General features: G+C 34.9%; 9 protein-coding genes and 2 long non-coding RNA genes across 25 annotated transcripts; 6 read left to right on the forward strand and 5 right to left on the reverse strand.

Moving 5' to 3' along the window:
- The first annotated feature begins 3,660 nt into the window (after positions 1-3,660).
- On the forward strand, positions 3,661-6,756 carry LOC145949729 (calcium-dependent protein kinase 10-like). Of its 2 annotated transcripts, none has more exons than XM_083060570.1 (4): positions 3,661-3,797; positions 3,992-4,159; positions 5,003-5,227; positions 6,405-6,756. In XM_083060570.1, exons 1-4 carry the CDS (start codon positions 3,768-3,770, stop codon positions 6,525-6,527), a joined length of 546 nt encoding a protein of 181 aa, XP_082916696.1. In that variant the 5' UTR covers positions 3,661-3,767; the 3' UTR covers positions 6,528-6,756. The 2 variants fall into 2 exon arrangements, with proteins under 2 accessions (XP_082916696.1, XP_082916697.1); XM_083060571.1 differs by having other exon boundaries at positions 3,992-4,111.
- Positions 6,757-9,578: 2,822 nt separating this feature from the next.
- Positions 9,579-12,718, reverse strand: LOC145949296 (putative terpene synthase 2). The gene is made up of 7 exons (XM_083060590.1): positions 12,468-12,718; positions 11,713-12,001; positions 11,215-11,587; positions 10,869-11,087; positions 10,578-10,719; positions 10,241-10,486; positions 9,579-10,123 (listed from the first exon to the last, which is right to left on the reverse strand). Exons 1-7 carry the CDS (start codon positions 12,591-12,593, stop codon positions 9,818-9,820), a joined length of 1,701 nt encoding a protein of 566 aa, XP_082916716.1. The 5' UTR covers positions 12,594-12,718; the 3' UTR covers positions 9,579-9,817.
- Positions 12,719-44,403: 31,685 nt separating this feature from the next.
- LOC109811490 (nuclear pore complex protein NUP1) lies at positions 44,404-52,283 on the forward strand. 3 transcript variants are annotated; one of them, XM_020375249.3, is made up of 9 exons: positions 44,404-44,787; positions 45,909-45,955; positions 46,553-46,677; positions 47,083-47,278; positions 47,411-47,713; positions 47,796-47,882; positions 47,994-48,737; positions 49,059-49,705; positions 50,355-52,283. In XM_020375249.3, the coding sequence occupies exons 1-9, from the start codon at positions 44,538-44,540 to the stop codon at positions 51,853-51,855; spliced, it is 3,900 nt and encodes a 1,299-aa protein (XP_020230838.1). In that variant the 5' UTR covers positions 44,404-44,537; the 3' UTR covers positions 51,856-52,283. The 3 variants fall into 3 exon arrangements, with proteins under 3 accessions (XP_020230838.1, XP_020230837.1, XP_020230836.1); XM_020375248.3 differs by having other exon boundaries at positions 45,912-45,955; positions 47,083-47,290; XM_020375247.3 differs by having other exon boundaries at positions 44,405-44,787; positions 47,083-47,290.
- Positions 52,284-70,587: 18,304 nt separating this feature from the next.
- LOC109811496 (uncharacterized) lies at positions 70,588-73,022 on the reverse strand. Its single transcript, XM_020375257.3, has 3 exons — positions 72,564-73,022; positions 72,166-72,365; positions 70,588-71,903 (listed from the first exon to the last, which is right to left on the reverse strand). The coding sequence occupies exons 1-3, from the start codon at positions 72,951-72,953 to the stop codon at positions 70,895-70,897; spliced, it is 1,599 nt and encodes a 532-aa protein (XP_020230846.1). The 5' UTR covers positions 72,954-73,022; the 3' UTR covers positions 70,588-70,894.
- A 5,867-nt stretch (positions 73,023-78,889) lies between these two features.
- LOC145950136 (uncharacterized) lies at positions 78,890-83,429 on the reverse strand. Of its 5 annotated transcripts, XR_014428229.1 has the most exons (8): positions 83,317-83,429; positions 82,192-82,730; positions 81,872-82,109; positions 81,148-81,789; positions 80,813-81,075; positions 80,400-80,739; positions 80,248-80,320; positions 78,890-80,167 (listed from the first exon to the last, which is right to left on the reverse strand). XR_014428229.1 is itself a non-coding variant. In XM_083061093.1 (7 exons), exons 4-7 carry the CDS (start codon positions 82,070-82,072, stop codon positions 80,559-80,561), a joined length of 1,287 nt encoding a protein of 428 aa, XP_082917219.1. In that variant the 5' UTR covers positions 82,073-82,109; positions 82,192-82,395; positions 82,469-82,730; positions 83,317-83,429; the 3' UTR covers positions 78,890-80,558. The 5 variants fall into 5 exon arrangements, 2 of the variants coding, with proteins under 2 accessions (XP_082917219.1, XP_082917218.1); XR_014428228.1 differs by having other exon boundaries at positions 78,890-80,320; XR_014428227.1 differs by having other exon boundaries at positions 78,890-79,985; positions 80,072-80,739.
- Positions 83,430-90,498: 7,069 nt separating this feature from the next.
- On the reverse strand, positions 90,499-93,468 carry LOC109811502 (uncharacterized). Its single transcript, XM_083060646.1, has one exon. The coding sequence runs from the start codon at positions 93,466-93,468 to the stop codon at positions 90,499-90,501; it is 2,970 nt and encodes a 989-aa protein (XP_082916772.1).
- A 1,956-nt stretch (positions 93,469-95,424) lies between these two features.
- Positions 95,425-97,039, forward strand: LOC145949698 (uncharacterized). Its single transcript, XR_014428101.1, has 2 exons — positions 95,425-96,751; positions 96,835-97,039. It is a non-coding gene; the product is annotated as an uncharacterized LOC145949698 (long non-coding RNA).
- A 4,650-nt stretch (positions 97,040-101,689) lies between these two features.
- Positions 101,690-107,189, reverse strand: LOC109794427 (sucrose-phosphatase 2). Of its 8 annotated transcripts, XM_083060440.1 has the most exons (11): positions 107,085-107,189; positions 106,941-106,995; positions 106,399-106,518; positions 106,178-106,310; positions 105,793-106,092; positions 105,409-105,510; positions 105,036-105,230; positions 104,641-104,928; positions 104,013-104,199; positions 102,319-102,365; positions 101,690-102,205 (listed from the first exon to the last, which is right to left on the reverse strand). In XM_083060440.1, the coding sequence occupies exons 4-11, from the start codon at positions 106,235-106,237 to the stop codon at positions 102,113-102,115; spliced, it is 1,272 nt and encodes a 423-aa protein (XP_082916566.1). In that variant the 5' UTR covers positions 106,238-106,310; positions 106,399-106,518; positions 106,941-106,995; positions 107,085-107,189; the 3' UTR covers positions 101,690-102,112. The 8 variants fall into 8 exon arrangements, with proteins under 8 accessions (XP_082916566.1, XP_082916563.1, XP_082916564.1 ...); XM_083060437.1 differs by lacking the exon at positions 106,399-106,518; XM_083060438.1 differs by having other exon boundaries at positions 106,941-107,182.
- Positions 107,190-125,821: 18,632 nt separating this feature from the next.
- LOC145950156 (uncharacterized) lies at positions 125,822-127,643 on the forward strand. The gene is made up of 2 exons (XR_014428263.1): positions 125,822-126,444; positions 127,326-127,643. It is a non-coding gene; the product is annotated as an uncharacterized LOC145950156 (long non-coding RNA).
- A 4,902-nt stretch (positions 127,644-132,545) lies between these two features.
- Positions 132,546-132,899, forward strand: LOC145949767 (uncharacterized). Its single transcript, XM_083060647.1, has one exon. It carries the CDS (start codon positions 132,546-132,548, stop codon positions 132,897-132,899), a length of 354 nt encoding a protein of 117 aa, XP_082916773.1.
- A 1,717-nt stretch (positions 132,900-134,616) lies between these two features.
- On the forward strand, positions 134,617-138,629 carry LOC109789049 (glycerol-3-phosphate acyltransferase RAM2). Its single transcript, XM_020347913.3, has 3 exons — positions 134,617-134,901; positions 135,781-136,161; positions 137,113-138,629. Exons 1-3 carry the CDS (start codon positions 134,671-134,673, stop codon positions 138,028-138,030), a joined length of 1,530 nt encoding a protein of 509 aa, XP_020203502.1. The 5' UTR covers positions 134,617-134,670; the 3' UTR covers positions 138,031-138,629.
- The last annotated feature ends 3,305 nt before the right edge of the window (positions 138,630-141,934 follow it).

Genomic DNA, 141,934 nt, shown 5'->3' on the forward strand with positions numbered 1-141,934 from the left:
GAAAGGTTAAGTATAACAATGTAAGAAGGTTCCTGCAAATATTCATTCTCAGATGACACAAAAATATTGATGAATGCAAGAGCAAGAAAAACAAAATTCAAGAAGAAAATGATGATAGTTACTTTTTTCCCGCCTATTGAAGAAGGTGAAGTGTGTAACATCCTAAATTTCAGATACAATATTATTATATTATTCTTAAAATAGTAATCAATTTTTTTTTTGTTATTATATTTTAAGAACAAATAGAAAATAAGTACAATATTTTATAATTTTAATACATTAAAATTTCTATTGTCAAATTTTCAAAATTAAAATGGAAATATATAATATTTAATTATATTCAAAAATCCTATTTATAATATATTTTTTTAGAATAATATTTTAATTATAAATTATATATAAATTATTACAATATATATATATATTGTAAATTTAATTACCTTTATAATTTGGATTATTATATATAAATATATAAAAATACATATAAATATATAAATATATATATATATACACGCATATTATAAATTTTTTTCTTCTTCCCGAAATTTTTAGTGATTTAAAAAAAATCCGCTGCAATAAATGCACGGATAACCCTAGAAGTTCAAAAATCTTATCTCTACTGATTTCAAATGATTCTATGCTATCCATACGTAACTAACAGAAGCAAATGATAGTGAAACTAAATTAATTGAAATCAATTTACCATTAGATAGCAACTAAATAATCATTACCCCTTATGCTATAAATAGGCTTCATCTGCAGTAAAATTGGAGACACAAGTTACGGAAGGAGAAAAAGAGAGAAGTAAGAAAAGAGAGAAGGAAGAGAAGAGAGAAAAAGAGAAAGAGAGCAAAGTGAGCAGAAAGAGAATAGTAAAATTTTTACACAACTAACTCTTGATAAGTCTACATTCTAAGGTAACGGGAAGGAGAACTTTATCTCTTTAAAGTTTTATATACTACTATGTTTATTTATTTATGTTATTTTTTATGTATATTTATTTAGTGAGGTGTCTTGATAGACTATGGCCAAGGCCAAGGAATCCAAGAGGTGATATCTTAAAAGAACCAAAAGGAATGTGATGATCTTAAAGACCTTTTCATATGTTTGTACATATAGTAGTCTCTTTGTATAGGCTTATTTTTGCCTTTGTATTTGTGAGACAGTTTATTGCATTTTATTAGTCATTGTATAATGTTTCTAGGGTAGGTTACTTGGGAACTTAGACTCCATTTAACCTAACCTTGAAGTACACTCATTTTCTATTTTTCCAGTAGTAGAAGTGGGGTGGCATTTAGCAATGCTTGAGGGTGTGACTAGTAATTGGGCCAGAATTGGGCCTAAGCAAAATTTTACATAGTGGACTCATTTTGCTCCTAATTTTTCATAAGTTTGATCTAGCTAGGTTTCATCATTTTTGATGGACCTAACTAGACCAAACCAAACATTTTAGAAAATAAATCATGGAGCAAAATGGAGCCAAAATCCGCCTAGCCTATGTACTTCTCCTTCTTGGCCGAAATTGTTACTCACTTAGGGTTGAGAAGCTTGTGCCACAAGCTTCTCTTTAGCTTGCTTCCCAAGCAAGCTAAGTGAGAAGCTTGCTCCACAAGTTTCTAGACCACCTTGGACGGTCAAGCAACCCTACCATGGTTCCTAGTGAACCATGATTAAGGTTAGCTTGCTCTTTAAGCTACCTACCTCTATATATTTGTAATTTCTACTCTTGTAATCACTTTTGAACAATTTGAGAAATAAACTTCAGATTTCTCTCTCAAGAGTCTCTCTAAAACCGTAGAGAATTTTCTCTCAAAGGTTTCTACCAAAGGTTCTTCAACCTTTGGCTTGGTTCCTCAAGCTTCTACAACAAGCTAAGGAGAAACCGAACCACTTCATTGCTTCTACTCCATTGAAGGTTGCTTCGTGGAGATTCAAGCTTCTTTTCAAGGAATCCTCAAGAGTTATTCGGTCTTGGAATGGAGAACTTGAAGATTCAACAATCTTCTCCAATTAGCTCCATCATGTCCCTAACCTCATTTATTTGCTTAATCTATGATTATTTTTATTCATAATAATTATTAAGGTGTTCATATTTCATATTGTTTAATTATTTTATAATGATTGTCATTTTTATTTATATCATTGGTACTCTTAATATATATTTTTTACGTAAATATATTTATTGTAAATATATTTTATAATCAACTATAATATAATTGTGATATCTTGGACTCGTCTTGTTGTTATTTCTTCATGTATTTATGAAGATAAATATTGTTCTATGGCCATAGAAGATAAAGTTTGAATTATTTATAGCTGGATGTTTGACCTTGGGGATTTAAATGAGTAAGGACTTGTGGTGAAATATCCTGATTGATATTTGGTTGATATTATGATAATGTTCATTTATCCTGACTAGTCACTATTAAAATAATTCAAAATTTATTATAACAATAAAAAAAATTAATTTTTATGTTGATTATAGACAAACTTGTTCTTTATTTAATTAATTGTATTTATTTGATAATTTTTCTCACTCCTTATTTTTTTGTGTAAAATTAAATATATCATAAAATAGATGGATCTACTGGCCATTCCAGGTCCTTTTATAGTAGTTATCACTGTCGTTTTTCCTAGGGGTAATTGGAATGTAGACGCTGTCTCCAACTCAATCACGTTCCAAGGCATAGGACTGTCTTCGTTCGTTTTCTTTCCCAATCAAGAAAATCTCACTATTGTAGATGGACCCATTATAGTGACTTTCCTTTTACCACCAGCAAATCATGCAAATCCTATTGTAAACTTATTTCCACCACCAATGTAAATACTATCGTAGTAATAGTAGAAAAAAAAAGTATGTAAGGCATGTACTCTAAATAATAGTAGAATAATATGTAATGTAAATATTAGAAATAATAATGTAAGATACAAGTAGTTATAATTACGTATATTATTGCAAATATTTTAAGGTCATTATAAGTTAAATATGTGTATGTGATTTTGAAAATTTTATTTTATTACGCATAATATTAGTAATAACTTACTTGTGTTTTCAATCTATAAATATATATAAATTATATGAAAATATATATACGTATAAAATTGAGGTTAATATTTATATTATTAGACGTTACAAAGTGCTAGAAGTGGAACAATCAACACAAGCAACATCTACATTTCTAAAAGGCAAGAACCGCAATGCTAAATTTTTTATGCCTAGAACAACTCCTGAAGTTTAACCTACCTTAAAAACTATGTTGCAAAACAAAAAAGTAATAGAAAAATGTGACGTTGCTATTGCCAAATTGTTCATTGATGCATTTGTTCTATTCAATGCAACTAATTCAACATATTTTCATTAGAACATTTTAATATGTATATGCCAATAGAAACATTTACTAGTATTATTTAAGCACTATAATAGTGTCTCTGCAACATGCAATGCTTGTCTGTGGTTTGTATGCTCATTTTGTACCACAAGATTGACAGGACTTCTTAATTATTGAGGAAGTAAAATTGTTCTTCTGTGCTTTCATGGATTAACCATTTCTATGCTTTATAGTAAAGCCAGAGCTGGTTACTTTGGACATAAATTTTACAATTATCATTGCCAAATTTGAAATATTATCATTCCAGGAACCTTTATTTTTTTCTTGCTTATATATGTTTAATTCCCTGTAGGTCATCCTTGGATTCAAGTTGATGGTGTAGCTCCTGACAAGCCACTTGATTCTGCTGTATTAAGTCGCTTGAAGCAATTTTCTGCTATGAACAAACTCAAGAAAATGGCTCTTATAGTAAGTCTGGACGTGGAAGCTTGAAATTTATTTGTTATATAATTGACTTTATTGATATATAAATTTGAGCATGGAGATACTTACATGATGTGTTAATAGATTGGAAGTCTTTCATTATGAATTTGTGACTGCAAGGTGAAAATGGGATGTTATTATTTGCACCTATTCATTTAATCATTCTTTTATTTTTTTAGATTATCGCAGAGAGCTTATCTGAAGAAGAAATAGCTGGCTTAAAAGAAATGTTCAATATGATAGATGCAGACAAGAGTGGTCAAATCACTTTTGAGGAACTTAAAGCTGGTTTGAAAAGAGTGGGTGCTAATCTTAAGGAGTCTGAAATTTATGATTTAATGCAAGCGGTAAGTGTTTTTTTAAGCATGTGTTATAAAACAAATAGAAACAAGTGGTATTAGTTGGATAATGGTCCACAAAATAAATGAGAAATGTATATCTTTTGCCATAGTTAAGCTTTCTGTAATTAAATTGCACATGAATTGTTACAGTACACTTCTGTTTCTGTCATGAATTTACTGTTAGAGGAAAGGGTTAATCATAATTCATAATATACTAATCAGTGATTCTTCATTAATAATTCTTTTCAAGTTCTAATTGATTATATTAAATGAGGCTGCATTTAGTAGTCATTTTGTTGACAAGCAACAGGGGAGTTTGACAACAAGTGCTAGTTGGTTTTCAATTTTAGTATTAGATGCTATTATTAAATATAATTATAGATGGTGCCTATTTGTCTAACTTGTTTTATCATTTGTTTTTTGTTCATGTGTGTCAGAGAGTAGTACTAGCAAGACACTCACCAATTGGTTAAAAAATTGCGGGACCATCAATAGAGAAAATCATTTAATAAGATGTGGGACTCAATTTTGTCATTTCCAACAAAATTTCAACCAATAAGAGACCAAGAGAGTGTGCTCAAAAATTGTGTCAAAATGTGTTGCTATCATTTCTCATATATTTGATGTCACCAAAGTCATGAACTTTGATATTAGAAAATAAATTTACCATATTCAATAAAATATACCAGGTAGCTAATATAAAAACAACGAAAAAAATTAAATCAAAATTGGATGAAGGGTTATGATGTCTCTTTGAGCTTATACTTAATCACAGATTCGTAGTGATAATGTATTTGTTGAATAGGCTAACTCAAATCTCTAACATATTATCATACCTTGAAATTGTAGGCTGATGTTGATAACAATGGGACAATTGATTATGGCGAGTTCCTTGCTGCAACATTGCATCGTAACAAAATTGAAAGAGAAGATAATCTATTTGCAGCCTTTTCTTACTTCGATAAAGATGGAAGTGGCTATATTACTCAGGAAGAGCTTCAACAGGCTTGTGATGAGTTTGGCATAAAAGATGTCCGGTTGGAAGAGATAATCAAGGAAATTGATGAAGATAATGTAAGTAGTTTACAAATTACAATTCTATGTGGTTTACAAGTGAACTACGTTTTCCTCCGTTGAACAAGAAAGCTCTATGAGATAGCTTTGGAAATCAGGATGGCCCTCAAACAAACATACCCTTAGCTGTCTTATCTTTTCTAGTTAAGAGCAGTTTGGATAAATTTTTTCAGAAACACTAAGGAAAATAATAATTTTTCATGAGTTCAAATTAATTTATGTATAAACTAATTTACGTAATCTTTCTCATATTAGCTTCTCCAAGAGCTTTTTTTAACTTATATATAAGTTAATTTTAACTTATAGAGAAGTTAATTTCATTTTTTCCCCTATTTTCTTCTCATATTACTGCTTCTGGAAATTTTATCCATATAGGCCCTAATCCTTCCTAAATATCTTCAGCTAAAGACTTCCATTGATTAAAAGAATCACCGATAACTTTTGTTGGAATCCAGTTGACATATCTTTGTACAAACTTTTCCTCCACACACCAAACCAAAGGCCTACATGTATAGTAGATTCATTGGATGATTATTATTTTCCTTTTCAGAATTTGTTTGAGTTTGAAAGAGAGATAAAAATCAAGGGGGACATTAATTTAAGGCTTAGCTTTTTAATCCCTTTGAAATGCATCTTTTTCGTTTTTGTGTTTTTTTCTTTTTCTCTTTTTGTAAATATGGTCTCAATTAAAAAAAAATTCTTTTAGTCCCCTTAGCACATTGTTTCAATCCCTATAAAGTTGTAAGATTTTTATATATATGACCCTTTTATATTAGTTCTTGTTATTTAGGGAACGTTAGGATTGTTTTCTAATTTCTTTTAACAATGTCATCACTTAATAGATCAGTAACTAAAATTAAAAAGAATTAACAACCCAAATAGGGAGAAAAATTAAAAGAACCAAAAAAGAAATTACAGGAACTAAAAAGTTATTTACGCCTCAATTCAATGAACCCATAATTGTTTCCACTTATTTTGGACATCATTAATGTGGCATCATGATACACAAGTTTATGATAGTGTGTACTTTGAAACCCATCACAATAATATAGTATTGTGCATTCTGCTATCTATGGTCAATGTTTTGCTCAAAAATTGAAGACCCTTTAGCAAGAATATGATGCTTCTATAGAATCAATGCAGTTATGATTAATGTCAGCTGTTTAATCGTATGCAGGATGGACGCATAGATTACAATGAGTTTGTGGCAATGATGCAGAAAGGAAATCTTCCAGCGATTGGCAAGAAGGGCCTAGAAAATAGCTTCAGCATTAAGTTCAGGGAGGCATTAAAATTGTAGTGTTCGTTCTCAGCATTGAGATTTTTTTGTTTTTGGTGTTCCTTATATCCACTCATCCCTCCTCTTCTCTTTAAAGGTTCAAGATTTTATACATAGTGCAAAGTGTTTGCATGGGGATTTAGCTGGGCCTTTTTATCTCTTCAGTTATTTTGTTTGTGTCCACTTTAAATGGATTTTTGTAATTATGAGAATATATTAAAGAGAGATATCTGTCCAAATTAGTCATTGATTGTCAGTTTTGATATATTTCGTGGACTATGTCCATATTTTACAGGAAATTGATTATTTGTGAATTGGATTTAGGTGTATGCAGTTATTTTGTTTGTCCAATTAAAATAAATTTTTGTAATTATAAGAATATATCAAAAGAAGATATTTATTAAGATTAATTTTTAATTATTACTTTTAAGATATAGTGCATGAATATGTTCATATTTTATATTTTATCAGAAATTGATTGATTGTCAATTGGATTGACACCATCCAAACACCTGAAGTGATGGCTTAACATGGATACATTTATTAAACATATGATGCAAGTGTTGATAGAGAAGTGTAGTGCTAGAGAGTTGAAGGCAGTGCTATCAGGAGGTCATAGGTTTTAATTTCGGTTTGATTATTATATATAAAATGAAAATGGTGAACAAAATGATGTAGTGATACATAATCGAGAAAGGAACAAAATCCTCAAAATGACTTTCATACCACAAAATAATAATTGTTTATAACAAAATAAATAAAATAAAATGAGTTACGGGGTAAAATTAGTTTTTTGTATAAGCCAAAATTAACTCAAACTTATTAATACACTTCAAACAATTTGGTTCGAATTTTCAGACTAAATGCAATCAAACTCATTTTTTTAGTTAGGTATTAAGTTTTATTATTGAAATTCAACTCAATCCAATTCATTAAACAAATTTTAAATTTTAATGTAATATATATATATATATATATATATATATATATATATATATATTGTTTTTGAAAATGATAGATAGAAGATGATATTTCTATGACTACTAAACAGAGAGTGAATAACATATTGAAAATTTTCAGAACAATCACAACTACATACTTAATAGGTTCAACAATATCTAATTTGACTTAAAATTTTACTTGTCAAACTGAGAACTAATAGAAGCTCACAAAAAGGATATAAATATGTGTATATTATAAAAATTTAGATAATTTCAAAAATAAAAAATGACAAGTGAGATATTATCATGCACATACTTACATGTTCTTTCCATGTTTGTTATTTGAATTTCAACACTTTAGTAAACAATTTCATTACCTCACTATCTCATGTGGGTTTTATATTTGTCTTTAATGTATAAATAATGTTAGCATATTTATTTTGGTAGAAGTTGTTCAATTGACCTTTGTGAAACATAAGTATAATTGATAAAATCATGCACTTAATAGTTAGTAGGTTTATTTCATATGATGAGGAGTTTCAACCAAAGAATCTTATTTTAATATTATTGTTGATATTTTATTTTAATCTTTTAACATAGACAAGATGATTAAAAGATTATTGATTCACTAATTCTTCTTTTTTATTTACACACTTATTTATAATTAGTGATATATAATTTTTAGTATTAATTTTTTACTAAAATATTTTTTAATTTTTTGTGTACAATGACCCAACCCAAACCAACATGATATTAATTGGGCTAATTTAGTTTGAATTTGATAAAAAAGAAAGTCATATAAATTCGACCCAACTTAATACAAACTATTTTGAATCTTCTTAGTGAATGTTTGGAGAAATGATAATGATTGATTCATGTTATTTTATCCCACCTTTTCATTAACTTGTCAAAAATGGATTGAGATGAATTGAACCATTTTTTAAAATGTGAGCTAAAAAATGAAGCCTACATCATTTAAGGAATTAAAGATTAGTTAGCGGTTAAAAACTGTTATAAGAATATTATAAATTTTAAAATAAGTAAAATTAAAAAAATAATTGAAGAATTATTTTCTTAAAATGAAATACTCATTTCTATACATAGCATCACTTTCATACCAAAATGAAACAAATATTTAACATTTTATGCTATTTTTTTAATAGTTATGCATTATCAGTATAAAAGTTTTTACATTATCAACTAATAAAAAATACTATTTGTATAATTTTTACAAGTCAACAAATTCACCATAAATTATTATTTGTAATTGGATGATTAAATAAAATTATTTTAGAACCTTGTTTTAACCAAAATAAAACATAACAAGATGGCATGTTGGGGCCAACTAAAAACCTGTATTTATCAAGCTGAAATAGGGTCGACTTAAACGGGTTGACAAGTTGATAATGTTGTCCAGACTCGCGTAAAAAAATGGGTCAAATATATTGATCAAACAAACCAACCTCATTCTACCACTAATAAATACAAGAAAGGTGATGATAAAGAATACGAGTGATGGAAATAATAAAATTATTTGTTTAATATAAAAGAGACTTGGAACAATAAGAAAAGTTTGGTTTTGTGATCATTTTAAAAAAAAAATTAATTGATGATATTCTCCTGTTGATGGTCAATGACTATTTCTTTTTTAATTATTAGTTTTATATCGATTTAAAAGATTGACCTTTTTTAATAAATAATATTCTATTCGATTTAAAGGGTTTACCATTTTTAATAAGTAATATTCCATTTATGCAGATACACGCATGCATTTATGACATATAATTAACTAAAAAATGATGTGAATGAAAAGACATGAAAAATAATTAAGATACATGAAAAAAAAAAGACACCATCACATGAAAAATCAATGATTTTTCTTTTATTATTTTCTTTACTTTATTATATATATTTTAATTTTACTATATGTTTTCTATAACTTCTTAGATATTTCTTATCCTTATGCTATTTCTATTCTCTAGTATACCATGTGGCAACATCCAAAGTAACCATATAATCAATAAAGTAAAGACTACCTAGAAGTGAGTGACAGCTTAGATACAGTAGTTTAGTGGCTTGCATTGAGGATATATAATGAAATATTAAAAAGTAAGAACTGAACAAAAAAAAATTAAATAAATACAAACTTTATTTCGTTCACAATTAAGTAAATGGAAACACACAAACATGGGCAAACAATATTGTGTCACAACTCCAACACATTGAGTATTTTAGTGGGATGAATTAATCTACTTTCATACCCACAACACACTCTTATTTATGCTTGTTAGTGCATATAGCACTATATATGCTAGTATATCTTAAACTTATAACAAGATGTATTGCTCTCATATGTGAAATAGTTCTTTTCTACTTGTGTTGATTGAGGCAAACAGGATCCAAAAGTAGGGAAGAGACATCATTTTTAAGTAATTCTCCATTTGTGAATTTATCCTGACGATTTTCATATGAAAACTCAGACATACGTGCAAAATTAATTGCACAATCGAGCACTGACTTTGGGATATCATTGGAATTGAGGTACTCTTCATTTATAACCTTCCAGTAATCTTCAATGTCCTTGCGAATGAGCTTATAGGCCTCTATTTCTGAGATTCCATATTGCTTCATGCAACATTCAACAGATGATGCAACATGTACTCTTTGTTGTTCAAACTATTTATCAATCAAAGCAAATCAAAAGTCGAGTTAGGAACATCATAATGTTAATATAATTATGCTATTTTGATGAATAAATAATTATACATGTGAATTGTAAGTAAATTCGTATACCTTATGTGAGGCCATATCATCCATGACTCTACCAATAATTGATGCAGCTTGAATGATTTTTGGATCACTGAAAATCCAATCCAACACATCCTCTGTTGCAAATTCTCCAAGACATATCATTGATGTAAACAATAGAGGACAACAAGAAGTTAAGATTCCATTAACTTTATATTCATCATATGTTGGAATGTAACCCTCATGGCACCATTTTGCTTCAACCATATAAGCTTTTGCTAAGTTACAAATCTACAAGTATAATAACCAACATATGAATAAGATAAACTGAATTTAGTAAAGAAGTATTAAGGTAAAAGTTATAGAAATAGAGATATTATACAGCTCGTTTAAAATGTGACACTGCGAGGCTTGATTTTGCACTTTGAGCAGTTAGAACCTCTATTTCTTTAGAGAGTTCTACAATTGTATCAAATATTACTTTCATGCTTAGTGGAAGAGATTCAACGAGACTAATATCCCATCTGAAATTTTAAAAAATAAATAAAGAATTATTGATAAAAAAACATTTAAGTGAGAAATCCTAAGCTAATAATCAATCATGATTATTTTTAAGTTCTTAAATTCCCCTTTCAACAAGTTATATAAGTCATAATTTATAAAGGACATCAACCTCTTAAATGCTTCAGTCAAGAGTTCAAGTTCTTCAACAGTGCCATAAGCATCATAAGCATCATCTAAAAGAGTGATAACAGTGCTCAATTTTCCTGCAAACATTCTTCCATTTCTATATTCAGGCTTGTAGGACATGGCCAAGATCCAAAGATAGCACTCAACCAACCTATCTCTAGCATGAGGGACCTTTTTCATAACATTTGATTGTTTCCACCACCTATAAAAAATACAACATAACAATTTAAATATACTTTAATCTTTATTATCTCTTATTTTGGTAAGATAGTATATTAAATATGAATATGTTGTCACTAAAGAAAAATATTTAAAGGTAAGGGACTTACTTGGTGATAATGCCAATTTCTTTTTGATGCATTTTTTGAAGAATATTGAAGTCTATTTTTGCAAAGGACAGTAGAGTTTCGTTATGGGAAGAATCTTTTTCATAGATAGTCATGTGATATCTTGCCTCAAACCTGAGTACACTCTTGTTAAGAGGTTGCCTTAAGTAGTGATTGATTTGTGCAGAAAGAGATGGACTCAATTGGTTGGCCAATGACATAAGTTGAGTATTTGAGAAGTCATATGCTTCTTCCAATACATCATCTTCATGAGTTCTTAGATGTGCAGCTTCATACAAACTACACAACCCTTGAATATCATTGGCAAGTGTTTCATTGAAGTTTCCTTGCTCATTTTTGAATTTGTTAAACACACCTGCTCAATTAATTAAACATATATACAAAATAATAAGTATGTAATAGATTTTGTTTTGATAAATAACTTTATTGGTGTGTAGTACTTTTCTTGTATAAATATCATTGACAAAGTTCTATACTTACTTGATGAAATTTGATATCCTTGTTGTCTAAGCAATCGAAAGAGTAGAGCAAGAAAGTGATGATTGTCATCTTCACTTATGATATTGTTATTTTTTGTAAAAATACTGTGAATATGTTCCAATGCTTGATTAATTTCTTCTTGAAAATGATAGGATATACCAAAACGTTGGACGGAGTCAATGAAGTTTAGTTTTTGCATGATATTTTGATTTGATGATTCAAACATCATTTTAACCTCCTCTTTTAAGATTTGCGCTTCATGCTTCATATAGTGACTCACTTCTTGATCCTGTAAATATATAAACATTTATAACATAAAAATAGATACATTGTTCAATTAAAAAGAACATGCTTTATTGAATTAAAAGAAAAGATAAAATTAATAAAGATATGCTTTATTAAATTAAAAGAAAAGCATTATATTAATAAATCTCAAAACAATGAAATACATTCAATTCAATTTTCTTCTATTCTATTACTTATTAAACATGTATTTAAACATTTTTAAGAAACAAAAGTGATATATCTTTAAATTAAAAAAAAACTAAAATAGGACAATTTTTTTTAATAGACTAAATCTAAACTTGAAAAAAGTTTTTTTTTTCTCTCTCTATATATAATATACACGATGAGTTTCTTGCTTGGAATTAGACTAATAACAAGGAAATGCTGCAATTTTTACAGCATGAAAGTACTGTGAAAATAAAAATACTAGTAGACTGGATGTATAAATATGAATATATATAATAATGTACCATAGATTGAGAAGCATATTGAAGGAAGGTATTTCCCCAAATGCTAGGAGCAAAATTGACACAAGGTCGGTTGACATCAGATACTGCATTTTGGGTTGAAACAAGTGCTGAAGCTGCAATGGACATCTTTGCTTTATACAAAGTGGTCTTTAATTTCTATGGAAAAGAGTGCGTAGCTTACTGATGAAACACCCAAACATGTAGCTACATATTTATACTCTTAAACCAGGTTGCTTTTGTTGGTCTCTTTTTGACACTAATTTATCATGTGTCTTAATTTATTTATTAAGTAAATGGTTTTCTATGGAACGTGCATGTGGAAGAAGGGTCTACACGGCCTATATTGATAAACATGCAGCAAGCCATTCGGTGCTATGTGCCATAACGTACACGTGCGAGAAGCTTGCCATGACACCTCTCTTAGGCACAATATCTATGGCGTGCCACTTAAGTGGTCTCTTTTTGACACTATTTTATCATGTCTCTTAATTTATTAATTAAGTGAATGATGCTTAAAAAAAACATTGATCAGTTAATTTAAAAATAATGCTCGATTTTCCACTCTGACGGCTGAAATGAGAGGAAATTCGTTGAAGTTGCTGCACGAGGTGCATTTGGTGATAAAGATAGTCATTTCTGCCCAATATTATTTATATATTTCATCTTCTGCATGTGAGAAAAACAAAAACAAATATTTTCCTAAATACCCACGATATATTTTATTTATTTATTTATGAATGATGATATGAATTAGGTTGTTGAGTCAAAAGACTTATCATTGATAGGAAGTAAAATGGACCAAGAAAATGAGTCTTGTTACTGTTTAGAGAAGGAAAATATATATCCTTGGTACAAACTTTCGTTGACGTTATTATTTAAGAGAAAAATTATTTTTTTATTTGTTTTACATATTTTTCCTCTTTAAAATTTATTCATTATGCTGAAATCACATTTTATGAAAATAGAGTAATTTTTAATTATCAATTTTAAAATATTATATAAATTATATTATTATTAAAAAGTGTTATTTTTTTATGAAATTTTTTTTAAAAAATATTCGTAGAATTTGTTTTTTGAATTTTCTTGTAATAATAATTTCACATAAATATTTTTTTTTAAGAAATTTCGTAAGAAAATTTCTTGCGAATTTTAAAATTGATAAAAATATATTATCTATAAAATTATTACCTAGAGACAAAATTTTGCAAAAAAATTAGTAGAAATCGTATTTCTTGCAAATATTTATACAAAATTCGTATAAAAAGTTACATGCAATAAAAAAAATTCAAATACGTATCCATCAAGTAAAAATAAATAGTGAGACACGATGAGTATGTAAAGGGACACACAACTTGTAACGACCCGGCTAGTCACTACACATGGCACAGCACACCGGAAACACCAGACAGAAAAGAACAAGTATATAAATATAGGATCTAGAATATATATATATATATATATATATACAAGGTCCCAATCCGACTAGAGTTAGAGTGTACAAAGCAAAAATACATCCATCAAATGCTAACTAAGTATCTAACTACATCAAAAGAATAAAACTTCATCTGCCAGCTGCAGACCCTCCTCAGCGAAACACCAACCTAACCCTGCCCTGCTCCCATACATAGTATGATCATTGCAGTCCAAACCACATGGAAACAACAAAGGGTAAGCTAGTGAAAAGAATCAGCATACATATGAAAAACATGAATGGTAAGCAACTACAGCTATCAGCACATCAGTCAGCTAAACAACATCAGCTTAAAATATCACAGCATTCAGCAATAACAGCACCTGACATAGCGGCTATAACAACACCACATTAGTGGTTAATAACAGCACCGACATATCGGCTATAACAGCACCACAATAGTGGCTATAACAGCACCGACATAGCGGCTATAACAGCACCACAATAGTGTCTATAACAGCACCGACATAGCGGCTATAACAGCACCACAATAGTGGCTATAACAGCATATAGTTCAGCACAACACAACAATATCATCAAATACAGCTTAAATCAACATACAGCACGGCTCAGCTTAATATCTAAACATAGCTCACAACACAGCTTAAACATCCTTATTCAGCAATAACATCTAACAGCACGGCATATTCATCAATTTCAGCTCATACTCACCATACAACAACATCGAACAACATATAGTGAAATTTCATCTCCGCGCCCGGCGCACTCATGGTTGCGCCCAGCGCGGTACAACCAGAGAGCACCAGGGGGACAGTGCACCCAGCGCAAGCGTGCCCGCGCCTGGCATGACCCAGCCAGAGAGCCCAAAGCTCACACGCGCCTAGCGCAATTCCAATTGTGCCCAGCGCACCCAGGCAGAGACTCTAAGGAGTCTCACGCGCCCGGGGTTCCCAAACCCGCGCCCAGCGCGGGGAAGGCAGAGACCTCCCAAGGTCTTGCGCCCAGCGTAATTCAAATTGCGTCTGGGGACCCCATGGCAGAGACTCCCAAGGAGTCTCCACGCCCAGCGCAACAAGGGTCGCGCTCAGTGCAGAACCAAAACCCCCAAAACATGTCACAACTGATATTGTGCCCAGCGCAGTCCAAGTCACGCCCAGCGTGGGCCAACCAGAGACCCACATTCTCGAGCGCGCCCAGCGCACTCACCATTGCGCCCGGCGGGGTTGCCCAAATGGAGTCTCCTGGTGGTCACGCGCCCGGCGCGAAGCTCAGCAGCAACTCACCAAGTTCAAAAATTTTCACCCAACCCTGCAAAAACAACCAGGAAACCAGCATGCAATCCATCCAAAAGTCCACATTTTCATCAAACATCAAGAAAAACACCTCATTTTCAACATGCAACCACAAATCCAAGAAAAACCCAAATTTTCTTCAAAAACCCCGAAACCCCGAAAACTCCATTTTTCATCAAAACTCAGCTAATAACAACCAACTTCAACAACTGATGAGTTTCTTGAACTCATTTGCATCCAAAAACAGTGAAGAATCTAGCTTCCCTTACCTCGGTGAAGAAATCCGAGCTTCCGGGAAGAGAGCAAACTTGAACGGAGAGAAAAGGAGAAGAAGGAGAAGCTTGAACGACGAAGGAGGAGAAAAGAGAACTCCAATTACTCAGCTAGCAACCCGAATCTACTCCACACCACCACCTTGAGACAGAAATTTGAGGAGAAGAACAAAAGGGAAAATGAGAGAGTGAAATATGAAAGTGAGAGTTTGGAGAGAAAGTGAGTTGGGGAAAAGCAAATCCGTACGGGGGTCTCACAACCTCCCCAACAACAAGAGTTTTCGTCCCCGAAAATAGACTTACTTGGGAAAAGAAAAGGATACCGCTCCTTGCACTGCTGCTCCACCTCCCAAGTAGCCTCACCAGTAGCTGCATCCCACAACACCTTCACCAGAGCAATAGACTTGCCCCTCAACTCCTTCAACTTGTGATCAACCACAGCTACCGGCAACTTCTCAAATGTCAGATTCTCCTTCACCCGCACATCATCCAGCTCCACCACATGACTCGGGTCATGAACGTACTTCCTCAGCTGGGACACATGAAATACATCGTGTAGGTTTGAAAGAGATGGTGGCAAAGCCAACCGATAAGCAACCGGACCCACACGCTGTATTAATTATCTGATAGGGACCCAAAAACTTCGGTGTCAACTTCCTTGCCCTCAGTGCTCTACCCACACCAGAAGTCGGAGTCACCTTCAGAAACACATGCTCCCCTTCAGCAAACTTCAAAGGCTTACGCCTTTTGTCAGCATATGATTTCTGCCTACTCTGAGCAGTCTTCATCCTCTCCTGAATCATCTTCACCTTCTCAGTAGTTTGTAGGATCAGCTCCGGCCCCACAACCACTGACTCACCATCCTGATACCAGCATAGAGGAGTCATACCTCTTCTGCCATACAAGGCTTCAAACGGTGCCATCCCAATACTAGCATGAAAACTATTATTGTACGTAAACTCCACAAGCGGTAGGACATCCTCCCAGCTTCCCAAGTGGTCTAACACACAAGCCCTCAGCAGATCCTCCAAGGACTGGATTGTCCTCTCTAACTGACCATCCGTCTGCGGATGATAAGCAGAACTCAACTTCAGCTTCGTGCCTAAGGCTTGATGTAGACTTTGCCAAAATCTAGAAGTGAACCTCGGATCTCTATCTGAAATAATACTGGAAGTCACCCCGTGCAACCGTACTATTTCCCTCACATACAATTGCGTCAACTTCTTCAAGGACCACTTGATGTTGACAGGCAAGAAATGTGCACACTTGGTCAACCGATCAACTATCACCCTGATAGCATCACTATTCCTAGCCGACCTAGGCAACCCGAAGATGAAATCTATAGTGATACTATCCCACTTCTATTCCGGAATCTCCATCTGCTGCATCAACCCACTCGGCTTCTGATGTTCCACCTTCGCCTTCTAACAGGTCAGACAGGTCGCCACATACTCAGTTATCTCCCTCTTCATTCCAGACCACCAGAAAATCTTCTTGAGGTCTTGGTACATCTTAGTCATACCCGGATGTATGCTAAGTCTGCTCTTGTGGCCTTCCTCCAATACAGCTCTCTTCAGCTCAGCATCCTGAGGTAGGAAAATTCTGCCCTTGAATCTCAAGATTTCATCTTCACCCAACTCAAAGCCAACAGCCTTCTCGGTACCCAGCAAACCAAGAAGCTTCACCAGCTCAATGTCTTGCAACTGCTTAAGTCCAACCTGCCTCAAGAACTCACTAGTTATGGTAATCATCCCACAACTAATGTGATCCTGAGTTAACTCCACACAGAGATTCAAATCCCTGAACTCCTCAACCAGCTCCAGCTCCCTCACCATCATACTCGACATGTGGATGGATTTCCTACTCAGCGCATCTACCACAACATTGGCCTTGCTAGGATGATACATTAGCTGGAAGTCATAATCCTTCAGAAACTCCATCCACCGCCTCTGCCTCATGTTCAGCTCCTTCTGGTCAAACAAGTACTTCAGACTTTTGTGATCACTGAAGACGCTGAACCGAGCACCATACAGATAATGCTTCCATATCTTCAAGGCAAAGACAACTGCCGCCAACTCCAAGTCATGAGTGGGATAATTCCTCTCATGATTCTTCAGTTGCCTTGAAACATATGCCACTACTTCCCTGTTTTGCATCAGCACACACCCCAGACCTTGGTGAGAAGCATCATAGTACACATCAAAGGGTTCACCAGAATCCGGCAACACCAGCATAGGAGAAGTAGTCAACCTCCTCTTCAGCTCATCAAAGCTCCGCTCACAGGCATCTATCCAAATGAACGGTTGCTCCTTCCTCGTCAACTGGGTTAAAGGCGCCACTATCTTGGAGAATCCCTCAATGACCTCTTATAGTAACCCGCCAAACCCACAAAACTTCGAATATCAGTGACAGTTCTTGGACGCTCCCACTGCAACACCGACTCCACCTTAGTCGAATCAACAGCAATCCCTTCAGCTGAAATCACATGGCCCAAGAACTTCACCTCATCCAACCAGAACTCACATTTTGAAAGCTTAGGGTACAGCTGCTTTGCCTTCAAAGTCTCCAACACCAACCTCAAGTGCTCACCATGCTCTTCTGGGGTCCTTGAATAAATCAAGATGTCATCAATAAACACCACCACGAATTTATCCAAGAACAGCCGGAAGATCCTGTTCATGTAATCCATGAACACTGCAGGGGCGTTGGTCACACCGAACGACATCACAAGATATTCATAGTGACCATACCTAGTCCTGAAAGCAGTCTTCGGTATGTCACCCTCCTTCACCCTAATCTGGTGATAACCTGACCTCAAGTCAATCTTGGAAAATACAGATGCTCCCCTCAGTTGATCCATTAAGTCATCTATCCGGGGAAGTGGACATTTGTTCTTAATGGTCAACTTGTTCAACTGCCAGTAATCCACACAAAGTCGACTACCTCCGTCCTTCTTCTTCACCATCAACACGGGAGTACCCCACGGCGATATACTCGACCGCACCAACTGCTTCTCCAACAGGTCCTCCAACTGACCTTTCAGCTCAACCAACTCAGTAGGAGCCATCCTATAGGGAGCCACCGACACTGGCCCCGCACCTGGAACCAAGTCAATGCTGAACTCCATCACCCTAACAGGAGGCAACCCAGGCACCTCATCAGGGAACACCTCAGCAAAATCCCTCACCATATCTATTTCAGCTATAACTCTCTCAGTCTCCACACTCAGGGCAGCAAGCAGAAGACAACACTCTGCTCCATCTCTCAACAATGATTCAGCTTGGCCAGCTGAAATCAACAGCCCCTCCTCTGCTTGAGGAAAGATCAATCGTCTATTGGCACAATCTATAAGAATGCAATTGGCAGACAACCAATCCATCCCTAAGATTATGTCAATGTCCACCAAAGGTAAACAAATCAAGTTCACCTTATACTTCTTCCCATTCACAACAATAGGGCAGCTAGCACACATCTCAGAAGCAACTACCGAAGCAAAAGCGGGCGTCGACACTAGCAGTCTCAACCCCAAATCACACACAGGCACACTCAGCTTAACAGCACAAGCATAAGAGATAAAGGAGTGAGAAGCTCTAGAATCAAACAAAAACATCACATCCTTACCAGCAGCTTTGCCTTTCCCCTTCACAAGATCAGAAGAAGTCGAAGCCTCAGCACCTATCAAGGCGAATACCCTACCAGCTATAGTGGGTCTATCACCCCTTTAGGCATCACCTCTCTGCACATCACTCCTCTGAGCACCCCTCTCCGGTCTGTTTCTAGTGGGGCAGTTGAATGACTCATGGTCCATCTGTTGGCACTTGAAACATCGGCTCTTTGTGTGCGGGCAATCTCTAACAAGATGGGGCCTAGCACACCTGTAACATCTGAGAGTGGCACCTCCACCCTGTCTCCCTCCACTAGCAACACCAGAAGGTTGCCTTATGACAGGACCCCCTTATTGTTGTTGGGGCCTATCATATGGCTTCCTCTGATTTCCTCCTTTCTTGGACCCAGCAGGTCCCTCAGCAGCTCTAGTCACACGGTTGCCACCTTCTGACTGCTCAACAACCTTCGCCTTCTTCACTAAGGCCGGAAACTCGGTGATGGCCATAGGCACCACCACCCTCCTCAGCTCATATTTCAAACCCTCAACAAACTTCCTTCATTTCCAGGCCTCAGATATAGCTTGCGAATAGAAATGAGCCAGGTGCTCGAATCTCATCGCATACTCAAAAACTGTCATCCCTCCCTGGTGCAACCGCATGAACTCAGCCTCTTTGGCATGCCTCACGCTCTCCGGGAAGTACTTCTCCAGGAACACCCTCCTGAAGCACTCCCAATCTACAGCAACACCTCTAGCAGTAAGCATATGGTGAGTAGCCCTCCACCAATGCTCAGCCTCTCCAACCAACATATAAACAGTGTATGCCAGCCTCCTCTCCTAAGAACATCCCAGCATAGTGAAGATCTTCTCAAGTTCACAGATCCAGTGGTCAGCTATGTCCGGATCTGCATCTCCCTTGAACTGTGGAGGATGGCATTTCTAGAACTCAGCAAGATCTCGCCTCACCTGTGACCCCGTGGGCCTTGCTGCACCACCTGCAGCTCTATCAGCATCCATCCGAGCAAAATAGGCATTTTGCTGCTGCATAGCCATAGTCATCATCTCCATGGCACGGGCTATCTGCTTATTAGTTCTAGTCATTGTCTACAAAAGCAACAACATCTTTAGTATACAATAACCAAACCAATTAACAATCATCAGCACAACAATCAACAAGGTAATCAACAAAGCAAAACAACATAGCAAACAACTCAACTCAGAGCTCAACACAACAAAAGCCTAAAGGAACCACCCCCAAAGAGTGTCCACTAGACTCGAACTGCTCTGATACCACTAAAGTGTAACGACCCGGCTATTCACTACACACGGCACAGCACACCGGAAACACCAGACAGAAAAGAACAAGTATATAAATATAGGATCTAGAATATATATATATATATATATATATACAAGGTCCCAATTCGGCTAGAGTTAGAGTGTACAAAGCAAAAATACATCCAGAAAATGCTAACTAAGTAGCTAACTACATCAAAAGAATAAAACTTCATCTGCCAGCTGCAGACCCTCCTCAGCAAAACACTAACCTAACCCTGCCCTGCTCCCATACATAGTATGATCATTGCAGTTCAAACCACATGGAAACAACAAAGGGTAAGCTAGTGAAAAGAATCAGCATACATATGAAAAATATGAATGGTAAACAACTACAGCTATCAGCACATCAGTCAGCTAAACAACATCAGCTTAAAATATCACAGCATTCAGCAATAACAGCACCTGACATAGTGGCTATAACAGCACCACAATAGTGGCTATAGGTGCTATAACAGCACCCCAATAGTGGCTATAACAACATATAGTTCAGCACAGCATAACAATATCATCAAATACAGCTTAAATCAACATACAGCACGACTCAGCTTAACATCTAAACACAGCTCACAGCACAACTTAAACATCCTTATTCAGCAATAACATCTAACAGCACAACATATTCATCAATTTTAGCTCATACTCAGCATACAACAACATCTAATAGCATATAGTGAAATTTCATCTCCGCGCCCGGTGCACTCATGGTTGTGCCCAGCGTAGTACAACCAGAGAGCACTAGGGGCTAGCGCACCCAGCGCAAGTGTGTCCGCGCTCGGCGTGACCCAGCCAGAGAGCCCAAAGTTCACACGTGCCTAGCGCAATTCCAATTGCGCCCAGCGCACCCAGGCAAAGACTCTAAGGAGTCTCACGCGCCTAGCATGCCCAAACTCGCGCCCAGCTCGGGGAAGGCAGAGACCTCCCAAGGTCTCGCGCCCAGCACAATTCAAATTGCGCCCGGCGCCCCCATGGCAGAGACTCCTAAGGATTCTCCACGCCCAGCGCAACAAGGGTCGCGCTCAGCGTAGAACCAAAACCCCCTAAACATGTCACAACTAGTATCGCGCCCAGCGCGGTCCAAGTCACGCCCAGCGTGGGCCAGCCAGAGAGCCACATTCTCAAGCGTGCCCGACACACTCATCATTGCGCCCGGCGGGCTTTCCCAAATGGAGTCCTTTGGTGGTCACGCGCCCGATGCGAAGAATAGCGCTCGGCGCGAAGCTCAGCAGTAACTCACCAAGTTCAAAAATTTTCACCCAACCCTGCAAAAACAACCAAGAAACTAGCATGCAATCCATTCAAAAGTCCACATTTTCATCAAACATCAAGAAAAACACCTCATTTTCAACATACAACCACAAATCCACGAAAAACCCAAATTTTCTTCAAAAACCCCGAAACCCCGAAAACTCCATTTTTCCTCAAAACTCAGCCAATAACAACCAACTTCAACAACTGATGAGTTTCTTGAACTCATTTGCATCCAAAAACAGCGAAGAATCTAGCTTCCCTTACCTCGGTCAAGAAATCCGAGCTTCCGGGAAGAGAGCAAACTTGAACGGAGAGAAAAGGAGAAGAAGGAGAAGCTTGAACGACGAAGGAGGAGAAAAGAGAACTCCAATTACTCAGCTAGCAACCCGAATCTACTCCACACCACCACCTTGAGACAGAAATTTGAGGAGAAGAACAAAAGGGAAAATGAGAGAGTGAAATATGAAAGTGAGAGTTTAGAGAGAAAGTAAGTTAGGGAAAAGCAAATCCGTACGGGGGTCTCACACTACTAACTAAAGAAAAAAAATTAATAGAATAAGGTTGAAGAGAAATTTCAATGCTGGATTATAAATGCAGTTATTGTTACAATTTACCCAAATTAAAGAATAAGTTCCTTGCTGTTAGAAATTTGAAGTTAGGATTTCCCATACATCAACCACTTATGATAATTTCATGTTTCAATTTTGTTTACCCTTTTTAATTTGTTGTGTTCTGTTTTCATTAATATTTGAGTTTGGTTTCATGATGGCATGTTCTCAGACTGTCTATAGAAATTGTGAAGCTGACAAAACTTTTAAAGATAAAATATAATACAAGATATAGATTTTTACATTAAATTTTTAGTTTCTTTCGTTACAAAATCATTTATTAATTTAATTTTTATAGTAATCATTTAATTTTTTCTTTATATTTTAAATATCAGAAGCATCATTTTCATTTAATATTTTATATTACTAAAATTCCATATAAGATAAGAATAAAATAAATAAATAAATAAATAATAAGCATAAATAAATAATTATTGCAAATTTAGAAAATCAAAGAAATTTTGAAAACTATAAGTGATTATAATTTATTTTGAAACTTTCGAAAAATATTTATTGTTGAAACTATTGAAAAAAAGTAAAGTGAAAACTAAAAAGTTATTATAATTTTTTAAATTGACAATTGAAAATTACTCTAAATTAGAGGTGATAAATGGGTGGATCCGATAATTTTTTTGATATATTATAATAAATTGGATAAAAATAATTTATTCATCTATTTATGCATTAAAGTTCACATAATAACTCAATTCATTCGATCTATTTAAAGTAAAAAATTCATCCAATTTTTTCATGGATGGATATATCTATCCATAAAAGTAATATTTTAAAAATTAAATAATTTTTTATTTTTTGAAATATTTTATTTCTCTTTATTTTTTTTATAATTCATTATATTCTTATATAATATTTTAAAATTCACAAGACATTTTTATGTTAAAATAATTCTTTAAAATCTTAAATTAATAAAGATCTCATCATAATCCAATAAATTTTGAAAAAGTAGTAGATGAATCACTAATTATCTATAAAATTAAATAGATGGATTGGATCTGATCCATTATTTATTTTTATTGTAATGAATGAATTAAATGAATTTATTAGTGGATTGATAAATGGATTGATTTGTCACCCCTACTCTAAATATGCATATTTTTTTGCTACACACATGTAATCTTTTTTGTAGACAATCCATTTTGAGACACAGTTGGACATCAAATGTGGACACCTTTTCCAACAGAAATTCAAACCTTGTTTTTTCATATTGTAAGAGACTTGTAACACTCAAGCTAGGAAAGAGGGGTCCCCATAAATTTGTTCTTGGCTAGTGAGGTATAGACTCATTTCCTTCTCAATTCCTAAGACTTCCTTCTTTCCTTTCTTCTTTGTGTAGTTGATCAGAACTTCATATAGCTACATTGTGGATGGAGCTCAGAACCGTGAAGAGCTTTTCTTCCCTCCTCCTCTTAGCAGATTTTGGTGCTCTAAAGGGCTAAGGAAAATTTACCTTAGTTCTTATTGCTTGGATGTCTTGGAAACCATTCTTGTGTGGAGAAATGGGTGTGAGTTGTGAGTTTTGTAAGTTGAAGAGGAACACTCTTGAATGGAGGTTCTTAAGTGATTTGGATCGAGGGGAGATTTGATGTTTGCATGTGTTTTTTGAGTTATTTTTAAGTCATTTATGATGTATATATGTTGTTCTTTGTATTGCATGTGATTTAGGTTGCTGATTTTTTGGTATATTAGATGAAATTCAGGTTTTGCCATGTGTAGGAGTTGATGTCGCACTAAGTTAGTCTTCACCGCATTGGGTGTAGCTCAACCAAAGAGGTTCCTTTCCCTTCATTGGACATAAGATTGGTGGTGCCAGATATGAGAAAAAGGAGTAGCCTCGAGTTGGACTAGCACTAAGAGTGATTGGAAAGATGTCGGACGCAAGGAGAGAGACTCATCTCTACCTAGGTTCACGTCGAACATTAATGGAGGTGGTGTCGAGCATGAGTCAAACAAAGAGCTCTCTATCTGATTAGGACTGGGCAAGGTTTTACCATGCCAAGCGTGAGAAAGAGGGGCACTGTTTGCCTCAATCACACCAAGTGCAGGTGATGCGACCCAAGTGTGGGCGAGATAGGGAGCTCTTTGTCTCAATGGAGCTAGACGCCAATTGAGTAGTCCCGAGCGTGACCTACATGTTGTATGTTGGTTGTTTTATAATAAACTATAGTTGAACATTGATGATTAAGTTGTATGTGTGTTGAATATAATGAATTGTTGATATTTAAATGATCTTGAATTATCATAATTGATGACAAGTATTATTGATGTTGAGTTGTATATTTTTTATTTATTTGATGAAAGTCGAAAGTTGAAAAGTTGTATGTTGTATAAAGTAGTAAAGTTGTGGACAAGTGGTTGAGAGGCATAGATGTTAGAGGGTGAGTTAAGTTGTTTCCCTCTAGGATCTATATGGTTTTGGTATCGAAGTAGTCGAACCATGTCTTAATTGAATGACTAATCGAGAAAAGTGCAAAGTCGGGGGTTAAAATGGCTAACCCAGTATCAAAGAGTTGTGGTATTTGGTGTGACCCTCTCTACCTCGCATGTCATAACATATGAATAATTTAAAACTGAATAACCTCAATATAATATATGAACTCAAAATCCATACAAGTAGAAAGCGTAACATTGTTAACACGAACTAAACATGACGAAAATAATAAAATTCTAATAGAATTAAATTGAATTACTCAAATTAAATAGCATGAATCAAATACTAGTTAGTTCTAACTAATCCTTGGTGTCACGTATCTTATATATTAAAGCAAAACTCAAAGTTGAGGTTAGACCTCATCACCAACATCCTTAGCACCATGCTGATGATTACCTATAAAAATCACAAGAAAATAACATAAAAGGAAAAGGAGTGAAAAATATCTCACTTTAACTCACTATGCAAGAATGTAAATCGGCTAGCCAAATACAAACAATACATATAATAAGATATGACATACACAATTACACCTCATATATTTAACTCATTCATGACATACTAAGCAACAACAAATAAGATTATACATATGCAATGGACTCAGACTACATGTTATCATGCATGTGGCGCCAATAAAATTATCACATATCACACTTGTGCATTATTGTTAGCAACACACTAGAGTAGTCTAAGAATACATGTTAGGTCACATCCTCTGTGTATTCTCACTAGAAGGACATACTAACAAAGTTTGGTAAGGATAGTTAAGTCGCGCAAAATACATCCTACGCTCACGAGGGCAGGATAGAGACTTTCAAACCGAGTTATCCCCAAGGTTAGCTCCCTTAATTTCATCTGATTTTAATTTCCATCTTATATTGAAAAAATTTAAAGAAAAAAAAAACTTAAAATATTTTAAGTAAATAAACATAAAAAAATAAGTAAATACAATAAAACATTTTCATTATTTAATTCATTATATTTTCTATTTATTCTTCTGTTGATGTTTAATTTGTAAGAGAAAAACTATTTATATAAATGATAAATGATAAAATAAAATTAAGCGTGCCATCTACCACATTCTACTCGGTATAACATGAAATTATAGACTCTGACCATAATAATAAAAAAAAAATAACGTTTAACGTATTAAAACTATCGCAACCATTAAGCAGAGAGATTATATAAGCGAATAAATATCAGTACAATATTATAAGGAAATTCTCATAACACATATCTTATAATGACACAATAAGTGTCATTAAAAACTACTTTTACTTACACAATAAATATAATATATGTTGGCATATTGTTAAAAAGTATGGATATAAGTTATAGTGACACACAAAATATATTGTTAAATCTCATTTAAAATCAATACTAAAATTGTGCGTAACTGTATGTCAAATAGATATATAGCTACATATATTATACTTATAGTAACACTTTTTATATGTCACTATATAACTACATATGTTGTCACTATATGCAACGTTAAATAGCAGGACATAATAATCTATACTTACTGATTTTCTATTGTTGTGTAAACAAATTTTTAAATTATTTATTTTTAAATTTTTAAATAAAAATAATATTAAAAATTAACTATTTTTATAAATTAAAATTTTAAATCCAAAATCTTAAAATTTAAGTATTAGACTCCTTTATTATATGTTATAGATATTATAGATAATAATAATAATAATAATAATTTATATTAATATATAAAAAATATTTTTTTAATAATTATCTTAATCTCCACATTTTATTGATTATTATCTTTTTATTTTAAAAAATTAGAAAAATTAATATTTTTTTTATCAAAATTAAGAATGTTAGTCACTTAGCCTCAATTAACTTAAGAAGATGGTGAATTAAGTTTTCTAAATTTTTCTCTTATAAAAAACTTTTCTGAATTATTATCTTACAAATTCAATTCCTTAGATAAATTTATATATAAAGAATGAATGATGCAAAAACTACTCATACACAATTAAATATCAAGTAATTAAAAGTGTAGGGAAAGAAGAATTGCAAACTCAATTTTATACTGGTTCGGCCAATCCTGCCTACATCCAGTCCTCAAGTCTCCCACTTGAGATTTCCACTATTCTTGTAAACCTTACAAGACTTGAATCCTCCAACACCTTGAAACTCCCTTTCCTTGTGTTGAGATTCAAAAACCTACAAGGAGAAAAATTCTTTCTCCTTTACATATCAACAGATCAATTGGGTATTACAGAATGACTCTCTTTGAAGAGTAGATATTACACTTTCTAAGAACTTGATGAACTCTTTAGAGATTTTTGCAAATGATTTTGGCCAAGTAGTTTTTGAAAATAGATTTTCACATTAGAGTTTGTAACCTTCTTCTAAAAAATTATAGGTATTTATAGACAACTATTTCTTAGGTTGTGTCTTTTCATGAAGAGTTGTAACTCTTTATAATTTTTTAGAAAAGAGACTCTGGTAATCGATTACAAGACTTGGTAATCGATTACACCGGTTTAAGTTCAAAATGTTTGAAACGTTGTATCATTTAAATTCAAATTTTGAAGATTCATCTTCTGGTAATCGATTACAATGACGGGTAATTGATTATCAGAGCATATTTTAACATTTGAACCTTGAACAAAGAAGTTTTCTTTCTCTGGTAATCGATTACATCAACTGGTAATCGATTACTAGACAAATAATACTGAATTAGCTTATGAAAACTTAAGATATAGAAAACTTTTATTTTCCAGTTAAAAATATTTTTTGTTTAATCTTTTGAATACTCTTTTTGCTTTTTTTTCAAACAACTTATTCTTATATTCAAAAGGATTAAGTTTAGGCTTTCTTGAAATCCTTATTTTAATGGCCAAGTGAAATTTGTAAATTCTAAAAGTTCATTTTACATACTAAACTAAGCAGTCAAAACTTATCTAGTTATTACTTGAGATCTTACTTCTTGATCAACTTGCTTTAACTTGACCTTTATTTTCTTCAATGTTTTGACATCATCAAAACTTTGTGCATATTTTCTTCCACAAAAAATTTAAAATTAATAAATTAATCATAACATCAATTAAAATAATATACTTTTATTACATAATTTTTATTTTATTTGTAATAAAGATACGAAGTACCTCCCCAATAATAATAATAATAATGATAATAATAATAATAATAATAATAATAATAATAATAAAATAATGTTTAAAGCATTAAAAGTAATAAATCAGGAGCAATAGCATCAAACAAATAGTACATAAGCGAATATTAATATTATATATTAATATAAGAAAAAATGAGGTAATAAATGTAAGATGCTGCCAATGAATCGTGTACAGAGATCGAGCTTTTTCCACGTGCCTAGAAGGACTTTTTTTTTTTTTTTTTCATAGCACAGCTCCAATTTTTTGACTTAAATATACTAAATTACTAATATATATATTAGTACAATGTTGTAACTTGTGTCAAAAATGCTGGATACGCATCAGGAATTTTTTACGTAAATAATATTTTTTTTAAAAAAAAATTACAAAAGTAATATCTGTGCAACTTTATTTACTCAACTAGAACCAATCACTGTTCATGCTCAAAATTCGGTTCCCCGGGAACCGAATTCTGAGCTTCAATGTTTTTTTTTTCCTTTTTCTTTGTGCTCAGAATTCGGTTCCCGGGGAACCAAATTCTGAGTTGTTTTAAATTTTTTTTTTTTTTTGCGTTTGAGGCTCAGTTTGGGTGAATCTGGAAAGTGGAACGGGCCGTTCCGGAAGCAGAACGGCCCGTTCTGCTTAAACACATAGAGTGTTATTTTTGAAATTGGAACGGGTGCAGAACGGGCCGTTCCAATTTCAAAAATAACACTCTATTTGTTTAATCAGAACGGGCCGTTCTGCTTTTGGAACGGCTCGTTCCACTTTCCAGAAACGCAAAAAAAAATTAAAAACAACTCAGAATTCGGTTCCCGGGAAACCGAATTCTGAGCACAAAAAAAAAAAATTTGAAGCTCAGAATTTTGAGCATGAACAGTGATTGGTTCTAGTTGAGTAAATAATGTTGTACAGATGTTACTTTTGTAATTTTTTTAAAAAAAAATATTATTTATGTAAAAAATTCACGCATCAGCCCTGTTTTTAAAAATTATTTTTATTATTTATTTATTTAATAAACACATCTTTTTTGTGACATATTTAACAACGGACTAACTTCTAGTTGTATTTTTAGTGCAACACATAAAGAAAACTTGTCATTTTTTTTATATTATTCTTTGCCATCTTTTTTATCATATATATTTATAAATATATTATTTCTTTATACTCTTAGTATTATTTTCACAATCAATTTTCATTTTTTCTTCTTTTTTTCATAATTATTTTTCATTATTTTATACCTAAGATGTCACATAATGCTTTTCATTACTTAGCTGCTTCTAGACGTTTTGGTTGCTAGAAAATGGGCTCGTGTGTGCCTTTGAATGTATTTTTGGTGTTATATTCATTTGCGGCTTGATTGGGAATCTATTGTTCCATAAAAATTCCAAAACTTAAAAAGCCTCTTAAACCTAACTCTCAATTTAAAAAAAAAAAAAAAAAAAACTATACGCTTTTGGACCCTTGGATCTTAGACCCTGGGGTGTTCCCTATTGATGCTAGAATTAATTATATCGGAGATGGACAATTTTGCGAAACCCAGCAAGAAGTATAACACACCAAATTTTTTAAAATTATTAAAATAATGTTTTATTAATTAAATGAATTTTATAAATATTTTAAAGATTTTTAATAATTATGAATGTTTTTAATTAAATAATAAATATTTGTGAAATAATTTTGTATAATAATTATTAGAGAATTACGGTTAAACTTTTTATTGAAATGTTAAATGAAGGTTAAGTTTTGTAAGAGGGACTATCTCAGTTTTTTATATTCACGCTTCTCACTTTTACCTTTTACGCGTACACTCTAAAGAATTGGAAATAGAATATGAGTTTGTAGGAGATCACCTTAGAGATCCACGTCCTTTGTCAAGGAGGAATGAGTAATCTCGTTCGAGGTGTAAAATGTATGTTAGGTAGTGAGATTGATCCTTAACTCCTTCTCTATTGCTTGTATTGTATGAATGATATTTTCCCAATTAATTGTACTAAGTGCTTTCATTATTCTCTATGGTTCATCATTGTTCTATTTGATGTTGTATATTTGTTTATGCCTCAATTTCACTATTGAGCTTGTAATTATGACTTTTAAATTGCCTATAGGTTCGTGTGGGAATCCTAAGGGACTTTAATAGTTATTTTGTGAATAGTTAGTATGAGTATGTAATCAAAATGTGATATTTGTGCCTTCTTAATGCTTAATATGCCTTTTTGAACATCTTTATTGATTGAATCAAAATTTGAATGATTGGAACATGTAATTAAAAAATTTGGGTGTTATGCAATAATTGTTGTATATTGTTTTCTATCTTCATGATCTATTACGAATAAGAGTCCTTCTTATATGAAAATTATACAATCACAAAATTAAAAATAACTTGAGACATGTGATAACATTATTCTTAAGGACTTATTTGTGTGATACGTAAGTCCCCCAGGATATAACAATTCCTTTCCAACAAATTGAGGTAACAAAAGTAACAAGTTTTTAAGTGAGAATAACTCATGAGACTCATAATATAATAAAGAAAAGATGTGTGAAGAGACACTCTCAAAGCCTTTTGTATATTATATTTAAAATCACATTTGACCAAGTCATAGGATAAAAATGTAATCAATTCTTGAAGATCAAGTCAAAATATAAGATAAGACGAATTTGGATCCTCTCTTGTAATATTCTCTCTCTAGCCTCTCTCCAGCCATATTAATAACCATTGGATATATCTAATGACTCAAATTTAATCTTATAATTAATGTAACTTCTTAAATGATTTTTATAAGATTAAGTTTGAGCCATTAGATATATCTAATGGTTATTAATGTTGCTAAAGAGAGGTTGGAAAGAGAATATTGCAGGAGAGGATCCAAATTCATATAAGACTTAGTCTAAAAGACCAATCAATAAGACTAGATCTAATTAAAATATTTATTTAATAAAACAAAATTAATTTAAAATATTTTTCTAATTAAATAAACATATTAATCTTTTTTAAATATCACTAAAAAATACAACAATCCCCCACATATTTCAAAAAAGGTTAAAGAAAAAGTTTTAAGAAAACAAAAGAATTTTATGGTTCTCATTCTCTTGGATGTAATGTAGACCTAGTGTAGCAAGCTATATGAACCAGACCTAGATTGCTAAGACTTAACACATAGTATAATTGGTGTAGCAAGTTATATGAATCAAAGACACTTGATGTATGTTAGAGATCTACCAATCACATTACACCCCCAAAATTCTTGTTGTTATCCCTGTTATAAGCTAATAGGTCATGCACGTGCTCGATATTCATGAGTCCTTCAGAGATCTCGCTAGGATCTTATATAAGCGGCTCTACCTGATACTCATATAGATGATTTCATCAAGTATATGTTGCAAAACTTAACTATAAAACTTATCCTTGTATAAATGTAGCTCTAACACATTCTCACATCATATGAAGAGACTAAAAAAATTAAAATTAATAAAAATTAATTTAGTGCTAGCAAAACTGACAAGTGACTTGTTTTTAACCATATGAGCCTTATTCATGGAATCTCCAATCACAAAGGTTGGGTTACCATCACTTGTTTATTTTCAGGTGGCTTAATAAAGTCTTATTTCCCTTGATGCTTAATATAACAACATCTTCCTTAGGGATTTAAGTCATAGGATTGGCCAAATCCATTATTGACTTCACGTGATCAATAAATTCAATCATTTTATATAAACAATTGCTTTACCACATTATTTTCAATGTTATATTCTCAATGGAGTATTTACTAAGCGGTTTTTCAACCATTCAACCTCGTAATCAACCATATCAAGAGAAATAAACTCTAAAAAATTATTTATTTGGTTGATCTCAAAGTAGTTGCACCACAACCAAGTGTAGTGACATAACTATAGGTGGATTTTTTCTCATTTTGATCAAAGATCCATTTATAATCATCATTGTATTTCTAATACAATGGAAAATATATCATGTTGAATACCATTAATTTATGGTATCTCTCCAACATCTCATAGTATTTAAAATTTTGCAATATAGATAACTTCACATTAACACTATAGTCAAATAAAAATAATTCAAAATTTTCTATCAATTCATATAGGTCTCAACATTTCATATCATAAATGACAAATGCTTTCAAAAAGTAACTTAGAGAACTTCACATCTCAAAGAGGCGATAAAAGTATTGTCTTATAATCAAAACTAGAAATTATTCCCTCAAGAAGTCAACAAAAGTATACAACTTATAAATACTTATATCAAGTTCTCCTTTTATCCCATATCTTATAACAAACCTATAGAAAGGTCTCTCTTGTTCTTTTCCAAGAATCATTGTCACAAGAAAAATTACACCAAAATTCTTAAAAAAAATAGAAACATACATATCATATCTCAACTTAGTAGATTCACCAAAGCTACGAATCTAGTTTAGTCTAAAATCCATGTATCAAAAATTAAATCTAAACTTACTTGCCATTCATTTTTTTAAAGCCTAAACTTCCATACCTTTTTTTTAAATAAATAAATAAATATTTAACATAAAGTCAACATTAGTTCTAAAATCTCGATAAAAGTTTCCATAAGAGGTTTAAGGTTCGCCTCTCTACCCTTATCTCTCATACGTGCTTAGGACTTGATAATTCCTTTTCTCCTACCTAGAATTATGATTCTCGATAGGTAATGTTCCTCTAATAGCTTCTGCCATTATTTCATGTTTTCCCCTATGACCTCCTCTATTTCTCCTTAACTCTAAGGGTTTCACTATGCGCATAAAATGATATAACACTTTTTAACCTCTCCTATTTTAATTAGCCTCCAAATTGAGTTGAAAGTCTAGCCCAAAAACTTCTGATAAGCTCTACCCCTTTTATTTTATTAATAAAATATTTTTTCTTAATACCTCTAATTATTATAATTTATTTATTATTTATTTTTAAAAATGGGATGTTACAATCTCCACACCACTAAAAAAAGACAACAAAAGATAATATGATTTAGAAGTAGTTATAAGGGTAAATTAGTCTAAAATTTATGTAAAATAAAATGAGATATCTAAATAATAATTAACTAGTGAAAGTAAGACATTTTGTGCCTCATCATTAAAAAAAATTAAATAAAAATAATGAAATTAAAAAAGTGTATGATTAACTTTAAAATAGTGAGGTAATGAAAAAAAAAATAGTTAAATGGTAAAAAGGAAGTTAGAAAATTAGTTAAAGTTAAAAGTTTAAAAAATGTGTATACCAAAATAAAATATCTTTTATTAATTTTATAGATAATTAATTAATAGTATAATTGCTTATTGTTATTAGTCCAAATAGGCATAAGAATAAGTCCCATTATTCACTTTTTACTTTTTAGTTTTGTTTTTCTTTCTTAAAGAATTTATTTTTGGTCAACTGGTGTGATTTTATATTTTGATGTTTATTTAGGATTTTGAAAAAAAAAATTGAGTATAATTTATTTTCGCAAAAGTAATCACAACATGATTTACTTTATTTTAATTTTCATAGTGAATGATGGAAAAATTGTATTCCCATCCCAAAAAATGTAAAAAGTTTTATTTTAACTCACTTTTTCAACTTATTTTTATTATTTTAATTAATTTAAAATTTTAAGATATTCTCAAGAATTTTAAAATCACACAAACTCATTTTTAAATATTCTTAGAAATAACATTTCAATGACAATATTCCAAAGAATGTGATTCTCAAAAATATAGTAACATACTTCGAAACAAATAATCTCCTTCTTATCAGAATTTATAAGAATAAAGTGTTATTTTTTTTTATTATGACTTGATATACAAGTTAAGAATCGAATTTTAGATATTACTTAAGAACACATATGTCCAAACACCATAATTTCCTAATGTGCTGCAAAACAAAAATAATAAGAAGATAGATTTGAGATATTTTTAAATATACTTTTTTCTTACACTTTATTATTATTATTATTATTAAAACTAAAACTAAAGAATCACATCTAAAACTTGTTAAATAAATAAATTTTTGCTATTCTTAATAAATCTTAGCTAAATTATACTTTTAGTCCTTTATTTTATTTTTTAAATTTATTTTGATCTATTATCTCCTAAATTTATGTCAATTTAATCTTTTTGAATCCTTTTTGACTAATTTAAGACTTAGAACTTGTCTCATAAGATTTACTTATATGAAAATTATTGAATGCTATTGAAATTTAAATAAAAAGTTTCGTAAACATAATAAAAATAATAAATTTTTAAAAATACAATTACATACACTTTTCTATTTATTTATGAGATATATTTTCACAAAAATTTTATAACATCTCAGATTTTCTATTAATATAATTTTTTAATTATGATTTATTTTTAAATTTAATAGGGTTATTTTATTATAATTATTTTAATTAATTAAAGTGGTTTTATAAAATATTTTAAAGACTTTTAATAATTGAGTGTAACACTCTGTTTTTGTAAGGGACTCAAAGTTGTTTTGAGAGTAAGAGTCAATTTTACTTCTTTTTCTTTCATTTCCTTATAGGTTGAGAATCTTCTTCTCCTTCTCCTTTTATTCTTTAGTTAGCTAGAGTACGTAGTAGAAAACTCTGAGTTGTTGTGTTGTGACTTGACTTTGGAATCGTATAGAGCATGTGGAACTTCTTCCTCTTCCCTTCTCCTCTTGGCAAATTTTGACTCCTTAAAGAGGTAGGGGAAGCTTGTGTTTTTTTGTGAATGTAAAGTAGTTTGTCTTGTATAATTCATGTTGTTGTTGAGGAAAATGAGATGATGTTTTTCATTATAGTGGCTGGTTTTGAATTTGTTGCATGTTGAAGTTGGGGTTTGGGTTTGGATGCAAAAGGCATGAATTTGATTGTGTAAATTTGGTGTGGGTAAATCAATGAAAATGGTGTTGTAGGTGATGTTTGGGAATAAAAACTATGAAGTGTAGGTAAGAAACAAAGGGAAAACCATGAATATGCAGAAAAACATTGCACCTATCTTTGTAGCCACAGTTGAGTGTTGTAGTCATGGAAAAAATTGGATGGTTGAGATCTAGCACTAGAATCACACTTGAGTGTTGTAGCCGTAATTGAGCGCTACAGCCATGGGGAAAAACTAGGATGGTGGAGATCCAACGCAGTAACTATGAGAAAAAACTAGGTTGCCAAAAATCCAGCATTGAAATGATGAATTGAGCACTATAGCAGTGGTAGTGAATAATCGAATTTGATCTTGAGGTCTACATGAAAGTTGTATCCTTGGATATTAGCTTTCCAATGGCTTTTAAATAGCCTAAAAATGAGGTCTAGAACTTCAGTGATGACCTTTTTAGTGAACAAAGGTCAAACTATCAACAATTAGGCAAAACTATTGCGAGTTTTACAATTTTCAACATGATAGATGATGGAATTAAAACCTGAGTTCTTCATGAAAGTTGTAGAAAATATTCTTATATTTCATATGGAATAAAGATGAGTTTGATCACAATAGTGTAACTCTAATTGTGTTGTGTTATCTGGAAGTTGTCGTTGTATGTTAATTGATGATCACATGTTGAGAATGATGTGTTAATTCTATTATAGCATATGATAATATATGATATCCTAAGTTATTATATGATGAATTGTTGATATGGATGATGATGTTATGAAGATGTTTAAAGTTGTTTACGCTGTGATTGAAGTTGTTATATAAAGATTCATATACATGTTGTAAGTTGTACTAGTTATTGGAAGATGTGCTTCAAGTATTCAATTAGATGTTGTTTTTAATGGGAAATCATGTTGTATATGTTGTATATATGCAAATAATGGTGTTTCATGTTGTTGGGATTTTTTAGTTTTCAGGAAATTGGGTGAAATCGGGTTCTACACAACTGCAGAATCTGATATTGTGTGAGGCGTGCCTTCAAGGCGTCGAATGTAGTTCTAAAGTCTTTTTCTAACTCATGTTAGGCGCATGATTGGTGGTGTCAGGTATGAGGAGAGAGACTCATCTCAGGTTGGAACCTCATTAAGCGTGGGTTGAATGACGTCAGGTGTGAGGAGAAATACTTGTCTTTGCCTAGGTTCACATTGGGCGCTAAAGTGCGTGGCACCAGATGTGAGTCAAGTAGTGAGCTCTCTACTTGATCGCGGTTGGACGTGGATGTTGCCATGTCAGGCGTGAAAGTGTAGGGCACTCTTTCCCATAGTTTTAAAAATTGGTTCGAACCAAGTGATCAGACCAATTGAACCAAGAATTGGTGGTTTGACCGATCCAAACCTTTGATCAAATCGGATATGCACCTGACTTGGTGTGACCTGGTGCGACCCGGTGAAATTCCCAATTGAACCATCAACTTGTCGGGTTTCATGATCTAGGTCAGGTCATCACTTTTTTTTTTATAAAAATAATAACTCAAAACAACGTTGTTTTGATTTTAAAAAAAATCAAAATTAGAAAAAAAATTAGATGTTGCGCATATTGTTGAGTCTTTAATCACACTCCCTAACCCTAAGTCCCTAACATTGAGAGTTTGAGACTCTACGTCTACATCATCACCTGTTGCACCACTACCTTGTCGTGCCATCACCCTGTCACATTATCGCCCTACTATGCCACAACCCCTCTCCGACGTTGTGCCACACGTAGAAGAGCACGTTACAGTCCGAGCATATGTGCCACACATAAAAGAGCACGTGTAGTCTAAGTCGTTGTCATCGTCGTTCAACGTCTCCCATCCCCTCTACCGCACCTTCCATCTCCTCTGCCATTGCATGCCTTCCATCTTTGATGCCACTATGGCATCTCAGCTTCGCGTTGCATATAATAGCATTGGGTTTTCATTTTCCCTCTATGTTGTGTTTTTTGTTGGTTTTGTTGTTATTGTTGTTTCACGTTCGCATTTATATTTCATTAAGACATCTTGTGTTCACATTTGTGTTCAGGTTTTAGTTCACACTCCTTCTTCTTGTTTAGGTTAACAATCATATTATTTAATCTTGACAACTTGGATGCTCTTCTTAGTTGTTGTGTACATTGAAATGTTGTATGCTCTGTTTGTAAAATATAATTATATGTTAACTTCTTTTTGGTTATGTAATTGGTTGCTTTGACAATATGTTAGCGGCTCTTTGACTCTATAATTTGTTTGTTTTAGCATTATGTTATTGTTACCTGCTCTTTGACTCTATAATTTGATTATTTTAGCATGATGTTATTGTTAGCTACTCTTTAGATACTCACTATTATATTAGTTTTGGTTGACTTAATTTACAATAATTTTTTTGTTTGTTGTTATTGCGTGATATTTTAATACTAGGTATGACAACTGGTGAAACGCATTCAGCACAATAGGGTTTTACCCAAAACTCTTTCCAAAAGAATGTTAGAGGGAAAACTGATAAAACTTGGGGGCATTATAAATTGCTTAAGGAGAATGAAAAATCTATTATGTTATGCATTTACTATGATAAAGTTATTCAGGGAGGTGGAATTAATAGGTTTAAGAGTCACTTGGGTAGTGAGAAAGGTCAAGTTGAACAATGTAAGAAGGTTCCTGCAGATATTCATTCTCAAATGAAACAAAACATTGATGAATACAAGAGCAAGAAAAACAAATTCAAGAAGAAAATGATGATAGTTACTTTTTCCTGCCTATTGAAAAAGGTGTAGTGCCAAAAGTGGAACAATCAACACAAGCAACATCTACATTTTTAAAAGGCAAGAACCACATTAGTAACTTTTTTATGCCTAGAATAACTCCTGAAGCTCAACCTACCTTAAAAACTGTGTTGCAAAGAAAAAAAGTGATAAAAATGTGACTTTGTGATTGCCAAATGGTTTAGTGATGCATTTGTTCCATTCAATGCAACTAATTTAACATTTTTTCAGCCTATGTTGATGCTTTATGTAGTAGTATAAGTCTAGGGTACAATGTTCCAAGTATGCAATTTAAAGTGATGATGAATAACTTTACCCTTTAAGTGTTTGATCTTACAAATGATTTAAGGTACCTATATCAATGTCTAAGAAAGATAAATCATGGGATAAATTAATTGTTAATAAGTTATGATGTAAGTTGATTGTTAACGACTTAAGGTGTTTTGATGATAGCAATGTTTAATGACTTAACGTGTGATATTGATAAGGTTACTAGGCTAGTTAAGCTATTGATTTAAATGTTTAGTGATTGATCTCTTAGTAACTATAACATATGATTAGACAATCTCATAATTATTTTATCCTGAGGTGTATTACATGATGTGTAATTGTTGCATTGAATTGTGAACACATGTAATCATTGTACTAATTAATGATGATAAATAGTTGTGATATGCGAGTCTGTTATTGATATGATTGTGAGCTATGTATGAGTTGTAGTGATGTGATTCCTTATGCCATTGATTTGTTAATATTTAATTAGTATAGTTGAATTGTTAATTATTATATTAAGAATAGTTGATGATTATATGATATGAGATCAGTTGACATGTATCATATGCATAATAGTGTCTTAAGGATACGATATGAAATACACCACTAGGATAGACCCCCTTCTACAAAAGCTTAGAGATCAATTATTGGGGATAGCTTGGTTTTAAAGTGCTAGTCTCACCTTTTGTGTGCATGGGATGTATCTTGCGCAGCTCAACTATCTTGACCAAATCTTGATCGTATGTGCTCCTAGTAAGAGTGCATAGAGAGTGTGACTTGACATGTATTCCTAAACTTCTCTACGTGTATTGCTAACAACAATGCACAAATGTTATTGCGGGTTGCATCAATTGTCCCGTGGCGGAGGCTAGGTGGGCCAAGTCACTGTCGAATTATGGCGCTTGGGCTCCTACGCTCTTAAGTAAAAAGAGTTGCGCCCTGACTATCAGCTATAACTTTTGGCCTAGTGGTAAGCGCTCGATCCAACAATTGGTATTAGAGCCAAGGTCATGAGTTCGATACCTAGCGGGGCAATTGCTAAGGGGGAGATTGTTGCGGGTTGCATCAATTGTCCCGTGGCGGAGGCTAGGTGGGCCAAGTCACTGTCGAATCATGGCGCTTGGGCTGCTGCGCTCTTAAGTAAAAAGAGTTGCGCCCTGACTATCAGCTATAGCTTTTGGCCTAGTGGTAAGCGCTCGATCCAAAAATTGGTATCAGAGCCAAGGTCATGAGTTCGATACCCTGCGGGGCAATTGCTGAGGGGGAGATTATTGCGGGTTGCATCAATTGTCCCGTGGCGGAGGCTAGGTGGGCCAAGTCACTGTCGAATCATGGCGCTTGGGCTGCTGCGCTCTTAAGTAAAAAGAGTTGCGCCCTGACTATCAGCTATAGCTTTTGGCCTAGTGGTAAGCGCTCGATCCAACAAATGTGATATGTGATGTTTTACTAATGCCACATGCATGATAATATGTTGTTCGTGTCCATTGCATAATGTATTGTAATGTTATCTGTTATTTTTTATTATGCTATGAATGAACCAAGTGTGATAATGACATTTATTTGTATATGCTATGTCTTATTGTACATTTGTTTGTGTTTAACTACTAGTGACATTCTTGCACCATAAGTGAAAGTGAAATGTTTCTCACTCCTTTGTTTGTTTGTTTGTTTATTGTTCTTGTGGTTTCTTTAGATGATTATCAACATGTTGTTGAAGATGTCGGTGATAAGACCCAGGTTTCATGAGGGGTGCTCTAATAGCACATGTGACATCGAAACATGGTTAGGATTAATTTAAGAGTTTTTTTCATGTTATTAAAATTGAGAGCTTTGGTTTTAATTCCTTTGTAATTTCATTATTTCCATTAAGTTATTTTATGTTAACAATGTGATTCTCTTTATTTGTAAGGATTTTAAGTTCATTATTTTACATTAAGTATTTCAATTTCATACTATTTATGTATTATGGTGTGCGAGGTAGTGAGTGTCACAATTTTCACTATATTTATAGTCATTTGAGATTTTAATATTAATTGCATTTCATAACTTTCATATAAAGGAACCTAACATTACAAATTTTATATCTTGAATCGGTCAAAAGTTGATTTAAAATCATGTCTCAAAATTGAAAATGATTATTGTTTTAAAATAACCAACTTATTTCAAATATAAAAGATAAAGGACAAAAACATTTTAACATTTAAAAGACCAAAATAAATTTTTAAAAAATAAGATAAAGGATACAAATATAATTTAGCTTAAATTTTAAAAAATAATAAAGACTTGTTAAAATTATATGTTACCATTTACCTAATATTATTAGATTATAATTTAAAGGTGTAAAATTGGACAAAAAAAAATTAAATAGAGTAGATATATTACTATCAAATATGTAGTGTGATTGATGTGATGTTCTTTTAACTTAATTAATAATCTAAAGTTTAAATTAAGAATATATGATTATGTTAATTATTCGAAGAGTGAATTTTATTATTCATAATAATCTTATATAATTTAATCATATTTATTTTATACAGATGACACATGTGATATAAAAGAGATATCATTTTTTGGTGTCTATTTTTCTTTTAAACAAATTTATCCCTAATTTATACATTTTTTTATGATTATCTCCTAATTTACCTACTGTCCTTTGTTAAATTGCTTGCAATTACTTTTTCTTTCTCCCTCAAAAAGATATATTTTTTAAAATAATATAAAGATACAAAAAAAACTTCTTTTTCCAATATTACCAAGTATCTAATAAGAACATTCACAAAAAATATAAAATAAAAGGAATGTTAACAACAATTTTTTTTAACACTATCATTAAATGAAATTTATTGGAAACCATAACTTATATTGGTCTCACATCTTATTTACTTGTGTTTTCTCTCAATTTAGTAGTAATATTTATCAAAATTTATAACTTTTAATAAATTTCAATTACTACTAAAGAGAGTATTAAAAAGTTAGTGTAAAAAAAAATCACTCAACATTTTGATAAAGTAATAGACGCATTTAAGAATTAAGAACTAAAGAATCTTAACATCTTTCACGCATTTACCTAAAACTTTAAGATAATATTTACTTTATTCCACACTTTAACATATAAGTGAGCTTGTTTAATGTTACACATAGTGAATCTTCATTCACATTCAAGAGAACTCAAAATCCTGAACAATGAAGTGACTTCACTTGAAGAGTGAAGTAGCTTTAAGGATAACTTTTGACCGGATAACCGCAGATAATGTTCTCTAGACAAAACATTTCCTATGTACTCCACAACCATAAAAAAAGAAAATGAATCATAACTTTATTATAAAGATGTTTTGAAAATCATTTTCCTAAATAAATTCAGGTTTCGACATGTTTTTATAACCATTTATTATTAAGATAATAAAATAATGTAACATATATATGTGAAGTGGAAGCTCATGAACCTGTAGCCTCTTTATCCTTTTGTAGCAAACCAATTACCAAAAACAAAATTGCAACTTTGTGAATCATACATACAAAAGTTGACTATTCTAATATTCTTTGAATTCCATGAACCATTTTTTTTTTTAGTTTTATAGAAAAGTCATGTGATAATATATTTTAAAATTTAAGAGGAACATGAGATATTCTAAATGTCTAACAATATGCAAATCTTTGATTTCTTGGTATTTATTTGAAGCATCATTTGTTACATATATATAAAATATACAATTCTTGTACGAAATTCATTATAATTCCGTTTCTTGCATTTTTGGAAATGCACTGTTTCCTTTCATGTAGTTTGAAAATTTTCTTATTTTTAATCTGAACTATAATGTAGAGCATGATGAATAGTTTCATTATAGTTCCGTTTCTAAGATGCAATAAATGTATAAACTTATATTAATTATTTTTCACTCTATGAATACCTAATTGAATTATAGTTACATAAATTAAGACATTAAAATAATTATCATAGGTTCATGGTACTAACTTCCGCCCTTATTAATTATTTGTTCATCAATTTGTTTATTTTTTAAAATTAATTATAGTTTTGACATTTGAAGAATGTCTAAAAATTATATTTTCACTTTTAATATAATATTAACTTTTTTCCTAGTTTTTTTTTCCATAAATTTTTTTCATTATCATAATTAACATTAATGTATTTATTGAAAGAGTGAAACTATTTTAATATAATTGTATAAAACATGATATATTTATTGTTATTCTTAATTTGTGCATAAAAAATTTAATTGCAGAAGATTAAAAGATTAGTGATGAAAATGAGATAAAGAATAAGATATTTTCATGTCACCTATCCTATTTATTGTAAGCATCCATTAATTTTTAATATATCTACCAATACCCACAAGTATCATGAATATTTGATAAAAAAAATTAAAATTAAAATTAAAATATAAAAAATATAATAAAACACAATATGAGTAATTTTAAATGGTATATTTATATGAAAAATAATTTTGTAATATATATTTGCAGTAAAAAATAATAATTATGATACCTATATTTAGTATAAAAATAAATTAAATCAAATTATCTTATATATAATTAAAACTATTTTTAACATTTTTAAAATATGAATATTCGCAAGTAAAATATTTACTATTTTTTCCATCTCATTATTAAGTAAATATTTATTTAAAATTTAGAACCACTTTTAACATCATTCCTTTGAATGTTTAAAAATGTGTAAAATAAGATTTTACTTTTCTCTTTTCTCAAATTTGACGAGTCTAGTGTTTATTTTAAAGTTTTTTAATTCACACCCCCTTGATGAAAAGCCATATTTTTTCATGAAACGTTATAATAGTTGTTGATGGCTAGAAGTTATAATAGTTTAACACCTTATAAATCCACTCAATTAATTATAGGTTATATTTTAAGGCATAATTATTGAAAAAGTTAAAATAAAAATTTATCCTTTTGTGTATAATTATCACAGTCCATTCATATCCAAAAGTTAAATCTTTTCAAATTACATCCTTTCATGAAAATTTACAATAGTTTAGTTCATTATGAACATTTAATCATAGGTTATATACCACTTAAATATGTTATACTTGAAAAAAAAAAACACCATTAAAGTATTCTCTAATATTCATTAATAAGAAGATGAACATCTCAAACTACATCAAAATACTATTAAACCATGATTCCTATCAATAACAAAATTGCTATTAAATCAATAAAAAATCACATTTTAAAAAATAAAGTTCTAATGATTTATTTGCAATTTTATAATTTTGATATCAATCAACTATTGTATTATCGGAAACTAAACATTTATTATTTTCCCATGCTATTTCTCTGTGCACATGTTTAAATATAGGATAATCATATTATATAACAGAAGTTTTGCATTACAAGAGATAGCCGGAGTATTATCTAAAACACATTTATACTCTTTTTTTATATTATTTTTTTATAGTTATCAAAAAGTAATACAAATAAAAAACCCTTAAATTCAGAAAACAATTAGTTTAATTAAAAAAATATTAATTTAATGATAATTTATATTTTATTAGTAAGTTGAGGTATTTTATGTCTTTAATAAAAATAAAATAAAAATAAATATTGAGTAATAAATATATATTAATGATTAGTCCATTAATTTTAAGGTCTTCATTTTAATAAAAAAATATTATTTTTTCAAATTTTTTAAAATAAAAAAATATAATAATCAACAAAATTTGGAGAACAAAATGATTATTAAAATATATATATATATATATATATATATATATATTTATTAATTAGTATAGATTACATTAATGTTAATTGAAGAAATTTAAACCTACAAGATAAAGATATTAAGATGCGTAACAAAATAAAATAAAAAGTACGACAATGAATAAAAATAACTATATTTTTTTTAAAAAAATATTCAATTACTGCCAGTCTGCCATCTGCTTTCTTTTAAGAAAATGACTAAAGAGAAAGAGAAAGGAAAAGAAAAAAAAAGTAAAATAAAAATAAAAATTAATGAAATATTATATAATTAAAAGATAATTTTGTCTCTTAAATATGTAGTTAGAAGTACTAAATTCTTATTCTCTTTTTATAATTTTTTTAAGAGAAGTTACATTTTTAAATAAATTATTAATCAAATTTTAGTCAATTATGTATTTGTTTTAATAAATATAAAAATTAAAAAAATTAAAATTAAAAGACTTAATTATGTTTTTAATTTTACAAATTTGGAATATATTTTTTTAGTCTCTAATTTTAAAACTTATGTTTTTAGTATTTGAAATATCCAAAATTATTATTTTTCTCTTTCAAATGAAATTTATCTTTTTAATCTTTATGAATTTTAAAATAATATTTTAGCCACTAATATTAGAATTAATAACAATAAATTGAAAGTAATTAAAATAATATATATATTTTTTATTTATTTTAAGAACTAAGAATATAACTTTTAAATTTAAAAGATAAAAATATTTATGAATTATGAAAACTAAAAATAAAAAAATTAAATTTGAGAATTTGGGAGTGTAAAGATATATTTAAACGAAAATAAAAATTAGCAAAAGAAGTGAGATTCTCTTCTTGAAGGCTCACACACATCCATCGGATATCCGTTACCCTGTTTCATTATTATTCTCCAACAATTATTTATTTTCTTCCATTTCCTATTATCTTATTTTATTTTATTCTTTCTCTCTCTCTTCCTTTCTCTCTCTGCGATTAAAACCCTAATTTTGCTCGCTCTGAACTTCCTCTCTCGAATTCGAAGCTTTCTCTCTTTCTCTCTGCCTCTCTCTCTCTCTCTCTCTCTCATGGCGCCGGCGCGTGAAGAGAACGCTTACGAAGGCGGCGGCGGGTTCGGCAAGTTCCGAAAGCGACCGTTACGCAAAACCCCAACGACGCCGTACGATCGGCCACCGACAGCGCTGCGAAACCCTAACAGGAACAACGGTTGGTTCTCGAAGCTTGTGGATCCCGCGCAGAGGCTCATCGCTTCTAGCGCTAACAGAATCTTCGCCTCCGTTTTCCGCAAACGCCTTCCTGCACCACCACCACCACAAGGTTTCTCTTTCTCTCTCTCTAAAATGGAAAATTTTGATTCATTTTGATTGGAAGATAATTTTAGGTTTTTCTTTTAAAATGTTTTTTTTTTTAACTCATGCGAATATAATTTCTTCGGCGTTTTTGCTGATAATTAATAATGCCAATGGCTTCAATTTTGAAAGCATTTAATGCGGCATTTTGATAATTAATAATGTTGTTGTGCGGTTCGGAACTACTTGAATTTTAGTTCCTATGTTGCTGGGTGTGTTATGTTTCTGAAAGGTTGAGACTTTTGCTGTGGTATGAATATGATACTGGGTATATTCTGATACTCGCTGAATAACAAGACTTGTGTGTTATGTTTTGTACATGAATCCGTAATTAGGGGGCACTGTAATTTAAATATCGCGTAAATGCGATGTTAAATTTTGCTTTGTGTTTCGATGATTGGCCGGAAGGATAGAATAGAATTCAATGAGTAACATTTGAAATTGGGGAGGTGAATGGCAAGGGTAAGTGGAAAGCCCTTATCTTAGTTATAATGTTAGGATGGAGCACTAGATGTGAGTATGTTTTTTAAGTTTATAAGAATGGGTTGTTTCTGCGAGAAGGGTGCATGTGCGGTTTTTTGAATTGGACTGTGTCGCTGAACAGACTTGAGTTGGCTTCAGGTTGGTGCACTGACAGAATGAATTGGATGTAGAGTTTTAGATTCAGCCAGTGCCTCAGTAGTTCCCATCATACCCCTGATGTGGTAATAGTTTGTAAATAATATCTATAAGAATGTGATTAAGATGGTATAATTTGTACTCTTAAATGATATTATTTAATCTTTATCGACAATTAAGTTTTTGGCTTACATATCTCATTCGAAGCTGAGAGTAGGACACTGTAATTGAGAAATGGGAACCAATGGCTGTGGAATTTTTCTCTAGGCTCGTCGATTTCCTTATTTTTCTGTGTACTAGTTGTAAATTGGGGTAATAATCTGTGGTAAAGCTGTGAAGGTAAATTGTAAGTTGTAACTTCTCTGTGATTTTTCCCTATTTTTCCCCTTCATTTTGTGTGCTGTTTTTTTTGATATTATAGTCAACGAACATGATTCCATGTTTTTACTTTATGGTATTTTTTTGGCACAGAAGCTGTACAAGAAGTGAGGGACCTTCATCAGGAAACAGCTCTCATTGTAAGTATGCATGCTTCACATATCTTATTTCTGTTTGCATATCCTTAGGAATTGTATTTTGGGTGTGATGAACATGCATTTGGCTTTAAATTAAATAAATTCTGTGTATCATTTATGCTTTCATTTTGCTACTAGCCTACTAATAGTTTTTTGGTTATTCCATTAGTAAATTACGACTTAAAATTAGGTTGTTAAAAAGGTTGAGTAATAATGAAGCTTTACTTTTTTCTCTTGATGGTTGGTATACTAAATAAAAAATAATCAAATAAGATTTTTTATTAACTAATCATTATTGAAAGCTTTGAAAAAATTCAGTCAATTTATTTATCATTTTCAAAGGAATAATTTTAAATGTGCTTGCCAAGACAAATATTATTTGTTTGTAAAGTTCTGACAAGATGGATAATTTTCACTGGAAATTCATAAACTTGTTCTGTTGATTTGATTGGATAAATTTACTCCTTGTTGGTTAAGGTTGTCACTAGTATTTTGATTCTTGTCTAAATATGTCAAGTTTATTGATGTTAGTTTTTCTTATCATTGTTGCGAATTGTGATTGTATTTTTGTTTTGTTGTTGGCTGTTTGAGGAGAAACAGGTTGCAAATGAATCCTCTGGCAAGCAACATGCAGTAGCAGGTGAAACTAGTGTCCAAATCAACAGTTCTGATGGACATGAATTAACTGAACTTGAGAAACTATTAAAGCAGAAAACTTTCACCAGGTATGCTTTGTATGATGTGCATGACTGCATGTGGATTTTGGTACTGGGTTGGCTGGTCTGTGTTTGGTAGTTTGCTGCCAAGTGCCAACATGTAACTTAGTTGTTTATTTATGACATGGATCGGTGAAATACAGTAGAAGCTTCTGGTGCTTTTTAGAGCCAATGTTGTTGCTTGATCTATATAGCTGAGCATACCTCATGGCATAGTGCTTGATGGTTGTTATTGTGTAATTTGCACTTCCTGTATAATTTATTGAAGCTTGTTAAGTTCTTGCTTTGAAATTTACAATTTGCTTCTTCCTGCCGGCCATTTCAAATTAATGTCATTTTACATTCTTAGACAACATTCTTTTCGGAACAAGTGTTTTTTTGTTCTGCACATGATGAGGGTGTAATATTCCACAGATCAGAGATAGAGCATTTGACGGAACTTATGCGTTCAAGAACTGTGGATTCACTTGTTGGGGAAGAAGGGAAGAGAACAGAAGTGGTGCCATCAGATCCAATTTTGCCTCGTGAACAAAAGGAAGAATATCCCAAAACTCCAGCATTAGAAAATCAGATTGAAAACCATCTTGTTTCAACCCCATATGTTACTAAGGTTTCTTCCAATGTATGACCATTTGTTTTATACCTATCTTTCATATATGTTTGGATGTATGATTGTACTTGTGAAATTGTTAATTACCTGTCATGAGATGATCCATTTGATGTGTTTATTTAATGTCTATAGGTTTCTGTTGATGATGTTGCTTCCCCTGCGGAGCTTGCCAAGGCTTACATGGGGAGCAGGCCTTCAAAGTTATCCCCATCGATGTTAGGATTGCGAAGTTCTCCCAGGGAGGAAACAGCCTTACTAAAAAGTCAACACTTTGCTCAGAAATCCCCTATTATGTCAATTGTGCCAAGGGCTACTAGTACCCTTTCTAGGGTTCATGAAAATGGTTTTGTGACTCCAAGATCTCGTGGCAGATCCGCAATATATAGTATGGCTCGAACACCTTATGCGAGAGCTTATCCAGGCTCTTTGCCCAAGGTTTGCCATTTACTGAATGATATATATTTTCTTTTATCATGATGTTTCTAGTGTTGAAAATCATATATGGTCTCTCTTACAGGTTGCCAGGGCTGCTGTTGAAGGTGAGCCATCATCTTCGGCTCAGAATGCGGTTGATCATGATATGATTTCTGGATCTAAACAAGGGGTACAGATATTTGTGGTTTCAAGTCCTATCATTTCAGTGTATATTTAAGAGTTCTCTTTGAGGGGTATTTTACTGGATTTTTATTTTTTTTCCACTCCCCTCTTTCTGCAGGTATTGAAACGCAGAAGTTCTGTATTAGATAACGATATAGGATCTTTTGGTCCTATCCGTAGAATCCGTCACAAGTCTAATCTTCTATCTTCTAAAGCTTTGACCTTGCCTCATTCAGGAAATCCTCTATCTATAGGTAGGAATGGAGTTGACATTGATGCGGGTCAGCAACCATCATCTTCCATGCAGAAGCCTAATCTGTTGGGTGAATCTAAGCATAGGCATATGAAATTGTCTGCAGAAAATGTAGATGACACCATGCCTAGCACCAGTGTTCCTCCTTTACACTCTAAATCTAGTGAGACAGCCTCAAAAATACTCCAGCAACTTGATAAGTTGGTTTCTCCTAAAGAAAAATCACCAGAAACGAGGCTACCAACTCTGGCCGATAAATCTCCAACAAAGTTGTCCTCATCCATGTTACAAGGACAGGCTCTTCGAAGTATGGAGACAGTAGATTCATCTAAATTCCTGGATAACATACGGGATAATGGTTTGGATGGCACACTTGGAGGAAATTTTTCTGCTAGTGCTCAAAAGTTAAAATCAAAGATAGATGAAACTGAAAATGGTCCATTGAAGTTTGTTGCTACTAATGTATCAGTTCCTATTGTAACTGATGCAAAGGCTACAGGCCAAAGGAAGCAAGATATATCTATTTTAAAATCTGGAGATTCCTCTGGAACAAAACCTGTTTCTCATCCTCCACAAAAAAACAGGGCATTCCATATGAGTGCACCCGAGGTTTGATATTTTACTTAATTATTTTCTGTCATGGTTTTATTTAGTTGTCTTTATTTAAATCATTTGTAGATTTAATGTTTTTTCTTGTTAATTATTAGTTTTTATCTTAGTGGAAAGAGCTGGGGCTATTGATCTTGTTCATAGTGATTTGTTTCTTGCTTTCAAATAGTGATGATTGAAGCAGTTGTCTGGAATTTTTTTTTTTGAATACATCTGATTTAATTTGACAGACATAAAGCGGTGGACTTTAAATGAAAAATATGATTCAATCTGTGATTATGATTATTCACTGTTGTTTTTTTCCTTCTCTATCTTGTAAAGGATTATCTGGAGCTGGATGATGATGCCTATCCTAATGGAGCTGTGCCTACTTTCTCTACTTTGGGGAAAGAAACAACAGTCTCTGCTTCTGTGGCTGATAGAACTACCCCTGCCATTGGAACTGCCGTCCCAGAGAAGCCCCCAGGTTCATCGGTGTTAATGCCATCCAAAATTTTTACAATAGATGGTAAACCTCATGTCAGGACAGCTGATGGGTCTAAAGTTGAAGAGAAGAGTGATGTGCCGACTTCTATAACTTCTTCTGCCTCTGATCCTATTGTTAAGCCAACTACAGGTGCAAGTACAGCTGCTTTTAACACAAATTTAGGCTCTAACAAGTCTACTACACCAAATGGATCAGTTGCTAATGCTCCCACATTTAACTTTGGGAATAAAGTTGTTCCATCGACAGAGATGACAGCTGCTGATGCTCCATCAAAGGACTCTACTAAGTCAGGTCCACTATTTGGTTTGGAGAAGGTTGCATCATCAAAAGAGACAGGTGCTGATGCTCCTTTGGTTAATTCTGGCTTCCTCAAAAATGTTGATAATGTTCCACAAGTGCCATTTACTTTCTCTTCATCTGTTGGTGAATCTGCTGTGTTCAAATTTGGCTCTTCTGACTCAAAACCAAAAAGCACAATCAGGTTAGTGTATGTGATTTTGGCTTGCCTTTAAATGCCTTTCGGAACAAGTCTTTAATCTCATGTAGACGTAGTTTATTTTATTGATTAGTTATAATGTGTCTGTTCTACCTGTTCTTTTTTACTTTGTCAGTGAAAAAAAGGAATCTCTCTGGGAGTACATCTTTTTATCATAGTTAACTTCTTAGGGTGTATGTAGTAAAACTGTAAATATTAGACTATTTCAATAATAGATTATATGAATAGTTGATTATAGCATTATTGTTATAATCAATTAGAATCAACATGAAATTTTGTTAGGGTAATTTTGCTAATAAGCAATTTTAAGATGTTTAATTTCATTTGGATACAATCAAAGTTTCAAGTTTTTAGCTTTATAAAAACAGCTTATTTTTCAAAAAAAAATAAAGCTGTTTATAAATTTCAGCTAGTTTCCCAAACAACTAGCTTTATTCACAAACAGCTGAAAAGTGGGAAAATAATGTTTCCTAAACACTCACTCATATTCCCTGTGTTCTGTATAATAGCTTATATGCTTATTTAACACTTTTCATTCTTCCCTTTTATTGTTCGGGCATATATTGATTTACAAAAGGCGTTTTACTTTTGGTCTTAGGGTCATAGATGTACTAAATGTCCTATTCGTTTGCAGCTCAATTACCGTTGCCGGTGCTGTTGATTCAATGCCAAAAGCTCTTGATTCAGATAATTCTGGTGCTAAGACTAATATAGTAACTAGTTTCTCTGCTCGGTCACCTGAACCAGTTTCTTCTGCAGCATCAACGCCATTGTTAACACCATCCGCAAATATATTTACTTTTGGCAACAGTTCAAATGAAAATAATGGACCTGCTGCTTCAAGCCCTGCATTCTCCTCTGCATTTCCACCTATGCCAACAAAGAATTTTACAGGTCAGAATATATTCAGTAGCTCATCCGATGCAGCAAGCAACAGTGGCATTAGTGCCACTGTAACCTCCTCTAGCACCCCTTCTGTAGTTGCAGCCAGCAATAGCAGTTCCTCCGCCCAAGTGGCATCTTCATCTCCCACAACTTCATTTTTCAAATTTGGATCTTCCCCTTTACCATCAAGTTTACCTGTATCATCTTCTGGCTCAGAACCAGTGGAAAACAAGAGTGGCATTTTTGGAAGCTCTTCTGCTGCAGTTGGAAGCACAGGGAGTGGCATTTTTGGGTTTAGTTCCTCAACAACGGCAACTGGAAATAGCCAGTCCCTCGGTTCTGTCTTTGGCACTACAAGTGGGTCGGTTTCTGCTGCTCTGGCATCTTCTGTTACTAGTGGTTTCTCAACTTCGTCTGAGAGTCAGTCAGTGGCATTTGGTTCATCTGCATCATCCCCATTGTTTGGGTTGACTGGGAACACAGCTTTTTCTTCAGGGAGTTCATTGTTTCCTTCTTCAAATTCGGCCACTACTAACATTTTCAATGCGGGTACAACTTCTGGACAAAGTGCCCCTGCTTCTTCTTTGGAAGCCAACCCTGTTAGCTCCAGTAGTGGCACAAGTTCTTCTGTGTTTGGGCTTTCAAGTTGGCAGCCCAGCAAATCATCTCCATTTGGCTCTTCCTTTAGTTCATCGTCTTCACCTTCCTCTGGGTTTTCCTTTAGTTCTTCTTTTAGTTCATCATCTTCATCTACCTCTGGGTTTTCTTTTGTAGCATCCACTCCTTCTGTTACTTCTACAAGTTCTCCCATGATGTTTGGATCATCTGCTTCAACACCTCAGTTTTCATTCAGTTCTGCTGCACCTACTATCAACACACAGCCTGCTTTCGGAAGTTCTACTCCTGTCTTCACTTTTGTTTCAGCTTCTGCTAATAATAATGATCAGATGAGCATGGAGGATAGCATGGCTGAAGACACAGTTCAAGCAGCAACACCTGCAACCCCGGTATTTGGTCAACAACCTGCCCCACTTCAATCAAATTTTGCATTTGGAGCATCAACTCCAACAGGAGCGAATCCTTTCCAGTTTGGCAGTCAACAGAATATTGCTCCCCAGAATCCATCTCCATTTCAGGCTTCTGGCAGTCTCGAATTTAATGCTGGTGGGAGTTTCTCATTGGGTACTGGTGGGGGTGACAAGGCTGGTCGAAAATTTGTGAAAGTTAAACATAGGCCGAGGAAGAAGTAAGACTATTGTTTATGAAATGGTTATTTCTGTGGCTGCTGCGGGCTGCACTTGATTAATGCAACAAATTAATAAGCTCTAAAGGTGAGTGATTCCTGAACTTGTGTCCAGTTAGGAGAAGTGACGCAGATCATCAGATGCAAGGTTGTCAATCTCATTTGTCTTGCTTATAGAGTGCAAGGCATAATTTTTCACAATTTTGTAATAGTATGATATGGTCGAACATAATATGCTGTACTTGTAATGGTTTTAGGTCATAGTTCTAGATCGAAGATTTGGTCAGTTATGTTCACAAAATCCCTGTATTCTCGTTACTTGTATCATAGCCAGAAATAGGCATGAATTTATGGCTTAGCTGGTTGTCAAATAACTTACAATTAAGTGAGCAATCTGTGAATGATTATTAGCTTCTAGGTCTTTTCTTTTCTTTACGGAGTTTTGTTTGGAAACTGGCTTTTTTCGCCATACGTTATATTTTGGTGCCTTGTTTGTTTAAACATAAATTTTGCTGCTGCTTTCCGAACCGCGTGATTCGTGAACTAGTATTTTTTACTTTTATTTATTTTTTGTCGTTATTTGTCAACTAGTATTATTATCCGCGTTTCTCATATATTGTCTAAAGAATTTATTTATTTTTTGATATCGAGTTTTCAATTGAAGCTTGTAATCTGTCAGTAAGGAATTTTCAAGGATGAATAAGGAAAAAATAATATAAAACTATAATAATTTTAACTATTAAAATTTCTCAAGTCATTTATAACATACACAATTATAAATACTGGTGATAACTAAATTATATTTTATTAAAAGGAGAAACAAATTCTATATTTTATGTTTTTTTTGTATTTTTTTATCACCTTATCTTTTTAATATTCATGCAAAGAAAACTTCAGCATCTTATTTTCATCACTTAATCTGGAAGTGCTATATTTCCAATTTTATCTTTTTTATTTAAGGTAAATTTGATTTTGAAAAAAAAAATTTGTTATCTAGCAGCACAAAGAAATATTTTCCTATTATTTATTTGTTCTTATTTTATTGCTTTTGAACATGTATAAAAAGAATATTCAAAAAATAGAAACAAAAAGTAACGGAAGTTGAACACTGACATTTTTTAAAACAAATTTCTAAAAGAAATTAATATATTTTTAGGAATGAAAATCAAATAAAATTTTGAAAAAGAAAAAGAAAGGGAGAGCGGTGAATAAATGAACAATGACGAAGCAGCCACTACGAGGTGAACATGGTTTATTTGAAAAAAATTGCATTAGACCATTTCAAATTCGCTTAAGCCCTCTATGCAATTTGTAGATTGGAATTTCTGTTATAATATAGGTTCTATTGTTCTTTTAAGATTTTCTAAGTTTTCAATCATCATAACACATCCCACACTTAACAGTTTCATCAACCACACAACTACATGCAACTTAAACACATCAACTCTTCAATCTAAAGATCCAGCCGTGAGAAAATTCACCAAATCTCCTATTCATCACATTACCAAAAACCATTCAGCCCCTCAAAATGCATCCCAACCCCTCAAAAGCAAGGAAAAGCAAAACTTCTAACAACACAATTACCGCATCATGCAATTCCCATTTCACATGCATCTCAACATAACCTATCATACAATTTCTGAACCAACAACTCAAACAAAGAGAAACCCGATCATTTCTCCCAATTTTTCATTAATTCACAAGACAATAAACACACTATAAATGAGATATCTAAAATCAACCACATTATAATAATACAAATCTTAGTTTGTCAGGATATGCATTAATATAATTGATTTTGAATTAACGTGAATTTGTATAGTTAATTTTGAGTAAATATAAGTTAAAAGTAATGTGATTTTCATTTAGATAAACATGGATAAAGACTTGATTTTCACATGAAATGTTGTTTGAAAACTTGTTATAAATATTGATTTTGAGTGTTTAATTATAAATTTGGGTAGATAAAATTTCAAAATTGATTTTGTTTGATGGAGAAACTATTAATAACTTTGTCCTAATGAATGTAAATTTTCACATCTTAAAATCAATTTTTCTAATACTCAAATATGTTACAAATATGATTCTCGTTATTTTGGATGCAAATGAATTGATTCTTTGCATGTTTGATATGAAACAAAACAAAAATACCTTAATAATTCAATTCAAAGAATCAACAATACGAGACCTTATCAAGTCCTCAATTCACCAACCACAGTAGGGATTCAACCAACATTTTCTCCCGATTTCAACAGCCCCACATGAGTTCATCAAAGATCAACTTTCCTAAAACTCAAACAATCAAAATCAGAAAGTTCAAACTTCCCTTGCCTAGGGAATGTTCTCAATTAGGGAAAAAGTAGAAGTAGGGGAAGGAAGACCCACTGTGATCAAACTTCCTAGCCTCTCACTCTCGAAGCCACCATCAACTACCACAGACACCACCTATTAACCCTTCTCTCTTTTATTAATCCTTTAACATACACATATTCCTTCCTAACTCCACCTATCTTTTTCTTTCAACTCATTAAATACAACCCCTCAAACATAAATAATCACACAACATACAAAATATTCAAACATCCCATTTAAATTAAAAAAACACATAAATATATTAAACACAATATAATAAAATCATGGTGTTGCAAAATTAATATATTTTAGAAATAAAAATCATATAAAAAAGTTAAAAAAGTAACGAAAGGGAGAGCGATGAACAAATGAACAATAACGACACATTGTCACTACGAGGAGGATATATGTTATTTTTAACTTAGATAGATTTTTCGGTAATTTATATAGTAATTGATTCCTATTCTTTCCATGAACGCTTTATAACAAGAAAAAGAAATGTACCAGAAAGAAAAAAGGAAAATATTGGAAAATAAATTGTGTAAGTTGTTATTACAATGTGGCTATATGCACAAACAATTTTGTCATTCATACATAAAATAATTGACATTATATCTAATATTAAATATAATCATTTTTATTTTCATTTGTTTATATCTTTTATATGTACATACATAAAAAAACTCTTAAAAAACAAAGGAAACAGTTGGTTGCCCCTTAACGCAAACTATAGCTAGCAATTGCAGTTAGTGATGGAGGTGTAAATATATGAGGGATCTCGAATCTCACTTTATATATAGGACTAGCAATAGAGGGAAAAGACATGTTAGGGCTGAACTAAGGTTTAGTCCCGCAAATAGCTGTAAGAAAGAACACAACATGCATGTAATAAAGGTGGCAAGGCCAAGGAAAACCTTTGAAGAGGCATCCCATGGCGTTGGTTTAGTGAATTGAATTATAACACAAATAACATGTTGGTCACTTGTTAAAAATGATTCTAGTAATAGCTGGTGGCATGCCTTACACACGCCAGTCGGACGGGAAGTGGTGTTTATAGGATTACTTAATACTTGAACTGACTTAACTTTGTTTATAAGATTAAGTTAAACATGTTTTTAATTTTATAAAATGAATGAATTTTAATTTTGATCTTTATAATTTTTATTTTTATTTATTTATTATTTTTTAAAAACTTGTAAATATATTGATTTTAATAATGAATAAATTTTAGTTTTAATTATTGTAAAATATTTTTCTGACTTTTATCACGCTGAAATCTAAAAGTAATATTTTTGGTCCTTAATTAACATTTGTTTTAATGATCTAATTTTTTTTTAAAGGTGTCACACATTCACATAGTATCATCAAATATTTGTGAATAACATCTGATATAACTACTTAATTTTTTAATAAATAAATAAGTACTTAAAAATGATCACATTATGAATCTATTTGTTTAAGCTTCATTTTTTTAAACAAGTGATTTAAAAAAAAACATTTATTTAAAAAGCAGATAGAAGTTATTTCTTATAGATAAAGGGAGAACTGTATAGTATTATTTTAATGTGATTCATTATTTTATTCATGCTGTGGGCTTTTTATATACATTTGTATCAACGATACATTTGAATTAATAATAACCGAAACCTATATAAAAGGAAGAGGTAACAGCAGAAATGATAACAACTTCAACAAGAGATAGCAACAGAAATGATAACAACTTCAACAAGGATAACAGCACATGGTTGTTAACACGTGAGTACTCCTACATTTCTTTCAAAAACACAAATTGTTTATTAATTTTTTTTAGACAAACACATAAAAATAAAAAATATTTATTTTATTAAAAATATTTCTTAAAAGGAAAAAAATTTAATCAAACAAACCTAATAGTAGGGACTAAAAACTATAAGTCTAAATTTTATAAAGATAAAAATAAAGAATTTACACATCTAAAATTAAAACTCGCTTATGTTAGAGTGACTATAATTGTATTTAAGCCTCAATTATTTTATCAATGTTTTGTGATCATTTGATTCATTTCCCTTCTTGTAATTATGACTTTTTCATGAACAATATATCTCCTAAAAAAAATCACTAGAGTAAATAAAAATTACATAAAAACACGCAAAACTCAGAATATTTAAAGCTATCTCATAATATTATCTTCACTTTAAGCTAACAACTATCACAGTCTTCCATGCTTCAACCCAAAAATGCTTATATTCATGTTTGGTAATTTTTATTTTTTATTTTATCTTTAGCATCAAAACCCTTCAAAGTCATCTTACTTTGGCTTCCATACTCCATGCTTCAAGTCATCTTGCTTTGGCTATAGCATATTTAAGCCTTGATTATATTATCAATGTTTTTGTCAAAATATTTCCTTCCTTATATTTTTGACTTTTTTATGAACAATCTCCTTAAAAGAATTCCTAGAGTAACTAAAATAAGTTACATAAAAACATGATATTTGAAGTACTGTCTCATAATATTATCTTTACACTAAGTTTATAATTAGGGATAACAAATAAATTCACACTTGCAGATATCCACATATAAAAATTGTCACAAATAATAAATGAGTAGGATAAATGGATATCTATAGGTAACATATATGAGTAATTTTTAACTCGTTTATAAACAGAGCGAGAATGGGTATGATGGTATCCATACCTATGAGTACCCATTAAGTAAAATTACTTAAATACTTATATATTTATCTTTTATTTATTTATTTTAGTTTTTTATTTTTAATTTTTCAAGAATATTAACATTAAATGCAAATTCAAAATTTAATGTTAATTCTTTTATCTTTAATATTTCAATACAATTAACGTCAGGCACAAACTTAAATTTAGTTGTAATACTTTTTTTAATTTTTAAGTTTTAAAAAATTTACAAATGTCCATGGATATTCACAAGTATTTATAAAATTCGAGTATCTTCTTAATGCATACCCTCTTCTGGATATGAGCGGATACAAATAGATTTTTATCTAATGGGATTGGGACGAGTAACCTACTATCTACCTATAGGAGTCCATTGCATCCCCACTCACAAGTATTGTACTCCTTCATGCTTCTACCCAAAAATGTTTGTACCTGTCTGGGGGCACACTCGTAATCTTCTGGTGGGTAGAAGGGCCGAACGCGGGCTTCGGGTGGATATTCCGGAGGGGGGAGGTACCTGCAAAAGGCACTCCGACGCTCAAGTCAGGACAAACACGATTTTCTATGGTAATAAATGAACAGTGACGTACCTCGTTATAAGTGACCTATTTATACTACCTTTGATGGGCCCTGCTCGTAGTGGGCCTCTTCTGAAGCTTACCAAATTAGGTAATACAATGCTAATCGGCTGATTATACCTTAATCGCACGTTTTTCCTTGTTAATCTTGATCATTGCCGTAATCCTTGCCTTTATCTGTCGGTCCCTTTCCGGGACGGGACGACACGTGTTGGTCCACGTGACCGATAGGACCCTTCCGGTACACAAGCCCCTAGCCTTTGGGAGTGAAACGATGCAAAGGTTAAACGTGCGGTTTCAATTGTGGCGGTTGGGTTGGAGTGTGAGGAATCGTGACCATTGGACACGCAGCTATTGGCAGTTGGGTTAAAGGGTGAGGAGTCGTGACCGTTGAATATGCAACTATTGGGTATTAACTGCGGGGACGTGAAGGGTTGTGACTTTTGGGTTCGTAACCGTTGGGTATTAATGATGGTATGCAAAGGGTTACTTTTTTGTGAACCGTGGGATCAATTTGATCCAACGGTGATCGAGGGGGTGTGTCGTTTGAAACCGACATGAGGAGGGCCTATAAATAGGCATGTGGTGGGGACCCAATAGATACGCGTTTGTTGTTTACTCCGAGCCGAAATCACATTGTAGCTGCAGCGTTCAAGCACTTTCACCAAGACCGATCAAGCTTCACTTCTAGGTACGTTAATATGGCAGATATGGATGTTGTTCAGGTCGACTCCTCTGGGGACACAGGTGGTTCTGTCGACATTGGGTCTTATGCAGCTCTGGACCAACATAACGTATCGGCATCGGCTTCCAATGGGTCAGATGATGTAGAGTCCGCTTCAGGGTCCGAGCGCGTTCAGAGTGGGAGCGAATCTTCGTCCGTAATGGTCTCAGATGGCCGTCCGGCTATGACGAAGGTTGGTTCGGCTTCTAAGCGCTTTCCTCCCATTGAGACCCCTGATTATTCGTGGGTGCATGGGGAGGTCGGTAGTGTGTACTCTCGGTATACCGACAGAAATTCCATTGTGCTCTTCATTTTGTCAGTGAAATTTCTGACCTTCCCGGAAGAAGAGGAGCCCTCTCCGATTTTCTTTCACCCGTGCTGAAGCGATGGTGGGCCGAACCCTGACTTCATTTTTTGGACCAAGGAACCTGTAAATACCAATTCTTTTACGTATATGACTACATGTTCCGAGATTTGAAGGTGACGCTTCCGTTTGATGATTATTTCGTGGGTATACTGCGGCTTTTGAACTTGGCTTCAACCTAACTTCATCCAAATACTTGGCGGCCATGCAAGGTTTTCGACAGCTGTGCTTGGCTCTCGGCATCAAGCCAACTCCTCATCTATTTTTGTACTACTACTCGTCTCGGCCGACGAGAAAGGTTAAATGGTTGTCGTTGTTTCGGCACGCCGATTGTTTGTTGTAACCTTTTACCACTTCCTACAAGAAATTCAAGGTAGGATTTATCAAGGTGATGATTCGGCCGAGTACGGGGAATAAGTACTTCTTTGATGCTGAGGGGAGATCGATATTCCCGCTCTATTGGACCTGGAAACCGCGAAAGTATGATACGGTGTCGAAGTCCCGAATGTCCCCGGAGGAGAGGTCTAGCTTGAATTTTTTGGAGAAGCTGCCTCGGCCTTTGCCGTGCCGACTGTTGGTTCGATTGTTTGAATCGACCAACATAACAGAGGAATTGATTGGTATGGTAGCCTTCCTACTTATTTGAATTCTTACGTTATCATTGATTTTGACTAATGATGTGCAGGTATCATGGCGAGCTTCGGGAGCGATGATTTGGACATCCGTCATCTGATAGGAAGTCGAGTGGTTGCTGCCACGACGACAAGGACCCCGGCCAAAGGGCGCGTTGGTGGGAATCAACCTGCCCCCCAAGGTGGCAGAGCTGGGCCAACCACCAAGGTTAGGAAAGGAGGCAAGGGTCCGTCTAGGCCCCAAGCTGAAAAAAGAAGGCCCGAGGAAGCCCAGGACGAGGATAGGGGTCATCCGGCCAAACAACAGCGGTTGGCTCCCCTGCCTATTCCACAAGGTCTGGTTGAGCCAAACTTCTTGGTGTCTAACGTCAACGCTCAGAATTTTCTGAGCCAAGACTTGACTTCGACATCAGGTCAGGGGGTTCTGATGTATGAGTCCGGCCCAGAAATGGAATTTTTTCTGCGAGTTTCAAGTCCGAGCGGTGGCCTTAGCCAAAAGCATCGTGATGGAGCCGAATCCTGAGGCCGACGAGTTGCGCCGACAACTGTCTGAGCAAGAGAAGTCTCTGCAAGAGACTTTGGCTACTCTGATTGATGCGCAAACGGCTAATGCTAAATTCCAGGCCGAGATGGACCGCTGGGGGCGCGTAGCTGACGACTTGGCTCTGAAGGTTTAGCGTCTCGAACTGTCTTTGAAGACCGAGACGAAGAAGGGGGCTGTGCTGACTAAGGAGTTGGAGGCTGAGAAAGTTACTTTTGGGGCCTACAGGGAGAAAGCACGTAACAAGGTACTCTTTCAGCATCAGGCTGGCTTCGCGCAGGCCGCTCGGCAAGCCTCCTTCTTCAGAAGTTTCCCCCCTGACTTCCACCTGGACATGACCAAGGACTTCTTCTGGGGGAAGTTAGTGGATTTAGCCCCGATCCCCCCAACGAACAAGCTGACGAGGAAGCGCCGGTTCGTTAGGTTGAGCCGAACAAAGAAGAGACGGCGTATGAGTAGGAGGCGCCAGAGGACGGTCCGATTCAGTGGGAGCCGGGGGGGTCTTAAGCTTTTTGTTGTTTCTTTTGTAATTGGGGGCCGATAGAGCCTCTTAAATGTACTTGTGGGTGGATAGTGCCCCGTTAATGAAATTTCATGTGATTGCTTTCCTATGTTGGGTGTATTAAGCAAAATATTTGAACAATTACAATGATTTGATAAAAGAAGTGAACCCGAGAAGACGTAAAAATATCGTAAATAATTGAGCTACATCCTTGGCCGAGAGGAATCTCGGGAGGGAGGACTTGTAAATAATTAAGCCACGTCCTTGGCCGAGAGGAATCTCGGGAGGGAAGACTTGTAAATAATTAAGCCACGTCCTTGGCCGAGAGGAATCTCGGGAGGGAAGACTTGTAAATAATTAATTTGTAAGCCACATCCTTGGCCAAGAGAGATCTCGAGAGGGAAGACTTATAAAAAATAGAGCTAAAAATCTGTGACAATCTTGGGTATCTGGAATATATATTCATTAATGAATTGATGCCTCGTTAAAAACCTTGCCGACCAAAAACCCCTTTTCACGCTTTTATAAGGGGGAAAAAGATCGATCAAGGAAAAAAGTGCATCGTGATACATGTACATTGCGGAAGCATAAGACAAAATTAAATCTAGCTATAATATGTCTTCAAATGGGTCGCATTCCACGTTCTTGGGATGACCTTGCCGAAACAGTTCCTCAAGCTTGTAAGCTCCATTGTGCAGAGCATGTCATATTCGGAACGGGCCGTCCCAGTTGGCCGACATCTTTCCCTCTAAGGGATTACGTCTTGCTGACCCAGTTGCCCTCCAAACTAGATCACCTTCATGGAAGCTTCTCGGCTTCAAATTGGAGCTGAAGCGTCGGCTCATTCGTTGTTTGCACGACTCGGCAACGATTTGTGGCTTCTCCCGCTTTTTGTCCAAGACATCCAGTTCGGCCTAGAGTGAGTTGTCGTTGGACTCCTCGCTGAAGTGCTGTCGTCGAAATGATGGTTCACCAACTTCAACCGGAATCATAGCATCCCTACCATATGCTAGGCGAAAGGGTGTCTCCTTAGTGGTTGATTGGGGTGTACATCGGTATGCCCAAAGGACTTCCGATAACTCTTCGGCCCATGCTCCTTTTGCCGATCCTAACCTCTTCTTTAGCTCTGTCAATATTACTTTATTAGCCGCCTTGGCTTGCCCGTTTGATTGAGGATGTTCAACTGACGTGAACCAATGCCGAATGCCGAGGTTTTCAAGAAAAGAGTTAAACTTTTTGACAGTGAACTGAAGGCCATTATCGGAGATGATGGCGTACGAGATGCCGAAACGAGTAACCACATTTTTCCACACGAACTTCTGGACGTTGGTGGCGGAGATGCAGGCGAGTGGTTCAGCTTCTATCCACTTCGTGAAGTAGTCCACCGCGACCAAGAGGAACTTGACTTGGCCTTTTGCTACGGGAAACGGTCCAAGTATGTATATGCCCCATAAGGCAAACGACCAAGGGGAACTAATGCTATGCAGTTCGACAGCCGAGGCGTGTATGAGGTTCCCATGCCGTTGGCATTGGACGCATTTTTTGACGAACTCAGCACAATCGCCCTTTAGAGTCGGCCAATAGTAACCGACTCATAGGACCTTTGCCGCCAAGGTACGCCCCCCCGAGTGAGAGCCGCATATCCCCTCGTGAATCTCTCGCATCACATAATTAGCTTGCTGATCATTGACGCATTTGAGTAGCGGGGTGGAGAATCCTCTTCTGTAGAGCTCGACGGCCACCACTGAGTACTGAGCCACTTGTGTTCGTACTTTCTTTGCTTCCATCGGATCGGCTGACAGTTCGCCGTTAATTATAAAGTTCCGAATGGGGGTGACCCAGGTGGGTGCTTCTTCATTTATCGCAAATGTTATGATTTCTGCGATTATTTTTTAACAAGGATTGTTGAATATCAAAAACTTATTACACGAAATCCTATTTTTTAAGAACGGGTTGAGGGGATAGGTGTTGTTGATGGAAAGGAAGTAATAAATTGGGGTTTGTCGGGACCGATGCTTCGAGCTTCTGGAATACAATGAGATCTGCGTAAAGTTGATAATTATGAATGTTACGAAGAATTTGCTTGGGATGTTCAATGGCAAAAAGAAGGAGATTCATTAGCTCGTTATTTGGTTCGAATTGGTGAACATGCACTCAATAGTTACACTTGGAGAGGGAATCTTGAGATGGATTGTAGTTCGTAATTGCCCAGGCTTTCGACTGTTGGCGAGCCGAGCCAACTGGTCGGCCCGTTCGTTGTTATTGCACAAAGTATGCCATACCTGAACTTCACTGAAACCATCCTTGAGCCCCTGGAACAGGTGCTAATACTGTAACAAGTTGAAGTCATTAACTTGAAAATTATCGTTAACCTGTTCGACCACAATTTTGGAATCAGTCCAACGTGATTTTTTTGACACCCATCTCACTTGTTAATCTCATTTCGGCTATCAAGGCTTCGTACTCTACTTGATTATTGGATGCCCGGAAGCCGAAGCGGAGAGACTGTTCCACTATGATACCTGATAGGCTAGCAAGGATTATCCCGGCCCCACTACATTGAGCATTAGAGGACCCATCGACATGCATGGTCCACGGTTCGTCCTCAAAGCATCCTGGAGGGGTTAACTCGTTGACAAAATCAACCAGGTATTGTGATTTGATGGGGCCCTCGGCTCGAAAGACACGTCAAACTCAGAAAGTTCTACCGACCACGCCATCATTCGGCCGACAATCTCCGGCTTCCGGAGCACTTTAGCTATCTGGCAATCGGTTCGGACCACCACCCTGTGGCATTGGAAGTATTGCCTCTGTCGTCGTGCCGTGTATATAAGCCCTATGGCCATTTTCTCTAACAACTGGTAACATCATTTGGCATCCTACAGCGTCCGGTTGATGAAAAATATTGGCTGCTGATTACCCTGGTTTTCTTGTACCATGACGGCACTTATAGAGTTGCTAGATACTACCAAATAAACAATCATATCTAGGGTGTCGATCGGTTTAGATAGTATTAGAGGTGTACCGAGACGTTCCTTGAACTGTCTGAAGGACTCCTCGCACTCTTTGGTCCACCTGAACTGTTCTGTCTTCTTCAGTAGAATGAGGACTGGCTGGGCTATCTCAGCCAAACGAGGGAGGAACCGAGAAAGCGAGGTGAGCCGACCTGCTAGCTTCTGAACTTCTTTCAAATTGTCGGGCTTTTCATATCCAAGATAGCTTGGCATTTGTCCGAGTTTGCCTCAATGCCCCTATTGGACAACATGAACCCTAAAAACTTGCCACCCGAGACTCCGAACACGCATTTTTTGGGGTTAAGCCTCATTTGGTGTCGGCGGAGTGCCTGGAATACATCGGCTAGGTCGCCGACGTGTGTGAAGACGTCACCTGATTTTACAACCATATCATCAATGTATACTTTCATGCTCCGACCGATCTGTTCGCTGAAGATTTTATTCATTAGGCGCTGATAGGTGGCTCCGACATTCTTTAATCCGAACGGCATCACCCTATAGCAGTAATTTGCCATTTCGATAATGAACGCAGTCTTTTCTTCATCTTGAGGGTGCATACAGATTTGATTATATCCGGAGTACGCGTCAAGGAAAGACAAGAATTTGTGACCGGATGCTCCATCAATGAGTCAATCAATGTTGGGAAATGGGTAGGCATCCTTCAGACAGGCTTTGTTCAGGTTGGTGTAATCGGTGCACATACGCCACTTCCCATTCAGATTTTTGACCATGACAAACTTAGCCAACCATGTCGTATAGTGCACCTCTCGAATGAACTGAGCGTCCAACAACTTGCACACCTCGGCTTCGATCGCTGCTTTCCTCTCTTCCCCGGCCTTCCGGCGCCGTTGAGCGATCAGCTTTGCTTCCTTGCTGATTGAAAGCTTGTGGCAATGGAAATTGGGGTCGATGTCGGGCATGTCGGAGGGATGCCATGCGAACAAGTCTCTGTTGTCAAGGATTACTTGTCCGATAGCTAGCCTTTCTTGCTAGGATAGACTGGTTCCCAGGAAAGTAACTTGGGACTCGATGACTCCTACCTGAAGCGGCTACTTTTCTTCGATGGGCTCGACCCTTTCATCCTGGTCTATTCGGGGGTCAAGATCTACAGCCGACTGCTGTGCTACCGAGTGAACACGCTTCGGCCCCTCGAGTGCCTCATTTTTATGCTTGGTAGCCGTAAGTTAGCGAACTAACATTCTCGCGCGGTCTTCTGATCGGCATGGACAGTGATGACTCGTCCCGACTCGGCCTGGAACTTCATGGCTAAGTTCGGGGTGGAGACGATTGCGCCGAGCTGATTCAAGGATGGCCTGCCGAGCAAGATGTTGTAGAACGTATTAGCCTAAATCACTACATATTTAACTGAAACATCTCGGTATTCTGCTCCTTCAAACCCAAACCTGGTCGATAGCTTGATGTATCCCTTCGTCTTGACTCGCTTGCTCGAAAATCCAACCAAAGGTTCGTCATAAGGAACCAGTTCAATTTCCGGGATGCCCAATTGCTTGAATGTGTTCCAATAGAGGATGTCGGCTGAACTCCCCTGGTCGACCAAGGTCTTACGTACAATACAGTTGTGAATTTCCACGCTAATGACCATCGGATCATCTTTTTCTGGGTCGATGCCTTTAAAATCGGCCTCAGTAAAGGTTATGCTCGGCATGCAATGATGGATTTTTTCTACTGCATGTACGTGCTGGACGGGTCTCAAATGCCTTCGTTGTGTCGACGAGGTGGAGCCGCCGCCTGCGAATCCGCCCGCAATAGTGTTGATGACCCGTCGAGGTTGTGTTGAAGGTTCCTCTTCTCTTCGGCCCCTTGACCGACTGCGTTCCCTATAGGGGCGTCTTTCTGCTCCCCCTTGTTCGGGCTGATCGTGTCGGCGAGACCATTCAGCATATCGGGATGAGGTTGGGCGGTCAACGAAACCTTGTAGCTGCCCTTGCTTGATTAAATCCTCAATTTTGTCTTTTAGAGCTGAGCACTCCTCTGTTGAATGTCCTCGATTGCGATGGTACCTGCAAGACTTGGTCGTATCGGCTAGAGGGGGGTGGAAGCTCGTTTTAAGACTGCAAGCACTTCGGAGGCAAGCGCTTGTTCCAATATAGCCGATCGGCTGGTGTTCAGCGGCGTATATTGTGAATACCTTGGCCCGCGAGGGGGTTTCTCACGGGGGACAAGCTCTTTCGGGCGGCCACGATAACTGTTCTCGGCTGACTTCTCAGGTTTTGCAGCTACTTCCGCCCTTGCTTGGTTGCGGATCTCAGCAAGTTCCTCCATCTGCATATACTTGTCGACGTGCCGACGCAAGTCATCCATGTCGGTGGGTGTTTTTTTGCAAATGCTGTTGGCAAAAGGTCCTGGTTTCAAAGCGGTAGTGAGATGGTGGAGGGCTACAGCGGGTCGACATTATCTGCTTCGGATCGGTGCTCATCCTCGGATTGGTGGTCTTCAGTGTTGGTTCTCCTCGTCTTTGCCATAGTGCCTGTCTTCTAAAAAGTACTCAGTTCGTCTTTTCAAGCTGTTGGTTCGGCCCCACGGTGGGCGCCAAAATGTACTTGTCTGGGGGCACACTCGTAATCTTCTGGTGGGTAGAAGGGCCGAATGCGGGCTTCGGGTGGATATTCCGGAGTGGGGAGGTACTTGCAAAAGGCACTTCGACGCTCAAGTCAAGATAAGCACGATTTTCTAGGGTAATAAATGAATAGTGACGTACCTCGTTATAAGTGACCTATTTATACTACCTTTGATGGGCCCTGCTCATAGTGGGCCTCTTCTAAAGCTTGCCAAATTAGGTAATACGACGCTAATCGGCTGATTATACCTTAATCACGCGTTTGCCCTTGTTAATCTTGATCATTGCCGTAATCCTTGCCTTTATCTGTCGGCCCCTTTCCGGGCCGATGGATAAAGGCTTGGGGTATTAATTGTTCTCGGTCTTTGGCCGGGCCGATCGGTATGAGTTGGGTCGTCCTCAACCCTCGGCCTTCGGCTGAGCCGATACGTAGGGGGCACAATAACGTGCTCATGTGACTTTTCTTACGAGCCGATAGATAAAGGCTTTGGGGTGTTGATTGTTCTCGGTCTTTGGCCGGGCCGATCGGTATGAGTTGGGTCATCCTCAACCCTCGGCCTTCGACCGAGCCGATGTTAATGCTATTAATGATCATGTACGCACGGTCGTAGTCATGTTCTAAGTCCGCGTGGGCGTTTAACGAGACGACACGTGTTGGTCCACGTGACCGATAGAACCGTTCCGGTACAATGCTCATATTCATATTTAGTATTTTTTTTTATTATTTATTTGTTTATTTATTATTATTATTATTATTATTATTATTATTTATCTTTAGCATCAAAATCCTTCAAGTCATATTGATTTGGATTCTGCTTCAAGTCAGCTTGCTCTGACTATTAGCTTCTTTAAGCCTGAATAATATTATTAATGCTTTCTCAGAACATTTTCTTCCTTGTAATTTTGACCTTTTTCATGAGCAATCTCCTAAAAAGAATGACTAGAGTAACTAAAAGCTACATAAAAACATTCAAAAACCATGATTTGAAGCACTGTCTCATAATATTTTCTTCATAGTAAGCTCACAACTATTGTACTCCTCCATGCTTTTACCCAAAAAAGGCTCATATTCATGTTTGGTAATTGTTTTCTTTCCTTTACCATCAAAACCTTTCAAGTCATCTTTCTTTGGTCTCCATGCTTCAATTGAGGGTCGACTTAAAAAATTTCGTGGTAACACTCTTTTAAGATCGTTAAAAATCTACAGACTCATTTCAAGGATGTGCCACATTAGCTCTATCATCAATTGAATTGTTACGAGTCATTTGTTTGATTGGAATATTCATGATTGTGATTAGTTTAGTATTTTTATTAATTTATATAAAAGCGTTACTTCATTTGATAATCTCCCTATTACCCTCGATTATTAAGAAAATAAAAATATAAAAACAAGATTCTTTTAATAACTACCACATACAATTGAAGAGAATTACATCTCTCTCAATAATCGCCATTCCATTATTTTTCCTTTTTCTTTTATTTAATTTTAAATAAATATTAAGGGTCACAAAGTGTCACTTTTTCATTAGTTCTAATAATTTCCATTGTTAGATGTATCTTTTATTTAATCAATTTTCAAAATAATTTTTATGGCACTTCTTTTATTTATTTTAAACTCTAAGATATTTGATCTTATGGAGAAAAGATAGACACTAGAAGAGAGGGGAAGTGAAGGAGGAGAGTTGAATAGTATCAATCAAAAACTCATGTGGTTTTTCTTAAACAATAAAGTAATATCTTAATTTTAGGAGTACAAACAAAGAGACAAGAAATAATAACATAAAGTGATTTTATATTATGTGGAATAACAAGATTTTCAGAAAGAGGAGGACTGCATTGGAGGAATTGAAAGCTAACTTACACCTTACTAGGTAGTTGTGACCGAAACTTAATGACCTCATGGACTTTACCTATGATCAATGGCTAGTGTGCCCCTTTCAATGCATGCAAAATGATTGGAGAAGTCAAGTTTGAGATAAGATGAGGTGGCTTGGCAAACCTGCCGGACTAAGCACGTGTTCTCTATTGAGTTTAAGTATAGCCACAATATCTATTGACTATGGGCCTATGGCTAGATTAAATATGTAAACTTTTTTTTTTTTTTATCCAGCTTGGCTCACACATTAATTATATCTCACTGTGTCTTCTTATAATTTTGAGTTTGTGACACCCCTAATACCACATATTTAAAAAAAGATAATTTTATATTAATTTATCTCAATCACTAATATTAGATCTGATTTTTAATCAACTAATTAAGTTTAACTATCTCACTATAAGAAAAAGGCTGATTATCAACTGAGTTGGATTGGTTGGAAAAATAATATTATCGATAAATTTAAAGTTCTTAGGTAAACAATATTTTTTGACAGATTTTTTTTCGTAGACATATGTCTGTTGAAAAATTTAAAATTTCTAACTGATAGTTTTGACAGAAATGCGACAGATTTTTTGATGTGAAATTTCTTACATAATTTCATCGACAATTTTTTTTCATCGAAAAATTTAAACGTTCCAACGGATGTTATTAAAAGATTATCCATCGAAAACTCCATCATAAAATTGAAAAAAGTGTTGCTCTATTTGAGAGTGCCAACAACTTAAATAAAAAAGGAGTAATAAAATCCTTAAATACCTAAAAGTTTTGCATGTTAAATTGTTAATTAAATATGTGATTATATATATATATATATATTACAAATTATTATTATTATTATTATTATTATTATTATTATTATTATTATTGATTTATAAGGTTTATAAAATATATTTTTAAAATAGAAAATTTTTAATATATTAATAAAATATATAAATTCAAATAAATTGATGAATATGTATAATGATTTTTTTTTAAATTTTACTCTTAAGTATTCTTTTAAGCAAATTATTACTCGTTCATTCTCATTTATAATCAAATTAATAAAGAAAAATTAACATCACACATTCACACTTATGAACAAAATTATATAACTTTACCAAATTGTCACCTCAAAAAAAAAAAAACTTTACCAAATTGTGTTGATCTCAATTAAAAATCAAATTTTTTCCTAAATTATCCTTTATATTGAAATTTGATTTGAAGCAGAAAACTTTGATAAATGAAGGAAATTTAGAGGATAATTTCACCAAATGATATAAAATAGTACATACTTTTTTATAGCAAAAGACATTAATTTTTTAATTTCGCTTAAATAGAACAAAATTGTACTAACTTTATCTTTTAAAATTTTGTTATTATTTTAATATATCATATTATTTTTTATTTGAGAAAATATAAGACTAATTCAAACTCTTTCTTAACCCATGTGTTTTTTTTTAATTAGCAAATCACAATGATATATCATCCTGTACATACGATTAATCCATTTGGGAATCACTCCTGAATATTATATTCTTTACTCGAGTTTCTTATTTCAACAAAGGGATATAAATAGGCGGAGTCAAGATAGGTTTGATTAGTCTGACCTTAGTTAAAGGAATATGACCTGCACTTGACTTGTTTGTTCGTTTGTCAAAGATATGTTTTAAAGGTTCTGAGTACCCTATATGCATGAAAGCCTAAGTTGGCCTATAAGACTATTTAAGAACCTACTTACTTAGTCATAAGTTAACGCTAACATATAGAAATCAAGATATATATGTTTTGTGTGAGAATTGGTGAATTTATCTTGTTATAACAATTAATTTCTATTATATATTGTCATGGTATTAAATTATACTGTGATTTATTAAAAATTATGAGTGTTAATTAGTTATTATAAATATTAAATTTGAGTCAAAATTAAGATGCTCTAAAAGTTAAATTTTATATCCACTTTACTTTAATAATAGAATATTTAATTTTTATTTTCATTTTAACTAATTATTGAAAATCTATTTATATTTAAATGAAAAAGATACATGTTAATGACATTATTATTTATTTAAAAACATGTTTTTATATGTATCTTTAAATTATATTATTCTTTTTGAGAATAAAAGATAGTTGTTAAAAGTAGTATTCTCTTTATATATTTATATATATATATATCAAAATATACTAAAATATAAATATTTTGATTTCTTTTAAATTGATATTTAATTTTAATAAAATTTGATATATACATATAAAGTGATATAAAATTATAAACTAACAGTTAGAGCAACAAAATTCACATTTAATAAAATGTTATTGAGTAATGGAATAATTGATAAAAATAACATCAATACTATTTAAATCCTCCTATATACATATGTGTACGCGTGCCTGTGTCTTTTAATTATATTTTTTAAAATAGTTCTTACAATATTTTTTTTACATCCGGCATTACTTAGTTTGCGATTTAATTGTTGCGTTAGCTTGTCATGCAATATCACGTTACTGTTTAAATTTTTTTATACTCTATAATTATACCTCATTTTTATTTTACTCCTTCTAATATATATCTTATTTTTTATTTTAATATCTGACTCTTTAGTCACCTCAATAACTTTTTTTTTTTTTTACAATGAAAGTAATGTGATATAAACTATTAAAACCCTTAACTACTAAGAATCATCTCAAAAGTTTATTTTTTTAAGATACTATCTTTGTAACGTTGAAAAGGGACTAAAGTCGATAATTTGAATAATACATGAACTATTTTTTTGAAATTGAAAGGGCTAAAATCAAAAGTATGTTATTTAAATTTTTTACTTCATTGTTATTGGTGTATAAACTTTTTCGAGATGAAAATATTGAACACAATTTCTTAACATAATAATAAACAACGGAAGAAAAAATAAATAAAAAAGTTGAAACCGTTTACTCAAACAAACATCACTCTTTAGTTTTATTTTCAAACCATGCATATATTACATCGACATACAACACAACCATTCATAAACACAAAATCACATCAAGAAATAGGAAACAAACATCAACACATGAGGTTGCCAAGAGCAGATAGCATACGAGACATTGACAACCAAAGTCTTTATTCTTATCACACACGCCATCATATAATAAATTAGAAAAAGTACCATTTTGCTATTTTATAATCAGAATTTGTTTTATTTTTATTAAAGTAAAACTTAAATTCTGATTATAAAATAACACTAGAATCGACTTTTAGAATTCATCGTCGCGATGATCTGAGTGGTGATCTTGTCCATGACCATGATGATGAAAGTCAAGTCCCCTATTCATGAGAGGCAAAACATCACGAAGGGAGGGCCAATTGGGAAGAATTTCCTTTATTCTCGTCCCTACAATGTAATCATCGGTTGTAGCTGGGGCGAAATTGATCAATGCATATAACTCACCTTTGAAAATGTAAGCTTCATCGGTACGGTGAGAAGCAAAAGCTGCATCAATGTCACTCGCAAACACGGTTCCCATCAAACTGGGAAACCCATCAGTGATGTTACGGATGGCAATGAGAGTCTTGGAGTTATAATTCACAAGAGCGTATTTTTCATGTCTGAACAAATAAGCTTCGTAGTTGCTAGTTGCCTTGAACGCAGCATCGATGCCATTCTCAAACACCGTGCCTTTGAAGAAGGGAAACATAGAAGCAATTGGCATAGGACCCGAGAGTATTTTATCATTTGTAGTTCCCGGAGCATAGTCTATTAGGGCACAAAGGTTGGCACAAAAGATGAAGGCTTCGTTGTAATCAGTGTCAAATGCACAATCTATTCCATATTCTCCAAAGGGTGTATCAATAAGCGATGGAAAACCATCGCAAATACGAAGTGGTCCGTTCACTATTCTGTCATCTGTTGATCCTGGAGCATAATTCACAAGCACATACTTATTTTTCATGAATAAGTAGGCTTCGTTGTTGCTAGATGCACGAAACGCAGAATTTATGTAACTAGGAACGTCTATAACTTTGTGAGTGTACCACTCGTGAGCAGCATCGTTGTTATTGTCATCTGATTCCGATATTTCTCTTTTGTATCTGCTACTACTGTTTCTTGGTGGATATGTTTCTTCAGGTAGGTATCTCTCTACACCATTTTCATCTTCATAAGTATGTATGGGAAGATAAATTATGACCTCGGCATATGGATGTGCCTGTGGATTGAAATGCCCATTAATTATTAGTTTGATTTCTCTGACGAAGCTCACATGGCTGCAATGCAACAAAACAAGAGTGAAATCATTTATTATACAAGAAAATTCACTTATAGTCATAGGTATAAATTTTCATATATATGACTTTATAAGTTTTAGGGTTTAACTTATAACAATCAATTTGAAGTACAAAATTTTAGAGTTTATCTATATTAAATATTTGTAAATAAAAGTAATTTTTTGATTTTAGGTACAATCATCTTATCAGTAAAAATAAAACATTGGTAGATATATGTTTTATTTGAGGTGGAGGTACTAACTTTGAATCAACGTCACGTATGGCTGTGTAAACGATGCAAGAGCGAATGTACTGAGGTGCAATCCCAGCTGCAAAGCAAACTTCAGCTTGAGAAACATGATTGTACCTGCCCCTAAGGGTGACACCAACCCAAATACCCCCTGGTGCATAGATCTCGTACCGAAAGAATTGCATCACATGTCCTCGCGGAAGGGTACTCACCTATCATGGACAAATGAATATTTTCATAATACTATTTATGATGTTAAATCTGATATATATTATATTTATTATATAAATAAAAATAATTTTTAATAACATGTATAGTGTTATTATTGGTGTGTGTTATGATAATTTTCTTGCAGGGTATTAATATACAGAACAAATTGAAGTATGTATATGTGATATATAAGTTCTGACCGTAGGGTTGGGATACCAATCGTAATTAAGAGTGGTGCTGACGAAGGTGTGAGTGGCACGCCTAGTTGGGTCGAGTGGTGCTCCTGCGTTGTGGACGAAGTGATCCAAGTTGTAGTAGGTGGTGTTGGGAGTGTCTCCTCGAGGCCTTGCTTGGAAGCCATTGACGAAGATGTCTTGGTAGGGCCTCGTGTCCCAGCGGACCAAGGGCCGTCGTATGTCGTATTCTAAGTCGCTTGGTCTGTACACCACTTCCTCCAATCCTGCTTCCTGCAGGTTAATGCGCTGAAGAAGGTTCACCAGATCATTGGCTGCAACCATCTCGTTTTGCCCCACCGGTTGTGGGAAATTTGCAGCACACCCTCTCGCGGGACTGTTCGGAGGAATTGACATTTTTTTCTTCTTCTCTTGCTCCAACAAATAAGATTTGATGTTGAATGTTTGTGCCTTTTAACTCAGGATTCGTTTCATATTTATATTAGTACTACATGCTGTAATGCTTCTCTCCTAAGCCTTAATTCTTAAGTAAACATGACTCAATTTAAAAGACTTAATGCTTCTCTCCTAAGCCTTAATTCTTAAGTAAACATGACTCAATTTAAAAGACTTTGTTCTATATTATTTCTTAACACTAAAAAATTGTTAAATATAAATACATTTCTAGAAATGTACGTAAGTCCACAATTATGGTAGTTCTAAAGTAAAATAAAATAAAATAATATATATATATATATATATATATATATATATATATTTATTTATTTATATTCAGCAAGGTCTTATTAATCCAAGTCAAATGAGCCATCTCTTTCCCCACACAAGACACAACTACCAACATTGAAGACATGGAAAATATCTCTCAGCTATACAAATTGAATGATGTCCATATTTTAAATTTAAGCTATATACTAGTTTATATTATATCCTATTGAGTAATGTCTATTTAATTTTAAATTGAATTGTCCAATAGGTAAAAATGGTGATTTAGCTTAACAATAGAAATAAATATTTTTTTTTTGTAAGATACAGCTTTTTAGGTTAGGTCTAAATATATTCTTAAGTGATGTAAAAGGAGTAAGTTTTCATTTTGATCCCTCTAAATATTTTTTTTTTAATTTTTCATTCCTCTAAAATTTGAAAGGTTTAATTATGTTTTTATTCCTTTTAGGGAGTATTTGGTACGTGAAATATTTTTACATTCCTGAAAATCTTAAAGCAAAAATCTTAATTTTCTATATTTAGTAGTTATTTTAAAAAAATAAGCTCTTGTAAATATATTTTTTTGGTATAAGAAGGTAATACAAAAAAAATAAAGAAATTATAAGAAATTACAATCGAAAGAATCTAACACCCATTGTATCAGCTAACAACAAACTCTCAACTGACATAGACACATGAGTGACTATTTGAAGAGCTAGACTCTCCCGAGTTCAGACCCATCTTGGATAGGAAATCAACACACTAATTAATTCCCCTCCTATAAAGAATGCGAGAACTCCACTTTCCAACATTTTTGTCTCATCTCCACAATAGTAGATATAATAGTGTTATATCTATGAAATGGATCAAAATTTTCATCAATGTGTGACAAAGCATGTAAAGAGTCTGATGTACAAATAATATTCACTACAACACAAATAATTTTTAGCAATATTTGAAAAATGTTACTTAATTATGTATAAATGTTACTAATTTGCTTTAACAACATATTATCAAATATTATATATAGTTCATGTTGCTAAAGAATTTTAATAACCTTTTTATATAATTAGGCAATATTTTTTAAATGTTAGCAAAATAGTATTTTTGTAATATTTTAATGACGTTGCCAATATTTTGTTAATTTTATAAAATAATAATTAATTTTAATTTAAATATATTACTATCAATTATTATATTTTTATACCTCTTAAACTCTTAAGAATTCTTAATTATTTTTTTGGCAAAGACATTCTTAATTAGTTATCACTAATTATATATAAAATATCAAATTTTATTTATCATAAGTATAACTATATGGTTATATATACTTTTTATGAGTTATTAATTTGATGTAAAACATGAATTATTGAACAAAAGTTTAGATAAACTTATTCCTAAAATATCCCTCCTTATATATTAAAGGACTAAAATAATATTAAGTATATAAATTTAAAATTTTATTTAACAATTAAAGTGAATATTTATCTTTAACATCTATTTTTATTAGAAATAATTTTGTTTGAGTTATATTATATTATTAAACACCGTAAAATTCTTCTATTTTTTATTATCTTTCCTCCTACCGACACCTGTAAATATATTTTTATGTTTGATTAATGGTCATCGGATAATTTCTATACAACTCAGAAATGAGCCATCTCTTTCCCCACACAAGACACAACTACCAACATTGAAGACATGGAAAATATCTCTCAGCTATACAAATTGAGTTTTAATTACTTTGAAAACGTAGCATGGGATGCATGCATGATCACTTCAGATGACTCTCAGGAAAGCAAACAAATCTACACCCTCCATCTCACCCCATGCCACACTGCAAACATGACAGAAATTTCTTCATAATACTCCTGCCTTGATTGCCGGTGCAATCCATCGCGACCAGACCTTTAAGTCAAGAGGGACTCAATTTTTTTTATTTATTATTTTATAAATTACATAATTATGTTATATTATTTTTTTATTATTTTAAAAGTAAAATAAAATTATTATTTCTTATATATATATTTATTATATCTAAACATAAATTTATATAATTAGAATATTTTATTAGTTTTATTGTTTGTTTTTTTTATGTATCATATTTGTTCCTGCGTAGAAACACTCCTCTTATCGTTCCTTCTTTTTGGTCTTCTTTTAAGTCTTCAAGCTGACCGAATACTATCTCCGACGGGTGGGGAGGGTACCTGCAAAGGCACTCCGACGATCAAGTAAGTATTCGGTATAGAGCAGATAGAGCTTTTATATGGAGTAAATCGTACCTCTTTATGTCACATCACCTGTGTATTTATAGTGACATAATTGGGCCTGGTGGGCCTTCAGTCTTGGGAACCGGGTAACCTTTGGATTAACCTTAATCTGTTCTTAATCCGGCATGATAATTAACGTATGGCAAGTGTCTAATTTGCCCCGTGTATTTTGTGGGCTACCCCTGTTAAGGTTTTTGGCTGGGCCCAAAGCCGAAAAGGGGGGCTTCGGCTTGTTCCTATGCCGAAGAGGTATTCGGCCTTCCCCTAGGCCGAGGAGGTGTTCGGCTTATCCTAAGTCCAATGGCGTGTTCGGCCTGTGTTGAGACCGAACAGGCTTTGGGTTGTCTTCAGGGGGTCTCGGCTTGACCCTGCGCCGAAGAGGTACTCGGCCTTCCCCTAGGCCGAGGAGGTGCTTGGCTTCTCCTAAGACCAAGAACGTATTCGGCCTGTGCTGAGGCCGAACAGGTCTTCGGGTTGTCCTCAAGCCGAGGAGGTACTCGGCCTTCCCCTAGGCCGAGGAGGTGCTTGGCTTCTCCTAAGACCAAGAACGTATTCGGCCTGTGCTGAGGCCGAACAGGTCTTCGGGTTGTCCTCAAGCCGAGGAGTTTTCTCCATGGCCCAAGGGGTATCTTCGAGATAAGTCTTGAGGTGGCTTTCTCATCCGAGGGACGTGTTCGGCTTTGGTTCTAGCCGAAAGGGTTAGTGTTGCCTCGGTTCGGGTCCCCTCTTCGGCCTATCGTTTGACCGAGAGGGGTGTCTAGCCACCGAAGGTGGTGCCTAGTGACCGAAGGGGGTGCCTAGTGACCGAAGGGGGTGCCTAGTGACCGAAGGGGGTGCCTAGTAGTACACTACCCCCCCAAGCCCCAAGGAATGAAAGACGATGGGGTTTTAGGTGTGGAAACGGTTCGGTCTTGGTGATGTGTTGGGAGTGGGGTGGCGTGAAATTCGAGGGGTGTGCGGTGTTGATAGTGACCGTTGCATGCCACGGCCGCCGTTGGGTTTCGCACCCTATGGTTATGTCTCTTCGTGTTCAGGCGCATTTATTACAAGACTTTTGGGCTTCCGTGCGTGGCCTATAAAAGGCGTGTGGGTGGGACTCCATGTCTCACAGCTTAGTTATACCGCCCCGATAGCGTTTGTCGTTTGAGCCGAGTACTTCTAAAGGTTTGTTTTTTGCATTTTCAGTTAGTTTTGTTTGATAATGGCCACCGAAGGTGTGACATTATCGTCAGGGTCGTCGGCCAGTGGCAGGGTGTCGGCGCAAGATGCCGAAGCCGAGGTGTTAGCCTTTAACGCCGAGGTGGAAATAATTGGGGGTCCCGGTGGGTCGGGAACCGAAAATAGTGAGGGATCTGGGAGTTCATCTGGGTCGGAATTGCCCGACGCCGAGATGAATCCCGGGGATTATCGGCTGAAGTTTCCTCCGTGCGAAGTCCCCGGGTACGATTGGGTAGACGGCGAGGTTGCCGCATACTTCTCCCGTTTTCATGAGAGGGCTGCCGTGATACGTATGCTTAATCGTTACAAAATAGGCCGGTGGGAAGGATGGGATCCTTACCCGATCATGCTACGTCGATGCCGGGCCGAGGGCCCTGGGGAGCTGGATTGGGTTTTCCTTGAGAAGCGAGAAGGTGCCGGAGACTTTTTCTATATGTATGAGTGTTTTTTCCGGGAGCTCGGCATGTCGCTCCCTTTCGACAGTTTCCAAATGGGGGTCCTTCGAGTGTTGAATGTAGCCCCGACGCAGTTGCATCCGAACGCATGGGCTTATATGCAAGCTTTTAGGGTGCTATGTAAATACCATTATATAGAGCCGACCGTAGGTATGTTTTTGCATTTTTTCTGTACCCGTCCTTCTAATAAGGCCGTCAAATGGCTTTCTTTAATTCGGAATGCCGACCGACCATTGCTGACTCCATTCACGTCGTCCTTCAAGGGTTTCAAGTCGGGGTTTGTAAAGGTGATCATTGACCCCGTTGCCGGTCGGAATTATTTTTATGATGCCGAGCAGAAACCCCTTTTTCCTTTTTATTGGACTCGTCAGCCTCAGAAATATGATGATTTTCCGGAGGACATGATGATCGAGGCCGAGTTATCGGACCTGAACATCCTGAAAGGATTGCCGAAGTGCATCCCCTCTCGGTTTCTAGTGTTGCTGCCCAAATCGGCTCGGCCGCGTTTTGATTTAGAGGGTATGTTTTGATATTTCCGATTGATTGTTCTTGTTAAGTTGATGTGTGACTTTTTGCTTCTTGCAGGATTGATGGCGCAACATGGTTTGGGGTTATCGTATCGGCAATTGATGAGGAATCGAGCCCCGGCGGATACTTCTGCCGAAGATCATCGTAGCATTGTCGTTGATACTCAACCACAAGACACGGATACTCCTCAGCCGACACCCGCGGTTATTGCCCTTCCGGATCCTAAGGGGAAGAAAAAGAGAGATAGAGGGAAAAGGAAAACTGATGTTCCTGGCCTGGAAGTCCCTCAGCCCAAGCAACGCCAGATTGAAGGGTCGTCGTCAGATTTGGCAATCCCCTCGGCTATTGTAGCGAAGGATTTCCTATCGGAAGAAGTCAGGCCGACCTGGATGATGTCGTCGGACCTACTGTCTGCCCAAGGGCACCTAATGCTCAATTCGGCCACTCCATCGGCCCAATGGGCTATGGCTTGTGAGTTACATGTTAGGGCCACGGCTATATTTAGGAAGATGGCTTTGGAGCCGATGGGCGATCTGCACAATCTTCAGAAGGGTCTGGATGATGCGAAGTTTGCTCTTCAACAATCCCTTTTGGCGCAAGAGGCTATTACTGGTGAAAAAGTTGAGGCCGAGGCCGAGGTGGCTCGGTTGAAAGAGGCTCTAGCCGACATGGAGGGTCGTGCCCTAGCGGCAGAGGAGGCGGAAAAGATGAGAGTCTGAGAGGTAAAGGAGCTGACCGCTCGGGAGCAACAAACGAAGGCCGAAGCCGACGCTGCTATGGCGGCCTTCCGAGCCGATTGTGAAAGTCAGATCGTGAAGGAGCACGAAGATGGATTTTGGCATGCCGTTCGGTAAGCAACGCACTTCGGCACCTTTGCTCTGGGCTTCACTTTCGACCTTAGCAAAGATTTCTTCCAAGGGGCATTTCTGCACTTCGCCGATGCCGATGCCGATGCTGAACCCGATCAGGTGGCTCCTCCCCGATCAGCGGCGCCTGAAGATCCCGGCGCAACGGTCAATGAGGATGATGAGACCGAGCAGACTACCAATGCCGATTAGGGGGGTCTCGTCGCTCTATTTTTTGCTGTTGCATCTGTTTTGTTTAAGATGTAAAGATTTAGGGTATACTTTTGCTTTTTGTTTGATTGTGGTTAGCCGTTCGAGCCGTGAGATATTTGTACCCTTCGGCCGTTAGTGCCGTTTCGGCCATGTGGCCTTTAATGAATCTCTTCTCGTATTTTGCTTTGTTCCCGATCTTTCTGGAGTACTTTATATTAAGTTAAAACGATATAGATGTAAGCGTTAGTGACCGAGACGAGTGGGCTTTTGGCCGAGGGGTTTAAAGGTGGCCGTGGATGCCTATCTTTTGGCCGAGTGATTTGTAGCCAGTATGAGTGCAATATCGTAGAATGTTTTCGGCCGATCGAGTGTGTTCGAGGAGGGATGCTACGTTCATGTTGACCCTTAAGATAATTGAGTGTTGGACCTTGGTAGAAAGGGTGTTTCCAAGGGTGGTTCTCGGGGGTTCTTGGTGGATTTATGCTCCTCCTTGGACGAACGAGGTAGTTCGGGAGGGAGACGTTCATCAATGTTGGCCGAATGGGGTGGTTCGTGAGGGAACTTGGTTCATCCCACTAGTACACAAAGGGTGTTTTACGTCGTGTATTTTGACCATTTTACGTCGGAAAAGGGTCCGACGTTAATACGGGAGTCGTAAATTTACGTCGCCACTGGAAGATGACGTAAATTTACGTCGGGCAACTTTTCAGACCGACGTAAAAAGGGTCAAAATCGTGCCACAAATTTACGTCGGACGTGGCCTTGTCCGACGTAAATTTACGTCGGTCTTTGCCAGGCCCGACGTAAATTTACGTCGGACAACGCCATGTCCGACGTAAATTGTGGCAGTTTTTTTTTTAAAAACGTTTGTAAATTGATATACCCAACACCTGCATATAAATATAATCCAGAATACCAAATCTAAACCAGGCAGTCCAGAATAGAAATTCAAATTGTATTTCAAAATTGAATGACAAAAAGAAAATAATATATAAATCTTAAAAAACATAAATTATGACAATGTAAATCCTATTATCCTAAAAAAGCTATAAAACATGTTTGTCAATGCTATCTAAATAACTAACTATCAAACTATAAACATAATATCTAACTAACTAAACTTAGAAAAAAAGTTGCCCATTGTTCTCTTATCTTGAGCATCTCATCTTCGGGCAATGGAGATGGATCTTGAAAGACCTGAAAGGGTAATTTAAGTGTCATTAATATGCAATGTTAATTATTCTAAAGGTAAATATAGTTAAATAAATTTTGATATGAATTACCTGCGCCCAAGAATCAATAATACCCGCAGAAACTATGGCTTTCATCCAATACATGATGTAATAGCCACATTCAAACGAGTCTTGTTGCTTATTACACTAAAATGAGAAACAAATAACTATTAATTCCAAAGTCAATAAATTTAAATATTATTGACTGTATGAATTAATTTGCTAACCTTAGGGTATATGAAATGCAATGACTTTGATGATCTGGCTCTTCCACTTAATATATTAGCTCCAGACACGATTCTAATTAATTGAAATAAAAATAAATGTTAGCCAATATATATAATTACAGTGTTAAAACATAATGAAAAAATTTAGTTACCCATGTAATTGGCTTTTAATTTCCTGGCTTGGTTTTCGATGAAGTGAACAAAACCACACCACGGTATATTCCTTAGGAATGATTACCATTAACTGCCAATGAGACCTACATTGTATGACAAACAAATCAGTTAAAAAATTACCATGATTAAAAAATCAATTAAAAAACTAACCCGTCAATGTATGAAGCCATGTATATATGTCTTCTTGAGTCACTCATCCATGTTTGCATATATTGTTGGATCTGGACCTGAGTGTTTCCTGATTTTTGGATGGATTGAGGCTCAATAAATCCATATACTTCTGCTTGTGCTTGCTCCACACTCAATTTGTCCATGTACCTAACACAAATAATTATTATAAGTTAAATGTAATTATTGTAAATTTAGACTCATAAAAGAAAATATGACTTACATGGCCCACAACTGTATGATAGATATATTTAACATGGAGGTTCCCCCAACAATCTCTAATGCATCAGGCAGAGATATGTATAGTGGAACATCAGAGCTATCAACTCCAAAAACTCTAATGTCCCACTGCAATTGAATTGGTTGCTTCTTTAATCGTGGTAATTTGATTAGAAGCTTAGATATGGGATCATCCTCAGCTTCTGCGATATTAGCATCATGAACATGAGGTTCTCTCATGACCTCCTTACCACGATCGATAAAATCCTAAAGAAATAATGAAAATTAGTTAAACAATAATAGAATTATAAGAATCTAAAGGAGCAATAATATAATTACCTTTGCCCGTGCTGAAAGCGGCATGACCAAACATTTTGGCCAAGCTAAGAATGTGCCGGTTGCCTGCCCCACTAGTTGAACCTCTGTATTGGGCAAAGGCACTGGAGCAGCAGCATCTTGAACTTGGTCAACCACAACCCGTGTCCAGTCTGGCTGTAGAGGGACACCATGGATGGTTGAGCCACCCTCAAATACTCGGCCAATAGCCACTAACCGTGGGGGGTCATCCTCAACATATAACTCGCACTGGTTTGGTACATCAGTGTGAGCATGTTCCCCTGAGAAATTTGGAGCAGCACAACTCCCTTTAGTGCTGACTCGAACACCATCATGAGCAACTGCAGTCTGTTGCTGAGAACGAGCCAAAAGTTCAAACTTCTCTTCAAACTGTTTTTCAATATTCTTCAGTTTCTCTTCAAACTGCATCTCCAATCTCTGCTCCAATTTCTGTATAACCTCTTGACTGCAAGAGTCGACAGTGCTCCTCGATGATCGGCCACCAAAGAAATCTCGGTGGCTCCAAGAACCACCAACACCACGCACACGACCTCCGTGCTCTGGCTTTCCTATGGCCGTTGTGAGGATATCATTCCGACCATCGGAAACAAATGAGCCTTGGGTGCTCTGCTCAACTAAATCCTCCTGCAACAATAAGGAAGATTAAAAAATCTTATGAATTAAATGAGTTGAAATGAAGAGTCTTAATTTGTATATTTTTACTTACTATTTTATTAGCAACGACCCTTGCAGACTCAGAAGTCATTTGCCCATCTGGTTTTGTCCGGGCTGCTATCCACATCTCATGGCGGGGAGGTGACTCCACACGGTCAGCATCCTCAACCCCTGCTGCCTGTGCCCTAGCCTTCTTCATTTTCTTTTTTTTTTCTTTCATATCCCCCTCTTGACAATAGATGGGGTGCATCATTCTTGGCTTGTCGTTCTTGGGCAGCTATTCTTTTAGCCTGCAATAATACAAAAAAAAATGAGATAAATTAAAATATACCTTAAGTATTTGTGTCAATGTAAAAGTTATCGATAACTAACCTGCCACGAAGGGTCCAATCGAGTGGCACAAAATTGCATCCACTCCTCATCAGTGATCTGGTACTTTAGACAGGGAGTCTCATTTTGGCGCTCTCCAAATACATACTCCCGTGTCAAGAAAGTCTTGAAGTCTCTCCACCTGCTGGCAAGGGCAGATAACATCTTCCTCCTCATGCCCTCAGTGTTGGGAATGTCAAAATTTTGCTATGAAAATAACAACAAATAATAAATAATGTATTTAAGTTATATAATATTGAAAGGATGTGAAAGTATATACCTGAATATCCTGCCACATGAGGTTCTTGTCAACCTCCTGAACGTCATCCCATGATGGAATGATAATAGAAACATGTCGTCGAGCTAGGACTCCCAAATAGCTCTTAAACTTGGCAGCATTTGGGCCTGATGCCTTGCCAGAACGAGGATCCACCTCAACCGATGTCCTCTCCTTGGCAATGCGCCCAGCTGTCAACCCAGACAATCGAGTGACAGATCTACCTTCCCTCCTTCCACTGCCAGACCCAGAATCCTCCATAATCCTGAAAAAATTAAACTGTCATTATTAAAACAATGAATTAATTGAATAGACAAATAAAGTAAAAAAGATAATAACAATATAGCAACAAAATAACTAATAAAAAAACAAATAATACATAAACAGAATCCTATTAGGTTGGAATGTTTTCCCATATTCATCCAACTTCGATTCATTATCTATATATTAACACAAATTAACTATTGACTCAGTTATTCATAATTTTTTTAACCTAAACTACAACCCTAAAAAATCGATGGTAAACTAAAGGTCAATGCCTAAAAAAGTCTCTTCTTTAATGCATCTGGAACGGCCGTACTGAAACTAGAACGGGACGTTCCAGATCATCAAATTACAACAAAAAAAATTCCAGCAGAACAGGCCGTTCTCCATGCGGTACGACCCGTACTGCTTGTAGAACGGCCCGTTCTGCAAGGAGAACGGCCCGTTCTGCAAGGAGAACGGCCCGTTCTGCAAGGAGAACGGCCCGTTCTCCTTGCAGAACGGCCCGTTCTCCTTGCAGAACGGCCCGTTCCAGAGGAACAAATAGCAAAAAAAAAACAAATAAATTACGGGGACAACAAACTAACCTCAAACGACCAACGTGCTGACACTTACAAACTTGGATACGTTGAATGTAGCCGTAAACGCAGAGGGAGACTCAAGTAATTCAGAGGATTTCGTATAAACTGTGAGCGCGGGAATGAAAATGGGACTTTGGGGGCAATATAGGAGAACTATTACGTCGGATAAGGCGTCGCCGACGTAAATTTACGTCGCCCTTGTTGAACTCCGACGTAAATTTACGTCGGATTTGGGTGGGACCGACGTAAATTTACGTCGGACTACAGGGAACCGACGTAAATTTACGTCAGAATAGTGGTACCCGACGTAAATTAACGTCGGATTGGAGGTACCCGACGTAAATTAGTCTCCACTTATTTACGAAACTGCCACCACCGCGTTTTTACAACGTCGGTGTTTGTGGTTTGCGACGTAAATTGGGTGACGTAAATACCCTTTTTTGCACTAGTGTCCATTTGGCTCATCCTGAGCCGAGCTAGAGTGTTTGATAGGGGATTGATTTCAACCTTTGTCGAGCGAGATTGCTCGGGAAGGATAGTTTTGATCGTCCTTGGCCGAGCGAGAGTGCTCGGGAGGGAAGTATTTATTCATCCTTGGCCGAGTGTATATACTCGGGAGGGAAGTATTTATTCATCCTTGGCCGAGTGTGTATGCTCGGGAGGGAATTGATTTCAACCTTGGCCGAGCGAGAATGCTCGGGAGGGATAGTTTTGATCGTCCTTGGCCGAGCGAGAGTGCTCGGGAGGGAAGTATTTATTCATCCTTGGCCGAGTGTATATACTCGGGAGGGAAGTATTTATTCATCCCTGGCCGAGTGTGTATGCTCGGGAGGGAATTGATTTCAACCTTGGCCGAGCGAGAATGCTCGGGAGGGATAGTTTTGATCGTCCTTGGCCGAGCGAGAGTGCTCGGAAGGGTTTCCTGTATTCGAATAAGCGAGTAAAAAATGTCGAATGATAAGTCGTGTTTCATTGATATGGTGCCTCGTTAAAAACCTTTTCTCAGAAAAACCTCCTTTCTTCTTTTTTAAGAGGACAAAAACCGAGAGAAGGAAAAGAGTACACCGAAACAAGATTACATGGTATGTTTAACTGAAGTAATGCTTCAAGTGCGTGGCATTCCAAGTGCGGGGTATAACCTTCCCGTTGAGCTCTTCAAGTTTGTAAGCTCCATTTTGTAAGTCGTGCCTTATGCGGTAGGGCCCGTCCCAATTGGGTGCTAACTTTCCCTGAGATTTGTCTTTACGTGCTTCACACGTAACGCGCCATACTAGGTCCCCTGCTTGAAAGTGACGAGGTTTTATCTTCGTCCTGATTTTTCTAGCTGCCCTGGTTCGGCAAGCTTCCATGTTGACGAGGGCGGACTCACGCGTTTCATCAATTAGGTCTAGTTCTATATTAAGAGCTTCCCCATTGGTATCTTCATTGAACTGCTGTCGTCGAAGCGAAAGTTCCCCAACTTCTACCGGAATCATAGCATCGGTGCCATAAGTTAATCGGAGAGGAGTTTCCTTGGTAGTGCTTTGGGGAGTGCAGCGGTATGCCCACAGGATTTCTGGTAAGTGATCCGGCCACGTGCCTTTGGCTTGACCCAGTCGTCTCTTTAGTTCCTTGAGAATAACCTTATTTGCAGCTTCGGCCTGCCCATTGGACTGGGGATGTTCAACTGAAGTCATTCTATGTTTGATGCCTAACTCAGACAAGAAGTCATTGAAGCGCCGGTCGGTGAATTGTAAACCATTGTCGGTGATTAATGCGTATGGGATTCCGAAGCGCGTAACCACATTTTTCCAGAAGAACTTCTGGACGTTGTTGGCCGTTATGGTGGCCACTGCTTCTGCCTCAATCCACTTGGTGAAGTGGTCTACCGCCACAATGAGGAACTTCACTTGTCCTTTGGCCGGTGGGAAAGGTCCTAAGATATCCATCCCCCTGTTGAGATTTCCGTTGAAGTACTTTTGTTATAATTGAAATTTAGTTTAATTCTATCAACGGTCTCAAACACGGCAAGTATACCGGCCGTTCAAGTAGTAAAAATATCGTATCCACAGGGATTAGAAGGTAATATAAGCATTTATTGACTATTCGTGACTAAAGAATAATTCCAATTTCATAGTTTGTGCAGTGAATTCAAAGTTGTGACTATTGGAATGAAAGTTGTAAATAAATATTGTTTTGTGAGTGGAAAAGGTAAGGAATGAGATTGTGGTATTGTGAGGTTGTGGGGGTCAGATTTCACCAAACGTAACACTAATGTATCCTTAATCTCTTGTTGAATTCATTGCTTAGTCAACCCATAAGTTTACTCAAACCTAATCCCTTAGAGAAAGAGCCTAGGTGCGGATATTGAATATCAATCCCTTGAGTACCCAATATCTACACCCGCATTACGGGCTAGGGTTTAAGACTACTAATGGGTCAAGCTCTATCCCTAGATACAATCACCACTAGACATATGTTTCAGAACTATTTTCAAAGGTTATTTTCCAATACCCATGGAACCTTAAATCATGCAAAGGGTGATCAATCCAAAGCAAGCATTAAGAATAGAAACAAACACAACAAAGAATAAAACAACATGTATATATATCATTAAAACCGTAAAGATTACAATAGAGTACGTTGGTTACATCTAACCCCACAAAATGGGTGAAACCACTCAACAAAGAGGGCAAATACAAAATAGAGATGGAAGAGGAAGTGAAGAACCGAAGGAAAGATCCGCACACGGACGATCCCAAGCCCTGGGAATCCCTTCCGCAGCTCTTGGAGGCGCCCAATGTGTGAATGGGGAGAAAGATCCCCGAAAATGGCTTCAAATACGAGCCTGGGAGATCAGATTAGGGTTCCGCGCCCGGCGCACAATTCTTCACGCCCGGCGCAAGTTCTTCCAGAGAAGTCAAGCACTCTCTGTCTCAACACAAGCCCGGCGCAATTCCTTTTGCGCCCGGCTTAATTCCTTTTGCGCCCGGCTTAATTCCTTTTGCGCCCGGCTCAATATAACTGGCAGAGATGAAATACTCTATTTTTGTCACGCCCAGCGCGGGTTATATTGAGCCCGGTGCAGAACCTCTTCTCTGCTCCTTAGCTTCTTAGGTTTCCAATCCTAAGAGTCTTCAATCCTCAAGTCACTAGCTCAATACCTGCACAAAAATGAGGTGTATTAAGGTATTGTTAGCTGAATTTGGGTTAGTTATATCTGCATACAAAATGAACCAAAAAGAGAACAATTATATTGCAATGGTTCAAAGGATGAGTGGAATTTGTTCAATAAGTCTCATCCAAAAAGAGGTAAAATTGAGACTTAACAACTCCCCCAAACTTAGAACCTTGCTTGTCCTCAAGCAAAAGGTAATTAATCTAGCAGATAACAAGCAATGCAAGTGAGTCAATTTCTACATCCTAGTTCACTTGTATCTTCTTTTCGCAAGCATGAACCTCAGATCAATTTCCAATCACAATTACTGCAATAGAACATGACAAGGTGCAAACAAATGTTTCAAAAGAGATCAAAGAGCTGAGAAGAGTAATGACTATCTGTGTATGCATCCTCACTAGGAAAATGTTTCTCTCTATGCACACTAGTGTATCAGGGTGAGTGTTTCTCTCTAGTCTACTACTCACGCCACATAATTCAACTTTGCTCTTCGTTTCCAAATGAAACCATTGGTAAAACAAATGCAGACACTTATCACAAGGTCTTTATTAGGGCAATCTGGGTCAAGCAGGGTCAAGCGGTAGCAGTTTTATGGTTTTTCAAGGATTGAAGGTGCTATAGCTTAAGAGAGCAAATAAGATTTTACAATGATGTCCCTCTCCATACCCCATTACAACAATTTGGCACATGCCCTTTACCTGATCCAAGCCATTAGCCTTTATGAGATGCATATTTACATTTTTGCATCTTAATATTTTTGTTTTTGTTTTGCTTTGTTTTTCTCTTTTTTTTTTATTTTTTATTTTTATTTTTTATTTTGTTTTGTAATGGCTGACCACATACTTTCTTCTTCCCAAAATTTCCCATTCTTCAACTCCCCCAAACTTATTTGATGTCATCAGTTTGCTCTCTTAACCAAAGCAAGGGTTATGGTTAATTTTTCATGGTTTGGGACAAGTGGAAGGTGTGGTGTTTAGGCTTAGAAAGGTATGAGTCAAGTGAAGAGTGGAGATGGCTTTTTGGCTTAGATGGTTACAAAATAGAGGAGTATGAATGCCTTGATCATATAAGTGCACAACATAAGCAAACCACTAGGGAAACCCAAGCAAAGTCTATCATGCAACTTAAGCGTAGTTCACTCATAAATGTTTTAGGCTCAAACCTCACCCGGCTATGCATGCACAACTATCAAACTCAGCTTAGTTCTATGATCAACATTGAAACCCGTATGCAACTAGTTATGAACTAAAAATCTAATGTGACTTGAAAATGTCTAAGGTACACACACCATAAACATCAAGCAAACTATAATCCAGAATTGATCACAAGCAGAATAAGTATCAACAAGATTAAAAACCATGCTAAGGCAGACTATTCACAAAAGAACCAACAAAGTAATCATCAAAAAGACTATATATAAAAATAGTTAAATACTGAAAATAAAAGACAGAAGAATAAATTGCAATAGACAAAGGTAAACTAAGGTAGGCTCCATCTGCTTCCATCTATGGGGTCTGGTCATCATCATCTCCAAGAGCTGCTCTACCATCATCAACTCCATCGGCATCAGCAGCTCCACTCCCCCAAACTTAGGAGCCTGGTCCCCAGGCCAACCAGTATATGCCTGAAAGTTCTGGTAACCAGAAGTGATTGCGGAGTATAATCATGAAAGAACATGGTGAGCACAAAAATTATACACATTGATGACCAAGCAAATATAGCAAAAAATGGAGAATATACTTAGACCAAAATTAAGCACAACATGCATGCACACGGAATTGGACGATAATAATGCAACATAAAGCACACAAACATACAACATACAACAGAACATAAAGAAACATGATTGAAAACAGATAAATATTGGGTGTCAGGGGTGTGGTGCGCCGGGCTTAACACAGATGCGCCGGGCTTCATATCAGTAAAAATCAACGAGGCTTCAAAATCTGATATTGAGCCGGGCGTGACTTAAGCATGCCCGGCGTGGTGGGTTCCAGAGACCAAAAATTGGGTACTGAGCCGGGCGCAAAAGAGTTACGCCCGGCGTGTAGCCACTTACATGGTCAATTTGCCTAAGTTTTCTTTGAGAGAAGGCCTTGTCTCCACCTAGACACAGAATTGCCTCATTCCTCACACTCCAAACAAAATGTACCCTATATGTACCCACTCAAACATGATTCTAACAATTAACACATAACAACGAACAACATATACCACAAAACATATAACACAAAACACAACACATAATACAAAACAACACTTATAACACAGAACAACATGCAACAAAAAATCTAAAACAAAGTTTAGATCTCTGGGTTGCCTCCCAGGAAGCGCTTGTTTACTGTCCCGAGCCTGACGATGACCAACTTGAAGTGCTCTACTCTCCTTCTCCTCCTGTTGCTCTTGTTCCCCTTTGCCCTGTGTTCAACCTCATGATTGCTCAACAACGGCTCAGAAGGATTGGTCATTCTAATTTGAACAGTACCTTGCATACAAGAGAAAGCTGAAGACTAGAGTAAACAAGTTAGCTTCATCAATTCATTGCTAACAAAAAATAACAAAAACAATAAAGGATTAAATCACAAATAGCTATAAATACTAAATCGCCATTCTAATCCCCGGCAACGGCGCCAAAAACTTGTTGAGATTTCCGTTGAAGTACTTTTGTTATAGTTGAAATTTAGTTTAATTTTATCAACGGTCTCAAACACGGCAAGTATACCGGCCGTTCAAGTAGTAAAAATATCGTATCCACAGGGATTAGAAGGTAATATAAGCATTTATTGACTATTCGTGACTAAAGAATAATTCCAATTTCATAGTTTGTGCAGTGAATTCAAAGTTGTGACTATTGGAATGAAAGTTGTAAATAAATATTGTTTTGTGAGTGGAAAAGGTAAGGAATGAGATTGTGGTATTGTGAGGTTGTGGGGGTCAGATTTCACCAAACGTAACACTAATGTATCCTTAATCTCTTGTTGAATTCATTGCTTAGTCAACCCATAAGTTTACTCAAACCTAATCCCTTAGAGAAAGAGCCTAGGTGCGGATATTGAATATCAATCCCTTGAGTACCCAATATCTACACCCGCATTACGGGCTAGGGTTTAAGACTACTAATGGGTCAAGCTCTATCCCTAGATACAATCACCACTAGGCATATGTTTCAGAACTAGTTTCAAAGGTTATTTTCCAATACCCATGGAACCTTAAATCATGCAAAGGGTGATCAATCCAAAGCAAGCATTAAGAATAGAAACAAACACAACAAAGAATAAAACAACATGTATATATATCATTAAAACCGTAAAGATTACAATAGAGTACGTTGGTTACATCTAACCCCACAAAATGGGTGAAACCACTCAACAAAGAGGGCAAATACAAAATAGAGATGGAAGAGGAAGTGAAGAACCGAAGGAAAGATCCGCACACGGACGATCCCAAGCCCTGGGAATCCCTTCCGCAGCTCCTGGAGGCGCCCAATGTGTGAATGGGGAGAAAGATCCCCGAAAATGGCTTCAAATACGAGCCTGGGAGATCAGATTAGGGTTCCGCGCCCGGCGCACAATTCTTCACGCCCGGCGCAAGTTCTTCCAGAGAAGTCAAGCACTCTCTGTCTCAACACAAGCCCGGCGCAATTCCTTTTGCGCCCGGCTTAATTCCTTTTGCGCCCGGCTTAATTCCTTTTGCGCCCGGCTTAATTCCTTTTGCGCCCGGCTCAATATAACTGGCAGAGATGAAATACTCTATTTTTGTCACGCCCAGCGCGGGTTATATTGAGCCTGGCGCAGAACCTCTTCTCTGCTCCTTAGCTTCTTAGGTTTCCAATCCTAAGAGTCTTCAATCCTCAAGTCACTAGCTCAATACCTGCACAAAAATGAGGTGTATTAAGGTATTGTTAGCTGAATTTGGGTTAGTTATATCTGCATACAAAATGAACCAAAAAGAGAACAATTATATTGCAATGGTTCAAAGGATGAGTGGAATTTGTTCAATAAGTCTCATCCAAAAAGAGGTAAAATTGAGACTTAACACCCCCAAATGGAAAATGGCCAAGGGGCGGTGATAGAGTGCAACTCTTCCGGGGGTTGATGCACTAACGGACCGAATTGTTGGCATGGTTGGCATCGTTGAACAAATTCAATACAATCCGTGGCCAAAGTTTGCCAATAATATCCTGCGCGGATGACTTTAGCTGCCAGGGTCCGGCCTCCTGAGTGGGTTCCACAAATACCTTCGTGAATCTCTCGTAGGATGTATTGTGCCTGTTCAGGGGCGAGACACTTCAGTAGTGGAGCCGACAAGCTTCGCTTATACAATTCTCCGGCAATTAAGGTGTATCGTGCTGCTTTAACCCTCAATTTCTTAGCTTCGCGAGGATCCTCTGGTAATTCCCCGGTAAGAAGATGGTGTGCTAAGGCGTTCATCCAACAGTGGTTTTTCTGCTCAACCTGCATAGACTCGGCTTCATTAATGCTTGGTCTCAGCAGCTCATGCTGCATCATGCTTCGCAAATGACTAGCTTTCTTGGTGCTGGCTAGTTTGGCCAACTGGTCGGCCCGGGTGTTGTGTTCCCGGGGGGTGTATATGACTTGAACAATTTTGAAACTATTTTTTAGTTTCTGGAAAGCATGGAAGTATAAAAGCAGCGTCGGCTCTTTAACCTGGAAAGTGCCGTTGACTTGCCCTGTTACCACTTGTGAGTCACTAAAACACTGAACTGTTGTGATGCCTAAATCATAAGCCAACCTCAGTCCTGCCAGGAGAGCTTCATATTCGGCTTGGTTGTTGGACGTTTTGAAGCCGAACCGTAGTGACTGTTCAATCACAACTCTACCTGGGCCTTCTAGAATGATGTCTGCGCCGCTACCCTGTTGGTTAGAGGATCCATCCACGTGTAAAGTCCAAAGGTCGGACTCGGGAAGCATTGATGGCGCGAATTCGTTCACGAAGTCAGCCAAACTTTGTGCTTTAATGGGTCCTCTAGGTTCAAAACGGATTTCAAATTGTGACAGTTCGATGGACCAAGTAACCATTCGTCCTGCCAATTCTGGTTTGCGCAAGACTTTAGTTATGGGGCTATCCGTTCGGACCAGCACCCGGTGACTCTGAAAATAATGCCGGAGGCGTCGGGCGGTGTGCACGAGAGCTAAAGCTGTCTTCTCGAGGTGCTGATATCTTGTCTCGGCATCCTGTAGTACCCGGCTGACAAAATATACCGGCTTTTGTTCGGTTCTTTCTTGTACCAGGACGGTGCTAATGACTTTGTCCGACACTGATATGTACACTATCAAATCCAGCTGGGGATCAGGCTTGGTCAACAAAGGTGGGGTCGCGAGTATTGTCTTCAAGTTCTGAAAGGCTGATTCACATCCCTCACTCCATTGGAACTTGGTAGCCTTTTTTAATAGGGACATTATGGGCTTCGACTTCTCGGCCATGCAGGGGAGAAAACGAGCCAAGGAAGCAATGCGTCCGGCTAACCGTTGCACCTCTTTGATGTTGCGCGAGCTTTGCATATTGATAATAGCCTGACACTTGTCGGGGTTGGCCTCTATGCCTCTATTAGATAACATGAATCCCAGGAATTTTCCCCCCGCTACCCCAAAGGTGCACTTTGCGGGATTTAGCCGCATGTGGTGCCGCCTTACTTCCTCAAATATTGTGCCGAGGTCTTTCAAGTGGTCACTGGCCGAGGTAGATTTAATCACCATGTCGTCAACATACACTTCCAGGCATGTTCCGATCTGTTTCTGAAAAATTTTGTTCATGAGGCGCTGGTAGGTTGCTCCCGCGTTCCTCAGGCCGAAGGGCATTACTCTGTAGCAAAAGTTGGCCGAGTCCGTTATGAAAGCCATTTTTTCTTCGTCCGGGGGATACATAGGTATTTGGTTGTACCCCGAGTATGCGTCGAGGAAGCTTAGCCTTTGGTGTCCTGCCGCTCTGTCAACCAACACATCAATGTGTGGGAGGGGGTAGGCGTCCTTTGGGCATGCCTTGTTGAGGTCCGTGTAGTCAGTGCACATTCGCCACTTGCCATTTGCCTTCCTGACCATGACTACATTAGCCAACCAAGTGGAATACTTTACTTCCCTGATGAATCCTGCCTGTAGCAGCTTAGTCGTTTCGTCTTTTACTGCTTGGGACCTTTCTCCTCCTATTTTCCTCTTTTTCTGCGCAATTGGCTTGGCATCTCGGCAAACCGAGAAACGGTGGCAGTGGAAAGTGGGATCAATGCCTGGCATATCGGCCGCTGTCCAGGCGAATAGATCTGAATACTTTAGCAAAACACGCTTAATGTCTCCTGCTTCAGTCTCCGTCAATTGAGAGCTTAGATATGTGACTTGTTCCTGCATCTTTCCGAGTTGGAAAGGAATTGTTGTCTCGGTTGGTTCGACCCTGTGTTCGTCTTCTACTCTGGGGTCGAGTTCTAAATCCCCCATTGTCTCGTGTTGGCCAACCTCCCCGATGACGTTGACTTCTCGTCCTTGGCTTGCCTTCGGAGTTGGCTGTACTTTCAAGCTGGCGAGGTAACATTTGCGGGCTATCTTTTGATCGGCATGTAGTGTGATGACTTCGCCTTCTTCGGATGGGAATTTCATTTCCAAGTGAGGAGTGGAAACGATGGCTCGTAGCTTGTTCAGGGAAGGTCTCCCTAAAAGGATGTTGTACGATGTGTTCACGCTCACCACAACGTATCGTACTTTGATCCGCCTACGTTGGTCTTCCCCGAAGTAGGTATATAACTCTATCGTCCCTCGGGTGTCCACCCGTTCACCCGAGAATCCGACCAAGGGTTCGCCGTACAGCGTCAATTCCTGCTCCGGTATGCCCAACTGCTCAAAAGTCTTCCAGTATAAGATATCTGCCGAACTGCCTTGATCGACCAAAGTCTTCTTCACGATGCAATTATTGATTTCTACGCTGATGACCATGGGATCATCTTGCACTGGGTCGACTCCTTGAAAATCTTGGTTAGTGAACGTGATAGGGGGCATACGAATGGGGGATGCCGTCTTATAGCGTTGACCGATTTGATGGCCCTCAAATGCCTCTTCCGGGCCGAGGAAGAGCTTTTCCTCCTCCCGCAAAGCCTCCGGCAATGGTGTTTATCACCCGCCTGGGCTGATTACGATTTTGCTGCTCATTTCTATCTTGAGACCTGCTGCGTTCTCGGGACCGATTCCTCGGTAGTGCATGATCTTGGTTATCCCTATTGTACTCCCCCCTTCCGGGGCGGGGGTCACTCCTTCGGTTGTCAATCGATTGGACAAAGTTTTAAAGGTGCCCGGCCTTAATAAGGTCCTCTATTCGATCACGGAGGGCGGAACACTCCTCCGTAGTGTGCCCTCTATTCCGGTGAAACTGACATGCCTTTGTCTTATCGGTTCGTGGTGGAGTTATTGCTCTTCGGGGGACGGCCAAGACTTCAGTTGTCAGAGCTTGTTCCAACACCTTGGCCCTGCTGGTGTTGAGTGGCGTGTACTGCATATACCTCGGCCCCCTATTACTCTTGTCACGATCTGGTACGTCTCTATGGCGTGGCCTGGGCGGTTCCTTATCACTTTCTTTCTTTGAGGGAAATTGGTCGGATCGATTTTGGCTTCGGAACTCGGCGAGCTCCTCCATCTGCATATATTTCGTGGCTCTCTGTCATAGGTCGTCCAAGTCTTGGGGTGGTTTCTTGCATAGGCTGTTGACGAAGGGTCCAGGTCGTAAAGTCGTGGTTAGGTGATGCATAGCCACGGCAGGGTCCAGATTCCGAATGGATAACGTCATTTTTCCGAACCTCTCCATGAAAGTTCTCAGCAATTCTTTCTTTTCTTGACGTATGTTGACCAAAGCAATGGAGGTGAGCTGATGAGGTCGGCTAGTGGCGAACTGTATCACAAATCGTGACGATAGGGACGTGAACGAGTCTACCGATCCAGGTGGAAGTCTCGTGAACCAATTAAGTGCTGGACCTTTCAACGAGGTGGGGAAGACCTTACTCATGATTGCATCGTCCTCGGTGTATAAGCCAACCTGGGTAACGAACGCATCCAGGTGTTCTTCTGGGTCTGTGGTGCCATCATATTTCTCCAGAGTTAAGTTTTTCCAGTTGTCAGGGAGACGGGCTCCGGCAATGTCCGGGGTGAATGGGGTCCTTCCTTGTCGCCGCTGCTGATCGAGAGTAGTAGTTGTTGCTCCCGTTGTGGGCCTAGGGTCCCTCGTTTCCTTGTACCATCCGGATGACTCTCCCTGATCCCGTGTTGACTGGGTGTTGGGGATCTCGTGAGACGGATGCCATGTTCGGTTATCACTCCTGAGTTCGGCATTTTCTTTTCTCAAGACCGATAACTCATGGGCGTCCTTTTCTCGGAGCTTTCTAAGTTCCATCATTTCGGCCTTCAGTTGCTCGATGGCCGATGACGGGTTAGGTTGCTGAGACCTGTCCACATATGACTCTTCCATACCGTCCTCATTCTGGTTAGTCTGTCGTCTAGGGTTGTCTCGGGGCATCCCGTAAGGGTACTCGGTCGCAACATTGTCTTGTTGACTCCTTGTTAATACCATCTTGCTCTAGGGTCGAGAACCGCTACGGTTTCGGCCCCACGGTGGGCGCCAAAATGTTCCTACGTAGAAACACTCCTCTTGTCGTTCCTTCTTCTTGGTCTTCTTTTAAGTCTTCAAGCTGACCGAATACTATCTCCGAAGGGTGGGGAGGGTACCTGCAAAGGCACTCCGACGATCAAGTAAGTATTCGGTATAGAGCAGATAGAGCTTTTATATGGAGTAAATCGTACCTCTTTATGTCACATCACCTATGTATTTATAGTGACATAATTGGGCCTGGTGGGCCTTCAGTCTTGGGAATCGGGTAACCTTTGGATTAACCTTAATCTGTTTTTAATCCGGCATGATAATTAACGTATGGCAAGTGTCTAATTTGCCCCGTGTATTTTGTAGGCTACCCCTGTTAAGGTTTTTGGCTGGGCCCAAAGCCGAAAAGGGGGGCTTCGGCTTGTTCCTATGCCGAAGAGGTATTCGGCCTTCCCCTAGGCCGAGGAGGTGTTCGGCTTATCCTAAGTCCAATGGCGTGTTCGGCCTGTGTTGAGACCGAACAGGCTTTGGGTTGTCTTCAGGGGGTCTCGGCTTGACCCTGCGCCAAAGAGGTACTCGGCCTTCCCCTAGGCCGAGGAGGTGCTTGGCTTCTCCTAAGACCAAGAACGTATTCGGCCTGTGCTGAGGCCGAACAGGTCTTCGGGTTGTCCTCAAGCCGAGGAGTTTTCTCCATGGCCCAAGGGGTATCTTCGAGATAAGTCTTGAGGTGGCTTTCTCATCCGAGGGACGTGTTCGGCTTTGGTTCTAGCCGAAAGGGTTAGTGTTGCCTCGGTTCGGGTCCCTTCTTCGGCCTATCGTTTGACCGAGAGGGGTGTCTAGCCACCGAAGGTGGTGCCTAGTGACCGAAGGGGGTGCCTAGTGACCGAAGGGGGTGCCTAGTAGTACAATATTCATAAAAAGGTAAAATATCTTTTTGTCTCACTAAAATTATTTTAAGTTAATTTTAGTCCTTCATTTTTTTTCTTCTTATTTTGATTGTTTATCCTCAAAATTATTTATATAATCTTTTATAATAAAAAATAATACACAATTAAATTGAATGAAAAATATAAAATATCGTTTTAAGATTTATTAACATTGTTATATATTTAATATAATAAAACATGTCTTTTCTAATTAAAAATTAAATATATTATCTAGTCATATTTTAGGAGGTGGTGGGTGATGATGTGTGGCATTTTGTTAGCAGAGACTCTTTCTCTAGGGGACACATTTGTCCAAATGTTACAAAAGTCATGATGGTTCCCATACCTAAGCATGATGACCCACAACAATTTAAGGATTTTCGGTCCATTAGTTTGTGTTGTGTAATGTAATTTATAAGTTGGACTCAAAAGTCTTGGTGAATAGAATGTGACCCTTACTTCAAAGGATTGTTAGCCCACTTCAAAGTAGTTTTATCTTGGGGAGAAGCTCGGCAGAGAATGCGAGTATCCTACAGGAGATTATTCACAGTATGAGGAAGTCTAAGAAGAAGCAGGGAGATGTGGTGTTCAAGTTGGACCTTGAGAAGGCTTATGACAGAGTGGAATGGTCTTTCCTTCAACAAGTTTTGCAAGAGTACGGTTTTCCTACTAATATTATTCAAATGGTGTTGGCAGGGATCTTTTCCTCCTTGATGTCTATTTTGTGGAACGGAAATAGGTTGCCACCATTCATAGCTAAGAGCGAGTTGAGGTAAGGGGATCCCCTCTCACCCTATTTGTTTTTCCTATGTATGGAGAAGTTGGGACTAATGTTAAAGGCTGTTGTGAATGCAGGTAGATTGGAACCCTTTCGCTTTTCACCACGGGCTCTTTCCCTCTCTTATTTATTCTTTGTAGACCAAGTATTGCTGTTTTGCTAAAGCTACCCCATCTCAAGTGCGTGTTATTACTATTAGATTTTAATTCTTTAGTAATATTTTATTTTTTATATTTGTTAAAATATTATATATATATTGAATAAATAGATTATTTTATAATACTTTTTAAAAAATGTCATTATAGATAGAGTAACATTTTTTATTTAAATATATTTTTTTAATTATTTTTAAAATTAAAGTTTCATATCGAGTAAAAAAAATTTATATAGGTTATTTTGTAACATTTTTTTCCTTAAAATGTTACTATAATTGCTTCTAAAATCAAAGTCTCATATCGAGTAAAATAAGTATATTTCTTTTATTTTTAATTATTACCCATAATTAAAGTCTCACATCGAATAAATTAATGACTCATAAAGAGTATATATAACCATATAGTTATACTTAAGATAAATAAAATTTGATATTTTATATATAACTAGTGGTAACTAATTAAGAATGTCTTTCCCTAAAAAAATAATTAAGAATTTCTAGGAGTTTAAGAGGTATAAAAATATAATAATTGATAGTAATATATTTAAATTAAAATTAATTATTATTTTATAAAATTAACAAAATATTGGCAACATCATTAAAATGTTACAAAAATATTACTTTGCTAACATTTGAAAAATGTTACCTAATTATATAAAAAGATTATTAAAAGTCTTTAGCAACATGAATTATATACAACATTTGATAATATGTTACTAAAATAAATTAATAACATTTATACATGATTAAGTAACATTTTTTAAATGTTGCATTTGATAATATGTTGCTAAAACAAATTAATAACATTTATACATGATTAAGTAACATTTTTTAAATGTTGCTAAAAACTATTTGTGTTGTAGTGAATATTATTTGTACCTCAGACTCTTTATATGCTTTGTCACTCATTCATGAAGATTTTGATCCATTTCATAGATATAACACTATTATATCTATTATTGTGGAGTTCACACATTCTTTATAGGAGGGGAATTAATTAGTGTGTTGATTTTTTATCCAAGATGGGTCTGAATTCGGGAGAGTCTCTTTAAATAAACTCTAATATTATATTAAAAAAATAATATTATATCTAATTAAATCTTATAAGATTAATTTATAGAGTAAAATTTTTTTATCAGTTTTAAATTCATTAGTTTTGATATCTTATTGGTTGATGAGAAACCTTTGAGGTGTTGTTCACTAGGGATTTTGTTCTCGAGGTCATCTAATTCTAAGGAGAAGTGTGAATTTCAACTGGGTGACGTACGTGAGGGTCTGGAGGGAACGGTTGAAACGTGTTGTGTGGGTTGGAAATGAATATTCTAGATCTACGTTGTTTTGAAATGGTAGTTCAAAAATGAAAATCTTATAATAAGTCTCCTATCAAAGAAAATTAAGTCATAAAAACTATATTGCTTTTCAAGTAGTATTCATAGTTTATTTTCTATTTATATTTCTAATATTACTTTTTAGAAAATAGTTATTGTATTATATTATTTTTAGTAAAAAAATATTAATTGTAAGATTAATTTTATAAAATTATTATCTTTTTTATTCAATAATAAATATTATATCAGAAGAAAAAAAATAAGGTTTATATTAATTTTTTAATATAATATTAATTAATTTTTTTCATTTATACATTTAATATTATAATATAGAAAGTAAATTTTGTATTGTACCATTTCTAATAAAGAAAACTAATTATAAAACTAATTATATAAAGCCATTTTTTTACCTATTTATTATTATTTTTTGTCTATATAAAATAATATAGGATGACACCTATTATGGGATGTGGGAAATGTTTTTTTTTTTATCTATTTATTAATTTTTCTTAATTTGAGTAGAACAATCTAAAACAACAATTATTATGGAATGAAAGTAGAACTTCATCTAACATTCTATATATAGATAAAGGATAAATATAGATCTTTATATATAAATATTTTAAGATCCAAACATATTTATAACATAAAAATAGATTCATGATTTAATTAAAATTTAGTGTATCTTTTGGTCATGAATTTTTTTTTTTTTGAGAATTTTAAATTAGGTCTTTAATTAGACTAAAGAAAAATATAATTGAGTTCTTCACTGTTTTATATTTTGTAATTTAATATCTAAGATTAGAGATTCATTTATAATCCGTTAAATTTTATATAATACTTTTAATTATATCTCATATATACTTGGACAACAATGTAAGATTATTATCCAATGTCAACATCTACTTTTACTAAGTTTTAATTTTACACATTAAAATTCTCTACTATTTCACAATTTTTATGATTAAAGAGATCAATTTTTTTTTATACATCTATTAAACATGTATAATGATAAATGAAATAATAATTTGATGTGATTGTGCATATATGAAAATATAATAATTATATCATATTTCACAAATTACAAGCAGATCTCTAATTATATGGACTAAATTACAAAATTATAAAAATATGAAAAAAATTACAAAATTGCATTGAGACTAAAATAAAAAAATTATAATTTTCTTTTAGTGTAACATTTGCAAAACATTTTATAAAAAATAGATTGGAACCCATCCAGTCCCGGAACTTTATAGGATTTCATTGACATTAATGCTTTATAAACCTTTTCTTTATAAACTAGCCTAGCTAATGATTGCAAATCACCATCTTCAATATAGTTTTCCAGTAATCATTTTTATCTCATTTTTCCAGAAAGATAATTCATTAGGGGGTGGAAATTAACTTTCCTGAGTTAGGGGAAAACTTTATGTATATATCCCCTTTTTAAAACAAAAATATATCTCTTCTTTTATTTTTCTCTCTCTCTCACTCTCACTTCCTCTCTCCCTCTTCCTATCTCTCTCTTTCTCACTCTCTGTCTCTCTCCCTCTCCCTCTCCCTCTCCCCTCCCTTCTCTCTCTGCCTCTCATATTTCTCTATTTCTTGTATCTCATTATTTTTGGATCTCATCAATTTTAATAATATTATTAAAATTTATTTTGTTTCAACATTTTAATAGCATTTGTTAACACTTTTATTGTTTTTTTTTATTTTTTATTTGAATGAAATAAAATAATATTTTTAGTCTTGTTAATTATAATGTAGCATTTTTATTTTATTTTATTGAATTTTGTATTTAAATAATTTTAATAAGTTTTCAACTTTTTAAAATAATTTAATATCATATTTGTAATAAGATTTAAGTAAATAAATATATATAATGAGTTTATTTTAATAAAGGATATTTTTATGATAAATATTTATAAACTCAAGAATATATTATTGTAACAAAAAATAAAAATATTTAATTCTCAAGAATCATGTATGAATATTTTTAGGAACTTTTATGAGTAACCAACATATATCAGTTAATTTTAGGAATCGTGATTCCCAAGATTTGTAATTCCTAAAAATCATAATTCTTGGGTATGAAAAAATTTCTCCCCTACCAAACTTCTCTTTAGTATTACAATTGTGTGATTTTGGTCTCTAAGGTTTTAATTGAACAATTTTAGTCCTTCAAATATCTTAGTTGTGCAATTTTTATCCCTTAATTTTTAATTGAACAATTTTAATCCTTCGAGTATTATAATTGTAGGATTTTAATCTCTCAAGTATCGGAATTATACAATTTTTTACTTATTTAAGTTATATATATATATATATATATTATAATTTTCATTTATGTGTTAAATGAGATATATTTATTATTACTATAATTACTAATATATACCACTTAAATAGGTAAAAAAATTGTATAATTGCAATACTTGTGAGACTAAAATTACAAAATTACAAAAATTAAAGGACTAAAATTATCCAATTAAAAATTAAGAGACCAAAATTACACAACTACAATACTTAAAAGAATAAAATTGTTTAATTAAAACTTGAGAGACTAAATTCCTAAAACTACTCTATGTGATACTTTGTTGGTTGTCATACACCACTAATTATTTTTATAGAACTTTAAAACAAATGTTATTTATATACTTTAAAATGATCATGAGGGACCAAAACTAGTGAATTTAGATTTTAGAAAAATGAAAATTAAAAAAAAATATGCTACAAAGATCAAAACCAATTTTTGCTCAAGTATCGAAAACAATATTTACAATAATTAAAAATATATTTAAATCTTTAAATCGTAAATATGATACTAAAAAAATATATTAATGTTAATTAATAATTACTGTTAAAAAAATAAACAACATAATTTTACATTAATTTTATGCACATTCTCGTACAAAATTTGTTGTGTCTTGCAAATTTTTCATGAAAGAAATTTACAGATAAATTCTCTATTTTTTTTAATCAATAGCCAATGAGTTATAGAAGTCATACTATTTTAATATCATAATATGCAATTAATTAAAAAAAAATAGTTAACATTTGAATAGCGTCATTAAATGGTATAAATCACTTATATGGGATAATATCATCAAAATTATTATTTTTAATTTATTCATTATAATTATAATTACTTTGGCCCCTCCAAAAGTTTTTCCCTGTAGTTCTGCCATGTTTTGTCACACAAGCAAGCACACCTCATTGAGTTCGACAAAAAAATTGAAAACGGTTGTAGTCCCACCAAAACTAAATTTTTGTTGCACCAATTGTATTAATATAGAATCATCATAGTGCTTCCCAAGTAGCTTTTATTTTCCTCTCTATTTAATTTGCGACTCAAAATTCACTGAGATTAGTTTAGTGGTGAAATATTTAGATACTTTACATAAACTATTAAATTCAAATTTCATCTCCATCTTTGTATACACACAAAAAAAATAAAAAAAATAAAAAATCTACTATCATTATTTAAATTCACCATTCGACACATCTTGCGTATTTCCAAATAAAAACTGTATTACCAGTTACCACCAGGAAGAAAACTGTCAACAAATAACAAAGATTGCAAGATCACAACTCACAAGTCACCTTGCTAGAGTTCTTGTAACCTACAATTTGGACCCTTTTATTTTCAACTTTCTTGATTGCTGTTGGATCAGTCTCTAATCAAATAGCAGCTCCCTCTACTTAATAACACAGGCCAAGGATGTCAGTATAATAGAAAACCAAGTTTTTCTCTTCAAAAGGTGAAAACTGTCATAAAATGAAAAATCTTTGTCAACCATCTATCTTTCAGTGCCTCATGCCTTAGTTGAATAATTTGACAGCTTAAGAATGCTTTTTAACAGAAGTGACTAGATACTATAACAACCAAGGCATATCATCCTGTCCTCCTAAGCCATCCAACCAAGTCTGATGTAAGTGCATCCAGGTATAATGATCTGGTGCATCAACCTGCAAAAATCCAAAACCTATTAATAATAGGTAAACAAATATCCAGAGTATATTAAGGTAAAATGAAGTGCTAAATGAAAACTAAGAGCCAAAGACCGAGTACAAGGCCTTACCTTTGAATTCATCAAAACCTTTGTTAAACAACCCCGTGACTCATTCCCTGATTTTGGATGACAGAACGAAGTCTAATAAGCCAACAAAGAGTGAGTAATAGAAAGAGTATTCATAAAATCACTTCACAGAAATACTTGTCTAAACAACCTTTTATGAATAGCCTAAAGCAGTATAATGCAAATGAACCAAAGTTGAAAACAAGAAAAGGAAAATCAGCATGCAACACTGAGTTAGGCAATTTATTAACAGAATCACTCATGAAAATCTGGTAATCATTGTCACACATTCAATCAAATTTTTGTATAATAAAATCCAATATATGTTCTGCAGAATGAGTACTGTAGATTCTCCAAAGAGCTGGCCATAACTGATACCTTGAAAGTAAATACTAGATGGAGATGTATTTCTCATGTATCAACAACTGATGGTCAAATTTACTACTCTGTAATTTGGCTGCGGCACTTTCAAATGGTGATTTGTTGATAATCATAAAATTGTTTTGTGTATTCGGTGATAAAAGAACTGTATGCTTTTGTAGTTTATCTTCCCACTTTATGTTAGATATTAATTAGCAAACTACGATCTTACAATTATTTCAGAAAATCAAACACATAGAGGTTCCTTATAATGGAATCCATTTCATTTTTTCATTGAAAATGGAATAGTGCTTTCTCTCGTCATTTATTTTTTGTGATTTGTTGCTCTATTTTAGAAACAGCCACCCATTTTTTTCTTCTAATAAATTTCTCCATTCAGAGAAAAGGTGACTGAGGGCTTAACTTTTGCTGCTAATTATATGATGCTTGCAGCATAAGTTAAGATCTATATATTAGTTTTATTGTATTCCGAGTGTTTGTTATGGTCAGGGAATATACTAGTTGTGCTGAACATAAGATCTATTTAGAATAGGGTATAAGTTCAGTCAGCCAGTTTTGTTATTTGTATCCCATATCACAATCATTCAAAGTCTTAATGAAATATTCTCTGTTCTATTTTACAATAATATACTAAAATCCTAGTACATGGGAACACATTTTACAATAGTGGATTCAGTACTGGTCTATTAGGAAATTTAACTAGATATGTAGCAAAATGACTTTCCTGAATTAAACATTGATTAGAAAGCTATGTGATGGTGCAACAGAACAATGTTTTTTGTATACAAAGACAATTCAGAGAATTATATATCAAAGAATTTTGTAGTTGCGACAAACTGATGATGCTGGAACCTAATGTGTGATGAAAGATTGTCATTTTAAAGTACTTGGGCTGCTGTTGTAATTCTGATGCATACAATCACATATTTCAGTCAGTAACTAGCATTGTTGCCTATTACATACACAACTGGGAATCAGAAACGAATAAGTAGAGATCTATCTAAATGGTGATGAGAAAATTGAGATTAATTGCTGAACTCCAATGGGGAAATATTGAAATTGATGCAAACATGCCTCTTTTCTTCAACCAACTAACCTTCCTAACTAACTAACTAATGTAACTAACAAACTAATGGGTATCTATCAAACTCTTAAGTGTCTTAAATTCTTATAACACTAGACCAGCCCTTGCAAGCCTATATGCTCATACTAAACAAAATGTCATGAAGCAAATAAAGAAGCAAACAATATAAAAAGAAGGAACATGAAGAATACGACTTGAGACTAACAAACTAAAGTTAGAAACAAAATCTCACCAGATAACTCCCACTTGTCAAAGTTGACCTGCCACGAACCCAAACTAACCTCTGCAAAAGATACACGATCAACCCAAACTCGAAAGTCTTGGCCCTTCTTGTCACCAAAAGCCTTTGCTAAGGTATCTATAGTTTGGTGCATAGGTTGGTCAACTCCTGAGGGATGGACAAAATTTCCTGTAGAATGCTACAGATAAACAAAAATTGAGAAAAAAAGCATTGGCACCTGTTCAGGTTATCAAAAGATACATAAGTAAAAAGTTCCTCTAGTTTCAAATTGTAAAAACACTTCCCTTTATTTAAATTTTCCAATAAAATAATTGGAGATGTAAAAGTCTACACTTCATAGACCACAGATCAGCTGGAACTTCATATGTTGTGTTTTCACTTTTAACTATGAGTCTATGATAAAACAGTATATCTTATCAAAGCCACGAAGCCCTTTCTCGCTCAATTTAAACATCTCTGCGCTTTCTTTCAATACCTAAAACAGTTCTAGGCATTCCAATGCCAAAAGTCACATTTATTATTCATGCATGCAAAAGACTCAGCTCTGCTCAAGCTTAGCAATAGATTTCTAACCAATTTTGCAATTGCAGTTAAAACCTTAAAATTGGATCAAACTTACAAAGACTGATTTTAAATTTTGTATATACTGCTCAGGATTCTCAACTTCACCACGCCTCCATCTCTCATAAAATATGTAGAACATCACTACTACATGGCTAGGACCAAGAACTTTCCTGTTTAACATTGAATCTCTAATATCTCTAGGAGACAAATTTGGACCTAGAGAGAAGTTAGCAATGGCTTGCATAATGCCAGCTGCACATCTTTCAGTTGCATGCATTATTTTGGGATTGCCCCTTGCATTTTCTGCATACCATTGAAGCAATTCTTCCTGTGCATTGCTGACCTGCAAATTCAGGAGATGAATGATCATTTTTTACAGTACAATAACAATTTGCAAACAAAACAGACAACTGTAAGGTGAAGTTAGTAAATTCTTATAATGCTACGAACCAAGACCCCATTAACTTCAGGTACAGTGAACAGTTCAGCATCATTTCCTGAATCCCCACAAACAAGAGTGTTGAGTGGTCCTAGTCCACCAGCTTTCAGTTTTTCAAGTAGAAAAGCAAGTGCCCGTCCTTTTCCAGCACCTTTGGGTAATATATCCAAAGCAATACCATTGCTATAAATTATTTTCACATCTAACTGGAAAAGAGACGAGTAATATCACAAGTCATAATAATATATGTATACTTGTTTGTCTTAAAAGATGAGAAAGGGTGGGGGTCATACACGTCAATCCAAAATAAATTGTAGGTAAAGCTTTCAAATGAAGTAGGCAAATTTCCGCTATTAAGATTGTTTATGAACTATATAATCTTACCCCACGTTTTTCCAAACATTTTGAGAGAGCTTGCATGACATTTGGGGCCTTCCCTTTTTCCAAATAAAAGCTAACCTTGTGAGGCCGTTGTTCTGTTTCTGACTGCAATTACTCCAGAAATTTCATACAAATCAAGTTGTTAAATGAATATCAATGCTTATGTTGAATAGCTAATATCCAGATTCAGTTGGGAGACATTTGGTAAACGGAAATTTTTTTAATGCCTGGGAAACTAACATTTCTAATTTCAAATTTTTGATAAAGTAAAAATTTTCCTTGTACCATATATAAAAATGTCATTCTCATGGGAATGATTCAACATACAAAAATCCTATTAAGTATCCTAAGTTTTACAAATTAATAGATTATAAGATAGATACATACTTGACTAGTTAGATCAGGAAACTTGGCTGTTTCCTCCATAACTATGTCTCTGTTCCACTTATGATCCAGGTACTGTTTCCAACCATCATCAGGTACCATGGATTCACCATATGTAATCTCAGTTCCCACAGACATTATTGTTATATCAGGAGTCAACAACGGTTTTTGTTTTCTTAACTCTTTATAAATGGTAGGCGATCTCCCAGTGGAGTACACTAGCAGAGAATTATGACGATAATAAGCTTCCCATAGGGCATTGAACCTGAGAAGAGCAAGGTTTTCTTGATCATCATGGTCTACCTGCAGTGAGATACACAGGCTTCCACAGATTTCTCCCAATACATTTTTCCAAAAAACAGATCATTATCAAAATTATGATGTCTACCATAGTGAAATCAAGATCTGACACTATCATCAAATTGGCAGAACCATTGAGTCGGTCCATATTTTTCTCTTCTTCTCTCTACCACTGGAAATCCCCAAAACTTAACCTTGTAAGTATCTTCCCCAACATGTACCTGCAAATTCTCCACTAGCTTCTGTTCAGCATAATGTAGTTAAGACTTCAGAGTCCTAAGCTTTATTATTTAAGAATCCAGAACATACCCAGTTCTAATCCAAGTATAATTAAGAACCAAGCAAGATTCAGTAAAGACGAATACAGAAACACTCCCAGGATCGTCGCACAAAACAAAGGCTTCACACCCCCAACATTTTTACTAAAATCTAGGTCAAATACAATACAAGTGTTCAATAACTAGCATAAATGTAGTTCAATAGCATTAATACTATTTAATACAGAATACCCTAATATTCTAACACATAAAAGACGAAACTAATCTTATTTAGGTATTTAGGTATCAAGGTGAAAATATAAAAACTTTCACAGCAGCTCCATTATTTGGGAGTGAAACAACTAAAATGAATCATAAACTTGAAGTGTCAATTCAACCCTAAACTAGAATACCCCTAGGAGATCATATTCAAGCATGTTATTAATTTCACCATACTCAATATGCAATTGAAATTGCAGAAACTCAACGTCTCAACCCCTCCAGAGTACAGGGATCTTAAGTGAAAGTGAAACATCAATAAACTAAAAATCAACCGAAGGGAAATAATAGGAATATACAAGAGCAAGAAGCTACCTGCTTAAAAAAATTTCAAAACATCAGCACAAATAGATTTATGGATACACTAAATCTGCAATATCGTTCCACAATTTGGGACAATCAGAGGTAATCGGTTAAAATTTAAAAGAGAAAGAAATGGGGACCAAATTATAGACATACAGGAATCACATTCTGATGTATATTCAAACTTGAAAGGGTGCATAAATTAATCTTTTGACAGCATGGGTGCATAAATTAATTGATTATAAGAAGATTTGACAAAAAAAATTTAAGCAAAAATCAATTACCATGTTAACAAGTTCCAAACTGCTTTATCTTTTTTTTTTTTTTTAACGGTCAGTCAGTTACTTTAATTTTTTTTTATTTTACGGATCAAAATCTTCTTTCTTCAACCCTTATCTCCAAATCCTGTCCTTTTAATCACAAAATATCACATCATTACTTTTAATTTTAATTTTAGAAAAATGTAACCAATTCTGTGACGATTTGTTGTTGGAACGTTGGACAGTTCAACCCGTTTTTATCTACTTTAAAGACACTTCTTGGGGTGTCCATGTCCTCATGTCTCTCCCAACAAGCGTGGTCCTTCACTGCATCTCCCACCTGCAAAAACATGCACCCATTAATAACACCTCCGTAGTAATATATCTTTTAACATAACACAAAAATGACAGAAAAAATGGAACTACTAGGAAGAGAAGAGTAACTCGAACATAAATGGTGTCTGGATGTGCAGTGGCTTTGAGAAGATAATCTGTGGCCCAACGAATGGCTTCTCTTGCATTCTGCAACTCACCCTTCATGACCCCACCAAACTCAACAACACTCCACAAAAGCATGGTGGTGGTGAAGGCCATGGGAAAAAGTCATGTTGAACTGCCCAAAGTTCCAACAACGGATAGTCACAGAATCGGTTACGTTTTCTAAAATCAAAATTAAAATTAAAAGTATGTGGCATTTTGTGATTGGAGAGACAGAGTTTAGGGATAGGGGTTGGAGACAGAGGATTTTGATCCTTATTTTACGCACATTCTTTTTTGAATGAGAGAAACCCGCACTAGAATAATCTTCTAATTAATTATCGCATTTGCTTCTTATACTTCATGATTCTTTTTTACTTAATTTTTACCATTGTGACTCTATCTAGTTGTAAAGAGGAAAGGATTGTCTACTTTGGTGATCAAGAGCACACGATCACCCAAGATATAGTGGATGCTATATTGTATCTCTCTCTCGCCTAACAGACAAGACGAAGTTGAAGAAGTATTTGTGCATAGCAAACCTGAAGTTTCTATGCAAGCTACTTCACAACTTGCTTTTCAACACATTCATCCATCGATGGCTGTAGAGATAGTGTCTCTGATGTAGATTGATTCTACCTTTACCATCTTTGTCTAGGTGCGTAGATCAACTTGCCCATTTTGGTTTACAACCACTGGAAGTCTTATCTTAACTAGAGAGACCAATAAAGGAGAAAGACAACATCCATTCGCTATGGGATGCTTTTTGCTAGAATAATTGTAAGGGTCAAGATTGACACCTTTGATTATTAGAAGGGTAAGGAGAGTGGTTAAGTCATCGCAACTACCCTAAAATAAATGGGGATGGATCATTTGTTCTCTCAAGTCCAAAGGCTCACTACTACAGTGAAGACCAAGCCTAAGGACAAGCCACCCCTAAAGGAGCCAACCATCAGCCACCACACCCTCCATAGCCATCCACAAGCCTATACACTTATCCAAACACCTATTTCCCTTCCAACCTAAACACTAGCCCATCCTCCCCTACCAAAAATCAAAATAAAACCCTTTGTGTCCAAGCCTCTTCGCATTCACATTCATGAATCTTCATATGATTCAAAAGAGAAACCCCTTTCATTCCATCTTTCTTGCCATCAATCTACCTTATCATCACCACCACCACAACCTACTCCTAAAGTATCCAAGCTCCAACAATTCAAGAAGAGATGTTTGGTACGAGGACTCGTGGAGCCTCATGTTAGGAAAAATTACGCTGATCTTTCCCGTAACTTCAGATTTGAGAATGGAGCAAAAATAATTGTGGACTAATAGCACACACAAAATTGATAACGGAGTTCGGCCAACTCTGCCTACGTCTCCGGGCTGCTGCAGATATTTTACTGAAAAGGGAAATATAAACAGTGTTTACAAAACACTCACAATCTCTCAAAATACTCACAACCACTCACAACCCACGACCCAACTACACCCAGAAAAATTAAGAGCTTCTCTCTCTCTCAATTTTCTTATAAGTGTTTATGCTTTCGTTGGATTGCATAAAATGAACGGAGTGGCTTGCTATTTATAAGGAACGATTGCAGTGTGAACGCTCCATCAAATTGTGAATTCGGTGGCCTCCAATTTGGAATTCGGTTTCCAAATTCAATTTGATTACTGTGCCTCCAATTTTGATTTCGGTGGCCTGCCAAAATTGATTTCATTGGCAGCCACTATATTTGACTTTTCAACAATCTCCCACTTGAAGACTGATTTCAATCTGTCTTCACACTTTAATCAATGCAGCAGCCTTCCCTGGTCTGTTACTCTAGCAGGCCAACTGAAGTTGAGCACAACTTCAGTTTGTCAATGGTCACCACCTTTGTCAACATGTCTGCTGGGTTCCTGCTTCCTAAGATCTTCTTCAATGTTAACACCTCATCCTCTAGCAGAGATCTGATAAAGTGATAACGGATATCGATGTGTTTTGTCCTAGAATGAAATGCTGAATTCTTTGCCAGATGTATTGCACTCTGACTATCACTATGCAAAACACTCTTCTCTTGGATGAATCCCAGCTCTGTTAACAAACCCTGAAGCCATATCAATTCTTTACTGGCTTCTGTCACTGCTACGTACTCAGCTTCTGTAGTGGATAAAGCGACAATTTTCTGTACCTGCGACATCCAACTAACAGCTGTAGTACCAACAGTAAAAATGTAACCGGTGGTACTTCTTCGGTGATCGACTTCACCTCCATAGTCTGCATCTACATATCCTTGCACCTTTATTTTACCTTTACCAAAGTGCAAACACCTTTCTGTGGTGCCTCGTAGATACCTCAGAATCCATTTAACTGCTTCCCAATGAGCTTTTCCTGGATTCGACATAAACCTGCTAACAACTCCCACTGCATGGCCAATATCTGGCCTTGTACAGACCATTGCGTACATCAAACTTCCAATGGCTGAAGCATATGGAACTTTAGCCATAAAATATCTTTCTTCCTCCGTCTGAGGAGACTGATCCTTGGATAGGCGAAAATGACTAGCCAAAGGTGTACTAACTGGCTTGGCGTCGCCCATGTTAAATCTTTGCAAAACACGGTTGATGTACTCTGTTTGAGATAACTGCAAAATCCCTCTTTGCTTATCTCTCGTGATTTGCATTCCAAGAATCTTCTTTGCAGGACCTAAGTCCTTCATGTCAAATTCTCTTGACAATCGCTGCTTCAAGCTTCTTATCTCATCCATATCTAAACCAGCTACTAACATATCATCAACATAAAGTAGCAGAATGATATAACTGGACTTATATCTCTTGAAGTAGCAACAGTGGTCAGCATTGCACTTATGGAAGCCTTCTTTGTGCATGAAGCCATCAAACTTCTTGTACCACTGTCTTGGAGCTTGTTTCAGACCATACAAGCTCTTCTTCAACCTGCACACCATATTCTCTTTTCCTTTCTCTGAGAAGCCTTCTGGTTGGTGCATGTATATCTCCTCATCTAGATCTCCATGAAGAAATGCAGTCTTCACATCTAACTGCTCTAGGTAGAGCTCTTCACTAGCAACAATGCTCAACACTGTTCTGATTGTATTGAGCTTCACAACTGGAGAATAAATCTCTGTATAGTCAACTCCTTCCTTTTGCTAGAATCCTTTGACTACTAATCGAGCTTTGTACCTTTTGGAGCCATCATGCTCCTCTTTTACTCGATACACCCATTTGTTGTGAAGTGCTTTCTTATCTCTGGGTAACTCAACTAGTTCCCACGTCTGATTTGAGATCAAAGACTTCATTTCGTCCTTCATGGCATGCTCCCACTTGCTGGCATCTGTGGCCTGACATGCTTCATCATAATCTTCAGGCTCACCTCCATCAGTCAGCAACATATAGTTCATGTATCTCCTGTTAGGTACATGAGGCCGGGATGATCTCCTCACAGGAGCTGAAGTTGAAGACTCTGGTGTGTCAGATTGTTGTTCACAACTTTGTTCCGTTGATTCCTCTGGCTGAGGAGTTTCAACTATAGGACTTTCTGGGACATCATCCACCTCTGCATACACTGGCCTACTCTCTTCTGAGTTACTGGCATCAGTGTTATGTCTGTCCTTGTACATCACTCTCTCATTGAAGATAACATCTCTGCTGCGGATCATCTTTCTGTTTTCATCATCCCATAGGCGATAGCCAAACTCATCTTCACCATAACCGATGAGAGTGCACTTCTTCGATTTGGGATCAAGCTTATTTCTGCCTTGATCACTGATGTGCACATATGCTACGCAACCGAAAACTTTAAGATGTGTGAGTTTTACCTCCTTTCCGCTCCATACCTCTTCTGGTATTCTATACTCCAATGGTACCGATGGACCTCGGTTGATCAAGTATGCTGCTGTGTTGACTGCTTCTGCCCAAAACTGTTTTGGTAAGCCTGACTGCATACGCAAGCTTCTGGCTCTCTCAGTCAACGTTCGGTTCATCCGCTCAGCTACACCATTGTGTTGTGGTGTACCAGGCACGGTTCTTTCCATTCTGATTCCGTGCTCATAGCAGAACTTCTTGAATCTGGTGTCTTCATATTCACCACCATTGTCGGTTCTGAGCTTTTTAATCTTCAATCCTGTCTCATTTTCAACCATGGCTTTCCATATCTTGAAAGCCTCAAATACATCTGACTTATGTTTTAGAAAGTATACCCATACTTTCCGAGAGTGATCATCAATAAAAGTCACGAAGTATTGCTTCCCACTAATAGATGAGACAGTCGTTGGACCCCACACATCGGAGTGAACAAGCTCGAGTTTCTCCTTCTTTGGGGTTCTTCCACTTGTCTGAAAGCTGACTCTTTTCTGCTTTCCAAGTATACAGTCTTCACACATGTCAATTTCCACTGACTGAAGACCTGATAATTTTCCTTTAGAGTGCATGATCTTCATCCCTTTCTCACTCATATGGCCAAGTCTTTGGTGCCATAAATTGGGATTGTCATTTGCTGCAACTGCAATTAAATGACACGCTCCTGCTGTTTTGTAAAGAGTACCACTCTTTTTACCACGAGCAATCGTCATTGCACCCTTGGAAATCTTCCAATCATCACCATGGAAGGTCGTTGTGTAGCCTTCACTGGCCAACTGGCCTACTGAGATTAAGTTCTTCGTCAGGTCGGGAATATGTCTGACATTCTTCAATTCCCATACAGACCCTTTTAGCTTAATCTTCACTACACCTTTACCAACAATCTCACAAGATTGTTCATTACCAAGGTAGACTTTACCAAGGTTTCCGGGAACATAATTCTCGAAGAATTCTCTCTGCGAAGTAGCGTGGAAAGATGCTCCAGAGTCTAACACCCAAGACTCCTCCTTGCTCTCCAAAGAGCATATTAATGCATCATCTCTTCCTGAGGTAGAAGCAATATTTGCCTCTGCTTTCGCCTCCTGATTCTTCGGTGCATTCTTGCACTGATTTTTGTAGTGCCCGGTCTGCCCACAGTTCCAACACTTGATAGTTTTTGAGTTGTTAGAACTACGATGATTTCTGGATTTGGACCTGTTATCCCTTGATTTTCCACATCCATTTCCTCTGGTTGGAGCCCTTCCTCTTGACTCTGTATGTAATACTGAAGAGGTTGAGGATTCACCCGACTCTCTCCGTCGGATCTCTTCACTGAGAACCAGATCACGAACATCATCTGATTTCAACTTATTGCTTCCCGATGAGCTACTCACAGCTGTGACAGTAGCATTCCAACTTTCTGGTAGAGAAGACAAAAGTATCAATGCTCGTACTTCATCGTCAAATTCAATTCCAACTGAACTCAACTGGGTTGTGACTGTACTGAGTTCATTTAAGTGTTGCGCTACTGATGCGCCTTCCGCCATCCGCAAGTTAAACAACCGCCTCATCAAGTGAACTTTGTTTGAGGCTGACGGCTTTTCATACATACTGGAAAGAGCCGTCATAAGACCCACTGTGGTCTTTTCCTTTGCAATGTTGAAAGCAACATTACGAGATAATGTCAAGCGGATAACTCCAAGGGCTTGTCTATCAAGAAGGAACCATTCATCATCCTTCATGCCCTCTGGTTTCTTTCCTTCGAGAGGTTGATGTAGCTTTTTCTGGTACAGGTAATCTTCGATCTGCATCTTCCAAAAGCTAAAGTCCGCACCATCGAACTTTTCAATTTTCACCTTTCCTTCATCTGCCGCCATTGCTCCCACTCAAATCTGACTTCTCGGATCGCTTCTGCCAACAAATTGGTAACGCTGACCAATTTACACTATTCACTATTCACGTGAATAGTAAAATACTATTCATATGAATAGTACTCTCGCCAGAGTTTAGCAGAAACAACCGGCTCTGATACCAGTTGTTAGGAAAAATTACGCTGATCTTTCCCGTAACTTCAGATTTGAGAATGGAGCAAAAATAATTGTGGACTAATAGCACACACAAAATTGATAACGGAGTTCGGCCAACTCTGCCTACGTCTCCGGGCTGCTGCAGATATTTTACTGAAAAGGGAAATATAAACAGTGTTTACAAAACACTCACAATCTCTCAAAATACTCACAACCACTCACAACCCACGACCCAACTACACCCAGAAAAATTAAGAGCTTCTCTCTCTCTCAATTTTCTTATAAGTGTTTATGCTTTCGTTGGATTGCATAAAATGAACGGAGTGGCTTGCTATTTATAAGGAACGATTGCAGTGTGAACGCTCCATCAAATTGTGAATTCGGTGGCCTCCAATTTGGAATTCGGTTTCCAAATTCAATTTGATTACTGTGCCTCCAATTTTGATTTCGGTGGCCTGCCAAAATTGATTTCATTGGCAGCCACTATATTTGACTTTTCAACACCTCAGACCAAGTAGGAAGAGTAAAATTTTTTCAAGCATGCCAAGCTTTTATCTGAATTGAAGGTAGAAGAGCATAAAAAGAAAGAAGATGATCTAGCTACTGAAGAAGCCAAGCTGCTCGAGGAAGCACCATGTCTTTATACTGAGAGCCTCACCACTATAATAGACTCATCTGTTTGTGTTGGTTGTAGACTCTAGTCTTCGACTCAACAATAATCGTTGGAGAAAGATGAGATTCTTTGACCAACACAAATTGATGAGTTTGCTATTCAAACACAGGCACCAAACGAAGCCACTCCACCAATCCAAGATACAACAGCTGCTAAGCCAACTACTCTTGTTGAAGAAGTGAAATCTTCCCAAGAGACTATAGACTCAATTGAAGACAATGCATAATTGTCCCTTGAAGTATTTGCATTTGAGGCCATTCCATTGAGTGTGGATATCTCCTTGGTGCAACCAAACCCTAGAGGCCTAGAAGCATTTGTATCTATTGTGCCTCCTAGTGATGATGTTGATAGCATGAGTGTCAACTCTGAGGAAGGTGTAGAGATGGAATTTCTAAAGGAAGAAATTACAACTAATGAGAAGAGTATTACGAACCACTTGTGTATGATTATACTAGGTGCTTTGTCTACTTCAACATGAAGGAGTACATCCAGAAGTTCTATCTAGAAGAGAAACCCATTGCCATCCATCCCAGAACCACCCTTGTAATAGATTTGAGCCCATTGGACATATATGCTCCACCTCGTTCGGACACTCAAACCCTTCATCTCATCAATCAACTACGATGAACTTGAAAATGAATATCATCTAAGGACTACTTTAGAGTTAAGTTATGAGGGAACCCCTCATCAACTTCCTTTAATGATTGGAGGACCAAGAAGGATGTGTATGATCTAGCCTTGGGCTAAGTTCTTCATTGTTGATTCAAGACCCAATACTACTCTACACTATGTCTACAAAGGGGAGGAGAAGCAAGGCCAATATACCAAGGATGTGAGGTATATGAGGTATGTTTTTCGCCATCAGTCTGATGCTTCTATCACAAATGAAGAGTACCCAATTGACGTAGGACGTTGTTATCAGCAGACTCCACCTTCCACTTCCACAAGTTCAACTACCAATAATGTTCTTTAGCGACCACGTCGCGTCTACCATTATCTTATCCATTTTAATTTTATGTTTCATATTTGTTTACCTATTAATATTATATTTGCTTATGATCACCTTGAGACTCCGTCTATTCCACTTCATTCAACTTTACCGAAACTAATTGCGCCACAACATGATCGTGAACATGCTTTGGCTCTCATTGTTGGTTTCCTAGTCTGAGCTCTCTACGCATTATTTCAAAGGCAAGAACGCTATGAATGTAAGTTTTAAAAGCTACTTAACAAACTCAACATAGAGATCAACTCAAACGAAGACGTGTAGTTTTTGACCTAGCTTTTGCTGGTGTCAAAAGGGGGAATAAATATTTATAAGTTTTTGAAATTTATTGGTTGTTTTGTAGTAACTATATTTTATTCTGCACAATTCATAATCTTATGCTTTGAACATATTTGCATTGATGAACAAATTTTCATTTATGCACATTCTCAGAGAGTACTTTTTTTTCATTAAGTCTCTTATATTTTGCTCTGATAATTATGTGTGCTTTGATATGTTGTGCACTGATATAGATTTTCTTTTGCTTTGATACATACTCTATGTTTTGCTCTGAAATATATTTGCTCTAATGTATGTTGTGTTACATATCTTCTTTGAGTATGACTTAATCTGATTTTGCAATCTCTAATATCTTGCTATGATATGCGTATCATATGATTTTTGTTATCTACAAAAGCTCTTATGAAAATCTTTTTATGAACAAACTTTTTTCTTGTGAAAATCACGATTTTTGCTTTGATATCATCTATGTTTTTCAAAATCGTTTTCATAAAAATGAGTCTTTCGCTTATAAAAGTTTTTTTTTATATAGTTTTTCGAAAAAAGAAACTACTTCGTTTTATCACCAATATCCTTCTATTATTTTGAAAAGAAAAAAGTTTAGTCTCACATGCTTTTCTATCAAAACCTTTTACTTGAAAAATGAATGTTTGTCACCATCAAAAAGGAGGAGAATGTTAGGTCAAAAGACAATTTTAGATCTCTCTAACTTTAAGTTTTATTATTAATGAACAAAAAGGTTTTTGATCAATAGAAAAAGTGACTAAGATGAACTTTTACTAAGATGCAACCCATCAGTAAGATGAATCCTTGTATAAGACGGAAAGTTGCACTAAGATGTTTTTGTTATTGACTAAAATGAATCCCTAGTCATAAAAAGAGACATGCTTTAAATCTTTATCATTTATGATCTCTAAATAAGGAATTAATTATGTCTAAATATTTTATGAATAGATCAAGTTTAAAAATACTTCCTCGATACCAATCTTCTACAAAAAAGAAAGAAAAGCATGTTTTGTGTTAGAAAAGGTCAAGCAGATCCCCGCAAATATAGAAAGATTCAGTTAAAAGTTGTTTTTATCACTATGACATCTTGACACACATGATTCTACCTACTTTGTACTCAAAAGGTTATAAGTAGCTTCTTTGATAAGATAAGAAGTAAAATTTTGGTGAAAGAATTTAATGCAAGCATTAATTATATTAATAGACACTTCTCTCTTCAAGAAGAAAATCATGAAGACAAACAAAACAAGCTATGAGAGAGAAGCTCAAGGATTTTCAACAGTCATATTCATTGAAGCCCTATAAAAGGAAGTTTGAAGTTCAAAAAGAAGTGGCAACATGACAAAAAATTGATATACAAAAAGAGGAAAACAATCATAAAGACTCATATTCTTTTTTGTAAAAAGTATTTGTACTTAACTTGTTATATCATGTCTTAAAAGTAAGATGAAACAACTTTGCAAACATATGTAACTTTGATTTGTTGGGTTTGAGCTTGGAAAGACTTATCTGCAAAAGAATACTCTAGTTTGAACCTAGAGAGGCTTGTTTGTAAAAGAATACTCGATGTTGAAAGCTAGAGAGACTTTTTGTAAAAAAGAATACTTGGATAGTTGCTTGAAGAGATAATTTAAAGAACACTTAAGGTTGAGTCAGAAGTGACTTGATAAAGATTATTGATGTGTTGGATAAGATAGTGGAACTTGATCTAGTTGGATCAAGAACTAGATGCACTTTTAGTGGTTGAGACGAACCAGTATAAAAAAACTTTATGTTCTAATTGCTTACTTTTTCATCTGCACTCCTTACTGCAACATAATTACTTTGTTATTTCACGAAAAGTTTGACTTTTTGAGTGACATTATTCGACCCTTCCACCTTTTTAGTGTCTCTTTTTTCTCCATAGTGCACTTTTGTCCTTACTACAATGATGAAAATAATGAATAGTCTAAATGCGTGAAGTTCATCAATGGCTTTCAGCTAGAGATCAAACAAGTCATGAAATAGTAGGGGGATTTTATTAGTTCCTTATACTAGTAAATAAGTAACATTTATATGATAAGGGTGGAAAGGCGTGTGCAAGGTGTGGGATTAATGAGAGAGTAAAAAAGGTATGGTTCCTTTAGTATGAGTAAGCCATACTCAGCACCTGTGAGTCAATCTAGTGCTTGTTAGGGGAGCAAATCATTTCATCCAGGAAGTCAACAACTAGTAACAAGCCAGTTTACCCATGGAGGAAGTGTGGGGTCTACTCTTTCAACTAAGGTGAAGTGCTTTAAGTGTGGTCATCTGAACCACAAGGCGTTTGCTTGAAGTAGTATTGATAAAGTTGTTTTTAAATTATCTTTTAATTAAAATGTTTTTCTTAACGATCTTTTTATAATAAAGATTTGGGAGAAAGGTGTCACATACTCAAAGAATATGTTTTGGTAGACTTACTTCATTCAATAATTCATAGTTTTCAATGAATTAACATTTCTTAATGAATAGATCAAGTCTTAAAATTTTTACAAAAATTTTCAAATTCTATAAAAATTTATAACTTGATTTATTCATCAAAAACTTTTAATTCAATGGTTGGATCGTTGAAATTTTATGTAGATAATGAATTATTGAGTGGTGTAACTTTACTAAGTTTATTTTTGGAATATGTAATATATATATATATATATATATATATATATATATATATATATATATATATATATATGAGATGACTCAAGTGAGAACAAATTGCTAATATAAGAATATGAGAACAATTTATAACAACTCTAAGATTAAAATAAACGGTTTAGATTAAAATATTAAAAAAAAAGTTACCACATATCACCATAATCATAGTTCTTTTTATCATTTTTTTCTTTATCACCGTTATTGTAACGATTCACGCCTCTACCTCCATCGCATAACCACTATATTACCTTCGCAACCACCACATTGTTACCATTGTCATTGTTGGCATCAAGAAAAACCTCATTGTAATGGCTAAACGATCATTGTAAGGCACTTTCAGAAACTATATACCAAAATGGGGCTGTTTTGAAACATATTACACCTTTGGGACTGTTTTCTACGGTGTCGCTATGGGCCATAGCGACACCTATGACACGTGGCTTTTTTATTTTTTTGGCTTGGTTGGGCTGGATCAGTGTCGCTATAGGCTGGGCCAACACAGTTGATGTGCTAAAAAAATTATGTAGCCCATAACGACACTGAGTAAAGAAAAAAATAAAAAAAAACGAAAATAATAATAATGTAAAATAAACATAATAAACTGAACTATTTATTATATAATTATAAAAAGAAAATTAAGTTTTATAAAAATGTAATTTTAAAATAAATAATATGTATTTTTTTAAAACAGGCGCTATGGCCCATAGCGCCTTAGTGGAACTTTGGGCCATAGCGCCCCAAATTTTTTTTTTTTCGTTTTTAAATTATTTTTTACATTATATTACTTATTTTTTAAAATTTACATTTTTTCTTATTTCAATCCTTTTTTTTCCCTTTTATCCGTTATTTTTTTATAAATTTGTAAACAAATTTTATATTTAAAAAATATTAGATATATTTTTTAAACTGGCGCTATGGGCCATAGCGTCTCAGTGGAGCTATGGGCCATAGCGCCACAATTTTTTTTTTTCGTTTTTAAATTATTTTTTACATTATATTACTTATTTTTTAAAATTTACATTTTTTCTTATTTCAATCCTTTTTTTCCCTTTTATCCGTTATTTTTTTTATAAATTTCTAAACAAATTTTATATTTTAAAAATATTAGATATATTTTTTAAACTGGCACTATGGGCCATAGCGACTAAGTGGAGCTATGGGCCATAGTGCCCCAATTTTATTTTTTTTTTTCGTTTTTAAATTATTTTTTACATTATATTACTTATTTTTTAAAATTTACATTTATTCTTATTTCAATCCTTTTTTTCCCTTTTATCCGTTATTTTTTTATAAATTTCTAAACAAATTTTATATTTAAAAAATATTAGATATATTTTTTAAACTAGCGCTATGGGCCATAGCGCCTAAGTGGAGCTATGGGCCATAGCGCCCCAATTTTTTATTTTTTATTTTCGTTTTTAAAATATTTTGACATTATATTACTAAATTTTTAAAAACTATATTTTTTCTTATTTCAATTCTTTTTTTTCGCTTTGATCCGTTATTTTTTTTATAAATTTCTAAACAATTTTTATATTTATAAAATAATACATATATTTTTAAAACTGGAGCTATGACCCATAGCGACTTCAATTTTTTTAAATTTTTATTAAATAATTTATGTAGATGTCGCTATAGGTGATGGAGACTCTTGTAGTATATATACCCCCCCTCCGTTCTGGTAAATCACATCGATATCTCTACTTCATTTGTTGTTTTTGTTACTGTATTTGTTATTTATCCACTAAATCAGTCTGGTTGGTTCTTTGCTCCTGTTAAGTTGAGCTTTAAATTCTTATTTATGATTGAAATTTTTTGTAGTTTAAATAAGTTGTATGTATTTGTACTAATATTTGAATTTTTCTGCAGATATTATGGATCAAATAATAGCTTATATTTACACTGGAAGGATGTATGAAAGTCCAGAAGGTGTAACATTTGAGGGACCAAAAAAAGGGATGTATATTAAGCGAGGTTTAACTTTGGATATATTAAAGAGAAGGATTCACAACAAATTTCATCTTAAGTCAAATCAAGTTATATTATCTGTAACTTACAGATTTGTTGTTTCACAACATGATGAGAACAGATATTCTTCATTGGAATTGAGTGACGATGATGATGTACAATGCATGATAGAAGCTTTTATAAGTCAGAATGTGATGCCAATAATGGAATTACATGCTGAAATAGGTAACTTAGAATCTTCAACAATTTCGTTAGAAAATTTGTCAATTGAACGATCACCGGTGATGACAAGAGACGAAGATGAAGATGACGAAGATGATGAAGACTATCATGTTTCATTGTCATATGAAAGCATTGATGAATCAAATGAAGATGAAATCGATAATTGTGAAGCATCTGATAGTGACGTGGAGTCAGATGCTATTGTTCAAAGTCCAATGGTTGAACCAATTTCAATGTATCCATCTACTGAAGGTAACATTTGAAAATTAAATTTGTCAATAATTTGTGTTATTCGTTTAAAAAATTTTGTTTAAATTTACATTATTGAATTTAAAATATTTACTATGATTAAATTAGGTGGAAGTCAATTTTGGGGTAATTTACCTCACTACACTAATATCAATTGGAGTCATCCAGATGAAGAAGAAATCCCAGGGATGGATGTGGCTAATAATTGGTCTATTGGCGAAGATTTATATGTTGGATTGGAGTTTGAGAATAAAGATGCAGTAAAAAATGCAGTAAAGCAAAATGCAATGAGAATGCATCAGAGTTTTTACGTGGTTGAATCGAAAACGACAAAGTGGGTTGTTAGATGTCCAAATGCGCATGATGGATGTGGATGGTACATGAGAGCTATTGAGTCAAAGAAATCTGACAAGTGGAAAGTGACTCAATGGGGTGGACGTCATACATGTTTGAACATGTCTTTGTCACAAGATCATAATAAGTTAGATTCTGAGCTAATTGCATTATTTATACAAGGTAAGTTCTGCAACTGCAACTTATAATATTATATTAATCATAATTTATATCACTAATTTTGAATATTTAATATGTAGGAATGGTTAACCAAGATCTAGCAATCAAGATTAGCCTTATCCAAGAGAGAATAAAATCTCAAACTGGGTTTAAGATATCTTATAGGAAGGCTTGGATGGCTAAACAAAAAGCAATTGTTAAAATATTTGGTGATTGGGAAGAATCTTATGCTTATTTACCCCGGTGGCTCAAATACATGAAGGAAATTGCGCCTGGATCCTTTTATGATCTGTGTCATGATGATTTTTTCATTGGTGATCGTTGTCATCGTGGTTACCGTCAGTTTCACAAGTTATTTTGGACATTCAAGTCGTGTTGTGATGCATTTGATTATTGTAAACCCCTGATACAAGTTGATGGCATTCATCTGTATGGCAAGTATCGAGGCACATTGCTCATTGCCACAACACAGGATGGTAATAACAATGTTCTTCCTTTGGCATTTGTTGTGGTGGAAAGAGAAACATTACTTGCGTGGTCGTGATTTTTGGCTCATTTGCGGCTACATGTTACAAATAAACAAGGAATATGCTTAATTTCTTATCGACATCGTAGCATTAAATCGGCCATTAACAACGAGGCACTTGGTTTGAGACCGCCAAATGCATATCACAAGTACTGCATTAAGCACATTGCAAGTAATTTTAATACTCGATTCAAGGATGCCAAACTAAAACAACAACTTGTGAAGTTAGGTAAGGAAATTTATTTTCAAATTATTCGTAATTTCATTATTCTAATTGTGCATCATTCATTATTTGTATGCAGGGTATACACCATGTAAACACATTTTTGATCGTAATCTGGAAAAGTTTTGTCAATCTAGCCCTGATGTTCAAAGGTGGATAGGAGGAGTATCAAAAGAAAAATGGAGCATGGCATACGATGCAGATGGTCGGAGATATGGTCACATGACAACAAATTTGTCTGAATGTGTTAACAAAGTTTTAAAGGACTGTAGAAATCTGCCTACCACTGCATTAGTGCGATCGACTTATACCAGGTGCGCTGAGTATTTCAGTACTCGTGGTAGTCGTGCTTTATCTGAAGTTTCATTAGGGAAAGTTTTCGTTTCTAAATTGGTTGAGGCTTTGCAAAAAAATCAAGAAGAGGCTTGTTCCCACCAAGTTTGTAGATATGACATTCAAGCTTCAAAATTTGAAGTTGAAGAGGCATTTGATCTAGTAAGACAAACAGGGGGAAAGAAATGGGTAGTTAATCTAAACGAACAGTACTGTCAATGCGGAAAGTTTACAGCATTTCACTATCCTTGTTCTCATGTTATAGTTGCATGTGGTGTCGTTAGCATTGATTACTACCAGTTTATAGATCCAGTTTATACAACTGATTATGTTTTAAGAGCCTATTCTGGTCTTTGGGAACCAATCGGAAATGAAGACTTAATCCCTCCAAGTGATGAGGACTGGATACTTGTCCCAGATCCAACATCTGTGCGTGGGAAAGGCCAACAAAAATCAACCAGAATTAGAAACGAAATGGACTGGGTTGAAACCTCACAGCGATGACAAAAATGTGGTATATCCAGGCTCTAGCATAACGAGCCAACACATCTACATCATCTATGTGATCAGCAATGTCCCCAAAGTTGGCTGCCAACCAAGATAGCTTCACGCGATGTCCTTTAATTTCAGACTACGGTGGAACAACCCCTAACAACTCCTCAGCTGCATAAAATCAAACAAAAAAAATTAACTATTAATAATATAAAAAATTAACTATAAATTTACAAATAAGTTAAAGTGAAGTTATAATTACCCAATCCGAATATATTTGGAATGCCTCGAGATAATACCGGTTCACCGTCAACCGGAAGACCAACAAGCATGCCAACATCTTGAAGAGTAATTGTGCACTATCCGAATGGCATGTGAAATGTGTGTGTCTTTGATCTCCATCGCTCAACCAAAGCCGTTAGCAAACCAAGACTAACTTTGATATAATTCAGACGCGCTATCCATCCGAAACCAGTTTGATCTATTAACGGAATTATTTGCTGTGGAACTCCCGCAATTTTAGTGCGTGTAGGAGCAGCACGTCGTGCTATTAGTCTCCTGTCTTCTTCTCTGTTCCAAATATGCTGTAACACATGTATATTTTGCAACGATAATAAATCATCGTGACGGGTTCACATGTGACACGCATACTCCTAGAAGATGATGATGATGATGCCATCTATAACAATATCTAATTTCATTAACATGATATAATGTATACGAAAATAATAAATAATAATACACTAACATGATATATAATTTTAAAATAAATGACAATAATTAATAAATTAAATAAATAAATTGATAAACCCTATACCGACTTCTTAATTATAAGAGCAAACAAAATATTAAAACTGAAAATAATAAATACGTAAGATGAGGAAATCCAGCAACAAATCCAAATAAACCAACAATAATCTGAAAAAAAATTAAAAAAAATAACAGTTATAACGTATGTAAAATAAATATTATATTTAATTAATTTTTACTACCAGATTTAATAAATTTAATTTCCAAAAAATTAATTTATTTTTTTTACAATAATTTATTTTATAAACATTATTTTTTCACTACAAACAGATAAATAAAATAATTTAAAATTATTTTATTTTTCAAAATTAAATAATATAACACATAATTTAAATAACTAATTATAATCAGAATCCAAATAAATAACACAGAATCTAAATAAATAATTTATATATAAATTAAATTTATTAATTCAAATTAACTAATTATAATCAGAAAAAATTACACAGAATCAAAATAAATAATTTTAAATAACAGTTATAATAGTTATAAATAACTTAAATTAAATATTATATTTAATTAAATTTTGCTGACAGATTTAATAAAATTTATTTCATAATTCAAATAAACCAATTATAATAAGAAAAAATTAATTAAATTATCAGTTATAAAATAAATATGATTAATAAATAAAATTAAATGGCTGATTTTATTAAATTATTTTACGAATAATTGTATTTTTTTTTTCAAATTATTTACTTTATAAACAATATTTTTTCACTACAAATTAATTTGCAATTAACTCGGATTATTTATAATATTAATTTACATGTATTTTTTTTACTTTTTTTTTATTTTATAAAAATAACTAACATAACAGATAAATAAATTAATTTAAAAATAATTAAAATTTCAAAATTAAATACAGAATCCAAATAACACAGAATCCAAATAAATAATTTTAATATAAAATATATTTATTAATTCAAATAAACCTATTATAATCACAAAAATTAATTAAATTATCAGTTAAAACCTACTTAAAACAAATATGATTAAACAGAAACAAAATACAGAATTAAAAATTAAATAAAAATTATTAAGTAAATAAAATATGCAAACTTAAATACCCTATAGCGACTTTCAAATAGTAAAAAAAAAATTACGTGAAAATAAAATTTACCTCAAATGAAGAAACTCACGAGCACTAGAAATCCAAATAAATAATTACCTATTTAAAAAGTATAAATTATTATTATCCAAAACGTAACATAAATAAAACAAATTTAATAAAATAAATTTTAAAAAACTAAAAAATAAACAAGTGAAACGAAACTTACCGAAGGAGGAGAAAACGAAAGTAAAAGTAGGGGAGGGAGGGGACCATCTGCATTTTATAACTGTAAAAATTTGATTTTTTACCTAAAGTGCCACGTGTCAGCGTGTCATTGGTCGTGTCAGCGGTGAAACTGACACGTGGCACACAACAGATGGTGAATTAGTGCCAGGTCTTTTAATTTGTTTTTCGTTTTTAATTTTATTTCATTATATTACCTCATTCTTAAAATTTATATTTTTAAAAATTTCAATTCTTTTTTTCTTTTTTATCACACAATTTTTTAAAAATTATTTATCATATTTTATATTTTTAAAATATTCATTTCAATTTATATGATTTATCATATTTTACATCTGAGGCGCTATGGGTCATAGCGCCCCAGTTTTTTTAATTTTTTTTTTCGTTTTTAATTTTATTTCACATTATATTACCTCATTTTTAAAATTTATATTTTTAAAAATTTCAATTCTTTTTTTCTTTTTTATCACACAATTTTTTAAAAATTATTTATCATATTTTATATTTTTAAAATTTTAATTTCAATTTATATTATTTATCATATTTTACCTCTGAGGCTCTATGGGCCATAGCGCCCCAGATTTTTTATTTTTTTTTCGTTTTTAAATTTATTTCACATTATATTAGTTAATTTTTTAAATTAATATTTTTTATAATTTCAATTCTTTTTTTCTTTTTTATCAGACATTTTTTTATAAATTATTTTGCATATTTTATATTTATAAAATATTAAATATATTTTTACACAGGCGCTATGGCCCACAGCGCCTCAGTTCCGCTATGGGCTATAGCGCCCCAGTTTTTTAATTTAATTATTATTTTATACTTTAATTATTATTTTTTAACAAAATTTATTTTTTGTTTTTCTTATATTACGTTATTTTTATTCCTTTTTTCTTCACATAATCTTGTCTATTTTTAAATTTATAATAATATATTTTTTATATTATTTATATAAATGTTGTGTTATAGGCTATAACAACATTATTTTTAGCCGAATTGAGTCGCTATAGCCTATAGTGACTCCTTGGAGGTCTCCACCAGCTACAGCGACTCTACTAATATGGCGTTTGTAACATCCCAAATTTTATTCAATGAAAAGAAATATTTTTTTATGTATTTATTATGTGAATAAGTATTTTATTTATGTATTTTACTATTTACGTATACGTATTTTACTATTTATGTATACGTATTTTACTATTTACGTATACGTATGTATGAATAGTATTTCACTATGCAATTGCACAGTGAAGGGCGGCTGCACGAGGGACGCGGGTTCAAATTTTATAATAAATTTGAATATAATAATGAATAGTGCATAGTAATTTATAATATTATTTTAATGAATAGTGCATAGTGCATAGTAATTTATAATATTATTTTAATGAATAGTGCATAGTGCATAGTAACTTCAAAAATTCTATAAATAGGGACTTAAGGTTTTGAAAATTTAGAATTCTAGAGAGAAGGAAATTCTGGAGAAATAGAGAGAGAAAGTAAGAGAGAGAGAAGGAGAAAGAAAAGGAGGTTCTGCTCTAGTGTCTTGTTTAAGGAGAAAGAGGAAGAGATTCTGCCCTAATTCCGATTCCTTTTAAGGAAAGATAGAGAGGAGGAGATTCTGCCCAAATTTCTGTAAACCCAGGTAAGGGGGGAGTGGGAAACCTCGCTTGGGGGTGTGGGAATAATTGTTAAATAGTTTGTTTGTTGGATTGGCTCCCGATCCCTTGCCTGTTGTTTATTTCTTTGAATATGTATTATTGATGTGTTTTGTTTTATATCTTATTTATTTACATATTAGAATCTGTTATTTGAATGGAAGGCTAAGCCTCCTAAGTATTTATAAATTTGTAATCTATTATTTAAATGGAAGGCTGAGCCTCCTTATTATCTTATATTACCTTTTAAGCTTCCTACTTTACTTAAAAGATCTTAATATATTATTATTGAAAAATATGATACCTAAGCAACCTCTGGACTGTTGGATTGTTGGACTGTTGGACTGTTGGACTGTTTGGACTGTTGGACTGTTTGGACTGTTGGACTATTGGACTATTAAATTGGATTATTGAAATAATTCTTAATTATGAAATATGAATATGATATGTGTAACATACTAAAGGTTGAGTCTGTGAATGTATGACATGCATCATATGCACATACTACTCCAGGTGTGCCGCTGAGGCCGCATACCAGTGATGCTAACAAGGTGTATGATCACCAGTGATAGGTGTGCCTTCGGGACACCAGTGATGTAACATGCTAACGAGGTGTATGAACACCAGTGATAGGTGTACCTTTGGGTCACCAGTGATAAATTCTGAAACTTCCGTATGGCGCCACATGCATACAATAGTGAGTCAAGTCAAGAAAATCATTATACATAAGCATATATGTGAGATTGATTATATATGTGAATTATATTGCGTGTGTGTGTGCTATTTAACTTTTATTTCTATATCTGCAACTGAGTGAGAAGTTTCTCACTCCCTTGTCATTTTTGTGTATATTTAAATTATGATGCAGATAATTAGCATGAGGCTGAGGATGTTGGTGGTGAAGCTTAGGCTTCTGTTTGGGTTTCGCTCTGATAGGATGTGACATCGGGATTAGCTAGACTTATTGTTAAATTATTATTATTTTTCTTTTGTAATTTTTATGTTATTTATGTTGAAAGTGTGTATTTTTGTCATATTATAATTTTTCTAAAAGATTATAAGTTAATTTCTAACTAGGAGGCCCTGCCACCTTTACTGGGATTAATCTATAATCTTTATTTTATTATTTCTTGACAATTTGATACTTATAGTTGAAAATTATGAATGTGCATCTTTTACCCAATGATACTTGAGATAATTATTTTATATTAGACTAAGAAAGAATTTATATATAGATGGTTTATATCTATTGTATTTATGTTGGGGTAGAGGGTGTCACAGCGTTCATGGCTTACAATCAAACCCAAAATTGCCACGTGTCATGGGTGTCGCTATGGCCCATAGCGACACCCTACAAAACAGCCCCAAAGATGTAAAATGTTTCAAAACAACCTCAGTTTGATATATAGTTTGTAAAACTACTCTACAATGGTCGTTTAGCCCATTGTAATGATAATGGTGACAATGATGATGATGATGGTGGTAATGATAGTGGCAGTGACAATGACAATGACAGTGACAGTAGTGGTATGTGGTGACTGTGCAATGGAGGTGGCAACACCGACGATTGCAATAACGATGATAAGGACAAAAACGATAAAGTGTGATAATTTAATTTATAATCTTTTAATCTACGTCATTTATTTTAACATAAAAATTGTTATTATTTGTTCTTATGTTTTCATATTAACAAGTGTTCTTACTTGAGTCGCCTCTTATATATATTAACCATCATTTTAATCTAAGTGTTATCATTAATTATCAATTTGAATTAATAAAATATAATATTATATGATTTTCAATTTTTTTTTAAAAATTTGTAGAGTTAATTTATGCATTAAGAATTTTTAATTTAATGATTGATTAATTGAAATTTGATATAAAATACGAGTTATTAAATGATATAAATTTATAAAGTAGATCTCTCCTCCCTTTCTTTCTCTTTCTCTCTCTCCTCTCTCTCTCTATATATATATTCAATTGATGAGACTCAGATGGTATAGGAAAAGCCATCATGTGATTTGAATCGTTATTAACATTTACACGTTTGTTCATGCGAAACGAACGTGTAGTTAGGCAACATATATAATAAATACAAGAGCTTTCCTTGATCATGATTCACGAGCGTCATACCCATGCATGAAAATACATTGAAATTGACATAGCTTGAAAAAGTTTTAGCATGATCTCGTTAGAGAGAGAGAGAGAGAATTTAACTAATCTATTAATTAACAAAGTTAATTAAAATCGTTTCATTTTGTTAATTTTAAATAATTTTTATATTATCTTTTATTATAATTAAATATATATATAAAAAAGAGATATTTGAAATATAATCTCAATTAATTAATTTTCCTGAATGATAGCATTAAATAAGATAAAAATTAGTTAAAATATTTTTATATTTAGATCATGTATATTTAATATTTATTTATTTGATTTGTTAGATTTTTAGTTTTTATGTTTGTTATTTTCAAAATTTAAGACAACATTAATTTCTTTTTTCAATTATATCCTTATTTTTTATCTACTTTTTAATTATTTACACATTTAAAATTAATGTACATTTATTATGGAGTAAAAATAAAAAATAAAATGTATAACAAAAAATTTCAAAATTATTTTATGAAAAAAATTATTAATTTTTGTAAAATGTGTATAAAAAGCTTAAATGTCTCACTTAAAATGAATGGAGATGGTGATGATGTAATTTAATCGATATAAAATCAAATTGGATTGGAGAAATTTCTCCCAAATGGACTAATGATTCCCAAGTTTGTTGCTAAAATTTGTTTCATACCCCAAAGTTTGCCAAAAGATATCCATTTAAGTGTTTCATGCATTCCGAAGTTTGAGAAAGGAGACTCCTCATGAATTTCGAAACCTCATTCAATTCTTGCATTACCTTTGGTATTAATAGTAAGATTCTAAAACATCAAAACTTGACATAAGTGATGCCTGATGCTCAAGCTTTGTTATTCCTAGCACTACAACATTTGTTATCTATGACAACAATAAAAAAACGTTGTTGAAAGCCAAAAAAACCGTTCCTAAAAGTTTAAGGAACGGTTTGGCAACGGTTTTTCAAGCGTGGATTTATCAACCGTTGCCTATTTCAATATGCAACGGTTTTTTGGCCTGTGCCCACGATGTCAAAAAAACCGTTACCTAAACTTTCAAGAACGGTTTTCATGATCTTCAGTGGCAACGATTTTTTTTTAATTTAAGGCAACACTATTAATTTTTAAAGAACGGTTTTAGAAATGTAGTCTATTTTTATAGGCAACACTTTTATGACCGTTGCTAGTGACATCAGGGAACATTTTTTTAAGGTTGTCAATGAGATAATATAGGTAACAATTTAGACTAAATTTAAGCTACAATTTTGTAAATAGTGTCTAAATAAACGCCCAACGTTGTCTAAATTTAAAACTCACCAAGTGATGATACCTTTTACTTATAAAATAAAAATATATTTATATATGTACTTGTTTAGGGTTTAGGGTTTAGGGTTTAAGATTTGGAGGGAATTGCTGGAAAAGAAAATTGAAAGCAATATCAATTTGTGGTGCCTTGTAGGAGATTTTAACAACATCATGCACCATCCAAAAAGAGTGAGTCTAAATGGGGGCATCCTTGTCAGACATAGGCTTGTTTAATGATTTCTTATTGAATATGGAACTCGAAGATGTGCCCCTAGTTGGAAGGAAGTTTACTTAGTACAATCCAAATTGTACAGTTAAGAGTAGGTTAGATAGATTCCTTGTGTCAAGGGACTAGTTTGTGGCATGGCTTGACTGCACACAAAATGTATTAAATAGAAGCATTTCAGATCACTGTCCTATTAAATTGCAAGTTTCAAATGTTGATTGGGGGCCAAAACCATTCATATCATTAGATCACTGGTTTCAAGATAAAAGTTTCATAAGGTTGTTGTTGAATGCTAGAGTGAGTTGCAATGTTAAGGGTGGGGTGCTTTCGTCCTCAAAGAAAAAATGAAACTACTCAAGAAAAGGTTGAGAAATTGGAACACATACTTGTTTGCTGACCAGGCCACTAAACAACAACGACTATTGGATGAACTGAACAATTTGGACATAAAGGAAGAGCATGTGGGTCAGTCTGAGGATGAGTTTCACAAGAGAATCCAGAATCAACAAGAGTTCTGGAAGTTGGTAATCAAGAACAAATCCATGTGGGCACAAAAGGCAAGGGTCAATTGGTTGAAAGAAAGTGACTTAAATACCAAGTTCTTTCATCTAGTAGTTAACTGGAGAAGAAATAAGAATGCTATCAAGGGCTTACGTATTGAAGATGTATGGGTAGAGCAACCAATGTTGGTAAAGAAGCATGAAAATGAGTTCTTTCACGTTATATTTTCTGAATAACTGCAATAAAGGCCAATATTAGATGGAATATACTTCAACCCTATTTCGGTCAATCAGAACAAGATGCTTATTGAGCCTTTCCAGGAAGCAGAAATCAGGGACGCTGTTTGGGAGTGCAAGAGTTCTAAAAGCCCAAGTTTGGACAGTTTTAACTTTAAATTTATCAAGGAATTTTGGGAGACAATGATGGAAGATGTATGGCGATTTGTGAATGAATTTCATGTCAACGGAAAACTCCTAAGGGGCTCTAATTTGACATTCATTAATATCATTTCGAAGTCGGAGGACCCACAACACTTTGGGGATTATAGGCCGATATCACTGGTTGAATGCATGTGCAAAATTATATCAAAGCTACTTGCAAACAGATTGAAGAAGGTCTTGCCATATGTCATAGATGAGAGGCAAAGTGCATTTATAGGCCAAAAAAACATACTATAGAGTGTAGTTGTTGCAAATGAAGCAATAAATGAGGCAAAAAGATACAAAAAAACAAGCAATCTTTTTCAATGTAGATTTTGAAAAAGCTTATGACTTAGTCAGTTGGAATTACCTACTATATATGCTTCGAAGATTAGGGTTCAGTGAAAGTGGGTTGGTTAGATCAATGAATGCCTACAAACAACCAAGGTGTCAATCTTGGTGAATGGAAGTCCCTCTAAAAAAATCACCTTACAGAGGGGTCTTAGGCATGGGGACCCGTTAGCACCCTTCCTTTTTAATATGGTGGCTAAAGGATTGTCAAGTTTGATGAGGCAAGCCGAGAACTACAATATCTACTCTGGATTGAAGGTGGGGAGGAACCGTGTAGGGGTTAGTATAACTTAATATGCAGACGACACTATATATGTTCCCCAAGGAAGCCTCACTAAAAAATGTCATAGTCATTAAGAGCGTTATCAGGTGCTTTGAGATGGTGTTTGGACTAAAGGTGAATTTCAATAAGAGTAAATTTGGATCAATTGGGTTGGATGGAGACCATATGGAAAGATATGAAAATTTACTGAAATGTACACTTATGAACCTTCCATTCACTTACTTGGGCTTACCTATTGGTGTTAATCCAAGAAGGGTGGAATCTTGGAAGCCTATCATTGCACGACTAAAGAAAAACCTATCTAGTTGGAAGAGTAAGGTCTTTTCTATGGTTGGAAGAGTATGTTTGCTAAATTTCGTTCTTATGTCATTACCCCTATTCTTCCTATCTTTCTTTAGAGTGCCAAAGAGTGTGGGAAAACAAATTATATCAATTCAGAGGCAGTTCCTATGGGGAAGTAAAGATGGCGCGAGAGGAAGATAACTTGGATCAATTAGGAAAAAGTCACAAGATCAAAAGACCAGGGCAGATTGGGGATAAAAAATATTTTCATGTTTAACACTGCATTATTTGCGAAATGGAGATGGAATATCTTCCATCATCCACAAGCATTATAGGTCCAGGTTCTAACTTCTAGATATGGTGACTACAGTAACTTGTGTGCACAAAACAACTTGGGGAAGGACTCAATTTGGTGGAGAGACTTAATTAAGATATGTGGGGGAGTAAGTCAGAATAATTGGTTCGATAAGCAAAGTGGCGGGTTGGCTTAGGGTCACGAGTGAGATTTTAGCTAGACAACTGGAATGGTAATGAACCCCTATCTACTACTTTCCCTATATTATTCTTAATTGCTGGACAAAAACATGCTATGATCACTAACATGGGGCATTGGCTAGAAAGAGGGTGGGTTTTACAATTGTTATGGAATAGAAGTATAGAGAACATGGAACTAATTCAAGAACAACAATTGATAGACCGGATAATAGGGATAAAAATTCAAGCAGATGCAACAAGCTGTTGGATTTGGAGGGAGGAGGCTTCAGGCATCTTCTCAATCAAGTCTGCATATTCTGTTCTGGCAAAGAGGGGTGGTGTAGAGGATAATATGTTCAAGCAGATTTGGACTATAATGGGCCTTCCTAAAGCACATATGTTCTTGTGGCAAGTGCTTAATAAAGGGCTACCGATAATGGAAAATTTGTTGACACGGAATGTCAACCTAAATGAACAATAATTAAATTGTAAATTTTGTAATGCGGAGCTGGAAACTTCCTCTCATTTATTTTGTTCATGCCCATGTGTGGATTATATTTGGAAGCAATGGCTCTGTTGGCTAAGCAGCCCTGCCTCACTTCCACAATAGGTCGAATCTCACTTCTCATTCATTTCGGTAACTATTTCATAGAAGTCAAAACATGAAGGATGGAGTGTTGTGTGGTTGGCTACTAACTGGAAAATCTAGAGGCACAAGACTAAATGCGTTTTCGAGGGAGGAGTCTTTGACCAACATGCCATCAGAAAAAATATATTACAAATATCCTGACAATGGTTATATTCCCTCTCTAAAAGCTTTAACATTCCATTCGCACTATGGTGTAACAACCCAAGTCTTAGCATTTGTGCATGATGCTTAGGGGGGAATCTTCATGGGTAGATGTTGTTTCATCACAAGGCAATAGAGAGTATTTGGAAGTAAGAAGTGTCGCAGACCACAATCATAAGATTGGTTAAACCATGGTAAACGTTAGATCGCAATAATGGCAACCTCATTTGGTTAGCGAAAGCTAGACCTAATGGGCTTGCAGGAGGTGGAACACGGGGTGCAGCGATAGATGAAAGGAGAGTTTACAAAATATCACAAACTTTGGAGTATAGTGCAACTATCGACCATGTCTATTATTTGCATAAATGTATTGTATTTCTGATCTTGTTTCTATGTTCTTTTGTGTAAATGGGTTTGAATACCCCTTAGACCTGTAATTTAATACACCTTTTTAGCCGTTCAAAAAAAATGTATTTGTTATTGTTTTATATTAATTCTTGTTATTCGATTGGTAACTCATCAATCTAACCATTAATCAATTAATTTAGTATTCAAATCATGTTGGTGACTGGTTTAAATTTTAAAACATTGATTAATTTAACATTTGAAAAATATTATAAAATGATTTATGTTCTCGATCACCTTTTGATAAACATTCGTTTTTTTTTCCTTCAAATTTGTCCCTTTATAATTTACTTAACTATCATAATTAAAAATATTTTATTTATTGAAATAATGGTAATGTATATTTAAGTAAAATTATATAAAAAAAAAGTGATATATTTATTATTATATTTAATTTTTATATAAAAATCTTAAATTGTCGTCACTGTGGGTCGAAGTAATAATTTTATAATTCTATATGGTATTTCACATTTGGAATGAGAAGTTTTCTCTTCCTTCCTCTCTTTCTTTCTTTTTGTTTTCTTTTTTTCAAACAAATTCAACTACGAACCATAAATAATTGTACCAAAATTCTCGGATTTTTTTTGGTTCCCTAGTAACTCTCTCAAGGTTATATTTTAATAATTTTTAACTAAAGTGCACTTTTGGTCTTTGAGTACTCAGATCCACTTTAAGAAAACTACTCAAATGAAAACAAATATTCGAATAACCAATGGTAATTGCAATGGCATGTGATAATCGAAGACAAAACATGACGGAGCAAACCATGCTTCTACCCAAATTCCCCACCATATATTACGTACCTTTCCAAAAACAAGAATAGCTAACCCTCGTTTATATCGCTCGGAACGTATCAATCAATCGCTTTTGGAAATCACCGAGCCACCATTGTCATTGTTCACATAGTCACTCATACCAAACTCAAGCTTGTCTCACACCCCAAAACTTGACATATATATGTAAACTCCATCCACAAACCATGCAACCTATCTAAACAGTTGTTGATTAATTCTTGGTACACATATATTTGGTGATTGCAACGTTAACCAAGTGTACCATGGCCTCTTCAACGTTTCCAACGGTGAACAAGTGCAACTCTATTGGTAGGGAAAAGCACACGGTGGTGGCGGACATGGATGGGACCTTACTCATAGGTCGAAGTTCGTTCCCTTATTTTGCTCTCGTGGCCTTTGAGGCTGGTGGGGTTCTTAGGCTTTTGTTCTATGTCTTGGCTTCCCCTATTGCTGCTCTTCTCTATTACTTTATCTCTGAGGCTGCTGGCATTCAGGTTCTCATCTTTATTTTTTAACCATTAGAACTTTGGAAATTCTTAACAACACTCTCAAATCAAACACTTCCATCTTTTTATGATGCTTAAACACTTCCATTTAGTAGTCTCTACTATTAATTACTTATTAGAAATCACAATTTTGTAAATTTCATTTATTATTTTGATTTTTACTAGATGAGTTTTTAATTTTTAATAAATTTTGATCAAAAAATGGTTTGTATTAGAAAGTAGGATTAAATATACTTGATTTTTAACTTTGGTTAATTTTAACTTTTAGTCTTTAAATAAATTTTTTTGTTAGTTTTATAGTCCTCAACTTTTGTTAATTTTTATTTTAAATCTCTAAACTTTTTTCTTAACATTTTTCACCTCTGACAACGGACTAAAATCAAATAAAATTAAAGTAAAAATTAAAAAAAATTCAAGAATTGAAAACATATTCAATTCTAGAAATTATATTTCTATCGAGTACTTTTTTAGAGAATTTAGTAGTGCTACAAACACTTTTTTTTAACTTAAGATATTCTCAATAAATAGTTAAATACTAATTCTTTTGAAATGTAAAGATCATCCGAAGGATTTTTTTTTTCTTTTTCAAAAAAAGTTTTCTTTGTACTCACAGTTAAAAAAAATGAATTCTTATCAACATGCTAAAGAAAACATACTCATATGTATAAATTATTTTGAACTTTATCGTTAACATAGATAAAATTTTATTAAAAATTACAAAATAAAAAAGTAAGTAATGATATAAGAACTAATTTCTAATAAATGGAGATTTCTTCACAAAGTTGAACTTTTTGAGGCAAAATATATAATTAATAATTGTGGGTCCAAGTTTGAGCAATCTGGGACTAATCCTTTTGGGGCATTCAGGTTCTGATATTTGCCTCCATGGCTGGCATGAAAGTATCGAGCATAGAGTCCGTTGCACGTGCGGTTCTTCCGAAGTTCTACGCGGAAGATGTTCACCCGGAGACGTGGCGCGTGTTCTCCTCGTGCGGGAAGCGTTGCGTGCTCACGGCGAATCCCAGGGTCATGGTCGAGCCTTTCTTGAAGGAGTTTCTCGGCGCCGACGTCGTTTTGGGCACTGAGATCGGGAGTTACATGGGAAGAGCAACTGGGTTGGTTCGCAGGCCCGGGATTCTCGTTGGGAACAAGAAAGCCCAGGCTCTCGTTAAGGCCTTCGGAGAGGACAAGCCCGATGTTGGGCTCGGAGATAGACTAACCGATGCTCCCTTCATGGCTTTGTGCAAGGTACGTAATTAATTAACACATCTTCCATCTTCAATCTTCACGTCATTAATCATAAAAATTAAATTAGTGAGATCGTATTAGAATTTAAGGATGTTTCAAAAAAGAAAAAATGAACACGACATTTTGTTCCTGATGTATTAATTGGGTTTGTGCTCAAACCGTAAGCATTACACCATGTACTACTAATATAAGTAAGAAACCAAATGATGTCTAACAAATGATCCTCAGTTAAAAGCCACAAACAATCAACATATATCTTGTTCCATCCATTAAGAAGAAAAAAAATGTCAATTCCTCCAAACACTCCCACTATGAATGATGTCACAACTTTTATGTAATTTTTATCCTCTGATTTTTTATTTTTATTTTTATTTTACATTTAGTACTATTATAATTACTTATTCTTTTATAAAATGATAGCAATTTTAATATTTAAAAATAACTCAAAATCATCAATGTTTTAACCTTTTCAATGTAATATTAGTTTTTTTTTTTTCCTTTCTCTCTTAAATTCTTCAACTAGCATAAATAAAAATATTTTTTTGTTTCGGATTATAATTTTTTAATGTTTAGGGTCTAATTAGTTCAAAGAGAAAAGTGAAATAAAAACACTAATAATGATATTTTAGATATTATCATAAAAATAATTTTAAAATTCTTTGCATTTCTTCTAAATTTATCCAATAATGGAGGTGAACTAAATTTAGATCAATAAAATATTTGTTTTCCTACATTCTTGTTGCATCTCTTCATATTGAATCAAATAGTATATATTTTTCCTTACAAAAATTCCTTTCCTATGCACAATTAACACTGTTAAAGTAAATTATAACATATGCATCTATTTCCTATAAATGAATGAATATCTTTGTTGAACTTAAAAACTCTCAAATATATTTACATGCCAAGTGATTAAAAGGTTAAACAAAAAAACGTTTTGTATGCATGCAGGAAGGTTACATAGTCCCACCAGCCACCCCCGACGTAAAGTCAGTCCCAACAGACAAGCTCCCAAAGCCCATAATCTTCCACGACGGGCGCCTGGTCCAGAAGCCCAGCCCTCTGATCGCCCTCCTCACCATCCTCTGGATACCCATGGGCTTTCCCCTGGCCTGCCTCCGCATCGCCGCGGGCTCCCTCCTCCCCATGCACATGGTCTACCACGCCTTCTGGGCCCTGGGCGTCCGCGTCCACGTGAAGGGCACCCCTCCCCCGAGGCCCAACTCCAACGCCAACTCCAACTCCGGCGTCCTCTTCATCTGCTCCCACCGCACGCTCCTGGACCCCATCTTCCTCTCCGCCGCCCTCCGCCGCCCCATCCCCGCCGTGACCTACTCCGTGTCCCGCCTCTCGGAGCTGATCTCCCCCATCAAGACCGTCCGGCTCTCCCGCGACCGCGACGCCGACGCCGCCGCCATAAAAAGTCTCCTTCGAAGCGGCGACCTGGCGATCTGCCCCGAGGGCACGACCTGCCGGGAGCCGTTCCTCCTCCGGTTCTCGGCCCTCTTCGCGGAGCTGACCGACGAGCTGGTCCCCGTGGCGATGGTGAACCGCATGAGCATGTTCCACGGCACCACCGCGAGGGGGTGGAAGGGCATGGACCCCTTCTACTTCTTCATGAACCCTAGCCCCGCTTACGAGGTGACGTTCCTCAACAAGTTGCCCAAGGACTTGACCTGTGGGGCTGGGGGCAAGTCCAGCCATGACGTCGCCAATTACATTCAGAGGGTCATTGCTTCCACCTTGTCCTACGAGTGCACTGGCTTCACCAGGAAGGATAAGTACAGGGCGCTCGCGGGGAATGATGGCGTTGTCGTCGACAAGGGGAATAAGAACAAGGCTCACACTCACAAAGTCATGGGTTGCTGACACTTTTTTTTTTTTTTTTTTTTTTTTAACTTTGTTGTTCGTGCTACTTGACCTGTTGTAATTTCGTGTGATTCAGTACTCAGATTAATGTCTAAGATGGTTTGCTGGCAAAATATATGAAAATGATATTCGACACATGTGTAATGGAGGTGGAATAAATGAAGTGATTCAAAGAATGGGAAGGTGTTATAAGGAATTAGTTATTTGTTTGATAAGAAGTTAAGCAAGAGATAGAGGAGCTGGTTAAAATTTCTTAAGGATTGTGATTTTGAGTTGAGTTATCACTTAAGTAAAGTTAATATAGTGGCTAATGTTTTAAGTAAGAAATATGTGGATTATAAAGAGAAGTCAGACAAAATGTTTGATATTTTTATACTGATTTGTCTTAGTAATTGAAATTATGTCTATTTTTCAATCAAATCATATTGAGTTTCACTATCTTTCAATAAAGATATAATTATTTTTTTTAATAAGTCACTTATGACTCAATCTAAATATTCTTTGATTTACCTCTTCAAGCAACTAACCAAGTATTCTTTTAACAACAAATCTCTCTAGACATAACAACCAAGTATTCTTTTCAACCAAGCTTCTCTAGACTCAAACAAGTATTGTTTTACAGATAAGCCTCTTCAAGTTCAACCTTATAACAATGATTATGAAGGTTATAGAAATGTGTTCATCTCACTTAGATGTTATACAACCAGTATAAAGTAATAAGCTTTTTACAAGAAAGAATAAAGATTATACAGAAATATAATTTACAAAGAGTATATGTTTCTATACAAGTGTATCTATGTGTTTTGTCATTGTGTTTTCTATCTTTCTTGAGCTTTGAATCATCTTTATACAGTAGCTTGGAGAAGATGACCATTACAACACTTTGAGTCCAGCTCATACGTTTGTTTCATGTCTTCAACATCTTTCCTTGAGATTAGAGGTACTGTTGACTCATTTAATGTAAACATTAAATGCATTTCACTAAATGGTATCTCTTTTCTGATCAAGGAAGCTACTTATCATCTTTGCATACCAAACAATTATTGTAAAAGTAATGTCAACACAATAGTGACTTTATTTTGTTTTTCTTCATGAGTTTAGGAATCTTCATCCTTGGTCTTGACGAAAATAATGATCTTGTTCTCTTTAATAGATTTGTGAGTTTCAATATGATTTTCTAGTTCCATCTATTAAGGAATAAGACATTCAAAATTAATCTTATCATTAGTCTTAATAAATAATGAACATTTAATGAATATGAGATAGACTATATTCTTTGTTTGATTCACATCATCTTACATATGATTTGCGTCTTATACTTTGACTGATAAACATTTTTGAAGATGTTTTCAAAGACATTTTTTTTTATAAAAATGTTTTGTTTGTTTGTTTGCTTTTTTTTTTTAATAGCAAAGATGTTTTTTTTGTTAATATTAAAATTTTAAAATTTGAGGGATCCAAGATCTTTTTTTGAGTTAATAATCTCCCCCCTTTTTTATGATGACAAACATATTTTTGTATTTTTGAAATGTCAATTTTTCTTTATCTTAGAATTTTTTTTTGTTTTGGTAAGACAAAAAGCCTTTTGTCTTTTTGAAATGCTTTCATCTTTCAAAATGTATTTTTTCTTAAAAGTGTGTTTTGACCTTTTAACCTTGAAAAGCTTTTTCAATTTTACCCAAGACACTTTTCTTAAAAAGAGTAAAAGCAATTTGGAAATGTTTCTTTATTAGAGTAATGTAAGGCTTATATCAACAAGCGAATTACTTTTTACGAGTATACTTTTTGAATTTTCTCGCATACACTTAGTTCTATCATCATTCGACATAGCGTTTCAGACAAACTAAGCGATCATAATAGGACAACTAGAATGATATTCAATTTTAATTCTTAGAGCATGTCAGACTAAGTGTGCATATAGGTCTTAGCATTTCAGAGCATACAAAAGAATTTTTATATATAACATAGCATGCATGTTTTTCCTCTTTCTTATCATGCACATCAGAGCATAATTTTCTACCTTAGGTATCATAGCATATATATCTTTATTAAGGGCTATATGCAATGCATAAGAGACTCCCCTCAATAACATGCATGATTTGATGAATATAACTTTCATAAATCATATGTCATTAAGGCAAACATCCACAATATATTCAATATAAACTTTGTTCTATGTCAGTAATTTTAAATAAAAGTGAAAGCTATGAAATTGTTCAAAATTTTAAAGAATTTAATCAGATCATTCAGAAAATTTAAAAGATTATCAAAGTAAATAATCAAAAAACTTTAATCACTCTCAACCTTTTGCCACCAACAAAGGCTAGTCCAAGTTATCCTCTTCTTTAGAGATCAGATAGATATTGACGCGAGACAACAACTTGTTGAATTTCTTTTCAGTTTGTGTTTGCCTCCTTAGAGTATAGTGTAGAGCTCGATAAAGACCAATGATCACCTTATTGCAATCCTATTCAATAGTGAGTGGAGGGAAATGTGGAGTTGTTGGTGGTGAAGAAGCATGTGAAGTAGAGGGGCCTAATTGGTTTGATGCTGGCAACCTGAACATTCTCGTATACAAAAATATTATATTCCTAAGCAAAAAGACATGAAAAGTGATATCATATGGTGAATAGTAGCGATATAATCTTCGTTTAATAGAGAGAATGTTGAGACTTGTGGGCTTGGTCCTAGAAGGGATAAGATAGATAATGAAATGTCTACCTTTTGTTGGTGGAAGAACATATAGCTTACTACCTGTAAGAGAGATCAATGTCTTATGAGGTATGGTGACATGCATAATGCTCATGATGTTTGTCAAACTCGTATTGTGGTAGCTTCTCCTTGCCCTTATAGACAGAGTGAATTGCAACCTTAGGGATAATGCCTTACATGTAGGATTTTGTTCATGAATGAATCATCTAGGGTCTATATTGCTCACCAAGCACAAAGGGATGATTGTGACACTAAAAGGAAAATGATTATTATCTACGAAATATTATCTATGGAATTTTTTCCGTAGATAATGTTTAGTTATCTACCAAATATTATCTACGGAATTTTTTCCGTAGATAATTTTTAGTTATCTACGGAATATTACGTACGGAATTATTTCCGTAGATAATATTTAGTTATCTACGGAAATTTCCGTAGATAACTTATCTATGGATTTTTTCGTAGATAATTTATCTACAAAAATTTTCGTAGATAACTTCACCCATAGATAAATTTCATAGGTAAAACATTTTATTTGAAATATCAATTAACATATTTTATTATCGTTTCATTTTAATTTATTGTAAAATAATTAAAATATTTAATTTAGCATCATTAAAAAAATAATCATTATAAGATTTAATTTTTTTAAAATTTAATTATTTATTATAATACTTTTAGTCACCGTATCGACCAAAATATATATTTTTGATTAAAATATATTTTAAAATTTAGTTAATTTATTATAATATTTTAAAATAAATATTTTTAAAAATTTTATTAGATAAGTTATCTACGAAAATTTTCATAGATAACTTATCTACGGAAAAATTCGTAGGTAACTTATTTACGGATTTTTCCGTAGGTAACTTATCTACGGATTTTTCCGTAGATAACTTATCTACGGAAATTTCCGTAGATAAATTATCTATGAATTTTTCAGTAGATAACTTATCTACGGAAATTTCCGTAGATAACTTTACCCGTAGATAAATTCCATAGGTAATACATTTTATTTGAAACATCAATTAACATATTTTATTATCTTTTCATTTTAATTTATTGTAAAATAATTATTCGCTCTATTCTTTTAATTTTTAAATTATTTATTCATTTTATTTTTATTTTATATATTCTAATTTTATTTGTAATAATATGATTATATATTTAAATAGTTTAATTTTAATAATTT

The sequence above is a fragment of the Cajanus cajan genome, chromosome 7 (genome assembly GCF_000230855.2).
Source record: "Cajanus cajan strain Asha chromosome 7, NIPB_CcT2T_4, whole genome shotgun sequence".
Taxonomy (NCBI): Eukaryota; Viridiplantae; Streptophyta; class Magnoliopsida; order Fabales; family Fabaceae; genus Cajanus; species Cajanus cajan.

Coding starts and splice junctions, on each gene's coding strand:
- LOC145950136 (XM_083061093.1), bottom strand. CDS start 82,072: ATGATGCACCCCATCTATTGTCAAGAGGGGGATATGAAAGAAAAAAAA. Junction 81,076..81,147: donor CGCTTTCAGCACGGGCAAAG/GTAATTATATTA, acceptor TTATTTCTTTAG/GATTTTATCGATCGTGGTAA. Junction 80,740..80,812: donor ATCATACAGTTGTGGGCCAT/GTAAGTCATATT, acceptor TATTTGTGTTAG/GTACATGGACAAATTGAGTG.
- LOC145949767 (XM_083060647.1), top strand. CDS start 132,546: ATGGGGCATTGGCTAGAAAGAGGGTGGGTTTTACAATTGTTATGGAAT.
- LOC109811496 (XM_020375257.3), bottom strand. CDS start 72,953: ATGTCAATTCCTCCGAACAGTCCCGCGAGAGGGTGTGCTGCAAATTTC. Junction 72,366..72,563: donor ATTGGTATCCCAACCCTACG/GTCAGAACTTAT, acceptor TGTCCATGATAG/GTGAGTACCCTTCCGCGAGG. Junction 71,904..72,165: donor ATACGTGACGTTGATTCAAA/GTTAGTACCTCC, acceptor GTTGCATTGCAG/CCATGTGAGCTTCGTCAGAG.
- LOC109811502 (XM_083060646.1), bottom strand. CDS start 93,468: ATGCCCCCTATCACGTTCACTAACCAAGATTTTCAAGGAGTCGACCCA.
- LOC109811490 (XM_020375247.3), top strand. CDS start 44,538: ATGGCGCCGGCGCGTGAAGAGAACGCTTACGAAGGCGGCGGCGGGTTC. Junction 46,678..47,082: donor AAGCAGAAAACTTTCACCAG/GTATGCTTTGTA, acceptor AATATTCCACAG/ATCAGAGATAGAGCATTTGA. Junction 47,714..47,795: donor ATCCAGGCTCTTTGCCCAAG/GTTTGCCATTTA, acceptor TCTCTCTTACAG/GTTGCCAGGGCTGCTGTTGA.
- LOC145949729 (XM_083060570.1), top strand. CDS start 3,768: ATGAACAAACTCAAGAAAATGGCTCTTATA. Junction 4,160..5,002: donor TTTATGATTTAATGCAAGCG/GTAAGTGTTTTT, acceptor TTGAAATTGTAG/GCTGATGTTGATAACAATGG. Junction 5,228..6,404: donor AGGAAATTGATGAAGATAAT/GTAAGTAGTTTA, acceptor AATCGTATGCAG/GATGGACGCATAGATTACAA.
- LOC145949296 (XM_083060590.1), bottom strand. CDS start 12,593: ATGTCCATTGCAGCTTCAGCACTTGTTTCAACCCAAAATGCAGTATCT. Junction 12,002..12,467: donor AATATGCTTCTCAATCTATG/GTACATTATTAT, acceptor ATATATTTACAG/GATCAAGAAGTGAGTCACTA. Junction 11,088..11,214: donor GAAATTGGCATTATCACCAA/GTAAGTCCCTTA, acceptor TATTTTTTATAG/GTGGTGGAAACAATCAAATG.
- LOC109794427 (XM_083060437.1), bottom strand. CDS start 106,237: ATGGACCGACTCAATGGTTCTGCCAATTTGATGATAGTGTCAGATCTT. Junction 102,366..104,012: donor TGACAAGTGGGAGTTATCTG/GTGAGATTTTGT, acceptor ATCCAAAATCAG/GGAATGAGTCACGGGGTTGT. Junction 102,206..102,318: donor AGGTTTTGATGAATTCAAAG/GTAAGGCCTTGT, acceptor GGATTTTTGCAG/GTTGATGCACCAGATCATTA.
- LOC109789049 (XM_020347913.3), top strand. CDS start 134,671: ATGGCCTCTTCAACGTTTCCAACGGTGAACAAGTGCAACTCTATTGGT. Junction 134,902..135,780: donor CTGAGGCTGCTGGCATTCAG/GTTCTCATCTTT, acceptor TGGGGCATTCAG/GTTCTGATATTTGCCTCCAT. Junction 136,162..137,112: donor CCTTCATGGCTTTGTGCAAG/GTACGTAATTAA, acceptor GTATGCATGCAG/GAAGGTTACATAGTCCCACC.